Raw genomic sequence first — 141,361 nt, 5'->3', positions numbered from 1 at the left:
TGTCATTTCTAGTCAAAACAAATCTATTGTTCCTCTGTTCGGCCATTTTCTTCCGCCTTTTTACGGTCTTCTTCTAGTCCTTCATACTTTGTCCTATTTCAACCATTCATACATCAAATCGTGCAGCTTTTTTTGGACTTTATCGGATGTATTCAAATTTTTCATACGTTTTATACTTTTTCAAATATTTAACTTTTTCTGATTCTTTTTTTCCCCATAGAGAATGCATTGGAACAGTCTTCAAACTCTTCAAATCTTCTTACTTCTTTCAGCCACTAAAGCTTCACCATACTTTCTGCTAGAGACTTCATTCAAATTCTAACTTTTTAAGTGTTCCTCTATGACTCAGCTTATTGATATCTTCAACAGTTTCTGATATTTGGCAGTTTTAAAATCATTAAGTTTTTTGACAAAATCCAGCTTTATAATGGGTGTGTGTTGCGTCTAACGAGCAGAGTTAGAGTGGTGACATCGTCAGCTAGAGTGGAGAGAGGCAAAAAAACATTCTAGAGTTTTTCGGGCTAAACTGTCAGCACGGCCACAAATTAAACTCTAGACACATTATTTTCTCCAGTTTTGTAGCCACACTTGTCTTCTGGCTAAAATTCTGGTCAAAAATGCAAAGAGACTTAGATAATAATTTAAAATATGTTTTAAATGCAGCCAGGGAGCTCTCTGCTCTCATTCACCCCAATGCATTTTTTTCACAGCAGCAGGAGAAGGAGCTCAACTTTGTAACTTGCTGTTAAGTGCTTTTTAATTCGTTTTAATTCACCAAAAAATAGTCACAGGTCACAAAAAAGGTCCTCTTCTTACTTGGTGTGGCTAGTTTCTGCACTTTCCTTACTTTTTTTTTTAAGCAGAAGCCAGTGATCCTCTTATTAAAGGTTTTCTTTGCCCCTCACATACTGTCTCTGTCTGTAGCCTAGTGGTTAGCTTGCTGGGCTGAACACCTGAAGGTTGCTGGTTCAAATCTTGCCTCAACAACAATTATAGTGAATTATTTTCCCAGTCGTCCTCTGTTGACTTCTGATAACTTGCTTCATGTTGAAACTGCTGCTCTCAGCCTGAAATTCACAGAAAATTCTCAAGCTTTCTTGGTGTTGACACAGTGTGTTTCCAACAGGTGCAGCTTTGGGCTCGTTAACTTCAGAGTGAGACAGAGTGCAGCTCATCAACAGACAACAGTCTCTGTAACTGTGTGCACTGTGCCCTAGAGGCAGAGTGAAAGCCTATTGACCATGAGATTGTGGGTTTGATTCCTACCTCGGTCAAACATTTGTATGGTGATCACTGCTTGCACTATTTGCTAATTCTGCAACAGCGTTCAGCTGCTTTCAGCATTCACACGCATTTCTTTCAGGAAATGCTAATTTATCTAGTTATACATAAAATACGACTCATCACATTTAAAAAGTAGCTTGTTTTTAGACACTTTTTACTTCTTTCAAGCAGATTTTCACTTGAAATAAGTAGAAAAATCTGACAGTGGAGCAAGTTTTTCTTTCTTATTACAAGCACAAAAAACTTGCTTTCACTGGCAGATTTTTCTACTTATTTCAAGTGAAGATTTGTTTTAAACAAGTGAAAATTATCTAAAAACAAGTTAAATTGTAGGTGATGAGTCTTATTCTAAGTGAAAAGAGATTCGTTTTGACTACAGTGTAATTTAAACGTACATTGATTGTTTGTGTATTTCTGGTGTTTTGTCCAATGGGGGTCCGTGGTCTAATTTGTGTCAATTTTAAGGTCCTTGATTTAAAAAAGTTAGAGAACCAGCGGTCTGTGTGATACAAGTATGAACAGTTTACCACCTAAAAAGCAGTTTACCCACTACAACACATTAGACTACACCACTGCTCCGCCCTCTTCAGCTCCTCGGAGCAGCGTCTCCTCTCACAGTTTCTTTATTTTTACTGTAGTTATGTCCTGTTTGGGTTTCTGCAGCCTGACTCCGACCGCTCCGTCTGCTCCGTCTTCTCTTTCACAGGTGGATCCGTTCAGATCCGTTTGACTGCCTCATGCGACCGTGAGCTGATCCGAGTCCTTCAGCTCTGATTAAACCGTTTAAAGAGTGGGCTCCACCTCCAGGTTTCACTCTGCAGAGCTGCTGCTGCTGCTGGGTTTTACCAAAGATATTCAATAAACGGAAAGATACTCCATGTGAGGCTCCAATGATAGAAATGGTTTCACTTCCTGTCTCTCTAAATGGGCGTGGCCAACCGTCACCACCTCGTCTGTGATCGTGTGTGTGGATTTATACAATTTGTAGGTAGATGAAAGTGAGATATTTTCTTATGATAACATTAAAGCAGAAGTAAGCGATCCGGTCGTTTTGGCTAATGCTGCGTTCCAGGCAGGCTTTTGAAACCGTAAATTACAGCTTCAAGTCACAATTTACGATTTTGTAGCGTTCCAGGCAACCCACTCGTGTTTTTCCGACCTGTTTTACCGGTGAAAGTCACTATAACGGCCACTCGTAACTTCTGACCCGTGAACTCGTACCAGATCGAACTGGTACCACTTCACGGTCTGAAAAATACGAGTTTCCTTGAACGCACCATAACAGTCCTCGTCCCTACGTCACCACATTCACGGCGTTCCTTGGCTGCACACACAGCCCTGCATGCCGTTCTCTCTCCTCATTGGATAAAAACTGTAGGATATGAGAAAAGTTTTCTCCTGGGCTCAGAGCAGAGCAGAGTGACTGACAGACCCGTGTTTCAGACCAAACACTCTATAGAAGTGATTGCTGTCGGAAGATATAACTATTTAAGACTTATATTAACACAAATATATCGCTTACTTCTGCTTTAAATATTTACACTACTAACAGTCATATTTAGCATGACAAAAATAATTTAAATCATTTTCACGGGAGTTCGTGGCCGTTTGTTTGACGTTGCCTAGGAGATCGGTGCCAAATCTGGCGAGAGTGCTTTGTTGAGACAGAGACAGGTCTGGAACAAAGTGGATTTTCTCCTGATGTGTCCGTCTGAAAATTGCCATTTTCGTGTCAAACTGTTCAGAAGAGATGTGGCTTGTGAAAAATTAGTCCAAAATTTACTAAGGACAGACCATTTTTGCGTAAGTGTATGTATGCGCATATGTCCGTATGTACATACATCTGTGTGTGAGAATGCGTGATGGTACGCATGTCATCTTGTTTCTTGCACATGCATTGTTTTTGTTTCTGTCTCTGCTCTGTGAAGCACTTTGGACGACTGTCACAGGTCTTTTTAACTGTGCTATATAAATAAAAGTGAACTTGAACTTGATAATCAGTGTTCACGTTCACCTATGGCTAAGCCACGCCCCCAAACGCGATGAGCCAATAACAGTGCGCAAGGAGGAGATCAAACTGATCCAAGTGATTCTGCTGTTTTTGTTCAAACATGTTTTGAATCGTCTTTGTGGTTCATAAATTCACATGAAGAACAATCAGTGTTTTTCATTTAATTTAATTTCATTTATTGGATCTCCATTAGCACCAGCACATTAGCATACCGTAGCTATTCTTCCTGCACTGCAAAAACTCAAAATCTTTCCAAGAATATTTGTCCTTTTTATGGTCAAAATGTCTCATTTCTAGTCAAAACTAAACTCTTTCCATTTAAAATAAGACTCACCACCTAAAAATGAACTTGTTTTTTGATCATTTTCACTTGTTTCAAACTAATTTTCACTTGAAATAAGTAGAAAAATCTGCCAGTGAAAGCAGGTTTTTTTGTGCTTGTAATAAGGAAGAAAAACTTGCTCCACTATCAGATTTTTCTACTTATTTCAAGTGAAAATCTGCTTGAAAGAAGTAAAAAGTGTCTAAAAACAAGCTGCTTTTAATGTGACAAGTCTTATTTAAATTAGAACGAGATTTATTTTGACTGGAAATAAGACAAATATTCTTGGTAAGATATTAAGTCCAAACATTCAGTCAAAATTGACTATTATATTCTTCAAAGTCCATCAAGGAAAAAGCAGAACAAAAACAACTAATACAGTCACAACACACAGATACGATCATACAGTAGACACAGACAAACGTATAACACAAGACACAACACAACACTTGTACAATACAATTAAGAATCAGTAAATATATACATACAAGGGGAAAGTAATATAGCAAAACATACAAAAACCCAAATAGTAAAAATTGTTTTTAATCTGTAAGGTCAGGTCAAAGCCGGTGGTTCACAGGCTCCGCCCACAATTATTTCACACTATTATTCAGATTTTCATTGGCTGAAGCCCAGTGATGTCATTACTGATTTATGCTGCGTTCAACTCGGAAGTCGGAAAAAAACGAGCTCCGAGTCGTAAAAAATGAATTGAACGGCATCAAACTCTGAAATTACAGGTTGGGAACTCTGGTATCATATCAGAGCTCCGACTTTCCAACTTGACGTCACGACAACATCAAAACATGGCGTCATGCCCTCGTCTTAAACGGTTAGAATTTAGACATTTTAAGTTATTTGTTGAGGTTTTAATGCATATTTTTGTGTATTATTGCAGTAGCCGATATGAAATACGTTTATATTAAGCTGTGATTGTTGTATGGTGTGAAGTTGTGGTTCCTCGTATGTGACTGAAATAAGGTTTAACTGTTATCAAGGCTGTAACATTATATGTGCACTCATCTGCAGCGTCTCCTCTCCTCCAAAATAAACATCATTTACTGCTGCATTGATTTTTCCTATTCAGCGATGAGCCACAATAATATTATTATATTTTTTTTAATAATATTTTTTCATCCGAGTTCCTGCGGCGTGAACGCAATGATGTCGGAAGTCGGAAATTTCCGAGTTGGGAATTCCGACCTCCGAGTTGTTATGAAGGGTTAGGGTTAGGGGGTTAAGAGGAGTCTTTCTTCAGATCCATGTCAGATGTCAGTCATCTGTATCCATGGAAACAGGGAGAGGAGCATCGAATGAAAGATCAATATAATAAACTATAGGACTAATCTCCTTGTTGTTTACAACGACTTCCTGGTAGAAAACCAGCATGAGAACAATAGTGACGGACGAGAGTTTCTCTATATTTATCTACTTTTTCATGTCACTATATCACAGTTTAGACTAATCTGATGTTTGTAAAGTTTATAAAACCAATGATTGGACAAACATTACTATTTCTGTGTGCACATTTTTGTAATTAGTCATGGTTATCATAGATTAGCCGGGCTAACGGTTAGCTACCTGTTTAACTTTAATAACTCAGTGACTCAATAAACGCTCCATGAACAAATATTTTCTCCAGCGGATATCTGAGTTCCAACATGACTGAGCTAACTGGAGTAGTTTCATGTGGTGTCCCACAACGGGAGGGTTTTAACAGCTGACGTCCTGATGTTAGCTTAGCTACCGCCGTTAGCTTAGCTGCTGTCGTTAGCTTAGCTACCGCCGTTAGCTTATAGCTACCGTTAGCTTAGCTACCGTTAGCTGTCCCTGTCAGCTGAGCCACTGATGCTTTCTAGACACTGTGATTCCCCCAAACTGAATAAATACAACACGTAGCAACACGAAACACACACACAGAAATAGCCTAGTAATGTTTCTTCAATCATTTCAGATTTGTCTAAACGGTGATAGGGCGTGAAAAATATGATATATAGCTAAACTCTCGTTCGTTACTATTGATCTCATTCAAATTACAGCTGGTTTTCTACCCGGAAGTAGAATGTAAACAACAAGGAGATTCGGTCTATAAGAGGTGAAACATGACATCATCATCAGCAGGTTGTTTAGTCTGAGAAGAGTGACGTCGTGTTGATCATTAAACCATAGAGAACAAAGATGATGAAGTGATGAAGAGTTTGTTATATTGTATTGTATTGCATTGTTTTATATTATATTGTATTGTATTGCATTGTTTTATATTATATTGTATTGTATTGAACTGTATTGCATTGCTTTATATTATATTATATTATAGGAATCACAGAAATGTTAAATTATTCTCCTCAGTAGTTTTCAGGTGTTTTTTTCTGACACACATTGTAGGAGATTTATCTGAGCACTGCAGACACACACACACACACACACACACACACACACACACACACACACACACACACACACACACACACACACACACACACACACACACAGACACACACACAGACACACACACACACACACACACACACACACACAGAGTGATGATGTCAGAGCTGGGTTTGCTGCTGCAGGTTTGTTTCAGGTCCTGGTTCTCATCACGGAGACGTGGAGCAGCGAGCCGATGCCAAGCAGAGCAGCAGAGCAGAGCGGAGCGCTGCGTCGCTCTCTGCTCTTCCTCCACAGAGCAGAGGAGGAGGTGTCATTTACAGTCAGATACCACCTCCCCTCCTCCTCCTCCCCCCTCCTCCCCCCCCCCCCACACACACACACACACAGCCGTGCTCTCCTCTCTCTCCTCAGAGTTAATCTCCTCACTGTTAGCCGCTGAGCGTGGGCTTCATTTTAGGGAATGTTTACTCCTCGCTCCTGAAATGGCTGAAGTGAAACGTCTGAAACCAGAGTGAGACCGAGACTGTGTAAACACTGAGCGATTTCACCGCTCACAACAACAACAACAAAGTTATTGTCATTTAAAGCAGAAGTAAGGTGAATGTGTGTGTTAATATAAGTCTTAAATAGTTGTATCTTCCGACAGCAATCACTTCTATAGAGTGTTTGGTCTGAAACACGGGTCTGTCAGTCACTCTGCTCTGCTCTGAGCCCAGGAGAAAACTTTCCTTGTATCCTACAACCTTTATCCAATGAGGAGAGAGAACGGCATAAAGGGGCAGTCCTCTCTGTGTGTGCAGCCAAGGGATGCGCCTGAATGTGGTGACGTAGGGACGAGGGCGGGGGCTGCTAACTCCATCTGCTGACAGGAAGTTAGACAAAACCACCGGATCGATCGCTTACTTCTGCTTTAATAAAGTATCAATCTGCTTCCTGCACCGAGAGCCAGCAGCTAATTTCTCCCCTAATCTTCCTTCACCAACTCATTTTCACGTGTTTCAAATACCCCCGAGGGCGTTTCTTCTTTTCTTTTCTTTTCTTTTCTTTTCTTTCTGTGTAATAGCTGGTTGGTAGATGGAGACGGTCTCTCTCTGACTGAAGCTGTGAGCAGCAGAAACTGTAGCGAGACTTTCTCACACTGTGTGTTGTCTTTGGCTGCAGCAGCCACGGTTCATTTCCTTTTGTCTTCTGCAGCACAACCGCTGCCAATATTCATGTGAAATATTTCGAGAAAATGAGCTGCAGCAGAAATGAGTCTCCCCATCTCCTCCCTGTCTCTCTCACTACTTCTCTCTGTGTGTGTGTCTGTGTGTGTCTGTGTGTGTGTAATAGGGTTACTTGTGATTCCAGAGTTTGGCCTCTGTTGGGTTTTTGTCATGAGGATAATGTAATGATGGAATTATACTGTTCCTGTTGGGACTTGGCCGTCGATTATCACATATGGTCTCCCTCACTTCAACACACTTACACACTGTATATACACTGCACACACTCTAACATAAGCACAAAATAACTCAGGAATCCTCTCGGCCTCCAAACGGATCGTTTTCCTCTCCGCCGCCGCCGCAGAAGAGACAGAGTTCCTCAGGTGGAGTCGTAACAACTCGTCTTTCTCAGGAGGAGACGCCTCTCTCTCTCCCTCCTCCCTCCTCTCCCTCCTCTCTCTCAGTGTGAGTCATCGCCGAGCGGCTCCGTCTAATTGCTGGTCGACTCACCCAGCATGTGGTGTAGTCTAATGTGTTGTAGTGGGTAAACTGCTTTCTAGGTGGTAAACTGTTCATACTTGTATCACATAGACGCTGCTTCTCTAACTGTTTTATATCAAGGACCCAAAACTGACACAAACTAGACCACGGACCCCATTGGACAAAACACCAGAAATACACAAACAATCAACGTACGTTTAAATTAGGCGTACATTTTTGAAAGATTATAGAGGAATTTCTGTTAAAAATTGGTAAATATTCTCACAAAAAAGTTTTAAAAAATGTTTCAGGAAAATGTGATAAAAAATTTGCAATTTTTTTTTTTTTTTTTTGGGGGGGGGGGGTCTCGTAAAATAACATGAAAAAAATTTAAATTGAGAAGAAATTCTAGACAAACTGGTTAACTGTTTCAAAATATTATAGAAAAATGTGGTGAAATTTCTCAAAAAAGGGAGGGGGCAAACAATAATACAAAAACAGGTAAAATTTCTTTAGAAAAATAGTAAAAAGTATAACAGACAAATTGAGAAGAAACTGGTAAAATTTCAACAACAAAAAAGAAAAAAGAAAAGAAAAAAAATTTAAATAATGATTAAAAAAGTGAAAAAATTCTAGTAAAAAGTGTTAAAATGGTAGTGGACCCCTTGAACCCTGTCAACCTCCCACTTTGAGAACCATTAGATAGTTTTGTTGTACTGGCTATACTGAAGTATTTATGTATTTTCAGTGGTATTCTGAGTAAACCTGAGTATCACATAGACTACACCACTGCACTCTGCTTGTGTTTGGGCCTCGGACGTCGGCCTGATGGAGAAACATCCCCCAGCGTCACCATGACGACTACGGCGGTGGTGGAGGTAGAGGCGGTGTGAAAGCCCCTCGCATCCTAAAGTTCTCCTGCTGAGAGCTCCAGTTCACAGGAGCAATAAACACTCTTCAATCTGCTCGTATAAACATCCAGGAGAGCGTAAAGTCTAAGAGACCGAGCAGAGAGGAGGAGGAGGAGGAGGAGGAAGAGGAGGAAGAGCAAGAGAAAGAGGAGGAGGAGGAGGAGGAGGAGGAGGAAGGAAGAAGAGGAGGAGGAGGAGGAAGAGGAGAGAGGAGGAGGAGGAGGAGGAAGAGCAGAGAGGAGGAGGAGGAGGAGGAGGAGGAGGAAGAGGAAACACACTTATCTACCTTCTTACTGGGAATTAGAAGAGAAGAGCAACACAACGCGGTGGATCAGGACTCTGTTGTGTCTTTGTGGACATTTCCCTTCCTGAGTGGATGAAAAACATCCATAAGATCCATAAGGAAACATTGTTGTAACGTCCATGTGCTTTGACTAAACCCACTGCAGCAGATATAAAGGGATAGTTCAACATTTAGTCAAATTGGCCCATTGCCATAATCCCTATAGTCATAGCAGTAGGTTCGTTACCTTTAATTGTCGGTGCAAGCTATTTTTAGAACTAAAACAACTCTGTGTGGTAACGTTGTGTTATTATCTCATAGCGTGGTGAATGTGCAGCTCACAACTTGTCCACCAGAGCGTTGTGGAGTTGTTGGATTGTGTATTTGATGAGTTTGATGATGAGGGAAACCAAGAAATCCCATAATGAGCCTCCGTAGCGTAGCTCTGAGCAGCTCACGGCTCTGCTCCGCCATTCTAAAAACAGCTTGCACCGACAATTAAAGGTAACGAACCTACTGCTATGACTATAGGGATTATGGTGATGGGCCAATTTGTCAACATGTTGAACTATCCCTTTAAATAACGAAATATTGTGTATATCCACCTCTTTCCGAACGTCAAAAACCTAAGCCTGTTTTGCATTTCCGGCGGAATTGTATGTTTACGTTTCCATGGTTTTAAGTCGTTGTCATAGTTGCGGTAAACGCATGGATCTATTAACGCTGGCTTTTAACACGGATGTCCATTTATGTGATACCCACTGTTAAAAGCTGATGTGATGATCCATGCGTTTTACAGATCTTCATCGGGGGAAAAAAAAAGAACGATGCATTTACCGCAACTATTGAAACCATGGAAACGTAAACATAGGCTACAATTCCACCGGAAGAGCAAAACCGGCTTATGTTTTTGACGTTCGGAAAAAAAGTGGATATATTTTAACAAAAATCGTTCAAGTCGAATCAATCTTCAAACTCTAAGCAGGAAACCTCCTGAACTTTAACCTTTATTCACACACGTTGTTAAACTTGAGGTTGTAGTTTTAATAGATGTAGATAAAGTTTTCCTGTTGTCTCCTGGTCCAGTCTGAAGTCTGTGGTGTCCTCGGCTTCGTCCCCTGACCGACACGCTGAGCCTCGACTCGCCGTCCCTCACAGGTCTGACACATCTGACCATCTTAGGGATGGAAAACCTCCAGAGTGGCGGTTTCTCACCGAGCGTTCACCGCCGCCGTCGGTCAGACACACTCAGCTCAGACACACATAAACACACTCCACCATCATACACACACACACACACACACACACACACACACACACACACACACACACACACACACACACACACACACTCAGGGTTAAAGTGAAACCTGACTGTCAGCAGAGGGGAGGGAGGGTGAAGAGGAGGAGAAAGACCCTCAGTCAGAGAGGACGATACTGTTCAGTATAAATATTATTATCTCTGCTCTGAGATCCCGAGACCCGAGACCCCAAGGGGAGCATACCTATGCTGCCCTGCAACGGAAGAAAGGGGTAACTCCTCAGAGTGCAGTTCTGAGAAAAATGAGTTTAAAGTATTTTTGTTGTCCAGTCAACTGTATTGAACTTAGGATTCTGAAAATTGGTCAAATTCTTGCTTTTGCCAGTAGTAGTCTGTGTAAAAATATTCAACTCAAACTTAACATTTTACCCTTATTTCACAGTTACCTCTGTCTGTCTGTTCATTGAGGCAAAATATAAGCTGGCCGTACAACGCAAGAAAGGGTTAACTCCCATTGGTTCATAATGGTAGCAGCCTGTTGTACAGTAGGGCCTGTTGAACATTCTATACACAGGAAGAAAAAGGTAACTGTAGTTACTGTGTTCTCTCCTTGTTTCACTGCAGTTTTTGGGAGTTACTGTGAAAACCACCCGCAAATATATCCCAAATAAGATACCATTGAGTCAAGATATTTATCCACATGATGTAGCAGACCTTTAATGTCCCAAAAATGAAAAAATCTCATTTTTGACAAAAAAGGAGTTACCCCTTTCTTGCGTTGTAGGGCAGTATGTTCCCCGGGCTCTATATTCCCGCTATTGCTGGTCGATGGACTCTCTCTACTTATCTGGACTCTATCTAGCCTGTCCACAGATGTACTGTATATACTGACTAGATGCCACCTTCATATAAACGTCTGACCAGCAGTCAGACCCGGTCAGACCCTTGTAGAACAAATGTCAGTGTATTTATGCATGTGGGTGTGTGTCTGAGTATGTAAGTGTAGGGAAGTACAGGGAACATCCCAAGACCCCAAGACCCCAACATCCCAAGACCCCAACATCCCAAGACCCCAAGACCCCAACATCCCAAGACCCCAACATCCCAAGATCCCAACATCCCAAGACCCCAAGACCACCAAGACCCCAACATCCCAAGAACCCAACATCCCCAACATCCCAAGACCCCAACATCCCAAGACCCAAAGACCACCAAGACCCCAACATCCCAAGACCCCAAGAACACCAAGACCCCAAGATCCCAACATCCCAAGACCCCAAGAACACCAAGACCCCAACATCCCAAGATCCCCAAGACCACAAGATCCCCAAGAACACCAGGCCCCCAAGATCCCAACACCCCAAGACACCCCCGACCCCAAGACTTTTATTTATAAATCTGTTCTTGGACTTTTGCCTACATATTTGTGTGTACACTAGGGTTGTATATCTCCACCACTGAGGCCGATTCGATACGCATCTCGATACACTGCCACCGATACGATACATTAACGATACACTGAAGCTCTCGTCGATACGATGCGATACGATTCACTCCTGTTCACGATGCGATGCGATTCAAATGCGATTTGATAACGATATGACTTAATTACAAAGAGATTTGGTTCGATATGATGTTTGATACAGTTCTGATATGAGAGTTTCTTCCCACATCAAGTTTATTACCTCAGTAGCCTACCATTCTGCTTTACTCTCTGTATCAATTTGAGGGATGTAGCCTATATTTGGTTAATTTTTACAGGGCAAACCAATAAATCATATTTGAAAGGTACAGTCTAGACTAAATAAATGGTAGAAATGAAATCCAGCTTAATCATATGGGCTAGTCTTGTGTGGTGGCAACTCTGCAGTTTGGTCTTTTGCTATGTTATAATAATAATAACTTTATTTATATAGCACCTTTAAAAACACAAGTTTTCAAAGTGCTCACAAAACAACTTAAAAGAGACAAGTCACAGATGTTTTGTTGTGCACAGGACATTTCTGGGTGGAGTCTGTGTTTTCTAGTCTCCAGCCAGTGCTCACAAAGCTCAGGTGTAGCTGCGTGCAGCAGCAGAGTAGGAGAGCTACTAGCCCTGCTAGCTGTCCGGATGCTAACCGCTACCGCTAACTAGCGGTTAGCATCCGCGGCTACCACCGCTTCCCAGCTCACTACAACCAAAGTCCTTCTGCTACAACCAGAGCCCATAGCCAGAGCCACTACCACGGCCCTCCTCCTAGTTACAGCCGCTGACGGCCGAGTATTGACCCACCGCTTCACTCGGACTGTTTACTTTTCTTGGCGGCTCTGACTACAGCTGCTGCTACTACAGCTGCTGCTGCTGCTGTCAGAGCAGGGGCAGGAGGCTGCGCACGGCTTACGCGGTGGTGCATTCAGGTTGCCTCGGAAAATGAAATGATCGATTTAACCATGGAATTTACCGATGTAGAAGGCTAGAAGAGATGCATCGCAAATTCAACCATAAATTATGTCCGATGTAGCCTGAATCTACCGGTGCAGTCGCATCGCACACGTTTATATCGGACCACCGATATGAATCGGTGAATCTCCACATCCCTAGTGTACACATGTGTAGAAACCACAGCCGATATGGTCTGCGTTCTCTGGACATTATACAGATGCAGCTCCCGAGAGTGAGAACTGAACTGGGCAAAAAGGCTTTTAAATGTTCTTCTGCCCCGTCGACCTGGAACGATGTGCAGAAGGACTAGAAACTGACACATCTTGTAACTCTGGGTGAATTCAGGTCAATTATAATAGACAGAGAATTGAGCTCAATCGGACTGTGTGATTGCATTGTCTCATCATGTTTTCCTGAAATGTGTGATTGTATTTTATTTGAGTCTTGTGTGATGTGCAACTGAGCTGTTTGTGTGCTGCCGTCTTGGCCAGGTCACTCTTGGAAAAGAGGTTTTAAATCTCAATGAGTTTTTTACCTGGTAAATACAGGATATTGATTGATTGAAGACCCCAAGATCCCAAGACCCCAAGACCCCGACATCCCAAGATCCCAAGACCCCAAGATCCCAAGATCCCAAGATCCCAAGACCACCAAGACCCCAACACTCCAAGATCCCAAGACCCCAAGATCCCAAGACCACCAAGACCCCAACATCCCAACATCCCAAGATCCCAACATCCCAAGACCACCAAGACCCCAACACCCCAACATCCCAAGATCCCAAGACCACCAAGACCCCAACACCCCAACACCCCAACATCCCAAGACCCCAACACCCCAACACCCCGACACTCCAAGATCCCAAGACCCCAAGACCACCAAGACCCCAACATCCCAAGATCCCAAGACCCCAAGATCCCAAGATCCCAAGACCCCAACATCCAAAGATCCCAAGACCCCAACACCCCAACATCCCAAGATCCCAACACCCCAACATCCCAAGACCCCAAGACCACCAAGATCCCAAGACCCCAACATCCCAAGATCCCAAGACCCCAACTCCCCAACATCCCAAGACCACCAAGACCCCAACATCCCAAGATCCGAAGACCCCAAGACCACCAAGACCCCAACATCCCAAGATCCCAAGACCCCAAGACCACCAACACCCCAACACCCCAACACCCCAACACCCCAACATCCCAAGATCCCAAGACCACTGCCGCTCCTCTTTTTCACTGGCCAAAGTAAAAGACAAAACGAAAACGTGACTTTTGTTAGGCTCCAGACCCCTGGGCTCTGGGCCGCTGGCCCTTAGACCCCCAGACCCACAGACCTCTAGACCCCCAGGCCTCTAGACCCCTAGACCCCCTGGCCCTCAGACCCCCAGGCTCCTAGACCCCTAGACTCCAGACCCCCTGGCCCTCAGACCCCCAGACCCCTCTACCAGCATGACAAAGACTCCCTGGATCTTCCCTCCTGCTGTTTGATGGAGTCCAAGGTTGATCTCAGCCTCAGCTTCACATCCAGGGGAGACGTGTGAGCTGCTGGCCAAGGCATGAGGGAACGTCAGAGGAATGGAGGAGAGGAGGAGAGCAAGAGAAAAAGAGAAAAAGAAGAGGAGGAGAGGAGGAGAGCAAGAGAAAAAGAGGAGGAGAAGAAAAGAAAAAGAAGAGACCAACTCTGAGGGAACGTCGCTGTTTGAAATTTGCCAATAGAAAAGTTTTGATTCAAGTCTCCCACATCTGTGAGCTGCCTCGTGCAAGAATCCTGGAATCCCCCACCCCCTCATCATCACCATGTCTCACACACACACACACACACACACACACACACACACACACACACACACACACACACACACACACACACTTGCTTCCAATCCACCGACACAGAGCATGAAAACAAACATTTTGAAGGAAGTTCTTAAGCCAAGTGGCAGATAAGCATGGCTTCTAACTGAACATGAACATGCACACATGCACACACACACACACACACACACACACACACACACATGCACACACACACACACACACACACACACATGCGAACACACAAACACACACACAGTCACAGACTTGGAGCGGGAGCTAATGGTCTGAACTGACACTGACCTAGTTTCCAAAGAGGCAACGATAAAGAGAGAGCGGAAAAGTTGAAGATTTGGACAAGGTAAAGAAACTCCCGGGCATGTTGCTGCGCTGGAGGACACTGTGTGTTGTTGTGCACGTGAGTGAGTGTTTGTGTGCGTCCTGTGTGTGTGTGTGTCTGTGCATTGTGTGTGTATATGTGTGTGTGTGTGTGTCTGCTGAGAGAGGCTTGCCAATAGCCAACAGTCCACACACACCCATCGGAGCTCCAGAGAGCAGCCGTCATGCTGCGCCGAGGTGGAGGGAGGGGAGAGGAGCGAGGCGTCACTGTGGGGGTTACACACACACACACACACACATAGAGACACACAAAGACACACACACACACACACATAGAGACACACAAACATTCATCTATCCTGCCCTGACTCCGGCCAACACCAACTCACTGTATACTCGTTTAACAGAGACTCTGGCTCCACGGTTTACTCACTGGAAACAGGAAACAGAACTAGGCACAACGACCAGCTGCTCCGTGTGTGTGTCTGTGTGTGTCTGTTTGTGTGTGTGTGTGTGTGTGTGTTTGTGTGTCTGTTTGTGTGTGTGTCTGCTGCAGGAACATACGTGTATAGATTTCAGCTCAGTCGGTGACCGAGTGGAGCTGAGTTTCCTCCTCCTTCCTTCAGCTCTGAACTCTGTGTGACTCTGATAACATTGAAACGAGGAACAATTTCATGCTCTTGTACTCTGGGCAACTTTTTATGACTTTAATTGTTCCATTAAGGAACTTCAGCAGGGTCTGGGAATGCTTTGTCATACACAATGTGTGTGTATGTGTGTGTGTGTGTGTGTGTGTGCGTGTGTAAAGTGAATGCCCTCAGGCTCATCAGCACTCCAGTTTATTCTATAAAGGAATTCGGAGAGTTCAGCTTCTTCTTCTTCTCGGTTCTGGACGTGACCCAAAGCCACAGAACCTGAAGATTAGAGCGAATGTTTATCATTTCCTGTTCCAGAGGCTCATGTCATGTCACCGGTCGAGGTCGAGGTCGAGGTCGAGGACGGACGGACACACGGCTGCTGCTCACACTGACACGGTGACTCAGCGAGGAGCTGCAGCCTCAGAACAGGAGGAGGAGGAGGAAGCTGCAGAAGCAGATGGAGATCGTCCAGATGTGGCTGCAGCCAGTTATTCTCCCAATTAATTAACTAAAGATGAACTCTCCTCCTCTGTGTCTCTAACCCTCCTCTCCTCCATGTGCATCTGTTTCCAACAACGAAGCCGGTGAGAAATGAATCCATGGAGCGGTGGATAAGGTTATTTATCATCTACCATGTTACCATGTGTATATCCTCAACCATCCTCAACTTTTTCTTGAATTTTTTACCTTTTTTTGGATAATTTTTTCCAGTTTTTCTAGAAATGTTTAAACTTTTTTTTTTTTTTCTTAAATGTTTTTAAAAAAAAAATAATTAGTAACTTTTTTTGGAGAAATATTTCCTTTTATTTTAGAATTTTTCAAAAACTTTTTTGGGGGAATTTTTTTTTTTAAATGTTACTTGGTTTTATTTTTTACTTTTTGGATAAATTTTACTACCTAGCCTACTTGTTTTCCAGAAATTTCGCTAGAATTTTTCCAAAGATTCCGGCCACTGACCCTAATTTGAACTGACATTCACTTCAAATTCAGTCTCAGAACAATTATTTGTGTATTTCTGGTGTTTGTTTCAATTCATTTTGTCCAATTGGGGTCCGTGGTCTAATTCTTTGTCAATTTTGGGGTCCTTGATGTAAAAAAGTTTCAGAACCACTGCACCCCCATTTCATCCATCCATCCCTGACCGTTTTTTATTGAGCACTGTAGCACTTTATCACACCGTACTATATTTTGGTTTCGTTGTGTTCTCAATCCATTCTAGCACAACTCCATCAAGAAACACTGTCCTGGTCTTTGCATTGTTGCATCTTCATCCATCTTATCCATCCCATAAACAGTCGTACATAATGTTATTTCAGTGTACGTCTTTTTTGGTTCTAGTAGTATTTACATAATCACAATTATGTATCACATCTCTTGCAATATCTACACACTCCTGCTTGTGCAACTGTGTGTACGGGCATAGTGCAACACAATCTGGCACTTTAAACCGATGTGCACTTTAGGGCACCGTGCAATACAACTTGGTACCCATGATGCACTGCTGCACTTTAGCACTTGTCACTTTGGCCCGGCACCTTTGCACTTTTGCACTTTATCTCTCAGAAACTCTTTGGTTCCCCTACCCATGGAAGTGTTGTCAAAATGTCAATGTTTTATTTAGTTAAAGTTGTGTGTTGTTGTCTGCATTACGTTTGTTATAATACTATGTTGTTGTTGTTCTGACACTGTCACTGCAAAAACTCAAAATCTTTCCAAGAATATTTGTCTTATTTCTTGTCAAAATGTCTCATTTCTAGTCAAAACTAAACTCTTCCCACTTAAAATAAGACTCATCACCTAAAAATGAACTTGTTTTTAGATCATTTTCACTTGTTTCAAACTAATTTTCACTTGAAATAAGTAGAAAAATCTGCCAGTGAAAGCAGGTTTTTTGTGCTTGTAATAAGAAAGAAAAACTTGCTCCACTATCAGATTTTTCTACTTATTTCAAGTGAAAATCTGCTTGAAAGAAGTAAAAAGTGTCTAAAAACAAGCTGCTTTTTAATGTGATGAGTCTAATTTTAAGTAGAATGAGATTTGTTTTGACTAGAAATAAGACAAATATTCTCCGTAAGATTTTGAGTTTTTGCAGTGCACTGTTTTTATGTTTTGGGACTCTGGATAGAAACTAGCACTAGCTGCTACAATCTGGCACATTTACATGTTTTTATATGTCCATTAATGTGCATTGTCCCACCCAAATAAACCAATAAAACATTTTTTTAAAAAGAAGATTTCAGTGAATCTTTCTAATCTGTTTCTTCACCGGTTCGAGGTCAAACTCCAGTCCAGTTGCTGCTGCTGTGACACCGAGGGGCTCGGAGGTCGAGCGGTGACCTCACACAGGTCTGACAACATGCGTGAGGTCATGAACACAACATCACACACTAGGTCATTGTTGTTCTTGGTGAGTTGTTTTGGGCGAGGCCGCGGTGACTCAGAGGAAGGAACTCCACCGGGACCGAGAGAGAAGCAGGAAAACAACACCAAGCTGCTGCACAACCAGCTCAAATCACTTCACACAACACGACACAACCAAGGGTGGTGGTGTTGTCGTTATTCTGGAGACACTCTGAGTGTGTGTTTGTGTTTGTTCCCGACCGGTCAGATCAGATATGATGGAGATGGATGGAGCTGTGGTATTTAAAGGGATAGTTCACCCAAAATTGAAATTCCCTAACTCATTATCTCCTCCCCCTCATGTGGACTAAGGGCTGGGAGAAGTTTCAGAGTCCTCCGTGGCTTCTCTGAGTTACAGGGGGTCTCGGCGTAGCAGTGCATGTCCATATGACGGTTGCAAATGGATACCAACTGTCTTCGTAACAAAAAGACACACCAAAAAACATCCAAATACCTCCATGCTGCTCGTATGTAATGTCCCTCTTGTATTGAAGCCCCGACATGAAGCTCCTCTTCCTAGTTAGTTTTGGAATTTGGACGAACTGGGAAGAGGAGCTTCAAGAAGCTTCCGCTACAAAACAAGTTTAAAATATAGACTTATTTAATTTTTTTCTGAACAATTTCGCATGTTGGGGCTTCAATACAAGAGGGACATTACATACGAGCAGCATGGAGGTATCTGGATGTTTTTTGGTGTGTCTTTTTGTTACGAAGACAGTTGGTATCCATTTGCAACCGTCATATGGACATGCACTGCTACGCCGAGACCCCCTGTAACTCAGAGAAGCCACGGAGGACTCTGAAACTTCTCCCAGCCCTTAGTCCACATGAGGGGGAGGAGATAATGAGGGAAGTTTCAATTTTGGGTGAACTATCCCTTTAATATTCATGTTCCTGTTCCCGAGTCAGAGCTGCTTCTTCTTCCTCCTCATCATCACTCGTTCTTCATCTCAGGCTCCGACCTGTTACCGAGGCCGACGAAGGCAAAACTTCTACACACACACACTCGTCTCGACTCTGTGTGTGTCTGTGTGTGTGTGTGTGTGTGTGTGTGTGTGTGTGTGTGTGTGTGTGTGTGTGTGTGTGTGTGTGTGTGTGTGAGGCTGTTGACTTCAGTCGGACACTCGTCTTCCTCGGGAACAGAGGGATGATGAAGATGAAAACCAGAGCAGAGCTGCAGAGCCACATGAAGACACTTCCTGCTGCTGCACGGAGCCACAGCGCCACCTGCTGGCCACAACCACAACTACACAACTACAACACAACTACTGACTCACTGCTGATGCTCCGTGTGTGAGGTCATGAGGCTTCACTTAACCACTGCACTGATGAAACTTCTGTTTTTTGTTTTGTTTTGTGATTTTTAAACTTTATTTATCAAGTTTATCACTCACATTAAGACAAATATTTTTTGTATTACAAGTTTTGTCAAATTTTATGTTTAAATATGTAAATGAGGCAATATCTAATTAAATATGCACTAATTAGCATATATTTCCAGAACAGAAACCTGAACAACGGATAAAGCTGCTTTGTTTTATTTTGTTGACACATTAGAGTCTTTAGTTTTTCCAGAGGAGGATTGTGGATATCTCTTTTTATCACTCTGTAAATGAGAAAATACTGTCACCAGCCCTTTAAAACATCTAATGTCTCCATGTTTTTAGTAATAAAATGTTGTATAAATGAGGCTGTGAATGATATATCAACAATCCCCTCTGTAAAAACCTTCAGAATATAGAAAGGGATCAAAGTGGAAGGTTTGGTGTCTGGAAGTGCTGCTGAAGTGGAGATTTCTAGAGAGGAGTCTGAGTCTGAAAAACTCTTTCTGAGGAAACGGCCTTTAAAGACTTGGACTGTAAAACTACACAGATTGTTATTGTCCATCCTACTTTTAGGATTTGTTGCTATGATACAAAGGAAATGACATCATTGTTCAGGAGAGAGAGAGCTTTACAACGACACCTGACATGACATGGCTCAGACTAACTCCTGGTGAGTTTATTAGGAGAAATCTACTGACAAAAGAGACAAAATAAAGTAAAATAAAAACCTTAATGTGGATTTTCTACCGTTTCTTTAGACTTCTCTGAAAGAATAGCCTACATGTTATGGAAGAAAAATAGGCCAAAATCTCAAAATTTATCAGTGCATCAACAAACAGTGTTTTTGCCTGTTAGCGTCTCGTCTTGACCAGAAAAGACAAAGTCGAGTTTCTGTGAAAGAACCAAAGATGATTTATCAACGTGAAGAAAAACACAAACAAAAGAAATGAACTTAGAAAACTAGAGAGAGAGAGAGAGAGCAGCTGTTCTCCACCGCAAGTTCAGTTTAATGTTCAAATCCAAGTCCAGTGTGTGTGTGTGTGTGTGTGTGTGTGTGTGTGTGTGTGTGTGTGTGTGGTCAGTGTGTGAGCATTATGGGCTGTTTCAGGTGCAGCTCGTTGCCCCCGGAGATGATGGGCATCCGGTTGTCCATGTGGAATCTGACCAGGTGGCCGACGCTCACAAACACCTGGTCCCGGGTTCGAACCTGTTCACACAGACACACACACACACACACACACACACACACACACACACACACACACACACACACACTCAGTATACACACTGAAATACATTACACTTATTATTATTATTATGATTATTATGATTATTATTATTATTATTATTATTATTATTATTATTATTATGATTATTATTCCTCCTACCAGTCCGTGGGGGTCGAGCAGCAGCAGGTGGCGAGCGGCGTTCCCGTCCTTCCCACTGAGGACGATCCGACCGCAGGCCGAGCTGCTCTCTCTCACCAGGAAGTCGCCATGGCAGCGGAGCAGAGACTCCGCCTCCCGCCGCCCCAACCTGGTGGGACCGGGACACGCTGTTACTATGGTAACGGGTGGTGAGAACAAAAACACGCACATCCCAAAAAACGTGAGGCCAGGTGCAGGTCCACAAAAGGAGACACAAGTAGAAAAAGAAGAAGACCGCACACCAGCAATTGCTCCCGTGACAATTTATTGTCAACCACAAGAGAAGTAACGTTTCGGGCTCAGCCCTTCATCAGACATGAAAGTAGTAATTAACACACCTGCTTAAGTAGATGTACAGGTCACCTGACATGTCATGTGATGAAAAAAATATAGAAGATTGGAGCTATTATACATACTAGGACTGAACAAACAGTCTACAAGATCACCAAATAAATAACATATGTTCACTAGGAAAATCACATGGCAGAAACATCAGGCATCACCGTCATAATGCAATGTAATTTGAAGTAGAAAACAAAGATCAAGGAGGTGCCTAAAACCGTCCTGAGAGTGGTGACAAAAATATATATATCTATATAGTGCATCAGTTATCCACAGCAATAGACAATACAAAAATATATTGAAAAAAATAGATGAGAAGCGACAGACATCAAAACTGGAGCAATGGAGCTATGTAATCAGAGCACAAAAACAATAACAATAACAACCACAGGCTCGAGCAGTAATGTCAGCATAGAGGAATCATTATCAAGGTACATTGTAGCAACCAGGCATAATGAAGAGTAGTCACAAAAAGTGCATAACAACAGTAATAAAGTACAACAGAGCAACACTATAGCAACACTACAAGAAAGGTCTTAGGTCAACTAGGTTACTATGGTAACGGGTGACATGATGAGGATCACATACTACTACACACACACACACTACTACACACCTGCCGTGGAACCAGCCTTCGTCCTGGATCAGAGGATCAGACCGGAGGAGAGGAAACTGGTCACCGAGCTCCGACACCGCTGAGAGAGAAACAGGAGGAGAAGAACAAAATGAAGAAGATGAAAAAGAGAGGAAGAAGAGAAGATAAAGAAGAAGAAGGGAAGAAGAGGAGAAGAAGAAGAAAAATAAAAGAAAAAGAAGAAAGGAAGAAGACAAGAAGAAGAGATGATGAAGAAGAAAAAGAAAAATAAGAAAAAGAAGAGATGATGAAGAAGAAAAAGAAAAAAAAGAAAAAGAAGAGATGATGAAGAAAGGAGAAAAAAAGAAAAAGGAGAGATGATGAAGAAAGGAGAAAAAAAGAAAAAGGAGAGATGATGAAGAAAGGAGAAAAAAAGAAAAAGGAGAGATGATGAAGAAGAAAAAGAAAAAGAAGAGATGATGAAGAAGAAAAAGAAAAAAAAGAAAAAGAAGAGATGATGAAGAAAGGAGAAAAAAAGAAAAAGGAGAGATGATGAAGAAAGGAGAAAAAAAGGAAATAGGAGAGATGATGAGAAGAAAAAGAAAAAGAAGAGATGATGAAGAAGAAAAAGAAAAAAAAGAAAAAGAAGAGATGATGAAGAAGAAAAAGAAAAAGAAGAGATGATGAAGAAAGGAGAAAAAAAAGAAAAAGGAGAGATGATGAAGAAGAAAAAGAAAAAGAAGAGATGATGAAGAAAGGAGAAAAAAAGGAAAAAGGAGAGATGATGAAGAAGAAAAAGAAAAAAAGAAAAAGAAGAGATGATGAAGAAGAAAAAGAAAAAAAAGAAAAAAAAGAGATGATGAAGAAGAAAAAGAAAAAGAAGAGATGATGAAGAAAGGAGAAAAAAAAGAAAAAGAAGAGATGATGAAGAAAGGAGAAAAAAAGAAAAAGGAGAGATGATGAAGAAGAAAAAGAAAAAGAAGAGATGATGAAGAAGAAAAAGAAAAAGAAGAGATGATGAAGAAAGGAGAAAAAAAGAAAAAGAAGAGATGATGAAGAAAGGAGAAAAAAGAAAAAGAAGAGATGATGAAGAAGAAAAAGAAAAAGAAGAGATGATGAAGAAAGGAGAAAAAAAAGAAAAAGGAGAGATGATGAAGAAGAAAAAGAAAAAGAAGAGATGATGAAGAAAGGAGAAAAAAAGGAAAAAGGAGAGATGATGAAGAAGAAAAAGAAAAAAAGAAAAAGAAGAGATGATGAAGAAGAAAAAGAAAAAAAAGAAAAAAAAGAGATGATGAAGAAGAAAAAGAAAAAGAAGAGATGATGAAGAAAGGAGAAAAAAAAGAAAAAGAAGAGATGATGAAGAAAGGAGAAAAAAAGAAAAAGGAGAGATGATGAAGAAGAAAAAGAAAAAGAAGAGATGATGAAGAAGAAAAAGAAAAAGAAGAGATGATGAAGAAGAAAAAGAAAAAGAAGAGATGATGAAGAAAGGAGAAAAAAAAGAAAAAGGAGAGATGATGAAGAAGAAAAAGAAAAAGAAGAGATGATGAAGAAAGGAGAAAAAAAGAAAAAGAAGAGATGATGAAGAAGAAAAAGAAAAAGAAGAGATGATGAAGAAGAAAAAGAAAAAGAAGAGATGATGAAGAAAGGAGAAAAAAAAGAAAAAGAAGAGATGATGAAGAAGAAAAAGAAAAAGAAGAGATGATGAAGAAAGGAGAAAAAAAAGAAAAAGAAGAGATGATGAAGAAAGGAGAAAAAAAAGAAAAAGGAGAGATGATGAAGAAAGGAGAAAAAAAAGAAAAAGGAGAGATGATGAAGAAGAAAAAGAAAAAAAGAAGAGATGATGAAGAAGAAAAAGAAAAAAAAGAAAAAGAAGAGATGATGAAGAAGAAAAAGAAAAAGAAGAGATGATGAAGAAAGGAGAAAAAAAGAAAAAGAAGAGATGATGAAGAAGAAAAAGAAAAAGAAGAGATGATGAAGAAAGGAGAAAAAAAGGAAAAAGGAGAGATGATGAAGAAAGGAGAAAAAAAGGAAAAAGGAGAGATGATGAAGAAGAAAAAGAAAAAAAGAAGAGATGATGAAGAAGAAAAAGAAAAAAAAGAAAAAGAAGAGATGATGAAGAAGAAAAAGAAAAAGAAGAGATGATGAAGAAAGGAGAAAAAAGAAAAAGAAGAGATGATGAAGAAAGGAGAAAAAAGAAAAAGAAGAGATGATGAAGAAGAAAAAGAAAAAGAAGAGATGATGAAGAAAGGAGAAAAAAAAGAAAAAGGAGAGATGATGAAGAAGAAAAAGAAAAAGAAGAGATGATGAAGAAAGGAGAAAAAAAGAAAAAGAAGAGATGATGAAGAAGAAAAAGAAAAAGAAGAGATGATGAAGAAAGGAGAAAAAAAGGAAAAAGGAGAGATGATGAAGGAGAAAAAGAAAAAAAGAAAAAGAAGAGATGATGAAGAAGAAAAAGAAAAAGAAGAGATGATGAAGAAAGGAGAAAAAAAAGAAAAAGGAGAGATGATGAAGAAGAAAAAGAAAAAGAAGAGATGATGAAGAAAGGAGAAAAAAAGAAAAAGAAGAGATGATGAAGAAGAAAAAGAAAAAGAAGAGATGATGAAGAAGAAAAAGAAAAAGAAGAGATGATGAAGAAAGGAGAAAAAAAAGAAAAAGAAGAGATGATGAAGAAAGGAGAAAAAAAAGAAAAAGGAGAGATGATGAAGAAAGGAGAAAAAAAAGAAAAAGGAGAGATGATGAAGAAAGGAGAAAAAAAGGAAAAAGGAGAGATGATGAAGAAGAAAAAGAAAAAAAGAAGAGATGATGAAGAAGAAAAAGAAAAAGACGAGATGATGAAGAAAGGAGAAAAAAAGAAAAAGAAGAGATGATGAAGAAGAAAAAGAAAAAGAAGAGATGATGAAGAAAGGAGAAAAAAAGGAAAAAGGAGAGATGATGAAGAAGAAAAAGAAAAAAAGAAGAGATGATGAAGAAGAAAAAGAAAAAAAAGAAAAAGAAGAGATGATGAAGAAGAAAAAGAAAAAGAAGAGATGATGAAGAAAGGAGAAAAAAGAAAAAGAAGAGATGATGAAGAAAGGAGAAAAAAGAAAAAGAAGAGATGATGAAGAAGAAAAAGAAAAAGAAGAGATGATGAAGAAAGGAGAAAAAAAAGAAAAAGGAGAGATGATGAAGAAGAAAAAGAAAAAGAAGAGATGATGAAGAAAGGAGAAAAAAAGAAAAAGAAGAGATGATGAAGAAGAAAAAGAAAAAGAAGAGATGATGAAGAAAGGAGAAAAAAAGGAAAAAGGAGAGATGATGAAGGAGAAAAAGAAAAAAAGAAAAAGAAGAGATGATGAAGAAGAAAAAGAAAAAGAAGAGATGATGAAGAAAGGAGAAAAAAAAGAAAAAGAAGAGATGATGAAGAAAGGAGAAAAAAAAGAAAAAGGAGAGATGATGAAGAAAGGAGAAAAAAAGGAAAAAGGAGAGATGATGAAGAAGAAAAAGAAAAAAAGAAGAGATGATGAAGAAGAAAAAGAAAAAAAAGAAAAAGAAGAGATGATGAAGAAAAAGAAAAAAAAGAAAAAGAAGAGATGATGAAGAAAGGAGAAAAAAAGAAAAAGGAGAGATGATGAAGAAAGGAGAAAAAAAGGAAATAGGAGAGATGATGAGAAGAAAAAGAAAAAGAAGAGATGATGAAGAAGAAAAAGAAAAAAAAGAAAAAGAAGAGATGATGAAGAAGAAAAAGAAAAAGAAGAGATGATGAAGAAAGGAGAAAAAAAAGAAAAAGAAGAGATGATGAAGAAGAAAAAGAAAAAGAAGAGATGATGAAGAAAGGAGAAAAAAAGGAAAAAGGAGAGATGATGAAGAAGAAAAAGAAAAAAAAGAAAAAAAAGAGATGATGAAGAAGAAAAAGAAAAAGAAGAGATGATGAAGAAAGGAGAAAAAAAAGAAAAAGAAGAGATGATGAAGAAAGGAGAAAAAAGAAAAAGGAGAGATGATGAAGAAAAAGAAAAAGAAGAGATGATGAAGAAAGGAGAAAAAAAGAAAAAGAAGAGATGATGAAGAAAGGAGAAAAAAGAAAAAGAAGAGATGATGAAGAAGAAAAAGAAAAAGAAGAGATGATGAAGAAAGGAGAAAAAAAAGAAAAAGGAGAGATGATGAAGAAGAAAAAGAAAAAGAAGAGATGATGAAGAAAGGAGAAAAAAAGAAAAAGAAGAGATGATGAAGAAGAAAAAGAAAAAGAAGAGATGATGAAGAAGAAAAAGAAAAAGAAGAGATGATGAAGAAAGGAGAAAAAAAAGAAAAAGAAGAGATGATGAAGAAAGGAGAAAAAAAAGAAAAAGGAGAGATGATGAAGAAAGGAGAAAAAAAAGAAAAAGGAGAGATGATGAAGAAAGGAGAAAAAAAGGAAAAAGGAGAGATGATGAAGAAGAAAAAGAAAAAAAGAAGAGATGATGAAGAAGAAAAAGAAAAAGAAGAGATGATGAAGAAAGGAGAAAAAAAGAAAAAGAAGAGATTTTTTTGATTTTTACAACCACACTTTATTTACCAATCACAGGACAATTATCAGCTGTTCCTTCTACCCAACTACAGACTCATCTATTTATTTACAACCCACACCAATAAACACACATACATACATCAACACAAACAACCCCACATCAATCAATCAACCCATAAATAAATAAATAGATACTCTGTCAGTTTTTCAGCACACTGGTAAAAGCAAGTTCATTGTTTGACACAGCACACAGGACATTGTTGTGGCACCAAATGTCAGAGAAGCTTCCCAGGTCTCCCATCAATCTATAAAAAGTGAACTCCAGTCTAATCCTACAGCGGACGTTAGAGCGCCACACTGCGGACGCCTCTACACCTGATGAAGAAGAAAAAGAAAAAGAAGAGATGATGAAGAAAGGAGAAAAAAAGGAAAAAGGAGAGATGATGAAGAAAGGAGAAAAAAAGGAAAAAGGAGAGATGATGAAGAAGAAAAAGAAAAAAAGAAGAGATGATGAAGAAGAAAAAGAAAAAAAAGAAAAAGAAGAGATGATGAAGAAGAAAAAGAAAAAGAAGAGATGATGAAGAAAGGAGAAAAAAGAAAAAGAAGAGATGATGAAGAAAGGAGAAAAAAGAAAAAGAAGAGATGATGAAGAAGAAAAAGAAAAAGAAGAGATGATGAAGAAAGGAGAAAAAAAAGAAAAAGGAGAGATGATGAAGAAGAAAAAGAAAAAGAAGAGATGATGAAGAAAGGAGAAAAAAAGAAAAAGAAGAGATGATGAAGAAGAAAAAGAAAAAGAAGAGATGATGAAGAAAGGAGAAAAAAAGGAAAAAGGAGAGATGATGAAGGAGAAAAAGAAAAAAAGAAAAAGAAGAGATGATGAAGAAGAAAAAGAAAAAGAAGAGATGATGAAGAAAGGAGAAAAAAAAGAAAAAGAAGAGATGATGAAGAAAGGAGAAAAAAAAGAAAAAGGAGAGATGATGAAGAAAGGAGAAAAAAAGGAAAAAGGAGAGATGATGAAGAAAGGAGAAAAAAAGGAAAAAGGAGAGATGATGAAGAAGAAAAAGAAAAAAAGAAGAGATGATGAAGAAGAAAAAGAAAAAAAAAGAAAAAGAAGAGATGATGAAGAAAAAGAAAAAAAAGAAAAAGAAGAGATGATGAAGAAAGGAGAAAAAAAGAAAAAGGAGAGATGATGAAGAAAGGAGAAAAAAAGGAAATAGGAGAGATGATGAAGAAGAAAAAGAAAAAGAAGAGATGATGAAGAAGAAAAAGAAAAAGAAGAGATGATGAAGAAGAAAAAGAAAAAAAAGAAAAAGAAGAGATGATGAAGAAGAAAAAGAAAAAGAAGAGATGATGAAGAAAGGAGAAAAAAAAGAAAAAGAAGAGATGATGAAGAAGAAAAAGAAAAAGAAGAGATGATGAAGAAAGGAGAAAAAAAGGAAAAAGGAGAGATGATGAAGAAAAAAAAGAAAAAAAAGAGATGATGAAGAAGAAAAAGAAAAAGAAGAGATGATGAAGAAAGGAGAAAAAAAAGAAAAAGAAGAGATGATGAAGAAAGGAGAAAAAAGAAAAAGGAGAGATGATGAAGAAAAAGAAAAAGAAGAGATGATGAAGAAGAAAAAGAAAAAGAAGAGATGATGAAGAAAGGAGAAAAAAAGAAAAAGAAGAGATGATGAAGAAAGGAGAAAAAAGAAAAAGGAGAGATGATGAAGAAAAAGAAAAAGAAGAGATGATGAAGAAGAAAAAGAAAAAGAAGAGATGATGAAGAAAGGAGAAAAAAAAGAAAAAGAAGAGATGATGAAGAAAGGAGAAAAAAAGAAAAAGAAGAGATGATGAAGAAGAAAAAGAAAAAGAAGAGATGATGAAGAAAGGAGAAAAAAAGAAAAAGAAGAGATGATGAAGAAAGGAGAAAAAAAGAAAAAGAAGAGATGATGAAGAAGAAAAAGAAAAAGAAGAGATGATGAAGAAAGGAGAAAAAAAAGAAAAAGGAGAGATGATGAAGAAGAAAAAGAAAAAGAAGAGATGATGAAGAAAGGAGAAAAAAAGAAAAAGAAGAGATGATGAAGAAGAAAAAGAAAAAGAAGAGATGATGAAGAAAGGAGAAAAAAAGGAAAAAGGAGAGATGATGAAGAAGAAAAAGAAAAAAAGAAAAAGAAGAGATGATGAAGAAAGGAGAAAAAAAAGAAAAAGGAGAGATGATGAAGAAAGGAGAAAAAAAGGAAAAAGGAGAGATGATGAAGAAAGGAGAAAAAAAGGAAAAAGGAGAGATGATGAAGAAGAAAAAGAAAAAAAGAAGAGATGATGAAGAAGAAAAAGAAAAAAAAGAAAAAGAAGAGATGATGAAGAAGAAAAAGAAAAAGAAGAGATGATGAAGAAAGGAGAAAAAAAAGAAAAAGAAGAGATGATGAAGAAAGGAGAAAAAAAGAAAAAGGAGAGATGATGAAGAAAGGAGAAAAAAAGAAAAAGGAGAGATGATGAAGAAGAAAAAGAAAAAGAAGAGATGATGAAGAAGAAAAAGAAAAAAAAGAAAAAGAAGAGATGATGAAGAAGAAAAAGAAAAAGAAGAGATGATGAAGAAGAAAAAGAAAAAAAGAAAAAGAAGAGATGATGAAGAAGAAAAAGAAAAAGAAGAGATGATGAAGAAGAAAAAGAAAAAAAAGAAAAAGAAGAGATGATGAAGAAGAAAAAGAAAAAGAAGAGATGATGAAGAAAGGAGAAAAAAAAGAAAAAGAAGAGATGATGAAGAAAGGAGAAATAAAAGAAAAAGAAGAGATGATGAAGAAAGGAGAAAAAAAAGAAAAAGAAGAGATGATGAAGAAAGGAGAAAAAAAGAAAAAGAAGAGATGATGAAGAAGAAAAAGAAAAAGAAGAGATGATGAAGAAGAAAAAGAAAAAGAAGAGATGATGAAGAAAGGAGAAAAAAAAGAAAAAGAAGAGATGATGAAGAAAAAAAAAGAAAAAGAAGAGATGATGATGAAGAAGAAAAAGAAGAGATGATGAAGAAAGGAGAAAAAAAGGAAAAAGGAGAGATGATGAAGAAGAAAAAGAAAAAAAGAAAAAGAAGAGATGATGAAGAAGAAAAAGAAAAAAAAGAAAAAGAAGAGATGATGAAGAAGAAAAAGAAGAGATGATGAAGAAAGGAGAAAAAAAGAAAAAGAAGAGATGATGAAGAAAGGAGAAAAAAAGAAAAAGGAGAGATGATGAAGAAGAAAAAGAAAAAAAAGAAAAAGAAGAGATGATGAAGAAGAAAAAGGAGAGATGATGAAGAAGAAAAAGAAAAAAAGAAGAGATGATGAAGAAGAAAAAGAAAAAAAAGAAAAAGAAGAGATGATGAAGAAGAAAAGGAAAAAAAAGAAAAAGAAGAGATGATGAAGAAAGGAGAAAAAAAGAAAAAGGAGAGATGATGAAGAAAGGAGAAAAAAAGGAAATAGGAGAGATGATGAGAAGAAAAAGAAAAAGAAGAGATGATGAAGAAGAAAAAGAAAAAAAAGAAAAAGAAGAGATGTTGAAGAAGAAAAAGAAAAAGAAGAGATGATGAAGAAAGGAGAAAAAAAAGAAAAAGGAGAGATGATGAAGAAGAAAAAGAAAAAAAAGAAAAAGAAGAGATGATGAAGAAGAAAAAGAAAAAGAAGAGATGATGAAGAAAGGAGAAAAAAAAGAAAAAGAAGAGATGATGAAGAAAGGAGAAATAAAAGAAAAAGAAGAGATGATGAAGAAAGGAGAAAAAAAAGAAAAAGAAGAGATGATGAAGAAAGGAGAAAAAAAGAAAAAGAAGAGATGATGAAGAAGAAAAAGAAAAAGAAGAGATGATGAAGAAGAAAAAGAAAAAGAAGAGATGATGAAGAAAGGAGAAAAAAAAGAAAAAGAAGAGATGATGAAGAAAAAAAAGAAAAAGAAGAGATGATGATGAAGAAGAAAAAGAAGAGATGATGAAGAAAGGAGAAAAAAAGGAAAAAGGAGAGATGATGAAGAAGAAAAAGAAAAAAAGAAAAAGAAGAGATGATGAAGAAGAAAAAGAAAAAAAAGAAAAAGAAGAGATGATGAAGAAGAAAAAGAAGAGATGATGAAGAAAGGAGAAAAAAAGAAAAAGAAGAGATGATGAAGAAAGGAGAAAAAAAGAAAAAGGAGAGATGATGAAGAAGAAAAAGAAAAAAAAGAAAAAGAAGAGATGATGAAGAAGAAAAAGGAGAGATGATGAAGAAGAAAAAGAAAAAAAGAAGAGATGATGAAGAAGAAAAAGAAAAAAAAGAAAAAGAAGAGATGATGAAGAAGAAAAGGAAAAAAAAGAAAAAGAAGAGATGATGAAGAAAGGAGAAAAAAAGAAAAAGGAGAGATGATGAAGAAAGGAGAAAAAAAGGAAATAGGAGAGATGATGAGAAGAAAAAGAAAAAGAAGAGATGATGAAGAAGAAAAAGAAAAAAAAGAAAAAGAAGAGATGTTGAAGAAGAAAAAGAAAAAGAAGAGATGATGAAGAAAGGAGAAAAAAAAGAAAAAGGAGAGATGATGAAGAAGAAAAAGAAAAAGAAGAGATGATGAAGAAAGGAGAAAAAAAGGAAAAAGGAGAGATGATGAGAAGAAAAAGAAAAAGAAGAGATGATGAAGAAGAAAAAGAAAAAAAAGAAAAAAAAGAGATGATGAAGAAAGGAGAAAAAAAGAAAAAGGAGAGATGATGAAGAAAGGAGAAAAAAAGGAAAAAGGAGAGATGATGAAGAAAGGAGAAAAAAAGGAAAAAGGAGAGATGATGAAGAAGAAAAAGAAAAAAAGAAGAGATGATGAAGAAGAAAAAGAAAAAAAAGAAAAAGAAGAGATGATGAAGAAGAAAAAGAAAAAGAAGAGATGATGAAGAAAGGAGAAAAAAAAGAAAAAGAAGAGATGATGAAGAAAGGAGAAAAAAAGAAAAAGGAGACATGATGAAGAAAGGAGAAAAAAAGAAAAAGGAGAGATGATGAAGAAGAAAAAGAAAAAGAAGAGATGATGAAGAAGAAAAAGAAAAAAAAGAAAAAGAAGAGATGATGAAGAAGAAAAAGAAGAGATGATGAAGAAGAAAAAGAAAAAAAGAAAAAGAAGAGATGATGAAGAAGAAAAAGAAAAAAAAGAAAAAGAAGAGATGATGAAGAAGAAAAAGAAAAAGAAGAGATGATGAAGAAAGGAGAAAAAAAAGAAAAAGAAGAGATGATGAAGAAAGGAGAAATAAAAGAAAAAGAAGAGATGATGAAGAAAGGAGAAAAAAAAGAAAAAGAAGAGATGATGAAGAAAGGAGAAAAAAAGAAAAAGAAGAGATGATGAAGAAGAAAAAGAAAAAGAAGAGATGATGAAGAAGAAAAAGAAAAAGAAGAGATGATGAAGAAAGGAGAAAAAAAAGAAAAAGAAGAGATGATGAAGAAAAAAAAGAAAAAGAAGAGATGATGATGAAGAAGAAAAAGAAGAGATGATGAAGAAAGGAGAAAAAAAGGAAAAAGGAGAGATGATGAAGAAGAAAAAGAAAAAAAGAAAAAGAAGAGATGATGAAGAAGAAAAAGAAAAAAAAGAAAAAGAAGAGATGATGAAGAAGAAAAAGAAGAGATGATGAAGAAAGGAGAAAAAAAGAAAAAGAAGAGATGATGAAGAAAGGAGAAAAAAAGAAAAAGGAGAGATGATGAAGAAGAAAAAGAAAAAGAAGAGATGATGAAGAAGAAAAAGAAAAAGAAGAGATGATGAAGAAGAAAAAGGAGAGATGATGAAGAAGAAAAAGAAAAAAAGAAGAGATGATGAAGAAGAAAAAGAAAAAAAAGAAAAAGAAGAGATGATGAAGAAGAAAAAGAAAAAAAAGAAAAAGAAGAGATGATGAAGAAAGGAGAAAAAAAGAAAAAGGAGAGATGATGAAGAAAGGAGAAAAAAAGGAAATAGGAGAGATGATGAGAAGAAAAAGAAAAAGAAGAGATGATGAAGAAGAAAAAGAAAAAAAAGAAAAAGAAGAGATGATGAAGAAGAAAAAGAAAAAGAAGAGATGATGAAGAAAGGAGAAAAAAAAGAAAAAGGAGAGATGATGAAGAAGAAAAAGAAAAAGAAGAGATGATGAAGAAAGGAGAAAAAAAGGAAAAAGGAGAGATGATGAAGAAAGGAGAAAAAAAGGAAATAGGAGAGATGATGAGAAGAAAAAGAAAAAGAAGAGATGATGAAGAAGAAAAAGAAAAAAAGAAAAAGAAGAGATGATGAAGAAGAAAAAGAAAAAAAAGAAAAAAAAGAGATGATGAAGAAAGGAGAAAAAAAGAAAAAGGAGAGATGATGAAGAAAGGAGAAAAAAAGGAAATAGGAGAGATGATGAGAAGAAAAAGAAAAAGAAGAGATGATGAAGAAGAAAAAGAAAAAAAGAAAAAGAAGAGATGATGAAGAAGAAAAAGAAAAAAAAGAAAAAAAAGAGATGATGAAGAAGAAAAAGAAAAAGAAGAGATGATGAAGAAAGGAGAAAAAAAAGAAAAAGAAGAGATGATGAAGAAAGGAGAAAAAAAGAAAAAGGAGAGATGATGAAGAAGAAAAAGAAAAAGAAGAGATGATGAAGAAAGGAGAAAAAAAGAAAAAGAAGAGATGATGATGAAGAAAAAGAAAAAGAAGAGATGATGAAGAAGAAAAAGAAAAAGAAGAGATGATGAAGAAAGGAGAAAAAAAAGAAAAAGAAGAGATGATGAAGAAAGGAGAAAAAAAGAAAAAGAAGAGATGATGAAGAAGAAAAAGAAAAAGAAGAGATGATGAAGAAAGGAGAAAAAAAGAAAAAGAAGAGATGATGAAGAAGAAAAAGAAAAAGAAGAGATGATGAAGAAAGGAGAAAAAAAGAAAAAGAAGAGATGATGATGAAGAAAAAGAAAAAGAAGAGATGATGAAGAAGAAAAAGAAAAAGAAGAGATGATGAAGAAAGGAGAAAAAAAAGAAAAAGAAGAGATGATGAAGAAAGGAGAAAAAAAGAAAAAGAAGAGATGATGAAGAAGAAAAAGAAAAAGAAGAGATGATGAAGAAAGGAGAAAAAAAGAAAAAGGAGAGATGATGAAGAAGAAAAAGAAAAAGAAGAGATGATGAAGAAAGGAGAAAAAAAGAAAAAGAAGAGATGATGAAGAAGAAAAAGAAAAAGAAGAGATGATGAAGAAAGGAGAAAAAAAGGAAAAAGAAGAGATGATGAAGAAAGGAGAAAAAAAGGAAAAAGGAGAGATGATGAAGAAGAAAAAGAAAAAGAAGAGATGATGAAGAAAGGAGAAAAAAAGGAAAAAGGAGAGATGATGAAGAAGAAAAAGAAAAAAAGAAAAAGAAGAGATGATGAAGAAGAAAAAGAAAAAGAAGAGATGATGAAGAAGAAAAAGAAAAAAAGAAAAAGAAGAGATGATGAAGAAGAAAAAGAAAAAAAGAAAAAGAAGAGATGATGAAGAAGAAAAAGAAAAAGAAGAGATGATGAAGAAAGGAGAAAAAAAGGAAAAAGAAGAGATGATGAAGAAAGGAGAAAAAAAGGAAAAAGAAGAGATGATGAAGAAAGGAGAAAAAAAGGAAAAAGGAGAGATGATGAAGAAGAAAAAGAAAAAAAGAAGAGATGATGAAGAAGAAAAAGAAAAAAAAGAAAAAGAAGAGATGATGAAGAAGAAAAAGAAAAAGAAGAGATGATGAAGAAAGGAGAAAAAAAAGAAAAAGAAGAGATGATGAAGAAAGGAGAAAAAAAGAAAAAGGAGAGATGATGAAGAAGAAAAAGAAAAAGAAGAGATGATGAAGAAGAAAAAGAAAAAGAAGAGATGATGAAGAAAGGAGAAAAAAAAGAAAAAGAAGAGATGATGAAGAAAGGAGAAAAAAAGAAAAAGAAGAGATGATGAAGAAAGGAGAAAAAAAGAAAAAGAAGAGATGATGAAGAAAAAGAAAAAAAAGAAAAAGAAGAGATGATGAAGAAGAAAAAGAAAAAGAAGAGATGATGAAGAAGAAAAAGAAAAAGAAGAGATGATGAAGAAGAAAAAGAAAAAGAAGAGATGATGAAGAAGAAAAAGAAAAAGAAGAGATGATGAAGAAGAAAAAGAAAAAGAAGAGATGATGAAGAAGAAAAAGAAAAAAAAGAAAAAGAAGAGATGATGAAGAAGAAAAAGAAAAAGAAGAGATGATGAAGAAAGGAGAAAAAAAAGAAAAAGAAGAGATGATGAAGAAAGGAGAAATAAAAGAAAAAGAAGAGATGATGAAGAAAGGAGAAAAAAAAGAAAAAGAAGAGATGATGAAGAAGAAAAAGAAAAAGAAGAGATGATGAAGAAGAAAAAGAAAAAGAAGAGATGATGAAGAAAGGAGAAAAAAAGAAAAAGGAGAGATGATGAAGAAGAAAAAGAAAAAGAAGAGATGATGAAGAAAGGAGAAAAAAAAGAAAAAGAAGAGATGATGAAGAAGAAAAAGAAAAAGAAGAGATGATGAAGAAAGGAGAAAAAAAGAAAAAGAAGAGATGATGAAGAAGAAAAAGAAAAAGAAGAGATGATGAAGAAGAAAAAGAAAAAGAAGAGATGATGAAGAAAGGAGAAAAAAAAGAAAAAGAAGAGATGATGAAGAAAGGAGAAAAAAAGAAAAAGAAGAGATGATGAAGAAGAAAAAGAAAAAGAAGAGATGATGAAGAAGAAAAAGAAAAAAAGAAAAAGAAGAGATGATGAAGAAGAAAAAGAAAAAGAAGAGATGATGAAGAAAGGAGAAAAAAAAGAAAAAGAAGAGATGATGAAGAAAGGAGAAATAAAAGAAAAAGAAGAGATGATGAAGAAAGGAGAAAAAAAAGAAAAAGAAGAGATGATGAAGAAGAAAAAGAAAAAGAAGAGATGATGAAGAAGAAAAAGAAAAAGAAGAGATGATGAAGAAAGGAGAAAAAAAAGAAAAAGAAGAGATGATGAAGAAAGGAGAAAAAAAGAAAAAGAAGAGATGATGAAGAAGAAAAAGAAAAAGAAGAGATGATGAAGAAGAAAAAGAAAAAGAAGAGATGATGAAGAAAGGAGAAAAAAAAAGAAAAAGAAGAGATGATGAAGAAAGGAGAAAAAAAGAAAAAGAAGAGATGATGAAGAAGAAAAAGAAAAAGAAGAGATGATGAAGAAGAAAAAGAAAAAGAAGAGATGATGAAGAAAGGAGAAAAAAAAGAAAAAGAAGAGATGATGAAGAAAGGAGAAAAAAAGAAAAAGAAGAGATGATGAAGAAAGGAGAAAAAAAGAAAAAGAAGAGATGATGAAGAAAGGAGAAAAAAGAAAAAGAAGAGATGATGAAGAAAGGAGAAAAAAAGAAAAAGAAGAGATGATGAAGAAGAAAAAGAAAAAAAAGAAAAAGAAGAGATGATGAAGAAGAAAAAGAAAAAGAAGAGATGATGAAGAAAGGAGAAAAAAAAGAAAAAGAAGAGATGATGAAGAAGAAAAAGAAAAAAAAGAAAAAGAAGAGATGATGAAGAAGAAAAAGAAGAGATGATGAAGAAGAAAAAGTTAAAGATGATGAAGAAGACGAGAAGGAGAAGAAAAAGAAAAAGAAGAGATGATGATGATGAAGAGTCAGAGTGAAGCAGCAGCAGCTTCTCACCTTTAGGAGGCGACGTAGAGTCAGAGTCTGTTGCCACGGAGACAGGGACACACACCTGCAGCACAGTTTGACCAGCAGGAGGCGTCACGTTGTAGTAACCATAGAAACCACATCCATCGCCGACGGCAACAACCTGGTCCGTCTCCTCCGGGCTCCAGTCAGGACGCAGACTGGGACAGGACACGATGAGTTAATTCAATTCAGTTCACCTTTATTTAAAGCAGTACTACAGAACTTTCAGTTTTGGTTGAGTTTGGCGGCGCCTGTGGACCAAAGCGGTAGTGTTTTGCCTGAAGGAAGACTCCATTTCCCATGAACACTAGCGTGAAGCCCTGTAAATATCCTGCATTAAAATTAACAGAAGACATCAAAACTAAGTTTCTGTTTCCAGTGGATCATTTCAAAGTGAAAACACAAACATAATCCATTGCTAAAGTGCCGTTTTGCCTGTTCCCTCCTTGTTGTGACTCGCAAAAGTGAAAGTGAAGGAAGACTCCATTTCCCATGAACACTAGCGTGAGAGCAGGGTTCCTACCATGCTCCTCAAAGCTGCTTAGTGCCAGAGAAAGAGATACAGACCATAATGATACAGACCCCCTCAGGCCACGACAGAGGTGTCATTCAACTTGTTGTAAGTCGATGTATCATCACAAAAGTTATGAAAATATTTTATGAAGGTTGAAAAGTTACTTAGTGTTGGTTTAAAAACATGGTCTCAGAACACTTTACAATCTGCAAACAACACACACACAAAATAAACGTTAATGTGTTGTTAAGCCCTCGTTATACTTCTGTGAACGATGCGAACGCGAGCGCATCATGGCTGCCACGCGTCACCTCGCGTCGAGATGTGCGTTCGGTCGCGGCCTCACACACACACACACACACACACACACACACACACACACACACACACACACACCATTGTTGCTGTGTTGGTTACTGCTGCTGTTGTGATTTTGATTGCCATGGTTACAGTTACCCATCGCTATTGCCATTAGTTTTTGTGTGTTACCTATTATAATTAATAACCCTTGTGTGCCTTGATAATCGAATTATAATAATTTACTCTAGGTAATGTTATTGTAAGATAATTATTACTGTGAATAAACCCTGTTATAATTTAATCTGTCGTTGTTTGTGATTATTGTGATAATTGTGATATTTGCTGGATTCATAACAGTCAGTGCTCGAATTTAAACCTTTTCTAACCTTTTGAGACTGAATTCTGGTTTTATCAATTTGGTCATTGGTCCCTGGTGACAGGGTGGTGCCCCGAGGTTTACTACTTGTAGTAACATTTCTAAATATTAATGATTATTCCCATAATCATTAATATTAATTGCCAATAACCAAATTGATCCTACTAGTGCACAACATATGTTTATTATCGTCATAACGCGACCTGTGTGTGTGTGTGTGTGTGTGTGTGTGTGTGTGTGTGTGTGTGTGTGTGTGTGTGTGTGTGTGAGAGAGAGAGAGAGAGACTTTATAAATGATAAACGCTGGATGCACTGGTTGATAAGTTTCTTTTTTACTGAGGAGGAACTATGAAGAAGTGCAGTAACATCATTATGAAGGTGTGTGGGGGCTTTTATTTTGCTGTGACGCTGCGCTACAATTAATTACATGTAGTGAAACCCTGATGTCGTCTTGTGAGTGAACTGCAACACGGGAGCAGATGGAGTGAAAGTGGCTACGTCACTTAATTCGAATCATCAACCAAAACCCGGCCATAGCAGCGTATTTCAGTTTGTGAGAATCGGGGGATTTTAATGCGAATCACGGCGTTTCCATCATCATTTTCTGATGCGATACATCTAGATGCATCTAAACAGCTGATGGAAACGCAGCTACTGTGTGGATCAGAACCAGGATCAGAACCAGATTAGAACCAGATCAAAACCGGAGCGACCCACCTGCTGCAGACCATGGACGGCGTCAGACTCAGGAGTTCACGGAATCGAGTCTGGAAGGCTCGACCGATGGAGTCGATGACATCACAGGCTCCACCCCGAGGACACTGCAGGATATAACAGGCTGGGGGTATGTACACATAGATATACTGTCATTAGTGTGACTGCTTTCAGCAGTCACACTAATGACAGTATGTGCTGAAAGCAGTCACACTATTGTTCTTCTGTTCGGCCATTTTCTTCCGCCTTTTTACGGTCTTCTTCTAGTCCTTCATACTTTGTGCTATTTCAACAATTCATATATCAAAACGTGCAGCTTTTTTTGAACTTTATCGGCATTACTTTTCTCTTTTTAACTATTTATACTTTTTAAAATATTTAACTTTTTCTGCAAATTAAACTCTAGACAAATTATTTTCTCCAGTTTTGTAGCCACACTTATCTTCTGGCTAAAATTTTGGTCAAAAATGCAAAGAGACTTAGATAATAATTTAAAATATTTTTTAAATGCAGCCAGGGAGCTCTCTGCTCTCATTCAGCCCAATGCATTTTTTTCACAGCAGCAGGAGAAAGAGCTCAACTTTGTAACTTCTTCACAACTCTGTCTGTAGTCCAGTTGGTAAGGTAGCTGCTTGCCAACCCCAAGGTCAATAGTTCGAATCCAGGCTGAGTAATCTTGTTATGTGATGTTGAATTCTGCTCCCCTCCCCCACCCTCAATTGGTTACAGGTGTTCGTTAAGAGACGCATTAAATGCTTCTGCCACCGTTTGCAGCACATCATCACATTACAATGGCAACATGCTTATGTCTGTGCTCTCTGTGGCGAAGTGGCAGAGTAAAGGTTTATTGATCATGAGGTCATGGGTTCGATTCCTGCCTCATTCATGTCGTACTCTCTGCTAGAGACTTCATTCAAATTCTGATTTGTAGACAAACTTCTAATGGCTCATTTATGATGCTTTTTTAAGCATCATTGAAAAATCTCACATTCATCAAAGTCTCAACCTCTACTTCATCTGAAGTGTTGGAATGGCCTAGTGGAAAAGGTTCCTGCTATCCAACCACGAGGTCACAGGTTCAAATCCCACCTGAGCAGTCTTGTTAGTGTGTCAGCCACTTTGAACTTTAACCAATACCACTTGGGGAAACTAGGGGAAACTAGGGGAAACTCTAAGCTTTCATTCAAGCCCTCTTGTGAATATTTGTGACACTTACAGTGGTCGTCGGAGCTCTTCAAACTTTTAATCACACACATTTTTCCACGATTCCCGCCTAAATTATGTACTTTACTTTGGTCCTGTGACATCAAGGAATGTCAGAGACACAAAACACCAGCACTAGAATACTCACAGGACTCCAAGGATTCAGAAAATGTACAATATACCAATACAGCTTCATTTTGAGGGGTGGTTTTCCAGCCTTATATTAAAAGTGTTGTTTTGCTCTGACAGTTACTAGACCAAAGCCATTTAGGTCACAAATGTCTGTGTGGGCCTACATCCGTCTGTCCACTCAGTGCCACTTAAAATCAAAATGAGCATTTAATTACATGTTGGTATTTAACTAAATATTAGTATTTTGTTGTCTTTACATGTGCCTTTACAGTTATCTAACTATTGGGAAGCACTGGTGGCTTGTGTTATTTTTGTAAAATATTGAAGAGATTAGGACAGGGATGGGTCAATCATTCCAACTGAGCAGCAGCACACCAGACCTGACTAATTTAATCAACTGATCTCAGTATTCAGACAGCTGATTGGTCAAACTGTGTGCTCATGATCGTTTGGAACAAAAACCTGCAGCCACAGCGGCCCTTTGTGGAATGAGTTGAAGGAATGAATGAGTTGCCCATACCTGGATTAAGATATCTTCAAGTATGATCTGGTAACTACAAAATGTACCCAATTTGTTCACACTAGGATGTTCAGATTGATTTTTTGTTTAATGATAAATGATTGTATGTTGCAGGTGAAAATTGAGTTATAATGGCCACCGGTGAGCAAGTATGTAATGGCCCATTACCAAAGCAACCACGAATGGAATGTATAATCCACTACTCTGATGATAAAGATAAGCTGGTTTCACCTCAGAGTGTTGAGTCCTGGAGAACTCTTCTCAGGGCAGCTCAAATCCGTAATCATGCACCAGTTTTGGAACTAGCAGAACACATCCCAGAGGGACAAATTCCAATCTGCTACCACAGGAAGTTTTGCAGTATCTTCACTATGAAGAAAGTTCTTGATGGGATCCTTAAAAAGGAAAAGCAATGTGCTAGTAGCTCTGCTGAAGACAAAGAAACTAAGAGAGCAACTCGACATGCCCCGATGACATCTAGAATGGAGTGCATATTCTGTCAGAAAAAATAAAAATATGTAAAGAGACAAAATGTGAGAGAAATACTAGTGCAGTGTAGAGAACTACGAGCTGATGCAAAGATCAGGAGTGCAGCCACAAAGAAGATGGACAGCAGAATCCTTGCGATCGTTAGTAGAGACCTTGTAGCAGCTAAGGGGCACTACCACAGATCTTGTTATAGATTGTATACAAAAGAGGAGTGTTCAAAAGAAGAATTAGTCTGCAATGAGTCTGATAATGCTGAAGCCCAATATGAAGCTGCTGTAAATCAGTCTTACAATGAGCTGTTACAGTTCATCAGGATGGAGCTTTTTGCCAAACCTCAAGTGATGACAATGACTGATCTCACTGCAAGACTGGTTGCTTCAGTGAGCTCCAAAGGAATTCCCAGAGTCAAGGAATCAACCATCAAGCATGTAAGACGGAAGTTGGAGAGTGAGTTTGATGGAGTCCTGCACATTTTCCCTGATGCCAAAGGAAAACTCCTTATCTATCCAGATAACCTATATATTAGGGAACTTATCAAAGAAAACCAGTCTCTTGCACGAGAGCTCCACAACCTTAAAAGTATTGGTGCTCAAGATGCTATAGCCCGAGCAGCCATCACATTGAGAACAGACATCAAGCATCAAGATATTCCTCAATCCTGGCCACCTGAAGTCAAACCAGAAATAGAATTTCCTACTATGCCAGAGTCGCTCAGTGTCTTCCTTTGCTATCTACTCACAGGCTCTAATGATTTTGTTAATGCAACCCAGAGAGTTCAGCAGCTTCTACAATCATTTGGCCAAGACATTGTATATGCAGTTACATGTGGAACAATCAAGCCTTCCAAGCATGTCATTCTTCCATTTAGTGTCAAATCACTGACAGGGAATGTCGAGTTGATAAACATCCTAAATCGACTTGGTCACTGTGTGTCTTATTCACAGATGGAGGAGATAAACACTGCCCTTTGCCTTCAGAAACTCTCATCATCAGGGAGTGACACTGCCTTGCCTGCTAACATCCATCCTGGTATATTCACTACTTTGGCTTGGGACAAAATCGATTGGCTTGAAGAAACTGTCAGTGGGGGAGGGACATCTCACAGAGTTATTGGGATCGCTGTGCAAGCAAAGAGGGTTGACCAGGTTCCTGTCCAACCCAAGCCCACTGTTGCAAAAACAAATCATCAGTGCACCTGCACTAATGCTGCCTGCTTACAACGCTGGACAACGGGCGGGGCCACCACTAAGCAAAAGTGCAGATGACAGTACCTCATCCAATACTCAGCTTGCCAGAAAGAAAAATGTTGTTTGGGTCCTTGCACGCATATCACAACAGGAAAGACAGACCATCAGCAGCTGGACTGGCTTCAATATCCTGACTCGAGATGAGATTGTCGTTATCCCCAACAATGTAGGCTATCTACCTACCATCAATGCTCCAGCAACACAGATGTCTACTGTCAATGAGGTGCTCAACAAGTCACTGACAATCATGCAACACTTAAACCTAAAAATGATTGTCTGTGTTTTTGATCAAGCCATTTATTCAAAGGTAGTTTAAATCACATGGAAACACAGTGAAAAGTTCCAGCATATAATTGTCAGGCTTGGGGTATTCCACACCATCTGCACGTTGCTGGGAATCATAGGAAAGCGTTTTCAAGATGCTGGGCTCCGAGATCTCTGCATTGAATCTGGTGTAATTGCAGAAGTTTCTGTTGCTGGTGTTATGTATGGTTGCAAGTAAAACAGGGCAGTGCGATTACACAAGCTTATGTATGAAGTGCTCATGCGACTGACATGGAAGGGTTTCCTGTCCTGGTTGAAAGAAACTCACCTGAATGACATGGTTCACCTGGATGAGACACTGAGGGAAATTGACAGCCTTGGTAAAGAGGTCTCACATGCTGCTTTAAAGGATGTCCTTGAGAAAATCTCTTGTACACACATCATGGAGCTTTTTGCTTTAGTCTACTGCAAGTTTCTCAGGGATGGAAATGGCAGTCTCTCTGCATTCTGGATGTCCTATTTGGACATGGTTGAGATCTTGTTGGGGCTCATTCGAGCATCCAGAGAGGGAGACTGGATGCTACATCTGGCGAGCATTCGAGCAATGATCCCTTGGTGCTTTGCATACGACAGAATTAATTATGCATGATACCTTCCCTACTACTATGCCCAGATGTCTCAGCTGCCAACCACACACCCTGATGTGTACACAGAATTCATGGCAGGACGGTTCTCAGTTCAACTCGGCTCCACCAATCCCTTTGGCCGTATCCCTGTTGATGAAACCATTGAAGAAACTGTAAACAAAGACACTCAGACAGCTGGAGGGACAAAGGGATTCAGCTTAAAGCCAGGAGCTGTGACCAAATATTACTTAACAGCCGAGTACAGGAGCATGTACCTCAGACAGCTGAGAGAACTGATAGGCCAAAGCAGTTCCAAGCTGCCCCATCCTGATCTACAAGGCCCAAGGATCAAAAGTGATGAAAAAGATGTTAAGTCACTCATTGACCTGATGGAGAATACCTGGATCAATCCTATGGCCCCTAATGGCAACGATCTGGTTAGCCTCTCCACTGGCTCCATTGTTCCACCTGATGTGACCAGGGAGCTCCTGAGAGCTCATGAGATAGGGGAAGAGGCCTACCAAGTATTCAAACAAACACGGTTAGAAGAGAACCCACCACCATTAAAATTCCATGACAAAATGACTAAGAGGAGTTTGAAAACATTCTCCAACATCTGCATAAAAAGAACTCATGGAAAGAAAGCCCAGGAGGTGGTTCTAAAGGCTGATAAAAATCTGTCCAGCCACATGATCCTTGTGGCTGAAAGCAGGAAGGTGAATATGAGGGATGTCCTTGCTCATGTGGTATATTGATGTGTTGATGAAAAGAAGGGATCACCGCCGACACGTCTTCACTTGTGTTCAAAAAAGAAGTTTATTAAAGCAGAAGTGAGTGATATATTTGTGTTAATATAAGTCTTAAATAGTTATATCTTCCGACAGCAATCACTTACATAGAGTGTTTGGACTGAAACACGGGTCTCTCAGTCCCTCTGCTCTGCTCTGAGCCGAGGAGAAAACATTTATCGTATCCTACAGTTTTTATCCAATGAGGAGAGAGAACGGCATGCAGGGCTGTGTGTGCAGCCAAGGAACGCCGTGAATGTGGTGACGTAGCGACGAGGACTGTTATGGTGCGTTCAAGGAAACTCGTATTTTTCCGACCGTGAAGTGGTACCAGTTCGATCTGGTACGAGTTCACCGGTCGGAAGTTACGAGTGGCCGTTATAGTGACTTTCACCGGTAAAACAGGTCGGAGAAACACGAGTGGGTTGCCTGGAACGCTACAAAGTCGTAAGTTGTGACTTGAAGCTGTAATTTACGATTTCAAAAGCCTGCCTGGAACGCAGCATTAGCGAAAACAACCGGATCACTCACTTCTGCTTTAACAAGTAGAAGAACAGTGTACAAAAAATGCCGAATCCTGAAGCATCCCTGGTGCCAAAGTGAGATCTTCCTCCTATGGCTCAACACCATGATCATATATACTTTCTAACTCCAAAACTCCACCTTCTCCCAACATAAGGATATAGCTTACCATAATAGGTAAGCTATATAAGTGCTATATAAGTGTTCAACATTGCATAACATGAACAATTCCTGTAAGTGTTTAACATACACAGTTCATGTCTTGCGTCTATGGACATGAGACAGGATCTAGCCTATAGAGTTTTACGACCTTGCATTCATACTCCGGACGAGGCTAACATAAACTTAAAGTCCCTGGAAAGTGACACTGGATTCGTTTTCTGAGTTAATCACATCCCAGACATATGTCCTATTAACCATCCTGCCAATTTTGGATGCTAGAAAAATTCGTTTAGTAGGTAAAATTAGGTTTTAAAATCATGACTAAATGAGGCAGTTCTCGCAGCTCTGGATGTCTGCTGCAGGCACATAAGCCCCGCCCACTTGCTGAGCTTCATCAAGTTTCAACTGTCAATCAAATGGCCTACTGCTAACTGTCACATCGTACCCGAGCAGCTACGGGCTTGAGCCTGAGTCTGAGTCCAGCTCTTGAGCTCTTGTCTGAATGTCTCGGATACACACTGTGGGAAATATGCTGGGGGCACACGAATCTCCGCTACCCTAATAGCGTTAGCTCGGCGGCTAATAGCCCGGCGCTAACGCGTTAGCTCGACTAGCCCGGCGCTAACGCGTTAGCTCGGCGGCTAGCCCCGGTCGTCCCGTCCACCCCGAGCCTCCATGGTCCCGAGCCACTGCAGCATCGGACCCACGGCTCACCGCCACAGCAACGGGAGCCTTGAAGGCTACACCACAACAACAATGAGGGCCGCCACCGTCAGCACAGGACGAACGGGCCTAGCGCTAGCCGCCGAGCTAATGCTATCAGGGCAAGCAGAGATTCGTCTGCTGATGGCGGCGGCCCTCAGTTTTGTTGCCGGTGTAGCCGTTGCTGTGCCGGTGAGCTGTGGGACAGATGCTGCAGAGGTTCACCTGGACTGTGGCTGTTTGGGCTTTTAGAGTTTTGCCACCGGGCGCCGGCTGGTCCCACTGTGGCAGTCTCATTAGTTTGTTTGAATTAAAAGTGGAGCTTCATGTTTCACATAAGAGCAGCGCTGCCCCTGGGATCAGACTATGTTCAAATAACACCACATTTACATCAGTAAATACATGTTTTACAATGACCTGATAAGTCTGCATTACATTTTATTAAGACAGAGACCAAGCTAGTGGACTGGTAGCTCCGGCGGCGCTGGTAGCTCTAGGGGTAGTGACAGCAGACGCTCGTTGGCATTCTTGAAGTATTTATAATATTACTGTGCACATGGGAGGAGTTATGAAAGTAGGGACGCCAGTGCGTCACGGCGCCCCCTCTGTAAGCCTGCCCTTAAAAACAAAGACCACTGAAGCAGAGTGAAACTGTGAAACCCTAACCTCTAAAAGTAAGCACTGCACAGAAATGAGTCTTTTTGCATGTTTTTATCAATAAATTTCGAACACTTTTAATATATTTTGAAACAAAACTCCAATTTCACTTTCCAGGGACTTTAAGCAAGGCTCTCACAGGAAAAATGTGAACAACAGGAAAGACATTCTCCTAGGTACATTTCACAAGAGCCACTTATTATCTAATCTATTACTGTTAACTAAACACCTAATGCAACATCTTTATATATCTATAAATGTATGTGCGTCTTTCTCTCTTATAACATCTACCTTCGATTTGTTTACTTCTAAGCAAAACATATCCGTGAAGTAAAGCACCAATTCACACTTTCCTTCAATTCCCACAAAAGGGCACACATACAAAGAATAAACATAATACATGATGTTAAAGCTAAAAGTTCAGGGGTCTCATTTATAAAACTGTGCGTGGGATTGTTACTAAAAGTGTACGTACGCCCAAAAGCCAGGTTTTGCGTGCGCCAGTAAATATTCAGACTTATAAAACCCTGCGTACGCACACTTGCAGGCAAACTTCCCTTTATAAATCACAGAGTTCCTACAAGTGTGCGCAGCTGAATCCGCTTCACGTCCCGCCCTGTACACGCCCTGTTTTAACCGTAGATGGTCAATGCAAACCACCACATGAATGTGATCTGCATGTCAATGAGCCTGACGTGCTCTTGTTCTGTCGTGTTGTGAATTAGCTGCAGGTGTGAAAGTGACAACGTGACGTGTTGCTGCAGCTGTTAACGGCGTCAGCGGCTCAGAGCCACGCGGTGTTGTTTTGGTGCGCTGCCTCTCACATGCTGGACCCGGTTCGGCACATAGTTACAACAATGACAACAGTTATAATCTGAAACGAGTTATTAACCATTCGTCATGGTCTCCCTCTCCCTCCTTTCTCCAGAGGTGCCGTGGTGCAAAATTACGCACGGGGCTCACCGCTGTATTATTTACAGTAATTAGACTGATCGATACAACTTTGAATAATTAGCAGAATCGGTTACATTCTGAGGGATGATCAAACATGACACTTCTCTTGATAACAAGAAAACAGAATGTAACAATTGTGGGAACGATTACTGGATTTTTTCCCCCCAGGGTAGATTTAATTGACTCAAGATCATATGTTCACACAGTATCATAGGAGCATAGTTATTTACACCATGTATTTATCCCATGCAGCCGCGCCGGCCTCTCCTCCTCCTGCGCTCTGGGAGTGGACAATATGACGGAGAGACGGTGGTGATTAAATATAGAGAGGGAATTTTGATTTTGAATTTTAAGTTAGATTCTAAGAAGATGTTTCTGAAACACCAGTTCGATGCAAAATAAGGGCGCTGTTGAATTAAATCACCGTGGCAACATGGATCTAACGCATACGGGTTGAAATTAAATGTGTGACGGCCGATAATAAAAACATAATCGTTCTTCTCAATCATCATTTCCTGAGTCTGAGTTCAGTTCACCACCACACCGTCTGTGTCGCCAATTCCCCTTTTCCTCCAAACCAGCGTACGCATGGGTCAGAGTTTGCTTAGAGCTGCGCACATTCTCCCGTCAAGTTAGTTTTTTATAGATCACAACCTTGGCGTGAAAAGTCATGTACGCCACTTTCAGGCCCCGTTTTGTGCGTACGCAACGGTTATAAATGAGACCCCTGGTGAATAATACACTACGCTCACCCACTTGGCCCGTTGCCATGGTCACTAGCAAATCCTGATGGGTCTTTACGGAAAACAAACAAGGCCGCACTCGCCAGAGAGCTGGAGAAGAACGTGTCTCCTGCAGAACACATCCCAACCCCATCGGCCTGCATCATTGATGGGATGAGTCTGGTCCAGAAAATGAATGGTGATCACAAAACATTTGCACAGGTGGCAGAGACGGCCTTTAACCGGGTTCTCCAGGATTCAGCACAAAGTGAGAGAATTGATATTGGTTTTGATGTATACTGCCAGACTTCAATCAAAGATGCTGAACGAGTGAATCGGGGTGCAGACACAACACTCCAGTACAAAAACCTTGCAGGGGGACACCATGTCAGGCAGTGGCGGAAATTCCTTTGCAGTCCCTCCAACAAAAGCAGTCTCATTAGATTTCTGGTGGAAGAGTGGAAAGGCCCACAATATAGAGAAAGGCTGCATGGTAAGGTATTATACATGACCCATGAAGACACCTGCTACAAGTTGACCAAAGATAAGTGTGAGGAAGTAGCGGAGTTGCACTGCACACATGAAGAAGCTGACACACACTTGCTTCTGCATGCATCCCATGCAGCTAATGCAGGCTCAAAGGCAGCTATCATTACAGCTGAGGACACTGATGTCATGGTGCTTTGTCTCGGCTTTCAGAAAGACATCACCTGTCCTATTTATCAGAGATGTGGGACATAGACTCACACACATTTTATTGACATCAGCAAAATGGTCAAATCACTTGGGAACAGCATCTGTGACAGCCTTATTGGTTTGTACGCCTTCACAGGCTGTGACACTGTCAGTGCATTCGCTGGTCGAGGGAAGCTGAATGCCCTGAAGATGGTCAGAAAGGACATGTCCTTTCACGAGACTTTTAGCCAACTGGGAAAGTCATGGAATGTGAGTGAGGAGCTATTCCAGAAAATTGAGCTGTTTACCTGTCACATGTATGTTGCTAATAGCAGCACTAGTGAAGTCAATGAACTGCGCTACCAGCTCTTCCGCACTAAAAGAGGAGAAGTTGAGTCCAGCCAGTTACCACCATGTAGAGACTGTCTGTAGCTTCATACATATTCAACGAGCCAACTATCAGGCAGCAATCTGGAAATGCTGTCTGGAAGCTACTCCTGTGGTGCCAAGCCCTACTCAACATGGATGGACAGACAAAGATGGCAAGTTGGATATTCACTGGATGCGCTCCCCACCTGCACCAGATGTGGTCTTGGACCTCCTATCATGTAAGTGTGTGCGATCATGCAAGCTGCCCAGTTGTACATGTCTGTCAAATGGGCTGACCTGCACAGACATGTGCAGGTTACAGACCTGTGGGAACCAAAAATCATCGGATGATCCAGAACCAAGCTATGTACTAGCGTCTACAATGCATTTTTTCCTTGGGGGAAGTTAATTTCAACATGTGATTACTGTAATTTAGCTGTGACTCAGGAAGGGTTATCATACCGAAATATCATCTACAGACATTGATGTTTGCAAAAATTATTAGTAACCTTTGCCACCTTGAGTGGTATCGATAAGTGAAATTCATCGTGGACTACAGGCGGGGGAGGGACCCACAACCTCCTGTTACCATCAACGGAGCTGCAGTGGAGAGGGTGGAAACATTCAAGTACCTGGGGGCAGGGCCGGCCCTAGGATTTTGGTGGCCCCCTAAACAAGATTTTTGTTTGTGGCCTACACTCTAAGTGCAAACACCAAATCACCGGTTAAAACTGAATACAGACGTGTTTATGCCCTCTGAGGTTTGAGGCCATTTTCTCGACTTTTACATATTTTCTTAAATTTATCTTTTTAAGATACTTGCAGATGTAACAATACTCAAGTGTTTTATGTCTAAATATTAGAACCTCCGCTGTAAGCACACTGAGGCCAGTTTGTCCTAGAACACTGTAGAAAGAAATAATTTAGGCCAAATGCTGGAAATTTGAGGTCTGCTTTTTGAAAAAATTCAAATCAATTGGGAAAACACACCTTCAGTCATGAGAACAAACTGTTTTGGTGCTTGAAATAGGATATGAATACAGTAATAGATACGTGTAGAAAACAAGTCTAAAATTAAATTTTGTAAGATTGTTTTTTGAGCACAAATGTTGTCATTCTGCCGTTCTATTTTCACCAAATGTCTCAAATGTGAGATAAAAGAAGCTGAATATTGACTTCACATTACATATAAAGCTCATAGCTGCACGTGCAGACCTCAGGATGTTTTAATGACTTGATGAACCCCGGTACCTTTCTGATCATGTGGCCCCCCACCTAACGGCTGTGGCCCTAAACAACCGCATAGAGTGTTTATGCCAGCGGCCGGCCCTGCCTGGGGGTGAACATCCACGAAAGCCTGAAATGGGAGGCTCACACAACTGTGGTTGCAAAAGCACAACAGCGCCTATGTGGAATCAGGCGCCTCAAAAAATTCGGACTGAGTCCATCAATCACCATGGCCTTCTATCAGGGGACTACTGAGAGTCTGCTGACAAGCAGCTTCACCAGCTGGTTCAGAAGCTGCACCAACAGAGACCACAAGGCCCTCGGTAGGGTGGTGTCAGCTGCCCAGTCTGGAGGAGCTCTACACCCAGTCCCTGAGGATCATCAGGGACCCCACACACCCCCACAACAGCCTGTTTGTGCTGCTGCCGTCAGGCAAAAGATACCAACACATCAAGGCCAGCAGGAGCAGGCTGAAAAACTGTTTTTCCCCCCAAGCCACCAGACTATTAAATAAATCAACCCAACAATAAATCCAAATGGACCATGGACTCTGGCTGTGGCCTTTTAACTTCCCTTTAATCCTTTTAAACTTTTTATATTTTAGTATCGTAATTTATTTATTGTCTCTTTTTTATTTATTATGCATATTGTGGAGCGTCCACCCAACCCAAGCTTCTCACAATGTATGTACCTGTACATCTATGTGACAATAAACTTCTTGAATCTTGAATCTTGCACACACAGAGAGGACCGCCCCTTTATTTAGGAGGCAGGAGGAGCTATGATGTAATCATTAATTAATAAGAATATAGTATTATATGATAACAATAAAGAATTTGATCCATTTGATGCCAGAAAACTTGAACATGTTCTTTATGATGTAAATAAACTGGATGTGACGACAGAAAAGAAAGATTTGTCTCCTCCTAGTGGCCGATCAGGAAATCAATACGTGTGAAGCCTGTCTCACATTCATTTGTCTGAGAAAGAGTGAAAATAAAAAGGAAATTATAGCAATGGGTCGGGTCCGGGCTATTATTTGGCAAATTTAGGCAAATTCAGGCAAATTCTGAGCAACAAATAGGAGAATAGGACGATAAGACAGTTGACTTTATAATGCTCAATTTGCACCAGTCGAGGCTTGAACCCACAACTTATCGAACCAAAGACCGTTGTCTATATCACTGAGCTAATTGGCAAGTGGCAACTTAACAGTGGCTTCACAAACTGAGTAACTGTGAAAAAAAAAAATCAGTTTTTGAGGTAAAATTGTAAATGTATTTGCCAAACATCATCCACCATGTCATCATCATCATCCTTGCTGGGGCTTGATTCCACATCCTCTGACACCAAGAACGTGCTCCTAACTCGCTGAGCTAATTGGCTGGAAGTGAATTTAAGTGTGTGGTTTATCAAATAGACTCAGGGAGTCACAAATTCTAATATCTAAACAAAAATCTGATAAAAACATAAATTGCATCTAGACAGCATGGGAATGTTGGTGATTTGTTTTTAGTGATAAGTGTTTTGCTTCTCATGAGAAAATGTGATGTTTAAAAATGTCCCTCTTACATTGACAGTTGTTCCCGTGACAGCAGAATTCAAAATGTTCTAGAAAATTCAGTTTTTGAGATAAAATTCTGATATTTGCCAAACTTCATCAACCATGACTCCAAAATATTGTCAATTTTTTTCAGGAAGATTGAAAATGTATTTATCAAGAATTTGATGGTATATGTTTACAGTACTGTTTACAGTCAAACATTTTCATGCACTGTAGGCTCAATTTTTTTTGATTAATCAAAAATCTGAGAGACAAGTTTTGTGGAGGACAGTCTGGAGATGCTCTGTAGCAAGTTTGGTGTCAATTGAGCAAAAATTGTAGGAGGAGATACATTTTAAAAGTTTTACAGTTATTGAAAAAAACGAGTGATGGACTTCATAATTTGTAATGAGTTTAAGTGGACAAAAGTTTCAGCAGTATTGGGGCGACAGTTTGGTCAAAGTTTCAAAACTGTAGCATCTACTGTTGGTTTGGTAGGAATTTTTTAAAGTTTTTTAATTTAAACGTTTATTGTGTGTTATTAGTGTGAATGCTGAAAGCATTCACGCTATTGTTCTTCCTCTCCGCCACCCTCTCTTTTTATATTCTTACTACTTTCCGCCTTTTTATGGTCTTCTTCTAGTCCTTCATACTTTGTGCTATTTCAACAATTCATACATCAAATCGTGCAGCTTTTGGACATTATCGGAATTACTTTTCTCTTTTCAAATATTCATACTTTTTGCAATATTCAACTATTTCTGATTTTTTTTTTTGGCCCATAGAGAATGCATTGGAACAGTCTTGAAACTCTTCAAATCTTCTTACTTCTTTCAGCCTCTAAAGCTTCAGCATACTTTCTGCTAGAGACTTCATTCAAATTCTGATCTGTAGACAAACTTCTAATGTATTCAACCTGTGTACAACTTTTTCATATCTTGTACCGTTTTTGAGATAAATCCTTTAAAAGCACATGAGGATTTCTGACAAATTTCACACTTTTCAATGAGCGTGTATTGCGTTGGCTAGAGTGAGTGACATCATCAGAGTGCAGCAGATCCAAAAAAGCGACTGGAACTTTTCTTCTGAAACTGCCAGCAAAGCTACAAATGACACTCATTTCTTTTTTTTAAGCATCATTGAAAAATCTCACATTCATCAAAGTCTCAACCTCCACTTCACCAGAAGTGATTGAATAACCCAGTGGTTAGGGTTCCTGCTTTCCAACCACAAGGTCACGGGTTCAAATCCAAGGGAAGCATTCTTGTTATGTTATGTTGAATTCTGCTCCCCTCCCCCACCTTCAATTGGTTACAGGTGTTCGTTAAGAGACTCATTCATTGCTTGTGCCACAGTTTGCTGCACATCATCACATTACAACGAGACTTCATTCAAATTCTGATCTATAGACAAACTTCTATTGTCTCATTTCTACTCTTTTTTTTTTTTTAAGCATCATTGAAAAATCTCACATTCATCAAAGTCTCAACCTCTCTTCAGAAGTCAGTGAGCCTCTTATACAGGGATTTATTTTACCCTTCTCTCATTGAATGTAAGTATGGTGAAGTGGTTAGATCACTGGACTGAAGGTTACAGGTTCAAATCCAGCCCCGGCCACTTTGTTAGTGAATCATTCCCCCAGTCTTCCTCTGTTGATTTCTGATAACTTGCTCCTTGTTTAAACTGTGTAAACTACAGCTGCATCGGACAGTGTTTGATTTATCACGGTATAAAATTCTGCATGTTTTATCTCCCTCTGTGGTTGAGAGGTTAGTTTGCTGGGTTGCCAATCATGAGGTCCAGGGTTGTGGACATGTTTCTTGTTTATACTACTGCTCTAAGATTTAAATGCACTGGAGCAGCAGAGAAAAGCAAAGCTCTTGAATGATTTGTATCCATCATTTCTTGTCCTGCGCTGCCCACTATTGGACGTCACTGGCAGAATTAACCTCCTCTCCCCCGCCTTCAATTGGTTACAGGTGTTTGTTATCTCCTTGATTACTCGTACCAGTTTGCAGCACATCATCACATTACAATGAATGACAACAGTCTTGAAAGCAGTGTGCTCTCTGTAGCCGAGTGGCAGAGTAAAGATTTAGTGATCATTAGGTCATGGGTTTGATTCCTGCCTCAGTCATTTTACATAATTTCTTTTTTTTTTTTTTTAAAGCAGAAGTGAGTGATCCGGTCGTTTTCGCTAATGCTGCGTTCCAGGCAGGCTTTTGAAATCGTAAATTACAGCTTCAAGTCACAACTTACGACTTTGTAGCGTTCCAGGCAACCCACTCGTGTTTCTCCGACCTGTTTTACCGGTGAAAGTCACTATAACGGCCACTCGTAACTTCCGACCGGTGAACTCGTACCAGATCGAACTGGTACCACTTCACGGTCGGAAAAATACGAATTTCCTTGAACGCACCATAACAGTCCTCGTCGCTACGTCGCCACATTCACGGCGTTCCTTGGCTGCACACACAGCCCTGCATGCCGTTCTCTCTCCTCATTGGATAAAAACTGTAGGATACGATAAATGTTTTCTCTTCTGCTCAGAGCAGAGCAGAGGGACTGAGAGACCTGTGTTTCAGTCCAAACACTCTATGTAAGTGATTGCTGTCGGAAGATATAACTATTTAAGACTTATATTAACACAAATATATCACTCACTTCTGCTTTAAGTATATTTTTGGCTTTTCATGCCTTTATTAGATAGGACAGTTCAGAGTGTGACAGGAAATGGGAGGCAGAGAGGGGGGGAATGACATGCAGGATAGAGCCGTCCGACACGGGACTCGAACCGGGGCCGCCTGCAGCGAGGACTATAGCCTCTACACATGGGGCGGGTGCTCTACCAACTGAGCTAAACACCACCCCATTTTACATTTTCTTTTGATTCCAACTAGTCAGCTGTCATTGGACACTCTTTGATTCCTCACAGTATAAAACTCATTGTAACTCAGGTCCTCTGTGGCCATGTGGTTAGTGTGTTAGGTTACCACTCATGGAGTTGTGGGTTCAATTCCCTCCTTGGACATGTTTGCGTGTCTTTGTCAATTGGTTCAGCAATGGCTTTCAGCATTCACATGAATTTCCTTCAGGAAATACCAATTCTAGTTTTGATTGAGTGTTTTGTGAAGAGAAGACGAGACGTCGGGTACGTAAACAACATTTTAATGATGTTAATCATCAGTTCATACAGGTTAAGAGTGATAACAGGATTATGAGAAACAGCCTCTAACAATGTTGCTAGTGATGTACAGTCTTAAATATCCATAGAAAGACGAGAACACGCTGAAAAAAGTTCTTCATTGAACCGTAGTTTGATTTTTTTTGTTGCTTTTTTTTTTCCTTTTGTTCACATTAGTTACGACGAGACCTTTACCAGAACTTACTGTATTTACATAGTGCAAAAACACACTTGGGCCAGTCCACATACTTCAAACACTTTGATGGAGCATACTGCATACTGCATTTACACTATGATTCACTATCAAACACCGTCGTCGTTTTTCCTTCATTGGATTCCAACTGTTAAAATGTTCAAACTATCAAATGGCTTTAAGAACAAGATGATTGTAGTTGGGTTTTAATACAATGCAAAATCAAAATCAAAATCTCTTTTGTACACTTGTATTTACAGGAGTGAATCATTAGCATGTGTCGACCTCAGAGCGGAGGAGAAGGAGGAGCTGAACGGAGCGTCTCAGTCTGGAACTAAACAACCAGCTCTGCTTTTAAAGGAATAGTTCACCCCAAAAAAAAAAAAATGAAATTCACCCTCATGCTGATGAATACTCTGGAGCAGTTTTTTATTCCTCAAAGGTCATCTGGAGACCCGGGAGGCCGGTTCCTAGTCCAACCAAAACTTTAGATGACAGTAATTATTAGGGCCCAGCACAAAAACGTCCATAAAACTACACAACAACCATTTAATATTCCTCCACACTGCTCGTCCACTGCAATCCAAGTGTCCTGAAGGGAGATAGTCCAGAGTTTACTGGAAACAAACCTCATTTAGAACATTTTTACAACCTCAACAGTCCTGTAGTGAATTTACCTGGGGCGATACAGGACTGTTTAGGCCGTGAAAATGTTCTAAATGACATTGTTTCCAGTAAACTCTGGACTATCCACCTTTTTCCGAACGAACGTCAAAAACGTAGCCGGTTTTGCCGGTTTTGCTCTTCCGGTGGAATTTTATGTTTACGTTTCCATGGTTTCTGTAGTTGCGGTAAATGCATGGATTTTTTTTTTTTCCTCTAATCCAATGAAAATCTGTAAAACGCATGGATCATCACATCAGCTTTTAACAGTGGATATTAGTGTTGGGCGATTTTGACATTCTCAGATCGTCCCAATCGCCCTCCCTGGAGATCGCCGATAGACCTATCTATCGCCGGGGTCCGGGGGGGGGGGGGGGGGGGGGGGGGGTTGGCGGCGGCAGTTCCACTTGTTCGTTCGACGGGGGGGGGGGGGGGGGGGGGGGGGTTGGCGGCGTATGAGTATCGCTTTTACCGTGCCCTGCTGTCATTCTGTCATGCATGCGCGCGCTTCTCTCTCTCTCTCTCTGTGTGTGTGAGGACTAATAACGGAGAAACAGCGCTATGATCAATGAACGGAACGCTATTGCGTTGCCGAAAGCCGAAAAATATATTCATGCCGGACGTAATTCACCGGACGTCTTAGTGACCACCTCGTCGGGCTGTGACATACAGTAACAGGTCTGGCGTCGGCAGCCTAGTCACAGCCACAACACCAGCTAAACGTGTTTCCTCAAATTTGAGGCGGAGTGGCCACCCTGTTTACTACAGAGATTTTGTGTGCGGTCATATGACTACCTGGCTCCGTCTGATTGGACGTCGCCAGTGGCTGCATTTGATTGGTGAAACACTGTCATTTGACAGAGTATCTGTTGGAAGCAGCGAGAGGAGCGGCTTCATTAAAACAAAACAAACAGATTGCGCATTAGATCAATAAAAAAGTAGCGAGTATGTGTGTGTGTGTGTGTGTGTGTAAAATCGCCAAGAAAACAAAACATCGCCGCTCGTCCTTCCAATCGCCGATAGACGATTGGATCGCCAATCGGCACAACCCTAGTGGATATCACACAAATTGACATCCGTGTTAAAAGCCAGCGTTAATAATAGATCCATGCGTTTACCGCAACTATGACAACGACTGAACGACTGAAAACCATGGAAACGTAACATACGATTCCACCAAAACTGTCAAAACCGGCTTCTGGTTTTGACCACAGATGACGTTCGGAAAATTGTGGATATCCCTTCACTTGGACACTTGGATTGCAGTGGACGAGCAGTGTGGAGGAATATTAAATGGTTGTTGTGTAGTTTAATGGACGTTTTTGTGTCGGTCCCTAATAATTACTCTCATATAAAGTTTTGGTTGGACTGGAGATGCACTTTGAGGAATAAAAAACTACTCCAGAGTATTCATCATCAGCATGAGGGGGAGGCAATAATGACTAATGAATTTCTTATTTTTTTGTTTTTTGGGTGAACTATTCCTTTAATGTGTCAACGTTCACTAAATGGAGATGGAGACGGAGCTGCAGCTGCAGCGCCCCCCTCGGGCAGAGAACAGAACTGCACTTTGTTCTCAACACACTGAATCAATGACACGGCGTTAACAAAGTGTAGTAGAACCACAGAGAGCGGGTTATTTACACACACCCACACACGCACACACAGACACACACACACACACACACGCACACAGACACACACACACACACACACACAGACACACACACACACACACACTCAGACACACACACAGAGCTCCTGCTGAGTCAAGTCACTGAGGGAGGAGGAGGAAGAGGAGGAGGGAGGAAGAAGAGGAGTATGGCAAGCGGATTTAACATTTAAAAGCTAAGTTTGACTCTCCAGAATTAACATTGTAGATATCAACAACGTCTTTCTGACTGGTTGTAACTACATTTTGAATAGTTGGATTTTTTATTCCAGATCTCTGTAATTCAGTTTTACCTCTTGTCAAAAAGAACATTTCAGATCCACAACTACGTTCTTCCTATAGGACAAATTACATCACTGTAACTATTCATGTGTATGGGGTTTGTCATTACAGATATCTACAGTTCAGTTGCAGATATCCACTATGTGAATTACAGATATCTGTAACTGAATTACCACTAGTACTAATTCCAGTTACAGATATCTACAACGTCATTTTGACTAGTCAAAACTTAATTACAGATATCTGAAAAGGGACATGTAGATATCTTTAATTGAGGTGAATTAAAGATATCTTGAACTGGAATTATGACTAGTCAGAATCAAATTGTAGATATCTCAAATTGGAGTTAGTACTAGTGGTAATTCAGTTACAGATATCTGTAATTCACATAGTGGATATCTGCAACTGAATTGTAGATATCTGTAATGACAAACCCCATACACATGAATGGTTACAGTGAAGGAAGAACGTAGTTGTGGATCTGAAATGTTCTTTTTGACAAGAGGTAAAACTGAATTACAGAGATCTACAACACATGTCCAGTCTGGCTGTTAAATGTTAAATCTTGTTGCCATAGAGGAGTCGACATCCGACACTGAAACACATCATCATCATCATTATCATCATTATTATCATCATTATTATCATTATTATTTACAAAAGTAAAGCTAAAGAACACGGCAAAATAAATGAACCTACACAATGTGCCTGTAAATACACACTCACACTCAGACACACACACTCAGACACACACACACACACACAGCTGTAAACCTGGACCGGGACTCGTCCTCTGTGAGGCGTTCAGGGTCCGGGGGGAAAATCAGAGAATTCCCTCTTTAATTCAAGTGTAGCAGGTTTACGGCTGAAGGGAGGAGACGTTGTTGTTGTTGGTCTGAGACTCCGTCCGTTTCTCTGTGGCGTGTTAAAGGGATAGTTCCACATTTTGTTAAATTCTCCTATCACCATAATCCATAGCAGTAGGTTTGTTACCTTTAATTGTCGGTGCAAGCTATTTTTTAAAGGGAAATACAGAGACTGCTGGATGAAAAACTGTCCCTGAAGGCAACGTGCATCAGCGGTTTTGCATGAATTTCCCTCTAAAACAACTCTGTGTGGTAACGTCGTGTTATTATCTCATAGCGTGGTGAATGTGCAGCTCACAACTTGTCCACCAGAGCGTTGTGGAGTTGTTGGATTGTGTATTTGATGAGTTTGATGATGAGGGAAACCAAAGAAATCCCATAATGAGCCTCCGTAGCGTAGCTCTGAGCAGCTCACGGCTCTGCTCCGCTGTTCTAAAAACAGCTTGCACCGACAATTAAACACTGAAAAAAATCTTTCCAAGAATATTTGTCTTATTTCTTGTCAAAATGTCTCATTTCTAGTCAAAACTAATCTCTTTCCACTTAAAATAAGACTCATCACCTAAAAATGAACTTGTTTTTAGATCATTTTCACTTGTTTCAAACTAATTTTCACTTGAAATCAGTAGAAAAATCTGCCAGTGAAAGCAAGTTTTTTGTGCTTGTAATAAGAAAGAAAAACTTGCTCCACTATCAGATTTTTCTACTTATTTCAAGTGAAAATCTGCTGGAAAGAAGTAAAAAGTGTCTAAAAACAAACTGCTTTTTATGTGATGAGTCTTATTTTAAGTATTTGAGATTAGTTTTGACTAGAAATAAGACAAATATTCTTGGTAAGATTTTGAGTTTTTGCAGTGAAGGTAACGAACCTACTGCTAGTATGACTATAGGGATTATGGGCAATGGGGTTAATTTGCCAAAAATGTAGAACTATCCCTTTAATGTGGTGTTGTGTTGGAGTGTTGTTGGTCAGTTGGTTGATTCCTGAGATTACGACAGAGAGAGAGAGAGAAGCTGCAGTGAAGAGACGGAGGAAGAGGAAACGACGTCAGCCCTTCACCGAGTCCAGCTCCTCCTGCTGCTGCTGCTGCTGCTCCTCCTCACTCTGCCTTCTCTCCTCCTCCTCCTCCTCTTCTTCCTCTTCATCTTCCTCCTCATCCTCCTCCTCCTCCTCCTCTTCCTCCGTGCTCTCCTGGCTCTTCCCCAGCTGCAGGTTTTCCAGAGTCTTGGAGACCCAGGACTCGATGCGGCTGCTGAGCGTGGGCACCTCGAGGGAGATGGGATGGGGAGCGTCGTTGTTGCTGTACTCCTCCTGCTCCTCCTCCTCCTCCTCCTCCTCCTCCTGCTCCTCCTCCTCCAGCATGCCGGGCACCAGCGTGGAGGTGGTGGAGGTGATGGAGGAGTTGAGCGGTCCGCGGCAGCTCCCGTCCAGCGAGCCCGTCTCGGTGCTCTGCTGCGACAACAGCTCCAGGCGGTCCAGGCGGTCGTCCGCTCCTCGCCCCTCGTCGCCCGGGGGAGGAGGAGGAAGAAGAGGAGGAGGAAGAGGAGCGGTCCGGGGCGGGGGGCCGGTAGCCGTGGCAACAGCGGCGGTAGCGGTAGAGGTGGTAGCGGTAGCCCCCGTAGCCTCAGCGTCTCTCTGGACCGGCGCCATCGGGGCCACGGGAGCAGCAGCAGCTGCAGCTGCAGGGCGACTGGGCTCGGCCTCGGCTGCCTCAGCTGCATCCGAACTCTCCACCATGCTCCTCCAGTTGGTCTCTGAGGAAACAACCGTAGGTTAAAACCTTTCTTTCTTTCTTTCTTTACCCTTTCTCTGTCTTTTTACTCCTCCAGTTGGTCTCTGAGGAAACAACACCGAGGTTAAAACCTTTCTTTCTTTCTTTCTTTCTTTCTTTCTCTCTGTCTTTTTACTCCTCCAGTTGGTCTCTGAGGAAACAACACAGAGGTTAAAACCTTTCTTTCTTTCTTTACCCTTTCTCTGTCTTTTTACTCCTCCAGTTGGTCTCTGAGGAAACACGGAGGTTAAAACCTTTCTTTCTTTCTTTCTTTCTTTCTTTCTACCCCTCTCTATCTCATCTATCTACCTCTTTCTATCCATCCCCCTCTTTCTTTCTTTCTTTCTTTACCCTTTCTCTGTCTTTTTACTCCTCCAGTTGGTCTCTGAGGAAACACGGAGGTTAAAACCTTTCTTTCTTTCTTTCTTTCTTTCTTTCTTTCTACCCCTCTCTATCTCATCTATCTACCTCTTTCTATCCATCCCCCTCTTTCTTTCTTTCTTTCTACACCCTTTCTCTGTCTTTTTACTCCTCCAGTTGGTCTCTGAGGAAACACGGAGGTTAAAACCTTTCTTTCTTTCTTTCTTTCTTTCTTTCTTTCTACCCCTCTCTATCTCATCTATCTACCTCTTTCTATCCATCCCCCTCTTTCTTTCTTTCTTTCTACACCCTTTCTCTGTCTTTTTACTCCTCCAGTTGGTCTCTGAGGAAACAACACCGACCAATCACAGGCTGGCATTAAACTCTGGAGGTTAAAACCCTTCTTTCTTTCTTTCTTTCTTTCTTTCTTTCTTTCTTTCTTTCTTTCTACCCCTCTCTGTCTTTTTCTTTCTTTCTTTCTACACCCTTTCTCTGTCTTTTTACTCCTCCAGTTGGTCTCTGAGGAAACAACACGGAGGTTAAAACCTTTCTTTCTTTCTACCCCTCTCTATCTCATCTATCTACCTCTTTCTATCTATCCCCCTCTTTCTTTCTTTCTTTCTTTCTTTCTACCCCTCTCTGTCTTTTTCTTTCTTTCTTTCTTTACCCTTTCTCTGTCTTTTTACTCCTCCAGTTGGTCTCTGAGGAAACAACACGGAGGTTAAAACCTTTCTTTCTACCCCTCTCTATCTCATCTATCTACCTCTTTCTATCCATCCCCCTCTTTCTTTCTTTCTTTCTACACCCTTTCTCTGTCTTTTTACTCCTCCAGTTGGTCTCTGAGGAAACACGGAGGTTAAAACCTTTCTTTCTTTCTTTCTTTCTTTCTTTCTTTCTTTCTTTCTTTCTACCCCTCTCTATCTCATCTATCTACCTCTTTCTATCCATCCCCCTCTTTCTTTCTTTCTTTCTACACCCTTTCTCTGTCTTTTTACTCCTCCAGTTGGTCTCTGAGGAAACAACACCGACCAATCACAGGCTGGCATTAAACTCTGGAGGTTAAAACCCTTCTTTCTTTCTTTCTTTCTTTCTTTCTTTCTTTCTACCCCTCTCTGTCTTTTTCTTTCTTTCTTTCTACACCCTTTCTCTGTCTTTTTACTCCTCCAGTTGGTCTCTGAGGAAACAACACGGAGGTTAAAACCTTTCTTTCTTTCTACCCCTCTCTATCTCATCTATCTACCTCTTTCTATCTATCCCCCTCTTTCTTTCTTTCTTTCTTTCTTTCTACCCCTCTCTGTCTTTTTCTTTCTTTCTTTCTTTACCCTTTCTCTGTCTTTTTACTCCTCCAGTTGGTCTCTGAGGAAACAACACGGAGGTTAAAACCTTTCTTTCTACCCCTCTCTATCTCATCTATCTACCTCTTTCTATCTATCCCCCTCTTTCTTTCTTTCTTTCTTTCTGTCTTTCTTTCTACCCCTCTCTGTCTTTTTCTTTCTCTCTTTCTGTCTTTCTACACCCCTTTTCTGTCTTTTTACTCCTTTCTTTCCCTCTCTCTCCTCTCTATTCTTTCTTTCTACCCATCTCTGTCTTTTTCTTTCTTTCTGTCTTTCTACACCCTTTCTCTGTCTTTTTACTCCTTTCTTTCTTTCTTTCTACACCCTTTCTGTATTTTTACTCCTTTCTTTCTTTCTTTCTTTCTACCCCTCTCTGTCTTTTTCTTTCTGTCTTTCTACACCCCTTTTCTGTCTTTTTACTCCTTTCTTTCTTTCCCTCTCTCTCCTCTCTATTCTTTCTTTCTACCCATCTCTGTCTTTTTCTTTCTTTCTGTCTTTCTACACGCTTTTTCTGTCTTTTTACTCCTTTCCTTCTTTCTTTCTTCCCCTCTCTCTGTCTTTTTCTTTCTTTCTTTCTTCCCCCCTCTCTCTGTCTTTCTTTCTTTCTTTCTACCCCTCTCTATCTCAATCTATCTACCTCGTTCTATCTATTCCCCTCTTTCTTTCTTTCTGTCCATCTTTCTACCCCCTTTCTCTGTCTTTTTACTCCTTTCTTTCTTTGTCTTTCTACACCCTTTCTCTGTCTTTTTACTCCTTTCTGTCTTTCTACCCCTCTCTCCATCTTTTTACCCCTTTCTTTCTTTCTTTCTTTCTTTCTTTCTATCTTTCTTTCTACCCCTCTCTGTCTTTTTCTTTCTTTCTTTCTACACCCTTCTTCTGTCTTTTTACTCCTTTCTTTCTACCCCTCTCTATCTCCATCGATCTACCTCTTTCTATCTATCCCCCTCTTTCTTTCTGTCTTTCTACACCCTTTCTCTGTCTTTTTACTCCTTTCTTTCTTTCTACCCCTCTGTCTTTTTCTTTCTCTCTTTCTACACCCCTTTTCTGTCTTTTTACTCCTTTCTTTCTTTCTTCCCCTCTCTCTCTTTTTCTTTCTTTCTGTCTTTCTACACCCTCTCTCTGTCTTTTTACTCCCTTCTTTCTTTCTACCCCTCTCTCTGTCTTTTTACTCCTTTCTTTCTTTTTCTACCTACCCCCCTCTCTGTCTTTTTCTTTCTTTCTACCCCTCTCTATCTCCATCTATCTACCTCTATCTATCTATCTATCTATCTATCTATCTATCTATCTATCTATCTATCTATCTATCTATCTATCTATCTATCTATCTATCCCCCTCTTTCTATCTTTCTTTCTACCCCTCTCTCTGTCTTTTTACTCCTTTCTTTCTTTCCCTCTCTCTCTGTCTTTTTCTTTCTTTCTACCCCTCTCTATCTACCTCTTTCTATCTATCCCCCTCTTTCTTCCTTTCTTTCTTTCTTTCTTTCTTTCTTTCTTTCTTTCTTTCTTTCTTTCTTTCTACCCCATTTCTCTGTCTTTTTGCTTCCTTCTTCAGCTGCTTTCAGCATTCACATGCATTTTCTTCAGGAAATGCTATCTTTTTCCAGTTATACATTGTTATCTCATAGCGTGGTGAATGTGCAGCTCACAACTTGTCGACCAGAGCGTTGTGGAGTTGTTGGATTGTGTATTTGATGCCAAAATGTTGAACTATCCCTTTAAAGACGTTTAAAGTGTGAAACGTTAGTGTGAAAAGATCAAATAAAGTACTTAAGTGAAACCCTTCTTTGCTGGACTTATGATTTTCTCTCTCATAAGTTAAAGGGAATTTCCACAACACCTCTAACGCTGCCGGCGGCTCGGTGGCGGCGTGTTTCGTGTTTCTTACCGTACTCCTTCTCCTCTTTCTATCTATCTATCCCCCTCTTTCTTTCTTTCTGTCCGTTTTTCTACCCCCCTTTCTCTCTGTCTTTTTACTCCTTTCTTTCTTTCTACCCCGCGGCTCGGTGGCGGTGTGTTGCGTGTTTCTTACCGTACTCCTTCTCGTTGACCTCGGAGATGGGCTCGGAGGAGATGGAGCAGAAGGAGATGGCCGAGGCGGCCGAGTGGTTGCGGTAGTGGCCCATGTGGTGCGGCACCTTCTTGTCGTTCTTCAGCGCCTCCTCGGCCTGCTCCTGCTCCAGAGCCGACACCATGTCCTTGTAGGCCTTCCGGGCCTCCTCCGTCAGGGACACCAGCCGGTTGAAGAGACTCTGACGGGGTACCAAGACACGGTGATGAGCTCCTCCACAATAATTATAATAATGATAATAATAATAAACGTTATTTATATAGCACCTTTCAAAACAAATGTTACAAGGTGCTGTACAACAACCACCGACCTCCATGTCTGTGCTCCGGGAGCCTCATTTATCAATTATGATTACGCAAAGATGTGTGCGTAATGAGTGCGTAAGAAGAACATTCCCATGCAAAATATGGAATTTATCACACTGCAAAAACTCAAAATCTCTCAGAGAATATTTGTCTTATTTCTTGTCAAAATGTCTCATTTCTAGTCAAAACTAATCTCTTTCTACCCAAAAATTAACTTGTTTTTAGATCATTTTCACTTGTTTCAAACTAATTTTCACTTGAAATAAGTAGAAAAATCTGCCAGTGAAAGCAAGTTTTTTGTGCTTGTAATAAGAAAGAAAAACTTGCTCCACTATCAGATTTTTCTACTAATTTCAATTGAAAATCTGCTTGAAAGAAGTAAAAAGTGTCTAAAAACAAGCTGCTTTTTAATGTGATGAGTCTTATTTTAGGTATAATGAGATTTGTTTTGACTAGAAATTTAGAGCCTTTTCTCCGCTCGGTTGGTAACTGAGCTCGGGGCGTGGAGCGGCCTCTCACCTCGGCTCCAGAGAAGTTGAAGATGCCGACCACGCTGACAGGAACCAGCTTGTTGACGCAGCGTCCCAGAGCTTTCCTGCCCAGAGCGAAGACGAAGGGGATCTCCTGCTCCCGCGCCATCGCGATCACGTTGTACAGAGCTTCGTCCAAACCTCCTGCAGCACATGAACACACCACCACAACCATGTTAAACCAAGTTCAATAACATCGTATGTAACGTTTTCCACCGCTCCAGTTATTGATGTTTCACCGTCTTCGTTGTAAACAGATGCACATGGAGGAGAGGAGGTAACCAGAACAGACTGTCACACTTCTACTGTCTTTCTGTGGAAATATCTCATGTTACAACATGAAAACCTGACGCTTATATTCAAGTGCGGCCTAGATATGTATTTTCTTTTAACATTTAGCTGGTGCAGCTGAAACTCAGGTGCTCTATAGTCCAGACATGACGGTATTGTGAGTGTAATTAATTAAACAAAGCTTCGATCTGGATCATTTTTTGTAATGGAGTTAGTGGAGTTTCTAAAACGTTGCCTTCCTTCACCTTTGGCCTGGATCTTCTCACAGTTGGGGGAGATGATGACACACTTGATCTTGTGCAGCTTCATGTGCTTGGTGACTTCTCTGAGGCCCATGACCAGCCGGCGCTTGGACTTGGCCTTGGTGGGGTCCTTCTGGTAGACGCGCTCCTGGAACCGCACCAGCTCCTGCAGCAGCAGCGTCACGCTCTCATCGATCTCCTTACTCAGCACCTGGTTGCAGTACCTACACACACACACAGAGAGACACACACACACACACACACACAGAGTTACACACACACACACACACACAGAGTTACACACCATCAGAACCCTGCAGGAGGCGGCCGAGCCGACAGAGCGACACTGACGATGCAACAAGCAGAGTTAGTTGGTTTCAGATCGATGGAGGAACTCAGATGTAGAACTGAACAGGACTACTCCTTTATCATTACTATTATTTACAGTTATTAGTATTATATTACTTATATAAGATATTATTATTATATTATAGTGGCGGAGAGACAGCATTAATCTGTTTTTCTGGAGTCTGCATTAGGAAGACATTTCTTCCTGAATGAATCTGGTCGGATTAAAATCTTCCAATCAACGTGTTTACATGATGATGCAGTTTTATTCAGATTGTTTTTTATTCCTGTTTTATTCTGATTATGTGTGTAACATGTGAACATGGAGAGTAGCTAGTGAGCTAAATCCGGTCTCAGCTAAATCTCTTCTCATTTCAAGACTAATGTTATTTTGTACATTGTCCCTGATACAAATAAACTTATTGAACTAAACTAAACTAAACATGGCTGGTGGCTGTGGCTCATGTTGACTATACAGCTGTTCTCCAGCTGTTCTCCAGCTGCTGCTCTGACTCGGCGCTGCAGCTGCCGTCAGGTGGTCTGAGGTCTAGAGGAGGCGGAGCTCGGCCTCGGCCTCAGAGGCTCTGGAGGTTCAGATGTAAACCGTGTTGGTGCAGCGCGGGCCGGGACAATGGCTCCACAGCCGAGGACACGGAGACAAAACAAAGCTGCGTCTGTACGTTTCTGCTGAGACGGGACAACGGGCTCGGGGTCCTCGTCGCCGTGGCTACAATCCTTTATTGTCCAGCAGCAGCGGCTCCGACGGACAGCCGGCGCTCTGTGGGACGGATATCTGCCTCGCTGACTGATTCTAAAAGGTTTCGGTGCCCGAGGTTCCCACAGAAGGTCTATAAGGATCTTAAAGGGATAGTTCACCCAAAATTCAAATGTCCCTCATGATCTCCTCCCCCTCATGTGGACTAAGGGCTGGGAGAAGTTTCAGAGTCCTCCGTGGCTTCTCTGAGTTACAGGGGGTCTCGGCGTAGCAGTGCATGTCCATATGACGGTTGCAAATGGATACCAACTGTCTTCGTAACAAAAAGACACACCAAAAAACATCCAGATACCTCCATGCTGCTCGTATGTAATGTCCCTCTTGTATTGAAGCCCCAAAATGTGAAATTGTCCCGAAAATTTTTTTATAAGTCTATATTTTAAGCTTGTTTGTAGCGGAAGTTCCTTTTCGGGGCTTCAACACTGCAAAAACTCAAAATCTTTCCAAGAATATTTATCTCATTTCTAGTCAAAACTAAACTCTTTCCACTTAAAATAAGTGGATCATTTCACTTGTTTCAAACACATTTTCACTTGAAATAAGTAGAAAAATCTGCCAGTGAAAGCAAGTTTTTTGTGTTTGTAATAAGAAAGAAAAACTTGCTCCACTATCAGATTTTTCTACTTATTTAAAGTGCAAAATTTGTTTGCAAAAATAAAAAAGTGTCTTAAAACAAGCTGCTTTTTAATGTGATGAGTCTTATTTTTAGTAGAATTAGATTTATTTTGACTAGAAATAAGACAAATATTCTTGGTAAGATTTTGAATTTTTGCAGTGAATAGGGACATTACATACGAGCAGCATGGAGGTATTTGGATGTTTTTTGGTGTGTCTTTTTGTTACGAAGACAGTTGGTATCCATTAGCAACCATTATATGGACATGCAGTGCTGCACAGAGCCCCGCTGTCACTCAGAGAAGCCACGGAGGACTCTGAAACTTCTCCCCGCCCTTAGTCCACATGAGGGGGAGGAGATAATGAATTGTGAAATTTCAGTTTTGGGTGAAGTATCCCTTTAAAGTGTGTGGCTGTGACGGTGGTGGACTCACTCTCTGAAGCGGCGGCTGTGGATCTTGGTGATGGCGTTGGAGGCCATGGGGCTGCCGATGCCCGAGCTGGCCGGAGAGCCCTGGGACACGGGCGTGATGCTGTACGGAGAGTTCTGACTGGCCGGAGACAAGGAGGCGTCGCTAGGGACGCTGAGGCCGTTCTCTGGAGGAGAGGAGAGGAGGAGGAGGAGGAGGAGGAGGAGAGAGGAGGAGGAGAACACAGTTACACTCATGGACACAAACACTCACCGTTATTTCTAGACGTTATGACACAATTACTTGTTATTTCTTGACATTATGACGTAATTAACGGCCTGTAAATTAAAGGGTGACCGTTTATTCCTCTCTCAGCTGCAGAAGAGTCTGATTTAAAGATGTGCAGTCTGTAGCTCTAACTTATAAAATACTCTCGTCCATGCTTAGAAACTGTGAGAAATGTATCATAGAGTGACACAAACATGTTGTTTCTGTTTTTAGAGCACAGAAGAAACCCTCCAGTTCGCCGTCTGATACTGGAAACACTCAACTCAAAGTTTTCTGAGCTCTGGTAGCTGATGTCTCTATGGTTTCACACCGCCACGGTTCTGGTTCTGGTTCTGGAGGACGTCATTCCGCGTCACACAGGCGTCACACGGCTCTTTCCGAAACAGCAAACTACCGTAGTTTTAATATGTTTTCATGTGAGAAAGTAGCTGTTTAGATCCCAAATCTACGGTCAGTTGATCCAAACGACCGCTGGTTAGAAGTTTGCTCCGATGTTTTTCAGAGAAGTGAAGCTCTGCAGCGACCGGGACATCACAGAGGCAGCAGCCAGTCTGCAGAGCTGCTCGGCCGGCCAACCTCCGTCCTCATCCCGGGGGAGAAAACCATCGCTAATTAACTTACCCACAGGTTTTTAGAGGTTTACCACCGGCTGGTTACATTATTTCTAGGAGATAAATGTTGGTCTCAGTGATGAAATCTAACAGCTGTATCAGTAGCATTAGTTAGTGTGAATGTAAAGTGAAGCTTCCTGTGTGTATTGGACAGAAGAGCAGCGCTGCCTCGGGGCTCTGGAGCCTACGGACACAAACCACCACATTTACATCAAGAAATACATGTTTTACAATCAACACATCAGTCTGCAGTAAGGTTTATTTTACTAAGCTACTGTATATAACATGGTTACGGTTTCCTGCTGCTTTCCTGCTCCTGACCAATTATTTTTTCAGTCTGAACGCGCCGGCCGGTTCAAAGCTGCGTTCGGGAACCAGAACCGTGCCGGAGCGCCGCCAGTGTGAAACCGCTACATGTGATTACAGGACAATTCCAGCTTTTCCAGGACGTTTGACTTGTGAATCCTGCAACACGAGACGTTTAGTTTTCCCCGTCACCTTCTTGTGAGGCGGGCTCTCGCGTCAGATCGTCGGTGAAGTGGAGACACTCGTCTCCGTGCTCCTCCTGGCCCGAGGACTCCTGCTCCACGCTGGCCTTCCCCTTCTTCCCCTCGCGCTCCTTCAGGATGATCTGCACAAAACCACAGCATTCAGGATTCAGGATTAGATCCAGTCCCTCTCTCCCTCCCAGATTCACCTCATCTGGACGTTAAGATCTTTATAGACCTTTTCAGAGAGTATAAACAAAGACAGGTGTGGCTCATTAGAAAACGCTCTGGTACACTAAATGGAATGGAGCCTTAATTAGTATCCTTGGTAACACCTGTATTTGTTTATACTCTCTGAAAAGGTCTATACAGTAAAGTAAACTGGCCGTCTTTATATGTGCTGATTTACAAGGCTATTCTTCAGATGACTCCATCTTATTTATCATCCCTTCTAATCTATAATAACAGGGCCGACAGTCTCCGCTCTCAGGACTTTTGTCATTTTACTGTTCCTAAGGTGAGAACAGAAATGGGGAAGAAAGCTTTCAGATTCTCTGCTCGGAGTACATGGAACATTTTGCAGTCAGAGCTCAAACTCCAAAGTCTGGTATCTCTGAATGTATTCAAGTCCATGATAAACTCCATTACATCCAGGATTCAGGAGCTCTGCAAATGTTTTATTTGAGTGCAAATGTTTGACTAATCTTGTAAATTCTAACAAACAACTAATTATGAAAATTCAATTGTTATTGTATTCTATTTGTTTGTTTCTTTTTTGTCTATGATTAATGTGACTACGGTTGTGTCCGAAATCACTCACTCATTCGTAGCTACACCGGTCACTACTGCATTTATTTGGTAGCTACACCGGTCACTACTGCATTTATTTGGTAGCTACACCGGTCACTACTGCATTTATTTGGTAGCTACACCGGTCACTACTTCATTTATTTGGTAGCTACACCGGTCACTACTGCATTTATTTGGTAGCTACACCGGTCACTACTGCATTTATTTGGTAGCTACACCGGTCGCTCTGTGAATTGTGGGATAGATTCAGTCACTATATAGTGAACATTAAAGGGATAGTTCACCCTAGAATGATATTTCGCTCATTATCTACTCACCCTCATGTTGACTAAGGGCTGGAAGAATTATCAGAGTCCACCGTCCCTTCTCTGAGTTACAGGGGGTCTCGGCGTAGCAGTGCATTTCAATGCAACGGTTGCAAAGGGACACCAGAGCTCTTCGTAAAAAAACACACACAAAAAAACATCCAAATACCTCCATGATGCTCGTATGTAATGTCCGTCTTGTGCTGAAGCCCCAAATTGCGTAATTGTCCCGAAAAAAATTAAATAAGTCTATATTTTAAGCTTGTTTGTAGCGGAAGCTTCTCGAAGCTCCTCTTCCTGGTCCGTCCAAATCTCGCGTGATTCGCAGTAACCGCACTGACGCCGGCGCAAATCACGCGAGATTTGGACGGACCAGAAAGAGGAGAAGAAGAAGAAGACGAGAAGCTTCCGCTACAAACAAGCTTAAAATATAGACTTATTTATTTTTTTTCGGGACAATTACGCAATTTGGGGCTTCAGCACAAGACGGACATTACATACGAGCATCATGGAGGTATTTGGATGTTTTTTTGTGTGTGTTTTTTTACGAAGAGCTCCGGTGTCCCTTTGCAACCGTTGCATTGAAATTCACTGCTACGCCGAGACCCCCTGTAACTCAGAGAAGGGACGGTGGACTCTGATAATTCTTCCAGCCCTTAGTCAACATGAGGGTGAGTAGATAATGAGCGAAATATCATTCTAGGGTGAACTATCCCTTTAATAATCACTAAACATTCAGACACCACTACAACAACTGGTCACTAGATAGAGAGTAGGGGGATTTAGGACACAGCCTGTGTGTTGAAACTTTATGTGCTGTCATTCTTGGCCAGATCTCTCTTGCAAAAGAGATGTTGGATCTCAATGGGACAAACCTGGTTAGATAAAGGTTATAATAATAAAAAGATGCTGAACCTTCTTCAGAGCAGTCGGCCGCTTCACTTTGGGGATCTCCCTCTCCTTCCCTCTCTTGACGCGGGGAGCGGTGGAGTCGAGAGCGTTGTGTGGAGCCGAGTACATCATCTGCTGCTGCTGCTGCTGTTGTTGCTGTTGCTGCTGCTGCTGCTGCTGAGGCTTCAGGCCGCACGGAGCTTTGCTGCAGCCGGAGCTGTGGAACGGAGTCGTCGTTCCCACTGGAGATGAGAACAACAAGGTTTTACTTTCTCACCGGACTGGGTTCGATCTGGTTTCATGTTTATCTATCGTGATGTTTCTGCTACAGAAAAGAGCAGTAAGAGCTATTCACAAGGGAGGCAACAGAGAACCCTCTAATAGATTTTTTTTTATTTCCGCAGGTTTGCTGAAAATGGCCGATATAATATAATTTCAGACCTTAAAAATAATGTTTAAAGCAAAGAACAGCTCATTACCAGAACATTTACAGAACTTGTTCAAACTGGAGGAAGAGGATAAAACAGACTGAAGCTTGATTTTAAACCTACATTTGCAAGGCTAAGCTTAAAATAAATGTGTATTTCTGTTGCAGGTGTAAAACTATGGCATTCACAAAGCAAGGAACTGAAAAGTTGTACAAGTATGTCTCAGTTTAATGAAATGTTCAAAAAAGAAAAGATAAGCATCTACAAAAAAGAAGGAGAAAGAGAAAAAGAAGGGAAAAAGAAAAGATAGATAGACGAGTGGTGTTTTGTTTGTTTTCTTGTCACTATTATGTTCCATCATCTTTAATATTTTGAAACAGAGAATAATATTGGTGTTGAAGTAAGCTGCTACGGCTGATAGGGGTTCGGCCTTGTGTGTGTGTGTCTCTCCCTCCCTTCTCCTTGTTCCCCCACAGCTCCACCCAGGTCCCATCAGCGAAACGAGGCTCACCTGGTCCACTGAGTTAAGAACCCTGCAGCTGACACCAGAGAGCGGGGGCAGTGCTGGGGACCCCTGGGCTTGCCTGCCTCCTATCATGGCTTTTTGTTTTAGTTTGTCTACTTGTTTGTATCTTTATGTTTGTGTATTAAATCTCTTTTAGTTAAGTTAGCGTCTTTGTGTTTGGTTTGGGTCATTGTCTTGGGTCCATTGTTATGCCCCTCCGGGCCAACAAAGTTCTGGGGCGTAACAATTGGGGGCTCGTCCGGGATCGAACAACCATGAGGTGAAGTGAAGGTTTGTAGCTGTTGTGTGAGGTAGTAGTCTTCTTTTCAAGATGGTTTGTGATTTAACTGCCTGTCTGTGTTTGCTTGAGAGTTCCCTGTAAGGTAGTCGTCGGGCACAGAGAGACTCTTGCCACTTTCTTATTTTTGGTGGTGAAACCTGGGTGTGGGTATGTTTTCTGTGTGGCAGGGGGTCATTGGTTGGCGTCCATTGTTATGCCCCTCCGGGCCAACAAATTTCTGGGGCGTAACAATTGGGGGCTCATCCGGGATCAATGTAATTCTAACAACAGAGAGGGGTAGGTACTATAAGTTTTCTTCATCCTGCTCCTTTTCATTCATGGTGACAATGTGTAGGCTACATTATGTAAATGTGTGCAAACATGTGTAGAATGTAAACCATGAATGGAATAAATCAAAAAATGAAATGAAATGAATGTGAGTGAATGTTTTTTGTCAGTGCCTGAAGCGACTGAAGCAAATTCTAATCCTCATGTCGATTAAGTATTCTACTTTTTACGATTTTTTTTACGATTTTTAAAGAAAGATCAATGAGGTTAAATCCTGATGTGGAGGAGAAGTACAGTGTGTGTGTGTGTGTGTGTGTGTGTGTGTGTGTGTGTGTGTGTGTGTGTGTGTGTGTGTGTGTGTGTGTGTGTGTGTGTGTGTGTGTGTGTGTAGAGTGTGTAGTGTGTGTACCGGTGAAGGACAGCGGCTTGGTGTTGGTCAGCTGTCGGGCCTTCACCGCCTGCTGGTGTTTCTCCAGAGCAGCCAACATGTCTCCCAGGTCCAACTCCACCGACGTCTTACTCTTCTTCCCCGCTGCCTTGGTGAACGCCTCCTGAGAGGGGAGGAAATACATAAATACATAAACACTTCAGTATAGCCAGTACAACAAAACTATCTAACTAAAGTAAATGTCAATGGTTCTCAAAGTGGGAGGGTTGACAGGGTTCAAGGGTCCACTACTTTTTATTCACATTTTACCACTTTTTACTAGAATGTTTTTTTCTTCTCAATAGTTCTATTCTACTTTTTACTTTTTTTTTTTTTAAAGAAATTGTACCCATTTTGTATTATTGTTTGCCCCTTTTTTGTAGAAATTCTTCCAAATTTTTCTATAATTTTTTGAAAAATCTTACCACTTTTTCTATAATTCTTGAGTAATTTTACCAGTTTCTTCTCAATTAATTTTTTTTTTTTTTACTATTATTGTTTGACTTTTACCACTTTTCCTAGAATTTCTTTGAGAAACTTTACCAGTTTCTTCGAAAAAAAATGTAAAGCTTTTATTATTTATTTTTTTTAAACTTTACCAGATTTGTCTAAAAAAAAAAACCAAAAAAACACTTTTTTCTAAATTTTTAAAAAACTTTTTGGTACATTTTTTTGTGAGAATTTTTACCACTATTTTCTAGAAATGTTTCAACTTTTTTGGAAAAATTGAACCACTTTTTTCCCCAGAAATTTCTCTCTAATCTTTCAAAAATGTACGCCTAATTTAAACGTACATTGATTGTTTGTGTATTTCTGGTGTTTTGTCCAATGGGGGTCCGTGGTCTAATTTGTGTAAATTTTTGACTGCAACCAGACCGGTGCAGCAGCTGCAGCTCTGTAGCGGTGATGCTGCAGCAGCTCGTTACCTGCAGCTTCCTCTGCTCCATCGTCCTAACAACAGCAGCTCATTATAAATAAATAAATGATGATGATGATGATGATGTTACCTGCAGCTTCCTCTGCTCCATGCTGATCTCGGAGTATTCCTGAGCCGTGGCCAGCGCCGCCGCCAGCGCCTTCTTCCTCTGGCTCTTGGCCCTCTTAGGGACCGACGTGGTGATGGGGATCGGCGTCTGCACGATGTTGATGGGGGAGTTCTCTGGCAGGTTGTCCAGCTGCAGCATCACACACACACACACACACACACACACACACACACACACACACACACACACACACACACACACACACACACACACACACACACACACACACACACACACACACACACACACACACACACACACACACACACACACACACACACACACACACACACACACACACACACACACACACACAAGTGTTCAGGAGGTCTGTTCAGATGAAGTCCAAACTCAGAGGGACCGAGACCTCGTCCAGACTGAATACATCTCCTCAGGTGGTGACACATCATCTACTATCTACTTTCTAATACTGTAAATCAGGGGTTTTCAAAGTGTGAGAGAGTGAGCCCCCCTTAATGAAAAATAAACAGCTGTGCCCCCCCCCCCCCCCCCAAAAAAAAAAGAAGAAGAGAATTAAACATAGCCTATTTATTATCAGTTACTATGACCAAAACAATATTTGATTCATTAAACATAAATTGGTCTTTCCTGTAGGATTTGTTTGATTTACAAGCTTGTTTCTCAGCATATTAATTATCATGACAACATAAAGCACTGACGAATAAACCTAAACATTGATATAGAACTCTGTAACACACTCATCACACAAGCAGCTTCATGCTCTCCCTGTGTGATCATCTGGGAAGCAGACAGTCTTCTACTGCAATTAAAGTACTTAGGGGCTATTTGGAGATCATACAACCACACTTTTTAAAAAATGATACTATCCCTTTAAGAAGAATCCGGCTTCCCAGTATCTTTTGTCTGTTAGCAGAGTTTCAGGCCGAGCAGCAGATTCATAGTGTGAACTCTCAGCTCACACACACACACACAGTCTCTTCAGAGAGAAACACAGAGTCTCTCACCAGGTTTTTGGTCAGTTTGTGTTGAGTGTGAGTCTGAGCTGCAGCAGCTTCTGGTTTGGAGCCGCGCTGAGCAGAACCTCCAGAGCCTCCAGAGCCCAGGTCTGGAAACTCGTCTTCATCCTGATGAGGAGAAACACACACACACACACACACACACACACACACACACACACACACACACACACACACACACACACACACACACACACACACACACACACAGAGAGAATGTTTCAGCATCACAGTAATATCTGTAAGAGGAGGGATGAGGGTTAAAGATGGCCGCCGCTGTCACTCACCTCGAAGTAGAGCGGCTCTGGAGCGAGCTCCGCCCCGCTGGCCGCGGCCGGCTGCAGCCTGGCCTCTGATTGGCTGCAGGGCAAACGGCCGGGGTAGTTACTGTGGAAGTCCTGCAGACAGAGGAGGAGTCAGAGACAGAGAGAAACGCACTGCTGGTCTAACAACAACACCTACTGTAAGGTGCACTGCAAAAACTCTAAGTCTTTCCAAGAATATTTTTCTTATTTCTAGTCAAAACTAAACTCATTATATGTAAAATCACATAAAAAGCAGCTTGTTTTTAGACACTTTTTACTTCTTTCACTTGAAATAAGTAGAAAAGTTTTTCTTTCTTATTACAAACACAAAAAACTTGCTTTCACTGGCAGATTTTTCTACTTATTTCAAGTGAAAATGAGTTTGAAACAAGTGAAAATGATCTAAAAACAAGTTATTTTTTAGGTGACGAGTCTTATTTTAGTTTTAGTTATTTGAGTGTGTGAGTGGAAATGTAGATTACCCTGTGGTGTGAGAATGTGAGGATCGGAGTGTGAGTGTTTGGAATATATTTTGGGTTCATTTCATACTAAATGTATTATGTGGCTATGTATATGTCTATGTATATTTGTATGTCTCCTTCCTGTGTGTGTATTCCTGTCATTTTTGTGTCTGGGCCCCTTTTAAAAGCTCTTGAGCTTCTCAGGGTTTTTCCCATTTCACATATGAAATTACAAATATTTTAATGATTTTAATACCTTTTCTATATATGTGAATAAAGATGATGATGATGATGATGATGAAGTGGAAAGAGATTATTTTGACAAGAAATGAGACAAATATTGTTGGAAAGGTTTTGAGTTTTTGCAGTGTGCTGTCTAAGTGCTGCTGAAGTGGAGATTTCTAGCTCAGAGTCTGAGGAAAAACTCTTTTATATTATCTGTCTTATTTCTTGTCAAAATGTCTCATTTCTAGTCAAGCAAGTTTTTTGTGCTTGTAATAAGAAAGAAAAACTTGCTCCACTATCAGTTTTTTCTACTTATTTCAAGTGAAAATCTGCTTGAAAGAAGTAAAAAGTGTCTAAAAACAAGCTGCTTTTTATGTGATGAGTCTTATTTTAAGTAGAATGAGATTTATTCTGACTAGAAATGACATTTTGACTAGAAATAAGACAAATATTCTTGGTAAGATTTAGAGTTTTTGCAGAGTAGTTTCCTCTGTACCTGTGAGAAGTTCCTCTGCTCCGGCGTCTTCCTCTGCTCTGCTCTGTGAAACTGTCCGTTTCTGTCTCCCCAGGCCTTGGGCGGCGGCTGGGAGCTCACGTTCACCCACGTACCTGTTAGAAAAACAACATGTAAGTATCATCATATAGAATTAATATAATATAATATAATATATAAGAAGACATTGCTGTGTGAAGACGTAGCCTACCAGTCATGACAGCGGCCTCAACCCCCTACGTGACAGAGGAGAGAAAGGCAGAGATGTAAAACATGTTAAATATTTCACTTACAGAGGGAGAAGGAAATGTAATCGTATAATAAATGTAATTTCCAGCTGACTTCCAGTCATGTATGTTATGGTATGTCCTACTTATTCTTACTGGAACAGCCGTGACGTGCTGCTCTCAAGCTTCACTATAGCTCTGGTGACACGCTAATTGTTAGCTGTGAATGTGATGGGGGCAGTGAAGGCAAGGCATCTTTGTTATTTATACAGCACATTTCCTACCAAGGCAACTCACTGTGCTTTACATAAAGACAAAAACTTTTTTTAATTAAAAGAAATAAAAGAAAGTAAAGTTTCTTTTATTTTTAGAAAGTAAAATAAAAGAAAATATATAAAGTTTAAAGTTGTTAAGAAGAAAAAGTCTTAAGAACTGGGCTGATGTGATCACCTGTTGTCCTCCTGGGTCAAGGAAGGAAGGAAGGAAGGAAGGAAGGACAAAGGGAAAGATGGGAGGAAAGAAGGAAGGGGAAAGGGAAGGTAAGATAGAAGGAGGGAGGGAACAGATTGGGCCAACTGAGTCAAAAAGGAAGGAAGAAAGGAAGACAGGGAGGGAAAAAGGACTGTGGACGGAAGGAAGGGAAAAAGAAAGGAAAGAAAGATGGAGGGAGGGAGGGAACAGATTTGTTCAAGGAAGAAAGAAGGGAAAGAAGGAAGGAAGGGAGGGAAAAAGGAAGGAAAGAAAAATGGAGGGAAGGAACAGATTTGTTCAAGGAAGGAAGAAGAAGGAAGGAAGAAAGGAGGAAAGAAGGAAAGATGGAGGAAGGCAACAGATTGGGTCAATTGGATCAAAAGAGGAAGGAAGAAGTAAGGACGAAGGAAAAAAGGAAGGATGAAGGGAGGGAAGGAAGGAAGGCAGGAAGGACAAAGGGAAAGATGGGAGGAAAGAAGTAAGGGGAAAAGGAAGGAAAGATAGATGGAGGGAGAGAGGGAGGGAGGGAACAGATTCGTTCAAGGAAGAAAGAAGAAGGAAGGAAGAAGGGAGGAAAAAAGGAAAGATAGAGGAAGGCAACAGATTGGTTAGGACTATCATGGTCTATATACTGAGAAAACGGTGAAATCTGCCATTATAGCATTTCCAAAAAATAGAATAAAGGTTTCACAGATCAGAAACTGTGTTATAATGAATGTTTAGTCTCTTTGGGATAATCTAGGCCAGATTTGAGAAGTTTAGGTACTGGTCAAATGTCATCTATATACTGAGAAAACAGTGAAATGTGCCTTTATTGCATTTTCACAAATAGAATAAAGGTTTCACAGATCAGAAAATGTGTCTGAACTGGAGCTGCAGCGTTGTGAATGAGTCCAGTCAGAGACCGTTACAGCAGTCAAGTCTACTGGAGATGAAGCATGAACCAGCTTCTCCTGATGAGTTTGGGACATGAAACCTTTAACTCTGGATGTTGTGAAGTTGATAAAAGGCTGATGAAGGTCAGATCTGAGTCTGCCAGCACGCTGAGGTTTAGGTTTGGTAACGCACCGTGGTTGCCGTGGCGTTCTGCTGCTGCTGCTGCTGCTGCTGCATGGTGGTCGTTGCCCCGGCCCCCTGCTGGTTGTGTTTGGGACTGCAGTAGCCGCTGTCGCTGTCGATGTCGGCCTCGCTGGCGCCCGGCTCGGTGTAGCAGCTCTCTGCCGGGTTGGAGGCTCGTCTCCTCTTGGTGCGGTTCTTCCACAGCAGAGGACTGGACCGCTCACCGAGGGCAACGCCGCCGCCGGCAACGGCACCGCGGACAGACACGTCACCGGGGAAATCTGAAGAAACCAGAGAGAAGAAACCAGAGCACAACGTGTTAGAGACTACAGAACTACTGGGTTTTCACTTCCTAACATTGTTGAAATGAAGGAATTAATTAATTGTTTTTATTTTCCCATCCCATATGGGATTACAAGACACATTTAATGACAAATACCAAGCAAAGACTAGACAGTCCTTCCTGTTGGTGTTAGCTGCCACACAGGTGAGACACATAAATAAACACTTTAAGATTATACTTTCAGTACTCAACTATATATCGCTCTTCGTCTCGTTGCCCAGGACTTTTCAAGAAATAAAGAAAATGCAAATACAGCTCTGGAAAGAATGAAGAGACCACTCCCAAAATGACCAGTTTCTCTGGTTTTACTATTTATACGTGTGTGTTTGAGAAAAATTAAATCAACTACCGACAACATTTCTCCCAAAACTGAAATAAAAATATTGTCATTTAGAGCTTTTATTGGCTAATGACTAAACTAGTCAAAATAACAACAATATCAAGTCTTTTCAGACCTTGAATAATAATAATAATGCAAAGAAAACACGTTCATATTTATTCCTAAACAACACAGCAAGAATATTTTAACTCAGGAAGAGTTTATAAAGCAGTTTTAGTGGGATAAAGTCGATGTTTAATCCCAGCAGTGGTTTTTATTTATAATCTTCCTATAAAACCAGATGTGGTTCAGGTGATGACCTCATCAGTGTCTCATTAAAGTAACATTGCGGAGTTTTTCGGGCTTAAAATAATGTTTCCAGACTCATTGCAATGGTAGAAAAATGGTTAATAGGATGAATGGTGCTGCCGCTGCAACCTGAGCCGGGTCGCGTCGGCTGAAACTGCACTATGTAACTTCCCCCCTCCTCCCCCCTCCCCTCTGCGTCCAGGGAGAGACGTGGTGGGTAAAAGCGAAACTTACGGTTCCCCTCTGCCGCCTTATTTTATTTCTTGTCAAAATGTCTCATTTCTAGTCAAAACTAATCTCTTTACACTTAAAATAAGACTCATCACCTAAAAATTAACTTGTTTTTAGATCATTTTCACTTGTTTCAAACTAATTTTCACTTGAAATAAGTAGAAAAATCTGCCAGTGAAAGCAAGTTTTTTGTGCTTGTAATAAGAAAGAAAAACTTGCTCCACTATCAGATTTTTCTACTTATTTCAAGTGAAAATTAGTTTGAAACAAATGAAAATGATCTAAAAACAAGTAGATTTTTATGTGATGAGTCTTATTTTAAGTAGAATGAAACGTTTTGACTAGAAATAAGACAAATATTCTTGGTAAGATTTAGAGTTTTTGCAGTGCAGTAAGTAGCAGCTTTGGTTTACCCCAGATATCTATTGCCCGTCTATCTTTACTTTACTGTGGATGTAACTGCTTGGTGAGAACAGAGTGAAACCTTTGCAGCTGATCCGTATTGAGCAAGAAGGGAAAACCCGGCGGCCTGCATAGCAGCAGCTGGAATGTCTTCAACACAGCCTTTACCCACGTCACACAGCGCCCAATAAAAGAGTTAATCTTTCCACTGACAGCTTCACAGCGGCATTTTAACTATCTGACATCATTATGGATCTGATGCTTATTTAGTGAAGACCAAGGTTTTTTGTTTCCATCAATCATTTAAAGCCACAAATATGTAAAACACACACACACTGACGCAACATAAAACCACAGCTCAAAGAAAGTACACTGCAAAAATCTTACCAAGAATATTTGTCTTATTTCTAGTCAAAATGAAATTTCTAGTCAAAACTAATCTAATTCTACTTAAAATAAGACTCGTCACATTAAAAGCAGCTTGTTTTTAGACACTTTTTACTTCTTTCAAACAGATTTTCACTTGAAATAAGTAGAAAAATCTGATAGTGGAGCAAGTTTTTCTTTCTTATTACAAACACAAAAAACTTGCTTTCACTGGCAGATTTTTCTACTTATTTCAAGTGAAAATTAGTTTGAAACAAGTGAAAATGATCTAAAAACAAGTTCATTTTTAGGTGATGAGTCTTATTTTAAGAGAAAAGAGATTAGTTTTGACTAGAAATTAGACATTTTGACAAGAAATAAGACAAAAATTCTTGGTAAGATTTTGAGTTTTTGCAGTGTACTTTGTTTTTCAGCTGTGGTTTTTATGTTGCGTCAGCGTGTGTGTAATCAGTGAGTCTCTACTGAATCATCCACAGTCGCTTTAAGTGGAAAGAGTTTTAGTTTTGACTAGAAATGAGACATTTTGAGAAGAAATAAGACAAATATTCTTGGAAAGATGTAGAGTTTTTACAGTGTAGCCTACTGCCACCGGCTGCAGCTTCCTCTCTGATGAGCTGCTGGTGTCATGTCAACCTTCCCAACTGGAATCTCCACATTCCTCCTCCTCTTTGAGAAGTGAAGCTCGGGCATCAGCAGCTCTTACCGGCAGCATTGTGTCCCACTTCCTCCCCGACACCACATTCCTCCCTCAACACAGGACGGATTGTTTCCTCCGCCTCGGGATGAGACAGCAGCTGCCGCACTGTGTTTATGCTGCGTCACTCAGGTGTATCTGTATGTGTGTGTGTGTGTGTTTTTATGCTGCGTCACTCAGGTGTATCTGTATGTGTGTGTGTGTTTATTAGTGCTGGGACGATGCTTTTCTCCCGATTTTGTGGATGGCGATTCGATTTAAATTGCGATTCTACGATATTGCCGATTCTCTGGATTTTTAGTCTTTAGCATTTTTAACATTTATCTGCACACAAATACTGTAGGAGCCTATAAATTAACATACTCCATTATACAGTGAACTTAAAGGGACAACCAGGAGTTTCTCCGTCAGCAGAACGAAAAAAAAAATTCCGCGACAATAAAAAAGTCTGATATTAATGTGGATGAATCTACGTTACCACTTGTTAATGGTCCATTTTAGATAAATCTATGGTTTTGTCTCTATAGTTATTTTGTTATTATTAGTGGTGGTGGAAATGCTGGGCGAGCCGACCAGCGTTTCTTTACTTTCGGTTTTGTGGCGAGTCATGAGAATAACGCCGCCGAATCTCCGTTTATGGTGGGAACTACGACGGTATGTGATCGTCTTCCAACCTCTGACTTTAATTCTTGATGAATGAAAACATGAGTCTGTCTTGCACCGGTCAAAGAATTTCACGGTGCGGAGGCTCATGGCAAGGCAAGGCAAGGCAATTTTATTTGTATAGCCCGTTTTTACAAACAGTTTGTCTCAAAGGGCTTTACATGGCATCGTAGCAACATCCTCTGTCCTTAGACCCTCATAAATGTAGTGTGGAAACACTTCGCTTATCCAAAACTCCTCGTTGTCCCTTTAAAAATCGTCAAAAAGGATATTGCAATATTTATGTGAATTGATTTTTTCTCCCACCCCTAGTAGTCCAGGCAAAATAGCGTTTTACGACAGACTAATTGTCACAGAAGGTTTTTCACCATCCATCATTTCTATGAGGTGTCCAGAACAACATACTAAAAGTCCTAAGAAATCCTAGTTGGGGAAATATGTTTAATTCTCATTATTATTCACTGTATAAAGTCTATGGTGCCGACAACAATACACCCCAATGGGGCTATTTTTTTCCTTTACTGCTATCACAATGAAACTTTACACAATGAAAGTATCCATGAAATGTAACATTTTTTGTATTACAAGTTTCTTTGAAAATTAATTTGAATATGCAAATGAGCAAAACACTAATTGAATATGCCCAAAATACACCTGAATAGGCTTCTTTTCTTCCTTTGCTCCTACTTTACTCCTACATTTTCCAAGAAACTTGTAATACAAAAAATGTTACTTTTAATGTCTACTTTCATTGTGTAAAGTTTAATTGTGATAGGAGTAAAGGAAAAAAATAGCCCCATTGGGGTGTATTGTTGTCAGCACCATAGACTTTATACAGTAAATAATGATGCGAATTAAACATATTTCCCCAACTAGGATTTCTTAGGACTTTTAGTATGTTGTTCTGGACACCTCATAGAAATGATGTATGGTGAAAAACATTCTGTGACAATTAGTTCTATTTTGGGGTCCAAAATGAGCTAGATTGCCTGGACTATAGTGTTTATGCTGCGTGACTCAGGTGTGTATCTGTATGTGTGTGTGTGTGTGTGTGTGTGTGTGTGTGTGTGTGTGTGTGTGTGTGTGTGTGTGTGTGTGTGTGTGTGTGTGTGTGTGTGTTTATGCTGCGTGACTCAGGTGTGTATCTGTATGTGTGTGTATGTGTGTGTGTGTGTGTGTGTGTGTGTGTGTGTGTGTGTGTGTGTGTGTGTGTGTGTGTGTGTGTGTGTTTATGCTGCGTGACTCAGGTGTGTATCTGTAGAGGCTGTGGTTGGTTGTTTCCTCACCGGTCTGCTGAGCTGCGTCCACCAGCATCACGGTCTTGGTGCGGCCGTCGGGTCCCAGCGTGCAAACCTCCTTCTGCACCGCCACGCTCCTGGTGGGGGGTCGTCGACCCCTCTGAGGCTGACACACCCCCAGCCCCCCCACACCGACCCCCACCCCCACGCCTAGCTGCTGCTGCTGCTGCTGCTGCTGCTGCTGCTGCTGCTGCTGCTGCTGCTGGAGGAGAGACAGAGAGACAGAGAGAGGATGAGGATGAGGAGGGACAAACAACGTCTAATAGACTCACACCACCAGTCAAAAGTCTGGTCTCACCTTCTCATCCAGTGGTTTTTCTTTATTTTCATAACTTTCTACATCGTAGATTCAAACTGAGACGTCAGAACTATGAAGGAACTCACATGGAGTTATGTAGTAAACACCAAAGTGTTGAACAAAGCAGAATATGTTTAATATATTAGATTTGTTTCAAAGGAGGTTAAATCGAAAGCAACTGGACTTAGTTATTTATTTTCCTAGACAAATAACTAAGTCCAGTTGCTTTCGATTTAACCTCCTTTGAAATACTATGACCTGGGCAAATGAGAATATGCACCGGCCTATATTAGATTTGATCCAGTCGTCAGCTTCATGAGGTCGTCACCTGGAACGGTTTGTGTTTTCCAACAGTGTTGAAGGAGTTCTTCCCAGAGGAGCTGAGACCTTGTTGCTGTTTGACCTTCACTCTGCTCCAACTGACACTTTGGTCTTTATTAACACTTTATATGAGTTCCTTCGTACTTCTGATGTCTCAGTTTTAAATCTACGATGTAGAAAGTGAAGTAAGAAGAAATTAAGGGGTTGCACTGTTCTGATATAAAGATCAGATATCGGCCCAGATGTTGACCAAATATCTCGATCGGGTGTCGGATAACAAACACAGAGCAACAATGTTTTACACATTTCTTAACAATACTGATTGAGTTTGTGCAATAATTCTTATAGTGCTCTTACTATGGTGAATTTATGAGGTGTATGTATGTGCTATGCTGTGGGATATGTGCAATATGTGTTATGTTATGGGATGTGTGCAGTGCTGTTATGTCTTGTGTTTGCTGGGTTGTGTATGGCTGAGGTGTATTGTTTTTTTTGTCATTGCGGCCATCAAGGCATTTATGGCACCTATGTACAAGACAAATTTCCCTGAATGGGACAATAAAGTTTATCGTATCATATCGTAAAGTTAGAAAAGTAATGTTAAAGTCCAGCCTGATGCCTTCACTGTCTTCCAAAGGTTGACACAGTTTATTCATTCAACACTGGTATCGGTATCGTATCGGCGTTGGGACTGAAAAAGCCGGATCGGTGCATCTCTACTAAATATAAAGAAAGACCATTGGATGAGTGAGTTTGCCTGTCAGTGTGTAGCAGTATGAGCAGAGCTGCTGCTTAGTGTGTAGCAGTATGAGCAGAGCAGCTGATTTACCTTTGGGAGCAGACTGGGCCGGATCAAGCCCCTCCCCCTCTGGCCGGCCATCCCATAACCAGCACCCAGAGGCAGCGGGCGCTCGCCGACCTCGGCCGACACGGGGCCGACCACGCCGGCCTGCACGGGGCCGGCGTAGGCGGCGGGGAAGGGCTGGTAGAAGCCCATGACGGGGGGGCAGGGCGCCGGCATGATCTGGTAGTAGGCGTAGTCGTTGGAGACGGGCGGCTGCGGAGAGGACAGGATGGGGTAGGCCAGGTAGGGGCCGCCGGGGCCGGGGCTCGGCTGCTGCCAGCGCAGCTCCCCGCCGTTATACATGGGATGTTGCCTGGGGAGCAGCAAGCAGACGTCACAAGTTGTGTCAAGGTGTTAATATTCACAACAAGTTTAAAGGATAATTATCGTTTTTTTTTACAATCTTGGACCTTATTTCTAGGCAAGACAAGGCATCTTTATTTATATAGCGCATTTCATACCAAGGCAACTCAATGTGCTTTACATAAAGACAAAACATTAAAAAAAAGAAGCATAAGACAGAATAAAAACAAACAAAACACTAACTTCTATCCTAAACTCCGATCATTTCCTCCCCCAGATAACTTTGGTGTCATTACAAGTGGTTGTGATGAAATGAGCTCCAGCCGAGAGGCGCGTATATCCGTATAATGGAGTCTACAGGGCAGCAGAATGCAGCCTCTAAATAACACATTATCTGCAGAGAAACTCCTTCATTTCACCAATATTTAGTTGTGATAGGCTAGTGCTATTCCCCTCTGAGTCCGGGGTTAGCTGTTATCAACATCCGGGGTCTGTAGGTTGACCTACTGACCTCTCACCTGGATGATGTCATCTCTGAGCGCCGTGACGCGCGGCTTGTTGCTAATGCTAATGCTATGGGTTCTAACCCCGGACTCAGAGGGGAATAGCACTAGCCTATCAGAACTAAATATTGGTGAAATGAAGGAGTTTCTCTGCAGATAATGTGTTATTTAGAGGCTGCATTCTGCTGCCCTGTAGACTCCATTATACGGATATACGCGCCTCTCGGCTGCAGCTCATTTCATCACAACGTCCAAATTGTAAAAAAAACGGTAATTATCCTTTAACACTTTAATTCCCTGGAAAGATTAGTTTAGGTCTATTTATATAATAACAATTGATTCATATTCTTTTCAAATTAAGATTTTCTATAGAATTACCACTACAAATAAACAACTTCACATTTTTAACACTAACCACTCTCCATTATGTAAATTTTGCAATGAAGAAGTGGAGGACCAGCTACATTTATTTTTTTATTGTACACATGTAGTCAGATTGTGGTTAGATATTGAAAAGTGGTTAAGACCCAAAAAGATTCATTTTGAATTTACACCACTAAATATTTTGTTGGGAGTACTGGAGGCTAAATGCCCGCAGATCGTAAACACCATCATTCTTTTGGGGAAAATATTTATAGCCTATTTAAGACCCCCAAAAAAACATCTTTGAACTTGATTTATTTTAGAAATACAGTGCGTCGCCAATTTCTTTTGGAAAAAATTATCGCAACAAATCAAGATGGAAATTGGAAATGCATAACAAAAAATGGGAAAAACTTACGTTTGAGTAAATGTATATTAAAGCAGATATCAGTGGAATGTTTTTGTTAATATAAGTCCTAAATAGTCCTATTTTCCGTCAGCAATCACTTACATTAGTGCAGCAGATTAGTGAGACAATCGTTCACTTTGGTATAAAAGCATGAAATTTGGCACAGATACTCTCTAAGGGTCACTTTTTGGGAAAAAGATGTTGGCCACGCAAAAATTCAAAATGGCGGCCATTTTTTCAAGATGTTCTGTATTTAGTCTAGTAGGAAGAGGGGGGTATCATGTATCCCCTGGAAATATATTCTAAACAGTGTTTCTAGATTGGAAAAAATGTGTAGAAAATGATGAGCTATGTTAAAAAGTTGTCAGAATGTCCCATGTATCATTTTTATGCAAATTAGTGCCGCCATTATCGAAAAAACCTAATTTCACTATATCTCAGCCAATATTGCAGATATCTGAACAAATAAGGTGTCTACACCCTTGTTTTGAGGGTCAGAGATCATAATAAAACTATTCATAAAGTGATCACATGTTGGTGCCATGCTAGTAAGCAAACCTAACCCTTTTACCAATTACAAGACGCCAATATTGGAGATACCAAATAAGGTGTCTAGACAGAGGTTGTTGTGTGTTTAACCAAGGTTTATTTGGATCAAACATCACAATAGAACTCTTGTTGATGTGACCACTCTTCTCTTTCCCATGCCAGATAAACAGTCAAGTAAATGGTTCTCCACTATGCATCACTCATCATCGTTTTCACTGAAATCTTCAAAGTTAAACTCATCATCTCCTTCCTCTTTCTCCTCCTCTTCCTGTTCATGCTCCCCAGTGTCATGGGGATCAACCAGTGAAGTTGGTAGGACTGGTACAGTCTTCTCCACTAAACCCAAGAAGAGTGGTGCGGTGGTCTTCTCCCAGGGATTCTGCAATACTACTACTGCCTGGCTTCTGGTGCATCTGTCCCCACTGATGTTGAGATGGACGTGTTACAGTACGAGCAGAAGCTGTGGGCAAGGCTGCTAGAGCTGACTTCATCAGACCCCTACAGTGTGAAGATCCAGGAAGCTTCTTTAACCCAACACCAACAACTTCTCAACATCTCTGAGCTTGCAGAATCCCTGGGAGAAGACCACCGCACCACTCTTCTTGAGTTCTATGTGTTCAGTGGAGAAGACTGTACCAGTGCCATCAAAGGGAGAAGGAAGGTGGGGCCTTTGAAGAGGAATCCCAGGTTTCACGTATTCAGTCAACTCAGTGACTGCTAGAGTGTCAAGCCTGAGATGCTGAGGCAGTTGGAGCAATTCACCTGCCTGATGTCTGGACAGAGTTGTGAGTCTTCAGTGGATGTTGTCCGTGCCAAGTTGCTACGCAACATGGTGGGGGAGGACAAGAAACTCACTTGCAAGTCTAAGGTTGACCTGGCTCGCCTTCCTCCATGCCACTCTGCTCTGAAGCCACATGTCCGACGTGTGAACTACCGTGCCTTGTACAAGCCAGCTGATGAACCTATTCTGGAAAAACCAAAACCCTATGATGATGGTCCTGTGGTCCTATCCTACCAACTTCACTGGTTGATCCCCATGACACTGGAGAGCATGAACAGGAAGAGGAGGAGAAAGAGGAAGGAGAGGATGAGTTTAACTCTGATGATTTCAGTGAAAACGATGATGAGTGATGCATAGTGGAGAACCATTTACTTGACTGTTTATCTGGCATGGGAAAGAGAAGAGTGGTCACATCAACAAGAGTTCTATTATGATGTTTGATCCAAATAAACCTTGGTTAAACACACAACAACCTCTGTCTAGACACCTTATTTGGTATCTCCAATATTGGCGTCTTGTAATTGGTAAAAGGGTTAGGTTTGCTTACTAGCATGCCACCAACATGTTATCACTTTATGAATTGTTTTATTATGATCTCTGACCCTCAAAACATGGGTCTAGACACCTTATTTGTTCAGATATCTGCAATATTGGCTGAGATATAGTGAAATTAGGTTTTTTCGATAATGGCGGCACTAATTTGCATAAAAATGATACATGGGACATTCTGACAACTTTTTAACATAGCTCATCATTTTCTACATTTTTTTCCAATCTAGAAACACTGTTTAGAATATATTTCCAGGGGATACATGATACCCCCCTCTTCCTACTAGACTAAATACAGAACATCTTGAAAAAATGGCCGCCATTTTGAATTTTTGCGTGGCCAACATCTTTTTCCCAAAAAGTGACCCTTAGAGAGTATCTGTACCAAATTTCATGCTTTTATACCAAAGTGAACGATTCTCTTGAAATATGCAATTAATCTGCTGCACTACATGAAGTATTTCAGCCTAAACACGAGTCTCTCCGTCACTCTGCTCTGCTGTAACCCGAGGAGAAAATTTTCCTTGTGGGATACAAGTGTTATCCAATGAGGAGAGAGAACGGCATGAAGGGCTGCGTGTGCAGCCAAGGGATGCGCGTGAATGTGGTGACGTAGCACGAGGACCAATTGATGCCTGACAAGGGCGGGGGCTGCTAACTCATGGTGCGTTCAAAGAAACTCGTACTTTGTGTTTTTCCTTCCTGTGAAGTCATACCAGTTCGATCTGGTACGAGTTCACGGGTCGGAAGTTACGAGTGGCCGTTATAGGGAACTTTCACAGACAACAGGACGGTAAAAACACGAGCTACGGGTTACCTGGAACGCTACCAAGTCGTAGTTGTGACTTGAAGCTGTAACTTACGGTTTCAAAAGCCTGCCTTGAACGCAGCATTAGCCGAAACGGCCGTGAAGCTGATATCTGCTTTAAGTAGTTACTGTTAATTTAATTTGAGTAGTTTTACATCCCTTTTCTTATTTTTCTGTCCTGCTTTGGTCCTGTTTTATTATGTCGTGAGGTTTGTTCTGTCTTTTGTTTTCAGTTTGTCTGTTTTGGTTAGGGTATTGTAATGTGTAATAAAAAATAATAAAAAATATATTCACAGCTACAAGATGTGTGAGGACTTCCACACCGCGGACGTGACGGATAAAAGACACGAAATGACAAAAAAACCTCACATTCTCAGTTCATCGCTGTGTTTAGTTGAACTTTGTGTCAATTCAAACATTTTCCCACTGTGTTTTCTTCAGACATGGAATAAGAAAGTATTACAATAGGCTTTATTTGACTTTCCCATTGAAGATTAAGTGGGGGGGGCTGTGTCACATGCACATGGTGATAAGGATCGAGATGACATTTTCACAGCCAGCGTGCTATAGCGTCTGTTTCCTTGCATTCAAATCGTGGGGAAGGAAACAAAGCAGCGGATGTGAGCAGGATGCAGCAGACGACCGAGGACAAAGACCGAGCCACTGGAAACAACTGGAAACAACTGGAAACACTGGAAACACGGACCACAGCTCCACGTTTAAACTCTGGAGCTCTGGTCGTTTCCATTCACGCCGAAGCAACAACACAGCAATCTAACATACGCTGCTGCTGTAAGGATCTAATCATGATCTCAACACCAAGGACACAGTGTTCCCCTCTTCTTATTATATTATATTATTATTATTACTATAGTAAACACTCTCATTCTCACAATACAAAGCTCTCCTTCTGGTGCAGCTCAAAGTTTTCCCACAATGCCGCAGGGGACGGCAACATTTCATTTTTAGTATTCGCTTGCAGTGTAATATAAATATAGTTAAACAAAAATGATGTCAACTCCATGAGAAGCAATGGAATGAGGAGATTTAGAGTAAAACCCAAACTCAGAAGCTGTGTTCAATTTAAAGAGGATCATTCAGAACACATAACTTCACTGAACATTAGGGGTGTCACGATTTCGATTTTTTATCAAAAAACGATCGAAATTACGTCATGGTCTCAAGCATCGAAGTCAAAGAGAGGATCGACGATCCTTAACTTTCTGTTAACGCAGAATATTTTTGCTGCATGAGACTATGGACGCATATTAATGAGGAGACTTGTTAGCCATCTTTGAATGTCTGTATATTATCTAGTGTTTTGTCAACCCATGTGAGGCTGGGAGCAGTAGTGTGCATGACACTTAAACAAACAAACCGATCAACCAACCAACCGATCAACCAACCAACCAACCAACCAACCAACCAACCAACCAACCAACCAACCAACCAACCATCCAACCAATCAACCAATCAACCATCCATCCATCCATCCATCCAACAAACAAACCAACCAACCATCAAACCATCCAACCAACCAATCAATCAATCAATCAATCAATCAATCAATCAATCAATCAATCAATCAATCAATCAATCAATCAATCAATCAATCAATCAATCAATCAACCAACCAACCAACCATCCAATCAACCAACCATCCAATCAACCAACCAACCATCCAATCAACCAATCAATCAATCAATCAATCAACCAATCAACCATCCAACCAACCAACCAACCATCCAATCAACCAACCAACCAACCATCCAATCAACCATCCAACCAACCAACCAACCATCCAATCAACCAACCATCCAATCAATCAACCATCCAATCAACCAACCAACCATCCAATCAACCATCAAATCAATCAACCATCCAACCAACCAACCAACCATCCAATCAATCAACCATCAAATCAACCAACCATCCAATCAATCAACCAACCATCCAATCAACCATCAAATCAACCAACCATCCAACCTACCAACCAACCATCCAATCAACCAACCAACCAACCTCTGCTGCACTTCGTAGTTTGGCCTTGGTGTCTCGCACTCTCTCCCACCGGAGCTCCTTCCTCTGCACCAGCCGCCGCCTGCATCGCCCCTCCCACCCCTTCCCCTGCTGTTAGACCGGCCTCCCCTCCCTTCTCATGGACCAGTCTACCACCCAGTCCTCCCATCGAGCTGACCAACCAACCATCCAACCAACCAACCAACCAACCAACCAACCATCCATCCAATCAACCAACCAACCATTCAATCAACCATCCAATCAACCATCAAATCATCCAGTCAACCAACCAACCAACCAACCAACCATCCATCCATCCAACCAATCAACCAACCAACCAACCAACCAACCAACCATCCATCCAACCAACCAACCATCCAACCAAAGTCGACAACGTTGGAGAAGTTGATAAAAAAAACCAGACAGTGAAAGGAGCGTCACCTGTTGGGCTGGTTCTCCTGGACGAAGGGGTAGCAGGTGATGAGGTAGCTGGGGATGGGAGTGGTCTCCACCCCCCCAGCACCACCTCCTCCTGCTCCTCCTGCTCCTCCTCCTGCTCCTGCTCCTCCTGCTGCCTCTCCAGAGAGACTCATGCTGACCAGCGATCCTTCCAGACCTTTCTTCTGTGGGATGAACGGCTCAACCTCGGCTGAAAGCTTCACATCCTGCAGAGACACAGACCAGCACAGTCAGTCCTATCGCTCATACTACTCTTCTATACCTGAGGACACATGATTACAACCAGTGGTGTAGTCTAATGTGTTGTAGTGGGTAAACTGCTTTTTAGGTGGTAAACTGTTCATACTTGTATCAAATAGGCCGGTGCTTCTCTAACTTTTTATATCAAGGACCCAACATTGACACAAATTAGACCACGGACCCCCATTGGACAAAACACCAGAAATACACAAACAATCAATGTACGTTTAAATTAGGCATAGCTACATTTTTGAAAGACTATAGAGACATTTCTGGAAAAAAAAAGGGTACAATTTCGCCCCAAAAAGTTGAAACATTTCTCGAAAAAAGTGGTAAAAATTCTCACAAAAAAATAAATCAAAAAGTGGTAAATTTTGCAATATAATAATAAAAAAAAGGTTTTAAACATTTTAGAAGAAACTGGTAAAATGACTCAAGAATTCTACAAAAAGTGGCTAAATTTCCCCCAAAAAAGGGGGGGCAAACAAGATGACCATGAATGACTTATGAAACAGCAATATTGTCCCCCAGTTTTGTTCAACCCTGTAACAACAACATACCAATTAATTCCCTGGTTTTAAAAATAATGGTTCAGTCCAACGTCCTCAGCATTGAGGAAGTGACATCACTGACATCACTGAAGTCTTTAGAAGAACAAACTGTAAAGAGAAGAACAGGCTGAGGCTCAGATATGTTACAGATATTATTATTATTACAGATACAGAAACACTTTCATTCACCGACACATTGACACTGTTGGAGTAAAGAAGCCTGAGTTTCATCTGGAGCTGCTGCAGGCTGAGGAAGGTTAAGGTGGTATTGTAATGTAATACAGCAGCAGGCCGCCTTAAATCAGCTTATTATCGTCACAGTAGCCATGTTTCCATCCAAAGTGATTCGAATTACTGGGAAATGCGCATTAAAAGAAATTCGAATCGCGTGTGTTTCCATCTACGGACTTTGCACCCCCCCCCCCCCTGACGGATTGACGGTCTGATTTGAACACATTAGCGCGATTTAGCGCATATGTTTATTACCTTCATAACGCGACCTGTCCGTGTGTGTGTGTGTGTGTGTGTGTGTGTGTGTGTGTGTGTGTGTGTGTGTGTGTGTGTGTGTGTGTGTGTGTGTGTGAGAGAGAGAGAGAGAGTCGCGGCTGCCACAGACTTTATTAATGATCAACGCTGGATGTGCTGGTTGAAAGGCGTTTCGTTTTTACTGAGGAGGAACTATGAAGAAGTGCAGTAACATCATTATGAAGGTGTGTGGGGGCTTTTATTTTGCCGTGGGGGTGCCACAATTAATTAATTAATTGTTGTGTGACAGCGGAAACCCTGATGTTGTCTTGTGAGTGAACTGCAAACACGGGAGCAGATGGGGTGAAAGTGCGCTACGTCACACTTGATTCGCATACAGTTGTTTCCATCCCATTCGAATCAACCAACACCCGGCCACAGCAGCGTATTTCAGTTTGTGCGAATCAGGGGATTTTAATGCGAATCACAGCGTTTCCATCATCATTTTCCGATGCGATACATCTAGATGCATCTAAACAGCTGATGGAAACGCACCTAGTGTCGTCTACTGATGTGAAAACCGTCAACTTCTCCAGCTCCAAACAGGAAGCAGAGAGGAGCGAAGATAGATAGATAGAGAATGAGAATAAGTACTTTATTGTCATTCAAATACATTCAAAGACTTTCATTATTAGACTCAAGGTCCATTTTTATCCAAAGATCCATCTGCTGTTTCCTTTCAAAATAAAACAGGAAGTCATAAACACAACGTCCAGTCTGGTCTAGTCAGCCTGGATATGAAACTTCTATAAACTGAAATATAAACTGAAACTTATATAAACTGTTTCTGGTCGGATAAAGGAGGCGATGAGGAGTTTATCGGCTCTTAACTCTCACAGAAAGGTGAGAGAAAACATCTGGACTGAGACGGACTCACATCTGTCTCATGGTCTTTAAACTGCTCCAATCAATTATCACCAAGCATTAAATGCTCTGTATTTATATACATCTGAACGATACCCAAAGCGCTTTACAGTGCATCACATTCACCCATTCACACACACGTTCACACACTGATGGCTGTAGCTGCCATGCAAGGCGCGAACCACGACCCATCAGGAGCAAGGTGGGGAAGGTGTCTTGCCCAAGGACACTACGGCAGCAACCGGGACAGAGCGGGATTCGAACCGCCAACCCTCTGATCATTGGACGACCCGCTCTACCACCTGAGCCACTGCCGCCCCCTAAATTAAAGTAAAAAGAAGAAACCAGAGGAAAACAGCTGAGTCATGTTTACTACAGGTGAAGGACTGATAGGGATCTCAGTTAGAGACCAGACTCACCACTGATGTAGGTCAAAGATAAAAACAACACAAAGACACAGATCAGAGATATTATGGACTGGAACTAGGAACAAACTTAAATAAACAACATATTAAAGGGATAGTTCCAACATTTTGTCAAACTGGCCCATTGCCATAATCCCTATAGTCATAGCAGCAGTAGGTTTGTTACCTTTAATTGTCGGTGCAAGCTGTTTTTAGAACGGCGGAGCAGAGCCGTGAGCTGCTCAGAGCTACGCTACGGAGGCTCATTATGGGATTTCTTGGTTTCCCTCATCAAACTCATCAAATACACAATCCAACAACTCCACAACGCTCTGGTGGACAAGTTGTGAGCTGCACATTCACCACGCTATGAGATAATAACACAACGTTACCACACAGAGTTGTTTTAGAGGGAAATTCAGAGATTGATGATGAAAAACTGTCCCTGAAGGCAACGTGCATCAGTGGTTTTGCATGAATTTCCCTCTAAAACAACTCTGTGTGGTAACGTTGTGTTATTATCTCATAGCGTGGTGAATGTGCAGCTCACAACTTGTCCACCAGAGCGTTGTGGAGTTGTTGGATTGTGTATTTGATGAGTTTGATGATGAGGGAAACCAAGAAATCCCATAATGAGCCTCCGTAGCGTAGCTCTGAGCAGCTCACGGCTCTGCTCCGCCGTTCTAAAAACAGCTTGCACCGACAATTAAAGGTAACGAACCTACTGCTATGACTATAGGGGTTATGGAAATGGGCCAGTTTGACAAAATGTTGTTGAACTATCCCTTTAAAGGAGGTTTAACAGGTCAAAGAGTCGATGTTAAAATGAACAGAAGTCAATGCTGCTTCTTCCTTCCTTCTCATCAGACACCACGTTGACACTGAGGTGAACTGAGGTGTGTGTGTGTGTGTGTGTGTGTGTGTGTGTGTGTGTGTGTGTGTGTGTGTGTGTGTGTGTGTGTGTGTGTGTGTGTGTGTGTGTGTGTGTGTGTGTAGATGGTAGATGCTGAGGAGAGGTGACGGGGTTCAGCAGCACAAAGAGCAGCTCTCTCTCCTCTGGTCCATGAATAGAGAGTCAGTCAATGTCACACAGACGCTATTGTGTCTCTGCTGCCGTCTGTGGGCCGTCCTCGCCGTCCTCGCCCGCTCCTTCGCTAATCTGTAATCTGTAATCTGTAGGACCCATCCATCCATCCATCCATCCATCCATCCATCCATCCATCCATCCATCCATCCATCCATCCATCCATCCATCCATCCACCCACACTGCAAAAAAATCTAATATCTTACCAAGAATATTTGTCTCATTTCTAGTCAGAATAAATTGCATTCTCTACTTAAAATAAGACTCATCACATTAAAAGCAGCTTGTTTTTAGACACTTTTTACTTCTTTCAAGCAGATTTTCACTTGAAATAAGTAGAAAAATCTGATAGTGGAGCAAGTTTTTCTTCCTTATTACAAACACAAAAAACGTTTTTAATATTTGTCTTATTTCTTGTCAAAATGTCTCATTTCTAGTCAAAACTAATCTCTTTCCACTTAAAATAAGACTCATCACCTAAAAATTAACTTGTTTTTAGATCATTTTCACTTGTTTCAAACTAATTTTCACTTGAAATAAGAAGAGTTCATTTGCAAAAGCAGATAAGTGCCATTTTGAAAAAAAAAAAATGAGCTGAGGCTTTGTAATTATTCTTTGCATAGTGTTGTTTTCAATAAAACTTTATTTTTTTTTAGATATGTCTGTTTTGTTACATCTCAAAGTCACTCAACTTTGGTTTGACTGATACCACCTTATGTAAATAAAAAATGAAGTTATCTGCTTTTGCAAATTAACTCTTCTTATTTCAAGTGAAAATTAGTTTGAAACAAGTGAAAATGATCTAAAAACAAGTTGATTTTTAGGTGATGAGTCTTATTTTAAGTGGAAAGAGATTAGTTTTGACTAGAAATGAGACATTTTGACAAGAAATAAGACAAATATTCTTGGAAAGATGTAGAGTTTTTGCAGTGCATCCGTCCGTCCACAGAGCTGCTGGTGTTGTAGTAACTTTATAATTCAAATAGTTCCACTAAAGTATAGAGCTGCAACAATTAATCGATTAATCGAACAATAATCGATTATTAAATGAATCCTCAACTATTCTGATAATCTAATAATCAGTTTGAGTCGTTTTTTAAATAAAAAAAGCTCCAGATTCTCTGATTGCAGCTTCTTCAATGTGAATATTTCTGGTTTCTTTGTTCCTTTATGACAATAAACTGAGTCTCTCTTTGGTTTGTGGACAAAACGAGACATTTTTAGACATTTTTTAACATTTTATTGACCAAACAACTAATCGATTAATGGTTTAAATAATCCACAGATCCGTTAGTTGCAGCTCTAGTTCGTGGGAGGAAACTTCAGCAGGTCGTGTGCTGTGTTCTTCAGGGTTTTTTCATTTATTAGTTTATTTATAATGGGACTCTGCATATTCATCATGAACATACAAAATAATTAATAATATGTTGTAAAGGGTTAAAATCCCAGATTATATTCCCATCTGCAGTTCAGTTCAATCCAAACTTTGTTTACATTAAATATGGTTTAAATTTTACATCCAATCATCTTTTATCTTTGTAGCTGAGGAGGAATAATGTAAATATCCAGACACATGGTTATTATGAGGACTGGCAAGGCAGTTTTATTTGTATAGCCCGTTTTTACCACCAGTTTGTCTCAAAGGGCTTCACATCCCATAATAACAACATCCTCTGTCCTTAGACCCTCACATCCACTGAGGAAAAACTCCATAGAAACAGGGACCGGTCTACAGGATCACACCACTGTGTCCAACCAGGACCACACTGCAAAAACTCAAAATCTTACCAAGAATATTTGTCTCATTTCTAGTCAAAACTAATCTCTTTCCACTTAAAATAAGACTCATCACCTAAAAAATTACTTGTTTTTAGATCATTTTCACTTATTTCAAACAAATTTTCACTTGAAATAAGTAGAAAAATCTGCCAGTGAAAGCAAGTTTTTTGTGTTTGTAATAAGAAAGAAAAACTTGCTCCACTATCAGATTTTTCTACTTATTTCAAGTGAAAATCTGCTTGAAAGAAGTAAAAAGTGTCTAAAAACAAGCTGCTTTTTATGTGATGAGTCTTATTTTAAGTAGAATGAGATTAGTTTTGACTAGAAATAAGATAAATATTCATGGTAAGATATTTTCCAGTGCAGGACCGTCAGAGGATCAGTGTGTGTGTGTGTGTGTGTGTGTGTCTGTGTGTGTGTGTCTGTGTGTGTGTCAGTGAGAACAGCTGTGGCTGTGACAGAGGCAGTGAGGTCACAGCCAGATGTTGAGTCCGTCGCCGCGACGACAGGAGCCACTGATCTCACTGGCCTCTGTGTCAGGCTTCATCTGCTCCGAGTGTGTGAGTGTGTGTGTGTGTGTGTGTGTGTGTGTGTGTGTGTGTCTGTGTGTGTGTGTGTGTGTGTGTGTGTGTGTGTGTGTCTGTGAGTGTGTGTGTCCTGCACAATACCAGCAACACGTCCGATTTAATGTGTCGGTTATTTAAACGATTAATCAATTAGTTTGGTCAATAAAATGTATAAAATCATCAGTCAGTGTTTCTCAAACCACCAGACGACATCGTCCTCAAATGTCTTGTTTTGTCCACAAACCAAAGAGAGACTCAGTTTATTGTCATAAAGGAACAAAGAAACCAGAAATATTCACATTGAAGAAGCTGCAATCAGAGAATCTGGAGCTTTTTTTATTTAAATAAACAACTCAAACTGATTATTAGATTATCAGAATAGTTGATGATTCATTTAATAATCAGCAGTGACCCTGAACACAACACGAACTTCCTTCACTCGGAGCTCAACTTTAACATTTTAGGAGCCACAGCTGAAGTGTTAGAGGCACTGCACAACGCTCATCATAAACCAACTCACAAAACTATTTATTATTCACGTTTCCTTTTCATCCACGACCCACACACACATCGATCGACCTGACTGACTCCTGTCACGACAGACTTCAGATTCTCTGAGTCGTCTCTTCCAGGTTTCACCAGAGTTTTGTTTTTAAAAGAAGGTAAATGTCCTGGTTGCACATCATCGTGTCAGTAGATGAACAATTTATTAGCAGTGGGAATCTTTTACTATCTCACGATTCGATCCGATTCTGAGTTTTGAGGCTACGATTCGATTCAGAATGGATTTTCGGTTCAAAAGTATTTGATTCCTAATGATTTGTGCTTCAGTCTGTCGGTGTAAAGGATCCTCATGATCTACTCCAGTCTGCTACAAGACAGAACGACTGAAGTGTCTTTTTCACATTTATTGAGTTTTAAACATTTATCCATGCTGAGATAGAATTGTTGAAACTGTTGCATAAAAGCAATATCACATGTTGCTTAAGTAACAAAATAAAAAGTGCCTCAATTAAACATGCTGCCTTTTAAATTCTAAGGAAACGGAGGCCGACAGCAGCAGATTCTCTTTTTTTTTTATCGATTTTGGGACATTTTATATCGATTCTGAATCGTATTAAATGAGAATTGAGATTCTTATGTGAATCCATTTTTTGGCACACCTCTACAATTTACTATTTCATTTATACTCTATTTATCTTAGGAGTCAGATTCTTCTGGTGGTGGTGACCAACAGCTGCTTCCTGCTCTCAGACCCTCAGACCGGGACCGAGCCGATCTGACTGGTTATTGATTAGTTTTACTGAGTGAACTGAGGACACAGTCACACTGAGCCACCGTGTGTTGTTAAACCCTGTTGGTCACAGTCACAACAACAACAACACACTCAACTTTCTGCATACCTCACACACACACACACAGACACACACACACACACAGAGGAATGTCACACATGCAGAAGAACCGGACCGCCGTCCTCCACCGGACCGGACCGTCGACATTCCTGCTGCTGTCACCGCTGAGTGACACCTGCAGAGCTGCAGACTCACAGACTCACACCTTCTACCAGGAGCACGGCCGAGTTTTAGTTCCAATACTGCATCCTTATTTAAAGGGATAGTTCTACATTTTTCGCAAACTGGCCCATTGCCCATAATCCCTATAGTCATACTAGCAGTAGGTTCGTTACCTTCACTGCAAAAACTCTAAATCTTACCAAGAATATTTGTCTCATTTCTAGTCAAAACAAATCTCATTCTACTTAAAATTAGACTCATCACATTAAAAGCAGCTTGTTTTTAGACACTTTTTACTTCTTTCAAGCAGATTTTCACTTGAAATAAGTAGAAAAATCTGATAGTGGAGCAAGTTACAAGCACGAAAAAATTCCTTTCACTGGCAGATTTTTCTACTTATTTCAAGTGAAAATTAGTTTGAAACAAGTGAAAATGATCTAAAAACAAGTTCATTTTTAGGTGATGAGTCTTATTTTAAGTGGAAAGAGATTAGTTTTGACTAGAAATGAGACATTTTGACAAGAAATAAGACAAATATTCTTGGAAAGATTTTGAGTTTTTACAGTGTTTGATTGTCGGTGCAAGCTATATTTAGAACGGCGGAGCAGAGCCGTGAGCTGCTCAGAGCTACGCTATGGAGGCTCATTATGGGATTTCTTGGTTTCCCTCATCATCAAACTCATCAAATACACAATCCAACAACTCCACAACGCTCTGGTGGACAAGTTGTGAGCTGCACATTCACCACGCTATGAGATAATAACACAACGTTACCACACAGACAGAGTTTGGCAAATTTACTGTTCTGGCTACTTGTTGCACATGTTGCAGGTAGATGAAGATATATTTCGTTGCACTTTCTCAGGTTTTAGGGGCAAAATAACTCTGTGTGAGGCAAGAGCAGCTCCTTCCCACAGACCTGAATCTGTCAAACACCGTCAATAACCATCTGATATCAAACCACCACTTCCTCATTATAACATTTATAAATATATACACATAAATTCAGTATTTATTATATTTATCTCATTGCACTACTACCTCATTGTTTATTTGCACGACGACCAGCTGACTATCTTTAATCCACCGGCCGCTTTAACCAGTTCTATTTCTACTTGTTGTGTTCTCTGTTGTGTTTTTATTTAGTTGTGGCTGTTCTCATTCTCTATTATGTTTAAATATGAAGAGTTCTTTTGCAAAAGCAGATATAGCCTATAAACGCCATTTTGAAAAAAAAAATAGCTGATGCTTTTGAATTATTCTTTTCAACATAGTGTTGTTTTCAATAAAGCTTTTTTTTTTTTAGCTACATCTGTTTTGTTTCGTTTCATCTCTTTGGTCAAAGCCACTTAACTCTGGTTTGACTGGTATCACCTGGTGGAAATAATCATTAAAACATTTTTTTTAAGTTATCTGCTTTTGCAAATGAACTCTTCATATCTAATTAGCTACACACATAGGCTACATAACGTTACATGATGCTAATACATACAGTAGCCTATACATTTATTTATTTAGTGTGTGTGTGTACAAGTGATGATAAACTAGAGTTAAATCCCTTTATGTCTGCAGATACTTGGTGAATAAACCTAGTTCTGGTTCTGGTCCCGTCAGTTGATTGACAGCTCGGACTGAGCTAGCTGCTGCAGCTAACAGGCTAACAGGCTAACGCGGCTAGCTAGCTAGCTAACACTCCAACTGACAGTCTGACGCGTTTCTGTTTATTAACGTTATAAAATGTTGTCATGTCGATTAACCACAGGCTTTTCATAACGTGAACTGACACCGACACACACTGACAATGACACACACACACACACACACACACACACAGACACACACACGCAGCAGTGTTTCCGTTAGCCGCAGCAGACAGCTAGAGCTAGCCCGCTAAGCTAAGCTAACATGCTAACACCATATTAAACCTGTTATCTCGGGATAAAAACATGTGATTTACATGACGGAGCTTGAACTCATCAGCTCAGTCCGACTGTTGTATCTGTTTTATCCCCACGGCAACACAACACGATGACTGACACGGACCAGAACCAGGACCAGGACCAGGACCAGAACTAGAGACCCGAACCAGGACCAGGACTAGAATCCCGTTGTAAACACAAGTCCAATGACAATAAAGTATCTTGACATCTGGACCTGGACCAGACCCAGAAGACCCAGTAGACCCAGCACCAGACCGGTCCTACCTTGCTGTCGCAGCCGTCCATGTCAGGCCGCTCCCCGCAGACTGAGCCTCCTCAGGCCGCTGAAGCCGTCAGGACCGCGGCCTCCGCTGCAGCCGCTTCATGCCCGGGGAGGAAACCATCAAACACTCGCTGCTAACGGAGAGAGTTACTGACTGACGCCCAGTTCCTCCTCTGAACTCCGGCTACTGAGACCGATACTGGGGCTGGTAGAGGAGGCAGCCTCCCTCCCGTTACTGTTGCTGCTCCTCTGGTTCCTCCTCCTCCTGCTCCTGCTGCTCCTCCTGCTGCGTCAGCTGACCTGACGACCTGACGGCACCACAGCCCGAGATGAGCCGAGCTGACTGAGCCGCCGACAGGCAGCGAGAGGACTGGGGAGGGGGGAGGGAGGGAGGGGCTGGAGCGCTGGAGGAGAGAGTAACGACACCACGGGTTTTGTGCCTCTAGTGGCAGGATGTGGGTATTGCAAAAGCGCCCAGAAAATCCATTCACTCCAAAGTGGTACATTTTTAATTTTTTGGAAAATCTGGTAAAAGAAAAAAAAAAAAAAGCGTACATTTTTTTTAGAAGGAATTGGTAAAATTTCTCAAAGAAATTATAGAAAAAGTGGTAAAAAAAAAAAAAAAAAAAAAGGATATAGTAAAAAGTATGGTTTTTTTTATTGAGAAGAAACTGGTAAAAATTACTCAAGAATTCTAGAAAAAGTAGTGAAATTTTCCCCAAAAATTGTAGAAAAATGTGGTAAAACTTCTCAATACTACAAAAAGGGGTACAAATGTCTTTAAAATAATAGTAAAAAAAAGTAGAACAGAAAAATTGAGAAGAAACTGGTAAAATTTCTCAAAAAAATCTAGAAAAGTGGTCAAATTTCAACAAAAAAAAAACAGAAAAGAAAAAAAATTAAAACAATAATTAAAAAGTGAGAGGGTTTCACCTCTCACTTTGAGAACCATTGACATTTACTTTAGTTAGATACTGAAGTATTTATGCATTTTCAGTGGGTATACTGAGTATAGCTGAGTATCACATAGACTACACCACTGTGATGAAGAGAACAGAGGAGGAATGTGTCCAACTGAACAACAGAAGGTTTTAAAGCTGTGGTAGGCAGCAGGATGTGGGTTAAAGGTCCAGCCTGTGATATTTGTCAAGGTTTATTGGCAAAATCTAAATTTACTACCCATGAATATACAGTATTTGTGTATAATCGCTATAAAATTAAATTTGTTTGGTTTTCGTATCCTTATAATTATTCTTTTAAATACTTATAAAACAGAAAGGTGAATTAAAGTCGGGAAAATCAGGCCAGTGGTTTTGGAGAAAATGACTGAGGCCATTTTCGAAGATTTTTTTGACCAAAAATCAAATTTCTTCAAATTTCTCCAAATTCGGATATGTCATGTGGGGGGCCAAGGGGAGTCCAACGCAGAAGTTTGGTTGAAATCGGGCCAAAGGCCATCTTCGAAGATTTTTAGCCCCCGCGGATGTCGGAAAAGGTTTTTTTGACCAAAAATTGAGTTTCTTCACATTTCTTCAAATTTCTCCAAATTCGGATATGTCATCTGGGGGGCCGAGGGGAGTCCAACGTAGAAGTTTGGTTGAAATCGGGCCAAAAGCCGTCAAATTACGGTTGCCCCAAATTACCTTTTTTAAGGTTGTCACCCTATTAATTTAAGTTTAAAAACACTAAAATATCTTTGTTTGAAGCTTTCACATACATGCATGTTCCAAATGTTTGGAAAATGGCCAAATATCTCTTTAAGTATTTAAAAAATGGGCCACTCAAAGGTCTTATCCATCTTTGACCAACATCACAAGCAACTCAGTCGTATTTTTCATGCTGCATTCACGTGAAATTGGGCAGACGGCAGACGGACGACAGCCGCTCCGGTGTCTCCGCTGAGTTTCCGTGGTTACCGTTACCGTCACGCTGCCACTGAAGGTAAAAACATGGCGACACCACATGGCAGCAGCACCGAGCTTACCCGCTCCATGGAGATATGAATGATATGAACGGCTCATTCAGAGCTGAAAGGAACACTTCACTTTGTTGATGGGGGGATTACTGGTTAATGAAAAACAGACTGAAGAACCAAATAATCCATTTTCATGAATAAGATAACAGGAGAAGTTACACAATGTCCCTTTAAAGGTGAAGTCAACGTGTCGATATTGACTCAAAGAGTGTTACTTTATTATAGGAACCCAAATGAACTGAACACATAGCACATTGGAAAACAGACAGGGAGCGTTGTAAAAGGTTTGACAGCAGAAATGATATGTAGGCACTTGAAGGATTAAAACCTGGGTGGACAACCCAGTCAACTAGCTGCTGGAAATTCATAAGCTTCCATTTGAGTCCGAGATCTCAAGCCTTTCCATCTCCAAAGCTCCACTTGCTGTGGCCAACGGTCTTCTCTATCTATCTGTTCCAGAAATAGAATGGTTTCTGATCAGGCCAGTTAACATGTGGTTTTTCACAATAGGTGTTGCATTGTTTGGAGACAGCCTGAAACTTTCCAGTAGCTAGTAGAAAGGCTATCTGGGACTCAAATGGAAGCTTATGAATTAAGGAAGTTTTCTATATACATGTTAGGCATAGATATTCTCCATAAAGTGCTGAAAAATAATCATTTTCATGAGAACAGTACTTTTTTTTTGTCTTTTTTGGGATGTTGAGGGTGATATCTTAAAGTTGAGTTGCAACAAACCCCAGAATCTTTTTTTCCTGCCTCCCCCTGTGTCAAGATACTCTCTGCCAAATGTTATAGTTGTATGACTATTTATGCCATTGTAGTACCTAAATATTTGCATTTACATAATTTCTCCAGCAAAACTACCCAGAAAGGGGTTTTGTCCCCTGTAGCTTTCCAGCAGCTAGTTGACAGGTTGTCCACCCAGGTTTTAATCCTTCAAGTTCCTAGATATAATTTCTGGTGTCAAACCTTTTACAACACTCCCTGTCTGTTCTTTTGCTTTGCCCCCTGGGTATCCACCACTTTATTTTCCCATGATCCATTGCGTCACACCACAACGGAAGTGGTTTTAGTAGCATTCTAGCGAGCGGCTAACTGGTAGCGTTAGCCACCGGTGTAGGGACCAAATGTGGGGGCTCTGGGCTGCCAAAACCGTTTTGACTAAATCTGATGTTTGTAAAGTCTATAAAACTAATTATTGAACAAACATTACTATTTCTGTGTGCACGTTTTTGTAATTAGTCATGGTTATCGTAGTTGTTAGCTTTACTGCTGCTAACAGCAGCAGCTAAGCTAACAGCAGGACGTCAGCTGTTAAAACCCTCCTGTTGTGGGACACGACATGAAACTACTCCAGTTAGCTCAGTCATGTTGGAACTAGGATATCCGCTGGAGAAAATATGTTTTTTCATGGGCCGTTTATTGAGTTATTGTTTATTGACACTGCTAACGGCTAACAGCTAACGGTTAGCCCAGCTAATCTAAAATGTTTGTTCAACAATTAGTTTTATAGACTTCATAAACATCAGAGTCACAACGGTGATATAGTGACGTGAAAATGTGACATAAAGCTAAAACCTCGTCCGTATTCTCATTAAAATGAGGTGATGATTATAAATAAAGTCGTCACGGCCGATGTCTATCAACCAGTCTATGCTATCAACAATACAGTCACGGTGGAATGGATCGTCATGGCGACACCCAGCCTCATTCTACGGAAAGTGGTGGATAGCACCACCAGCTAACGCTAACGCTACGACCGGTCTGCAGCACCACAACACTAGATGGTTCGGACATAAAAACGTTTATTGGACAGTTGAAGTGCAGCCAGTCAAAAGGCAGCTCGACCTTTAGTGCTGAGAGAAATCTTCTTTATTACCAACAGGCAACAGTATACATTAAAATACTGTGTACACGCTTTCATACACATCTGGACTTCTTTTTTCTTCTTTTTTTTTATTGTGTGTGTGTGTGTGTGTGTGTGTGTGTTTGTTTTCTACATATCTGAAGCATCTGTGTGTGTTGCACATGGAAGGATCGGCCAATCGGGAACACAAAAACAAAAACGAGTGTCAGTGGTTTCGCGGCGCGGTCGAGTCGAGTCGTCTTCACCGTGTTTCTGCTCAGAGGACCAACGTGAAGAAGAAGCACAGTAACATATTTCTGTATGGATGTATATTCCTTCCAACATGCCATCCATCGTCTCTCCGGGCTCGTGTGATGTCACCATGACGACGACGATGATGATGTCGTCATCATGTGAGCTTGCTGACGATGGCTTGGTTCAGAGAGTTCAGCTGATTAGTCCATTTGTCTAAGGCGGTGTAGCGAGCGCCGCCTCTCTTCTGGTAGTCCAGCTCCAGCAGCTGGTTCACCTGGTCGATGCGGCCGTGGATCGTGCTGCAGCGGGCGTAGAGGACAGAGGACACGGATGTTAGATTTACAGACAGTGCTGTACCTTCTGTTAAAGGGATAGTTCAACATTTAGTCAAATTGGCCCATTGCCATAATCCCTATAGTCGTAGCAGTAGGTTTGTCGTTACTAGGGATGTCACGATTATAGATTTTCTTTGTACTATTATTGTCAGAGAAATAATCACGGTGTTACGATTATCATGATTATTATTATTATGCATTAATTAATTTACATCATATGAATGTGTAAAATCAAATACAGTCAAAATATAATTACATTACTAATTATTTACGCTAAATATTTTAAGTCTCTATTATTAATATATAACCATTGACCAATTATTAATCCTGCAGGGGAAGTGTTTTAAATATTCAAGTCATTAATTGTCACCAACACCAAATGTTTAAGTTTGTCATTGTTTTTTTTTAGCACAAATGACTTGCTAACATTTAAATTCCTACCAATCGTATGTTATGTTAGGTAAATGGACTCAGTATTTCTTAAATTTTCCTTTACTTTGGTGCAACATCTGCCTTTGTGTTTCCAACATCATCTTTTTTGGAAAGTGACGGTATTTAGGAATCTTTACGATTAATTAATTGTGGCGTTTAATACCACGATTAATTGTGAAAACAAGTAATTGTGACATCCCTAGTCGTTACCTTTAATTGTCGGTGCAAGTTAGTTAGTTTCATTTATTGTCCACGGTGTGGAAATTTGTTTTTGGTCTCATAAAAACAACAAGCAGGACAACAACACTTAACACACAGACATCTTCAGGGCAAACAGCAGGACAGCAGTGGCAGTTACATTACAACACATCAACATGGTGTTCAGTGCCCCAATTGCTTTAGGAATAAAGGAATTTTTAAAAATATTGTTACTATTTTTAGAACGGCGGAGCAGAGCCGTGAGCTGCTCAGAGCTACGCTACAGAGGCTCATTATGGGATTTCTTGGTTTCCCTCATCAAACTCATCAAATACTAGGGCTTTGACATCGAACTTCGTTATTCGAATATAATTCAAATATTTAAAGAAAAGTGATATTCGAACGAATATTAGGGCAGCTCTAAATATTCTAATCTGTAATAAGCATTATTTTTGGTAAATGTGTTTGCCTGAAAACGTAGTTTTCAATCCAGATTGGAGGCTTTTTTCAGCCTGTTGAAGTTGTGAAACGCAGCTCATTAGCATTGATCACCTGGGGCTCCTGTACTTACAGTATGACGTTATCATGAAGTTCGAATGTGATTTTTGGGACAAATGTCAAAGCCCTATCAAATACACAATCCAACAACTCCACAACGCTCTGGTGGACAAGTTGTGAGCTGCACATTCACCACGCTATGAGATAATAACACAACGTTACCACACAGAGTTGTTTTAGAGGGAAATACAGAGACTGATGATGAAAAACTGTCCCTGAAGGCAACGCGCATCAGAGGTTTTACATGAATTTCCCTCTACAACAACTCTGTGTGGTAACGTTGTGTTATTATCTCATAGCGTGGTGAATGTGCAGCTCACAACTTGTCCACCAGAGCGTTGTGGAGTTGTTGGATTGTGTATTTGATGAGTTTGATGAGGGAAACCAAGAAATCCCATAATGAGCCTCCGTAGCGTAGCTCTGAGCAGCTCACGGCTCTGCTCCGCCGTTCTAAAAACAGCTTGCACCGACAATTAAAGGTAACAAACCTACTGCTATGACTATAGGGATTATGGCAATGGGCCAATTTGATAAAATGTTGATGAACTATCCCTGTAAACACCCAAAGGAATCTCAAAGGACAATAAAACATGCTGGTTGTGTTTTCAGATCATTGTGTGTGTGTGTGTAGCAAAACAAACTAATTGTATGTTTAGATATTTGAGTCTTGACAGTTCAGAGTGATGTGGTGTTTTCCCTCTCGGTCTGTGACGTCAGTGAACCGGTCCGGCTGCAACATGAAGCTGTAGCAGCAGATTAACTACGACACAGTGACGAGCAGAGCAGCAGATATGAGGAACTACTCACTTATCCAGGATGCACTGCACCAGCAAACTCTCCACATCGCACACGTCGATGTTCAGCTCCTGAAACACAAACGACACATTAACACATTAACATCCAGGAGGATCCATGTTGATGCTGAAACTGGATTTCATTTATTCATTCGTATTAAAAGGGATAGTTCACTCATTATCTCCTCCTCCCCCTCATGTGGACTAAGGGCTGGGAGAAGTTTCAGGGCGTATTCACACTAGGCTCGTTTGGTCCGCTTGAAACAGACTTTTCCTCTGGTGCGGACCTTTTGGGGAGGTGTGATGAATACAAACTACTAGACTCTGGTGCTGCGGATCAAACCAGTGGACCGAGACCACCTCTGCAGCTGGGACTCGGTTCACTTGTTTGGTCGAATCGCACCAGATTCCCAAACGAACCCTGGTGTGATTCACGTACGGTGTGAATGCAAACTTTTTTGCAGTGAATACAAGACGGACATTACATACGAGCAGCATGGAGGTATTTGGATGTTTTTTGGTGTGTCTTTTTGTTATGAAGACAGTTGGTATCCATTAGCAACCGTCATATGGACATGCACTGCTACGCCGAGACCCCCTGTAACTCAGAGAAGCCACGGAGGACTCTGAAACTTCTCCCAGCCCTTAGTCCACATGAGTGGGAGGAGGAGATAATGATGAACGAAATTTCAATTTTGGGTGAGCTATCCCTTTAAACAATGTGTTACTCAGATGCTTGTTGTATTTAATGTGGAACAATCCAATAACTGACCTTAGAGATGAAGGGGATGTGTATTCTGGTGTAGGGTTTGATGAGTTTGATGAGGACTTGAGTTCTGATGTTCCTCAGCAGCTCTGCAACACAACAACGTTACAGCATCAGGACCAGTTCTAACCGGTTTCTGCAGCTTTCTGAGCAGCAGCGTGCAGCAGCAGCGTGAACTAACTCACCCTCTATGTGCTCTCTGATGAACGGGTCGTCCATTATGTTGCTGTGATTTGTTTTCAAGATTTTCTCAAACTCGGTGATGTCATTGTTCTGGTAGGCGCTGCAGGGACAAACACACAGAGATGTTAGAGATGTTAGAGCGGCGACATTGTGCCGTCAGGACTCTCATCCTGTAACTCTAACACACACCCACAGACTCTCATCCTGACGGCTGTCAAACACATTCACAGTCTCATATGAACACTCTTCTTATCTCAGTCTGGGCTGCCTGCTCTTAGTTTCTTGTTGATGCAGTAAAAATCTTAAATATAAGCACATTTACAGTACAGGCCAAAAGTTTGGACACACCTTCTCATTCAGTGTGTTTCCTTTATTCTCACTGAAGGCACCAAAACTATGAATGAACACATGTGGAATTAACAACAAAGTGTGAAATAACTGAAAACACTGTTTCTTTTCTTCTTTGTCTTCTCTTTCTTCTTTTCTTCTTCCTCTCCTTCTTCCTCCTCCTCCTCTATCTCTGCCCCCACCAATTCTAGTTTCTTCAAAGTAGCCCCCCTTTGCTCTGATTACTGCTTTGCAAACTCTTGGCATTCTCTTGATGAGCTTCAAGAGGTGAACCTTCAACCTGACCTGAACATGGTTTTCACTTCACAGGTGTCAGTGTGAAGCCTTGTCAGGTTCATTAGTGGAATTTCAGTGAGAATCTACAATGTAAATAGTCATGAAAATAAAGGAAATGCATTGAGTGTGTCCAAACTTTTGGCCTGTACTGTATATTAGAGAGCCGAAGCGGAAGCAGGAAGTAACGTCGCCATGGGACCTCAACTCAGAAAAAAGGTTTGATTCCCGGCTCCCCCAGTCCGCATGTCGAAGTGTCCTTGGGCAAGACACTGAACCCACACTTGCCCTCCGATGTGTTATCGGATGTATGAATGTGTGTGAATGATTAGTCTGTGAACAGCTGTGTGAATGTGTGTGAAAGGGTGAATGTGACCGTTACATTGTAAAGCGCTTTGAGTGGTCTGAGTGACTAGAAAAGGGTTCTATAAGTGCAAGTCCATTTACCATTTACCATTATTATTAGGCTATTATTATTATTATTATTATGTTGTGAGGTCTGTGGCGGTCCCAAATGTTAATTAATGGGGTCACTTCAATCTTGATTATTCAGTCTGAACTTTTTTTGTTTAACAAAATGATCAAAGGATGTAGGTTTCATTAACGGCAAAAATTCATTTTTACTTTTTACTTTTACTTTGAAAGTTCATTTCAGAGCCTGTACTTTTTTACTTTTACTTGAGTAAAGGAGTTGAATCAGTACTTCTACTTCTGCCACCTCTGAACATCAAAACAACTCAACATGTGGATGTTTTCTTACCTCACTAAGTTTGTCATGGCCAGGATCTCTGGGTCGTTTTTATACGGTTTGGCCTGTGGAGGAGAAGATGAACAACAGTTAAAGTTTTACATTTAAACAGCAGCAGTTGTTTAAACGTGTGGTGTCTCTATGTTGGTCTCAGACTAAACGTGTGGTGTCTCTGACCTCCTGGGAGTCGAAGGGGTTGATCCCAGACTTCATCAGCATGTTGGCCAACACCAGGTACTTCAGACACGTCGTCCTCCTCGGGCTGCCGGACTCGTCGTAGTTCTTAAAGGCCTCAAAGAAATCTGTGTGTGCTTTCTCAAACTCTCCCTCTCTCAGGTGCATCTTCCCTCCGCACTCTGCAGGAGGAAACCACAGGTCAGTCAGCATGACATCATCAACCAGCAGCATGACGTCATCAGTCAAAAAAGTTTAGGAGCGGGAAACCACAGGTCAGTCAGCACAGGTCAGTCAGCACAGGGTTTATACAGGAATATATACAGGTTTATACAGGAATCTTGAAGTTAATTTCAAAACCTTTTTAAGACTTTTTCAAGACCTTCTCAACATTTTTTAATACCTCACCTCCACTTCAAGCTGTAACCATTTACATCAGTGACACTTTTAAATGAACAGTTTTAGTTTTTGTGATAAAGACGATAGACCACTATGATACAACAGAATTCAAAAAAGGCTGAGATAATAAATCAAAGGCAAAGTTTATCAAAAAAAGCATTGCTCAACTCTCAAAAAAACAAAAACAACAATCTTCTTTTCTTTTTCATGAACCGGTTCATCTTTGTTTTTTAATAAAACAAATAAATTCACACACTTTTACAATGTTTTTTACAACGCAAACTCTTGGACAGCTGATTCAGAAAAAATACCTTCAAAATGTAAGACTTTATAAAGTCATGAAAATACTTTTTAATACTTTTTAAGGGTCTTAATTTTCCCAAAATTGATTTATCACCTTTTAATACTTTTCAAGACCCCCCAGCATGACATCATCAACCAGCAGCATGACATCATCAGATGACCAGATAGTGGTGGCCTGGGAAAACCCTTCACATGGTGGGATTTTGACATTTTCATTTTTTGATATTTCCATAAACTAGAAGTTTTCAGCCATTCATAACTGTTTGAATAACTGAGATAGGCTATCCCTCTCAGATCAAAAGTTATGGGCATTTTAATCTATTATGACAAAAGAACGTTGCTGTTTTAACCCTCTAAAGACGAGTGTTTTACAAAACATTAAACAGCTTCTGAACCGTTTATGATAGAGACGAGCTGTAAACTGTATCTGAATCGTGTGATTTCCTGCTTTCCGAGGGTCTTTGAACGGTGCCTCTGTGACAAGAAGGGACTGTATAGGGTGCGTGTAATCACGTGGTACGGGAACAGATGCTAACCTAGCGTAGCATCGATGCTAATTCGAACGTAGCATCGATGCTAAACTGTACGTAGCATCGATGCTAAACAGAACGTAGCATCGGCGCTAAACAGAACGTAGCATCGATGCTAAACCGAACGTAGCATCGGCACTTGCACATGTTTTACAAAACATCAACAACATATTATAACTTCTGAACAGTTTGTGATAAAGATCAGCTGTAAAAAGCATCTGGATCATGGGATTCTCTGCTTTCCGAGGGTCCTTGAATGTTTCCTCTACAATAACAACGGACCTCCTCTCCTCTAGCTGCTGCTGCTGCAGCTCAGCTGGAAATGAAACGCTTTACTTGCCACAAAAACATAAAAATAAGTACTTTCCGTTTTGTTTTCTTAAAATATTTATTCACCACGATGTCGTAGAGAGTTCAAAGTACCAGAATCACACTAAATATCTAAATCGTGGAAATACTGTAGTACTTTTTCACCTAGTTTGGCTATTTGCCACAATAGAACGTCCGTGACTTCCGAAGGGTTTTCCCAGGCCGCCACACATACGTGGTACAGGCATTGAGTATTCTGTCATGTATCTTCCTATATGTAGTAGCCAGATAGTTATAGTGATTTATTTAATGAATCCTGTTCCTTAATACTATGTATTGCTGATGCTCTATGACGGCAGCACTAAGAACTGATTCTATTATGAGCACTAACTACCTTGTGCCACCGCAAACGTGTGTTATGGCCTCACAAATGTATATTTATTAATGTGAATTGAAGGTGTCTTTGGTATTTTGGTGCTATCGTTTTTTTTAAGGTTGCCTTTTATCATCAGGCAGAGGGACTGGCCATGAAAACTAGCTTTTTTTTTATCTAACTCTGGTGCATTTACATTTGTTTTTTACAATGTTTTATTAATGTACATTGTCCCTTGTCAATGAATGAAACTGAAAGTGAAGCCAGCGTGTGTTTCTATTGGCCACCTACCTCTGATGACGCCCATATTAGTCCAGTAATTTAAGGCCAAAAAAGGGGTCAACGTTAAACAAATTGCAACAGAAGCAAACTCAACTGATTTTGTATCCTCAGCATGTCCTGAGTGAGTCCTGAGTTTTTTAACTGTAATATGTTAACAAGATTGAACAAGACATTTTCACCTGCTCTACTCAATGTTTAGATCAGGTGCTGTATGTATGCAAATTAGCCATATGTAATTGGATTATGCACTGTTGGCTCATGTCATACCTGCTCTACTAAGGATGTGGCTGTCTTGAAAAATTGCAGTCATCTTGAAATTTAAAGTGGTCAATTTGTCGGTTGACCGATGGAGTCAACTCATTCCAATTTTCATGCCGGTACCACCACAGCAACTTCATATATACATGTGCCGTCAAAACGGTGGAATTTATGCAAATTTATGCAGATTTATGCAAATTTGCTCATGTTAACAAAGAATTTCAAAAAACGTGTAATACATTTTTTGTTTGTCTTAATGTAAGTAATCAACTCAGTAATTTTCATGGAGATATCTAAAGGTTAAAAATTTTACCCTATTCATGTGAAAACATTTTTTTATATGCGTATTATGGGATATGTTTGGGTGTTTTTCTAAACTTTCCCCTAATGGGATTCTTCTGGGCTTTTTTTCCTTCACTCAGGACATGTTGAGGAAACAAAACCAGTTGAGTTTGATTCTGTTGCAATTTGTTTAACCTTTTCTCATAAAATGACTGGACTTATGATGAGAGGGTGAGGGATGTCACCTACCTCTGATGACGCCCATGATGAGAGGGTGAGGGATGTCACCTACCTCTGATGACGCCCATGATGAGAGGGTGAGGGATGGCAGACTTGATGTGCAGCGACTGCTCGTACAGCGCCTTCAGCTTCTTGTTGTTCTTCTGAGCCGTGTACATCTGGATCTCCAGAGCGTAGATCTCCAGCAGCTGGGTGCCCTTCTTCAGGTCGTCCTCGCCGTCGTCCGTCTGGCCCACATGAAAGACCAGAGAAAACCAACCAGTTCATATTAAAAGGGATAGTTCACACAAAATTCTAATGTATTGAAGCCCCGACGTGAGAAAATGTTCAGAAAAAATGTTTTAAAGAGCAACTAAACCCCTCAGTTTTGGATGACGTGCTCTAAGCTTGAAATTCAAAAAATGCCTTGATTATGGGCGGGACTCAGGAGCACTCTCCGATCCCCCCTCCCCCTCCCCTGCGCCCCATTCACACCCGCGAAATCACACAAAGGAGAAAAAAAAGTAATAAACACACATCAATTCAACACTTCTGCTAGCGCTAACGAGCTACTAACGAGCTACTAACAGCACTAGTAGCGGACACTACTAGGAGCCCTGACACAGTGCATCTACAGCTGATCCGCCGGCTCGTTAGCTCGTTAACGGCTCGTTAGCGTCGGCAGCACTAACGATTCCCGTTCAGGCAGCTGTTAGCAGCCGTTAGCCGCAGCAGAGCAGCTAGACTGCCTAGCAACCGTTAGCGGCAGGCAGCAGCCGGTGCTGATTGGTCGGGGAGCTGGTGGCCGGTGACGAAAGCTGCCTCCAAAACGTCATCTGCCTCCATCTCAGCCAATAGGAAAATGTGATTGTAATAGCCGTGTTTCAACCCATAGAGGGCAGTCACTCTACATTTTTACTACAAAATACACCAAGTTGAAATATTTTGACTAAAATGTCAAAAGTTGGACCAGAATCAACTGACAACACTACCTTATACCCAAATATATTTGTTTTCAGCAGAAAAAAGTGGTTTAGGGGTTTAGTTCCTCTTTAAGCTTGTTTTGTAGTTCCCAGCACTGCTCTTCCTGGTCCGTCAAAATCTCGCGTGATTTGCACTGACACCCAGTTCACGGCTCCGCAAGCCGCGAGATTCCGGCAGAGCAACACTGGGAGCTTCCGCTACAAAACAAGCATGAAATATAGACTTATTTAATTTTTTTCTGAACAATTTCTCATGTTGGGGCTTCAATACAAGAGGGACATTACATACGAGCAGCATGGAGGTATTTGGATGTTTTTTGGTGTGTCTTTTTGTTACGAAGACAGTTGGTATCCATTTGCAACCGTCATATGGACATGCTCTGCTACGCCGAGACCCCCTGTAACTCAGAGAAGCCACGGAGGACTCAAGTCCTCAGGAACAAAAGTAAAACTGTTCATTAGGGATAACCTAAGTACATTTCATATCTTCAAGCTGTGATATGAGAGGTTGCCAGTGTTTATAGAAAGAGTGCATTTGTTGTAATTTGGTTTTGTTCTGTTTACAACACTTGTTAATGAGGCACAGGTCTGCATATTTAAAGGGACAGTGTGTAACTTATTTGGCTTTTTTTTCACATTCTACATCGCGGAGGCAAAGTCTTTTCCACTTGGGGCTTTTCCTTCACCTTTCAGACGGGACAGAGCTCCGTGGGAAACCACAGGTCCACAAGCATGCACGATAAAAAAAAAAGCCACATCACCGTCGCACCAAATGCACGCGGCTACGGCGCCGCTTTGGGTTGTGAGAACTCTTCATATCTGAATAGAGATGCACATTTTTAATTTTTTTTCTGACCGATAACCGACGCTCGTTAATAAGCCGGTGCATATTCTCATTTGTCCAGGTCATAGTATTTCAAAGGAGGTTAAATCGAAAGCAACTGGACTTAGTTATTTGTCTAGGAAGACGTTTCACCTCTCATCCAAGAGGCTTCATCAACGCGACGCTCGTTAACCGATTATTAACCGTTAACCGATAAGATTAAGACACTTGCGGCGCACGGCAAAAAAAAAAAAATATCGCTCCAATTTTTTTTGCCGTTAAATACACACGTGTGCCGCGACAGCTGATCAGTGTGCTCTGTCTCAGCTGATCGCGCTCATGTGGTGGTTAGATCGTCCAATGTAGAACTGTTTTTATAAAGTGCAGCCAAACACCAGGCTGAAGGAGCAGCAGAGCTCCTCTGTGGAGCTGCAGGTGAACAGGCTGGAGAGCAGCCACATCCTCGTCCTCTTTTTTTTTTTTTTTTTCCTTCAGCGCCGTAGTTACAGGTGATTCACGTCTATGTCCATGTAGCTACATTTATTGTCTGATCTTCCTTCACGGCGGCTGCTGCTCATACTGTCAGTCCTCCTGTGTAACTTTTTGCTTCGAAATATGACTGAAGGCAGTGAACTCTGCACGTGTCGACACGCCCCCATGAGTTGATGACATAAGGAGCTAATAAAATAAATAAATAACCGATAGTATTAATCGGTCAAAGTTCTTGTTATCGGTTAACGGTTAAACGGTTAATCATGTGCATCCCTATATCTGAATGATTCACACAAGTCACCTAATTGGCCATGAACAAAACAAAGCTAAAGTTATTGTTAGCAGTTAGTTTGTGTGTTAATCCTCGGCAGAGTGAGTGAGCGCTGCGATCTGGAATCTGAACACTGGATGTCACAGTTTTCCCCGCATTTCACACACTGGGGCTTTAATTTAATTGTTTAATTGAGTACTCTGTCGTATGAAGTATCCAATCATGTCGATACAGCTGTTTTTGTGCAATGGTATGGAATTGTTTGTTAAGTGGATGTATGTGTTTTTATTGCGTGGCAAAGCAGTTTCCTGTTGTTGTTAATGAACCAAATTAAAGTCCAGAAAGAAATGTCTTTTACCTGACAGGACTGGTGCAGCTGCCTGAGGATCTTCTGCAGCTTCCCGTACTCTTCCCTCTCCAGATACAACTTCCCCAGCTGCAGAGGACAAACAGGACAAACAGGAAGAGAAGAGAAGTCGCTGAGTTACGAGGAAGAACGTCGCCGAGCTACTTACGACCTAGAGGCGCGAGGAGGAGGAGGAGTCATCTCGTACCTTGGTGTTGGTTTTAAACCACAGTCGGTCGTTCTTGGCGTCTTTCAGAGCTTCCAGCGTGGTTTCATAGAACTCCTGCAGCAGGTCCATCTGGAAACACACGGTGGCCTACGTTTACATGACACTTGAAGAAACTGAATTTAAAATAATTGATTTCCTTAATCCGACTACAACTGGACAACTGAAGTGCAGGTAAACACCTCAGTCCGACTGAAATCAGAGTTGGAGAACTCCGATTAAGACACCCAGATGATGCGATTGGAATTCGATTTTCTCCGTCATGTTTACACCTTAGTCGGAGTAGAACTGGACAATGCATGTGTGTAGGGAAGTCACGATTATAGATTTTTTTGGTATGATTATTGTCAGAGAAATAATCACGGTGTTACGATTATCACGATTATTATGCATTCATTAATTTCACAACACTATGAATGTGTAAAATCAAATATAGTTAAAATATACATTACTAATTATAAAGTATTTTAAATATCTATTAAAATATGACCAATTATTAATCCTCCAGGGGAAGTGTTTGAAATATTCAAGTCATTAATTGTCATCGATACCAAATTTTTAAGTTAATTTTAATCTTTTTTTTTATTACAAATGACACTCTAACATTTAAATTCCTACTAATTCAGTGTTACTTTAGTTAAATGGACCAGTGTCTGTGCATTTACCTTTACTTTGGCGCCACATCTTCTGACACGGTTCATACATAATCTTTTTTTGGAAAGTGACGGTATTTAGGAATCTTTGCGATCAATTAATTGTGGCGTTTAATACCGTGATTAATTGTGAAAACAAGTAATTGTGACATCCCTACATGTGCGCATGCTTCACAACAGTAGAGACGGCACCAAGTGGAGCAGAGAAGCCGCCCGAACCAGGCAAAGTAAAGAAGAAAACCCAACGTCAGCGCCGAGTCAATGCATTTAACACAAAAGCCTGCCTGGAACGCAGCATTAGCGAAAACGACCGGACCACTTACTTCTGCTTTAAGCTACTACGTTGTTTATATTCAGTTTTTTACGAGGTGACAGAGAAGTCAACAGGACAGAGGCGTATTAACCTGCTGAAACAACGGGTGACGCCATGAGGGGGCGATGGACCCGTCAGTTATTAGATTTTCTCAGTTGCATGTAAACTGGGACAAGGACAGAAGTCCGACTTGACGCCAAAATCTAATTTTGAGCCGAGCTGGATGAAGCTGCATGTAAACTACTGACTGAGACACGTTAGAGCAGCAGAGTCTCAGCGTGAGACCGGCGTCGTCCTCACCTGCTTGGAGGTGGAGATGTAGTCCAGGATGGAGTTGATGGACTTCTCCGAGTAGTTCCTGGTCACGGCGCTCCGGATGTACGTCAGCAGCTGCTTGTACCGGTTCATCATCTCTGGGAAGTTGGTCTACGGGCCAATCAGAACAAGGCAGGTTAGTTATTAGTACTACAGCACATTTCTACAAACCACTTGAATCAATGTTCAATGAACACAAACTGCACCTGCACTTAATAATTTAAACTGTCCATTGCATTTGTTATGTTTTCACTGTCCTGTCCTGTACTTATTTATTTATGTGAAAAGAAATGAACACACACACATCACCACAGAACGTTCCAATTATGTTTAAACATAAAATGGCAAATAAATGAATCTTGAATCTTGAATCAAAGCTCTTTACACAGCATCATCACAGCATCCTCTGTCCTTACACCCTCACATCCACTCAGGAAAAACTACCCAATGAGCAGTGTTGTTTTCATCAACGATAACGAAAACATGACCAGACGTGTGTGATGCATAATCCTTAGACCAGAAAGTATTTGCCTTTGGGTGGAAACATTATATATATGTGTAAAACCATTCCTTTATTATTGGTGGAAATAGCCGATCTACAAGCTCACAATGTGTTGCTGAACTTATAGATCTGCTATTTTCACAACTTGTGTGTGACACTCTTGTATGATGAAGTAGGCCAGGGCATCAATTCATAAAAAAATCTGTTGAAATATGTTGGAAAAAAGTTAAAAAGTTGAAATATAGAGATAAAAGGATTCTGCCCAACAGCAATCTACAATAGCCTACTACAATTATTTATTTTCTTTTACCAAAACTGACTAAAACCTTTTTGAGTTTTCGTCGACTAAAACTATCACATATAGAAATGACTAAAATTGACTAAAACTAATAAACATTTTAGTCCAAAAGACTAAAACTAAGACTAAATCTAAAATGCCTGCCAAAAACAACACTGCAAGTGTGTGTGTGTGTGTGTGTGTGTGTGTGTGTGTCCTACCAGCTTGAAGTTGATCTTGATCATCTGTTTCAGAGCTTTGAAGCCCCACTCTCCTTTCTCTCCCTCCAGCTCCAACACCTGAGGACAGAAACAGTCAGGACTCATCTCTAACGGAGGGAAAACTGTCACAATGTCACGATGTCGCACAGCAGCTCTGCTCAGGATTAGTTGTCTGTTCCCTCCTTGCACCATTGAATTTAAATGTGTGCTAAATAAATAAACTCTAAACAATAAGTAGGCTGTGTGTCGTTTATAGTTGGTTTGTATAGTCACTTATGAAAATGAAAAGACCCACGGAAGAGCAGCTGCTGCTTTGCAAAAGCCAATGGGGATCTTAATCAACTAAACTACAATTTCCGTACAAGCGTATTGGTTTTGTGCATCGAGTTTGCAGCAGCATCATCATCATAGTTGATCTCTGATTATGTGGCTCAGATATCTGACTGTGTTCAGCACTTGATCAGCAAGGAAAGTTGTTCTCCTTATCCTCCTTCTTGTGTCTTTTTGTTGTGCAACGTGAGTGTGTGATGTTTATATATGTGTGTGTGTGTGTAACAGATGTGTCAGTGTGCTGAGGGACTGAGGGACTGAGGGACTGCTGCTCCACCTTCTGGAAGCTGCTGAGAGCCGCTTTGGGGTCGTCCTCCTTCAGGGCTTTGGAGTTGTAGTACTGGTTCTCCAGGTCCACGTTGGGCTCAGAGTTACTGTCCTCAGAGTACTCCTGCAGGACCAGAGGACACAACACGTTACATTACGTTTTATATATAATACTATGTTGTTGTTGTTGTAGTTGTTCTGACACTACTGTTTTTATGTTTTGGGACTGCGGATGGAAACTAGCACTAGCTGCTACAATCCGGCACATTTACATGTTTTTATTTGTCCATTAATGTGCATTGTCCCACACAAATAAACCAATAAATAAACTAAATAAACACGTTACAGTCCAGATATCACAGGCTCTCTCCTGTCTCTCGCACAGACCAACACACAGACCAACACACAGCTGCACACACCGAGGCTTCATGTTGCTCTGCAGCGCTGAGCCAGGAGCTAGCGCTAAGCTAAGCTAAGCTAACACCTCGCTGCTTAGTTTGTTTTTCTGGTTTAAATGACATTTATCATTAAATATTAATCATTATTACTACATTCACTGACTGAACCGAGCGGTGCAGCCGGAAACAGCCGACAGGTGGACAGGTGAAGTCGGTGCTGGTTGATGTAAACAGCTGCTTTAGCTCAGGAAGCTAGCGGCTAACAGCTAACAGCTAACTTAGCTCCATCAGCCGTTAGCGCCGCTTCACAACAACACTCCGCTCAGTTCAGATGGAAACAGGTCATTAAATACCAGGTCGTAATCCTCCTCATCGTCGCACATGAAGTCGTCTTCCATGTCCGACATGTTGGCGGTGCTCCCGGTCCGGGTCCTGGTCCTGGTTCTGGTCCTGGTCCTGGTCCTGGGTCGGAGAGAGACAGCGGCCTGTGCAGCGTCTTGCAGCGGGGGAGAGGAGCAGTCAGGGCGGCCAGGCGCAGCGGAGAGGGTCGGTCTCTAGGTGGAGCTGTTGCTCCGTCACACTGCACTGAAAAACATCCTACTATTACAGTAAATAATCATTTATTATTATTATATCATTGTATGTAGTAGCTTTTAGTCTCTTTTACTGTGTTGTGTGTCTGTTGTTGTGTTGTTCGTCCTTCCTATGGACCTTCCTATTATAGCCTATAGGCCTATACTATGGTAACTCAAGTTATCAAAATACTTTTTTTTTTTTTAGATTGAACGTTTTAACCTAAACGCACAGGGTTCAGATCCATTTAAAACTGATTTGTTATTTTAGATATAATTATTTTGATCATCCCCCTGGTCTGCCTCCCTACATGGACTGTGTAATATTGTTTTATTTACCAGTTATTTTAACCTATGTTTTTACTTCGCACTTAGGCCTAACACTTGACCTATTTTCAGTATCTCTATAGTGCATATTTTTTATATTTATCTAGTTATTCTACTGTTTTAAAGTCAGTTTTATTTGTCTGAGCTAGTGTATAATTGAATGACAATGAAATGACTACCGGTATCTATCTATCTATCTATCTATCTATCTATCTATCTATCTATCCATCCATCCATCCATCCATCCATCCATCCATCCATCCATCCATCCATCCATCCATCCATCCATCCATCCATCCATCCATCCATCCATCCATCCATCCATCCATCCATCCATCCATCCATCCATCCATCCATCCATCTAAAATTAGCAGGATGAAGAGAATTTATACTTATACCTATGCTCCTTTCTTACAGTAAAACAAAAACAAAATCAGATAGGCCTAGATCAGATGAAAATGTCATAATAATGAACCAGTTTACAGCCAATAATATACAAGTCAAAAATCCATAACCATTCTTTTGTATTACCATACATGTTTTTTTATATCATTTCCCTATGTTTTGCTCATATCCTCTTAAACTGGAAAATATTTGTAGCCTACAGCTTTTTACTTCAACTGTTTTAAGGAATTATCAGTTTATACAACAGATTAAACTGCTCATTGAGATATATAATGAACATCAACATGTCAACACTGATCAGTGATACATACAGTGTAACACAATATAATATAATATAATATAATATAAGACATCAAACTTCTCTCTGTTAATACTTCTGATCTGAGTTTTGGCATCAAAATAAACAGAAATACTGAAAATAAAAGTCTTCATCATGCAGATTTAGTTTGTATTATTCTCTTATAATATGGATGTGAACGGTGCAGTTTAAGTTTAAAGTAGCACCACCTATTGTACTCTAAGCTGCGTCTGTGTAAAAATCCTTGTGTTGAGTTATAAATGTGTTAGTTTCTGAGACTGTAAATATCATGAGCTCCAGTTGTGAGTCAGATTTCTGTCGGTTCGTGTTGATAAATGGATTTATTAGTGATGGAGGTCGAGAAAGATTTTATTACTGAAGAAGAAGACGACGGCGTCACTTCATCTCTTCCCTGTTCCAGAAACTTTACACAATCAGCGTTACACAACCTGCTGCTGGTGTGTCATCAACACTGTGTCATGAGTTTATTTCCCACAAACTGATCAGTGTGTGGGTGAAGAACTGGACTTCATCATCCGACGTGGACAGATGGTCCCAAATATTTACAGTATACAGACGTGGATCACTAACACCAATAGTACACACACACACACACACACACACACACACACACACACAGGATAATATTACTGTAGTGAGAACAAACGCTCCTCAGTCATTTCATCCTCCATGTTCACACTGACAGACACACTAACATGAGGCCGAGCTGCTGCTGTCGACTTCTCTTTCTTTCCTTTATTAGGACCCAACACAACACAACATACACACAAACATTCACACTTACACATAAGAAGCACACATTTATACATATAGACACCAGCGACGAAAACAAACATTGTTGGCTAACTCTGGCCCACTTACAGTTTTTCTTTTAACTCTGTTGATTAGTGGTGCCCTGTCCCTATGAAATAAACTAATAAATGAAAAATGAAATGAAACACAACAAGAACAAACAATGACAACTTAATTGTAGCCCACTCGTGTTTCTCCGACCTGTTTTACCTGTGAAAGTCACTATAACGGCCACTCGTAACTTCTGACCCGTGAACTCGTACCAGATCGAACTGGTACGACTTCACAGGTCGGAAAAACACGAGTTACGAGTTGCCTTGAACGCACCAAAACGTCTTGTCAGCAGATGGAGTTAGCAGCCCCCGCCCTCGTCATGGATCTATTGGTCCTCGTCCCTACGTCACCACATTCAGGCGCATCCCTTGGCTGCACACACAGAGAGGACTGCCCCTTTATGCCGTTCTCTCTCCTCATTGGATAAAGGTTGTAGGATACAAGAAAAGTTTTCTCCTGGGCTCAGAGCAGAGCAGAGTGACTGACAGACCCGTGTTTCAGACCAAACACTCTATAGAAGTGATTGCTGTCGGAAGATACAACTATTTAAGACTTATATTAACACAAACATTCACCTTACTTCTGCTTTAAAAGCCATTGAAATAATATACAAGAACACAAGCATCATAACACATAAAAACAGGGACACAGATTCAAATTCAAATTCAAATTGTATTTATTTATATGGCACCTTTCATGCTAAAAGCAGCAACACAAAGTGCCTCACAGAGGCTAAAAACAACAAAGAAAAGAAAGAGAACAAAACAAAACAAAAAAAAACAGAAAGAAACAACCCCAACCCCCCCAGTAAACGCATGGATCTATTAACGCTGGCTTTTAACACGGATGTCAGTCTGTGTGATATCCACTGTTAAAAGCTGCTGTGATGATGACTCCCATAGAAATACAGACCAATTTTAAGTCATAAAGTGGTAATAATCTTTGCCATGTACAGTAACCATGTTGACTTAACAAAATAAAATGTATTATACTGATCGGTTCATTGTAAAACATTGATTTATTTAGTAAATGTGGTGATTTCAGTCCGTAGCCCAGAAGCAGTCCTGCTCACTTTTCATTCAAACAAACTAATGCCACTGCCACAGTTGTTAAATTTCATCAATGAGACCAACATTAATCTGCTAAAAATAATTTAATCTCTAAAAGCGTGCGGATACGTTACTTTGCTCGTTTTCTCCCCCGGGATGAGGACGGAGCTCATTTCTGTTAGCTCGTCTATGGTGTTTTACATTATACGTTAGCATTAAGCTAGCGGACTTTATGCTTAGTTGTGACACTGGCTGTGTGTGTTTTGAACGTTGTTTCAAACATCTTTGATGCTTAAATATATTGCTGCTATATTGCTGCCTACTCTTCTTTTTATTTTATGTGCCATGCATTGTTACTGTCGGGCTACTGGCTACTACCACACTAGCCACTGGCTCGCCGCGGGGTCGGTTGTGTTGTTGTGCTTCAGATATCCGTCACGCTGCGCGATAACGCCGTATTTCACCTGAATGCAGCATGAAAAATACGATTGAGTTTGTTTTTGTTTTTTTTGTATTTTTATTTAGCACATAAAAGATGTATAAAACAGCATATTAAAAAGTGGAATGACAACAACAAAAGACATACAAAGTATACAGTAGATAAAGCAAATGTGCCGGAGAAACCAAAAAAAACCCTAAGGGCTTGTCAAGTGGTCCTCCAAAAGATAAACATTCAACATAAATTAAATTCACAGAATGAAGAAACATAAAACAATTTTTTTTTTTAAAGAGAAAATCAATATTGTGTGAAAATTCAAGATAAACATTTGACATACATTTGTTAAGATAAGCATTCAACATAAATTCATAAAGATAAACATTCAACATAAATTTAGTTTACAGTCATGTGAAAAACAAAACAATTAGAAAAAGAGAGAGAGAAAAACAAAAGTGATGTAAAAAGTATGTGGAATTATGCATTGCTCAATTAGTTGCTTGAGATATACAACCACAACGCTAGATGGGAGGAATTCCTACACAATGCACCTTTAAACAGAGACGCAGTGTGGTTTTAATAACGGTGAACACCTCTAGGCATCGCCTCTCTCTCTTTCCTCCCACATCGTCTTTGAACTGAACACACACGCTGAGCTTCATAAGCTGCTTCATCTTCGGCTGCCAAGAAGAGTTTTCTGCTGCAGCAACAACCTGAACAGAGTTAATATCATCTAGTATCTGGCCGTTCAACAGCACCAGAGCACAGCGTGTGATTACTCTGCAGCATGGCAGCTGGCAGCAACCGGCTGAAGGTGCTAACACACACACACACAGACACACACTGACACACACTGACACGCACTGACACGCACAGCACTGATGTATGTATATATGTATAAAAGTTCTCTGAATATAAATATCTTGGACTTTGGATAGACGACAAAATCACCTTCAAACATCATGTATCTAATCTGGTCATTAAACTAAGACAAAAAATAGGCTTTTTTTTTTTTAGAGAAACAACTCCTCCTTTCCTCTTCACTGCAGGAAGAAACTTATCGAGGCAACTTTTATGTCAGTTTTAGACTATGGAGACGTCTTATACAGACATGCATCAGTTACAACTTTACATCCACTGGACAGCGTTTATCACTCAGCCCTGAGGTTTATTAGGCTACTGGTGACAGCTACAGCTCATCACTGTGACCTTTATTCCAAAGTTGGACGGCCCTCATTATCTAACAGGCCTGATAGACACTGGGTTTTATTTATTTTTAAAGCTCTCACTGGTCTCTTATCATCTTATATTAACTCGCTAGTATCTTTTAATGCAGGTTCCCATTGCACACGCTCAACAGACCGGCTCACACTGCAGCTTCCCTCTGTTAAAGGGATATTCCGGTGTAAATTTAAGCCATTGTCCAACGCACCGTAACACCGAGTTAGACCCCCCCTCGAGAGATGAAGTCTGCTAACCGCTAGCTTCTCTAGTTGTAGCAACTTTAGCAATGACCGCACCATAACAAACAGTGCAGTCTATTTATCCACGCGCAACCGATCAAAAAGCCACTTACAGCCACAAATAATGCTCAGAACAGCACCAAACATCATCAACAGTACAAACCGGGTCCCAGCCCATAATACGAGGCATCAAACATCTGGGGAGCGTGCCTATGTTCCCTCAGCCCTATGTTCCCACAGCCCTATGTTCCCACAGCCCTATGTTCCCTCAGTCCTATGTTCCCTCTGGACTCTCTCTATCTGGCCTGTCTAGCCTCTACCGGGTCTTTTTACTAAACTTAACCAACTCCTTTCTTCATTGCCTAAACCCAACCAATGGTGGGACCAAAGGGCTGTGGGAACATAGGAATGACCCCAACTAGAGAAGCTAGCGGTTAGAAGACTTCATCTCTCGAGGGGGGGTCTAACTTGGTGTTACGGTGCGTTGGACAATGGCTTAAACTTACGCCAGAACATCCCTTTAACACCGAACTTGGAAAGACCAGTTTCTCTTACTGTTGCACCTTCAACCTGGAACTCTATGCAAAACCATCTGAAACTTATAGGGCAATTTAAATCAATAATTACATCATATTTTACCTCCAACTGCTCCTGCTTTTAACTACACTTATGTATGTTTGTTATGTCTGAATACGTATGTCTCAATTGTTTTGTCTTCTGTCTTTCTATGTTCTGTGTTTCATCTCGGCTGTATTGTAAAGGAGGTTGCTCCTCAATGTATCTCAGAGTTTAAATAAAGGTTATGAAATGTTAATATATATTTACACACCTGCCTAATGGCGTGCACATGATGTTAACTGCTCTTGAACAACCTTCAGAGCTGCAGCTCCCTCTGCGTGACTAACCGCTTTGTTTTTCTCCTTCTCTCTCTTTCTCTTTTCTTTTTTTTTTTTTTTGTGGCTGTTTTCATTTTTACAAGGTATGTAAAAGCGTGTCTCAATTTTATGCAACAACTTCCATCAAGTGGGGGCTGTTATTACAGATCCAAGTCCACACGCAGCCGCTGCACCTCACACGCCAGCTGCTGTGGTGTGTGTGGTATGTATGTGTGTGTGTGTGTGTGTGTGTGTATGTATATGTGTGGTGTGTGTGTGTGCAGGTATCTGCTCAGTCTGTGTGTGGTTCTCATGTATCGGGGTCAAACTCCTGCTGGAGGTGTGTGGACTCAATCTGCATCATGATCAAATACAGTCTCTTAAAGTCCCAGTCTGTAACTTATTCGTCTTTTTATGATCAAAAATCAAACCTGTCTTTCATAAATCCGTATTTGACTGAAGGTGAATCACAGCTGCTACAAATGAAAGCTTTCTGGTTCCTTAGAATGAGTTGTTACAAGTCGTTACAAATACATAAGTGGGCGACGCACCGAACCGAGGCGGCCATGTTGCATCGTGACCGTAGGTAACCACGGAAACCGAACCGAGGCGGCCATGTTGCATCGCCATTTTTTACGTTGAGTTGTTTTAGAGGGAAATTCATGCAAAACCAGCTGATGCATCACGTTGCCTTCAGGGACAGTTTTTCATCAACAGTCTCTGTATTTCCCTCTAAAACAACACAACATACACACAAACATTCACTTACACATAAGAAACACACATTTATACATATAGACACAACAAGAAAAAACGACAACTTAAAGGGATAGTTGCAACATTTTGTCAAACTGGCCCATTGCCATAATCCCTATAGTCATAGCAGTAGGTTCGTTACCTTTAATTGTCGGTGCAAGCTGTTTTTAGAACGGCGGAGCAGAGCCGTGAGCTGCTCAGAGCTACGCTACGGAGGCTCATTATGGGATTTCTTGGTTTCCCTCATCAAACTCATCAAATACACAATCCAACAACTCCACAACGCTCTGGTGGACAAGTTGTGAGCTGCACATTCACCACGCTATGAGATAATAACACAACGTTACCACACAGAGTTGTTTTAGAGGGAAATACAGAGACTGATGATGAAAAACTGTCCCTGAAGGCAACGTGCATCAGCTGGTTTTGCATGAATTTCCCTCTAAAACAACTCTGTGTGGTAACGTTGTGTTATTATCTCATAGCGTGGTGAATGTGCAGCTCACAACTCGTCCACCAGAGCGTTGTGGAGTTGTTGGATTGTGTATTTGATGAGTTTGATGAGGGAAACCAAGAAATCCCATAATGAGCCTCCGTAGCGTAGCTCTGAGCAGCTCACGGCTCTGCTCCGCCGTTCTTCATTTTACCATTATATTGTGATCCAGAACTCTTTGAAAAAAGGCAGGAATCATGTCGGTAAAGATGTTTTTAGAGCCAAACAGAACCGGTTGTCTGATAAAACCTTAGAGAGATGCTCATGTGTCAATGTGCTGCCTCAGGGTTAGAGCCTCTGAAGTTCCTCTCATGGTTTTAAACATTATTTGTTCCAGACTCATCGATCTAGAATATATCGACCTCTTTGTATTCTTTATTACATTTTTTGTTGACTGGTTTATGATTTATGATTTACAAGTGGGCATTGCATTGGGGTAGAATGAACTAATAAAACTGAGTTGAGAAGCATATTTCTGCAGCATGTGAATTTTTTGTGGGCTATTATATTTTGTTTCATATACACCATGTTGATTTATTTAACGCTGCGTTATAAGTGACTAGAATGAGTAGAAGTCGTTGTTAAAGCTACTTTTCTTAGCTGTAGTTTTATGAATACGTTTCTCCAGGAGTAGAAATGTAGTTTGTTCAAACTACTGCCAGACTCAGTAGCTTCCCCAACACTGACTCACCTGGCTTCATGTTCGGTGTCTCGTCTTTCACCTCGTTCTGTTTGTCTGTGACGACGACAAAAGGCGACGACAGACTCATAACGTGACGCAGCGACAACTGCAAACACAAAAACTGTAGTTGTTCTCACAGTAGCTGCAGTAGAAAGACCGAAGCTGTTTCTCACCAGAATGAAAACCTGTTTTCTCTGTGGTTTCCCATCAGCACCGATCGACACTGATGGTTTTCATTTCATTCTCGTTTTCACATTGGACCATGTGCTGTGTTGTGTTAATGAACACTGTAAATGAGAGCGACATTAACACCAGTTTCTCCCTGTGAGCTGCTGAAGATCAAATAGTTTATTACAGAAATCTCCAGGTTTTATCTCCAGATTGATTTGTGTCTGTTTTTGTATCATAATTATGTAACGTTTAGTTTCTTGAACTAAACCAGTGGTCCCCAAACTACGGCCCGCGGGCCGCATCCGGCCCGCGCTCAAATTCCAACCGGCCCGCGGCCTCTGTCATCAAAAAAAATCAATAATATGCGGCCCGCCAGCACGTACAATTTTTTTCCAGCCTCGATATATTGCCATGTGCATGCCTGTTTGTTTTCCTCGTCTCTGGCCTCCAAACAGGCTGAATGACAAGAGGCTTCACTCTGTGACTCGGTCTCAGCACCTGGGCGCGTTTGTTCCATAGCGGAATGAAATTAAGGGAGTGAAGCCTCTCGTCAGTCATCCACGATCTTTGTCTCCGTGGGGGGAGGCGGGGCCGCTACCACACACACACACAGTGCAGCGTGTGAGTCTGAGGAGCAACGCTAGGTAACGTCAGTTGCCAACTTGGTGACTTTCTCCCTAAATCTGGCGACTTTCCAAACCCTCTCATCGACTTTCTTTTTGACAAAAGCCACTGGCGACAAATCTAGCGACTTTTCCGGTGCTGTTTTACAAACGCTTCTGGTTTGGAGACTCGGACGTGCACGTCATCACTGCTGTTTCCAACAAGCAGCGGTGCTGCCGTGAGCCCCTCGCCCCCGTCCCTACAGCACTCAGCGGCGGTGTCACGGAGCTGTCCCCGCTATGAGACCCGCTCCATGCCGCTGACACCCCCACCACACCCGTCTTAGAGCGACATACACAGCCTCAGTCACTACTCACCTCATCTACTGTGATGACACGGTCAATATCTATTCAAGTGCAGTTTTGTTGAGACTTGATAAGCCATTTTATTTATTGTTTTGGTTGTGTGTGGTTTTATATTTGAGTGCATCTTTTCTTAACAGAGACAGGGTCTATTCTTGTTTTTGATTTGATTTTTATTCAAGCGCAATTTTTGATTTTTTAATATTTATAATAGGCTATAATATAAAATATAGCCTAATAATGTTTCAAATTAACCTAGATATGTTTAAGCTTCCTTTTTTCCCCAGACATTTAGGCTATGTCATTTTATCTGGTCTTCAAATATGAAAAGCAGAGTGATTTTGATTAAAAAAAAAAAAACTTGTTTAGATTTATGTATCTATGTGAAGAAATGAAAATAATTCCATTTGCAATTAAAAAAAAGTATTAAATAGTTAATTTGCATTTAATGTTAATGGTTCAAAGGATGTCAGGCTGAAAGGTCGGCCGACCCGGCCCCCACACATTTTTACTTAACCAAATCTGGCCCTCTTTGCAAAAAGTTTGGGGACCCCTGAACTAAACTAACTTCTGATGCACTCACGTCTGAATACGATACGATACGACAAATTAGTCTTGGACACTGTAGCTGCTCCATAAATGCCTTGATGGCCACGATGACAAAAACAAAACAAAAAAAACCCAATACACCTCAGCCATATCAATCCAGCACACAAGACAGGACAGCATTGCACATATTCCATAACATAACACATATTGCACACATCCCACAAACTGCTGACTTCGATTGGTTAAAAAGGAAAAATACCACTCATCTGCTTCAGTTTAGAGATAAGCAGATGGGGTTGAAGTGTTTTGGGCATTCCAAGTGCTTGACAGTGAAGTGAGTGATGCTATTGGTGGCATCATCAATAGCATCACTTGTTGAAAACTTTATTGACTGTCTAAGCTCAGAAATATTTCTGACAAGCTTCTTTTCAGAGAAGAATATCTAAAGGCACGTTACAGAGAGTTAATCATTTAAATAAATGTTTTATAAAATGCTGTAGTGGGTGAATGAGTTGCATCTGTGGCGGAGAAACGTTAGTGTGAGTGTGAACTGTTGTTAAAGCAGCAGCAGCCGACTCAGATGAAGCTCCACTTGATCCTTAAACTCTTTCGCGACCATACTAATTCCTCAGCACATCCGCTCAGGACCACATGTTTTTGGCTATTTGTTTACCTTTTATCTCACGTCGAACCGAACTCTGTACGTCACCTAGAAACAAACGGTCTTCACGTGGTTGAAGAGTGACTTTCCAACGTGCTCCATGAAAAAACGGCGAGTTTTTCCGCCGTTTCGTTCGTGAGGACGAAGTAGAAGAAGAGAGCTGGGTTTCTCCAAAAACGGAGCTCCCGCTCTAGTTTCAGAGAAAAACGCACTTTTGTGTCAAGTGGCAATCTGCTCATTTTACCGGTACTCTGCAGTGTGGCATGTCTCCCAAATCATTTCTACGGCTAAATAAATATATTTGTAGGCAAATCTGGGGGGTGTGGCAGCGTGGAGAGCAGCGGTGCAGCGGTGTGGGTCTCTGGCTGCAGCGGAGCAGCTCCGTGACACTGCTGTGTGACTGGCCGCCGCTGAGTGCTCTGGGGCGGGGGCGGCCGGTCACAGCCCCCGCTGCTCAGTGCCCGCTCTGCTGCACCGTGAAAACAGCCGTGATAACGGGCTTTCAGATCCGAGTCTCCAAACCATAAACGTTTGTAACAGCACCGGTAAAAGTCGCCACATTTGTCGTCGGTCGCTTTTGTCAAAAGAGGGTTTGGAAAGTCGCCAGATTCAGCGAGAAAGTGGCAACACTGTAGCCGACAGCCGCACAGCGCTGCACGCTGTCCCCACAGCAGCATTCAAGGAGAACGATTACTCAAACAAAACCAAGATCACACAGTTTATAAAAAACATTATGTTTTGATTTTAGTTTAAAACAGTTTTACATATCAGAGGAACCATATTCACACACAGGGACCTCAGAGTGTCTATTATCTTAATCTGTAAAAAAACGGTTTTGACGAGTTTACTCGTCAATGGTCGTGAACGTTCGGCAGGCTGTGACGAGTTAACTCGTCAATGGTCGCGAAAGAGTTAAGATTCACTGTGTTCGTTCACACTGTGAACTGAGGATGAAGCCACAGATTCTACAAACTCAGCCACAAACTGAAACTTTTTATCACATGGAAATTCACCAGCTCTAAACTTGTTTACCGATGACATGAGTGTATGTGTGTCAGTTGCTGGTGAACAGACACACACACACACACAGCTGCCAGATGAACACACTGTATCTCACAGAAATCATCCGGTTTGTCGTAAACTGAGACATTTACAAGACGCTGGATGAAACCACATCAAACCGGTGGATGGAGCAGCACAGACGCTGGAGTTTAAAGACTTTAAAGAGTTTAAAGAGCAGATCTCTGTCTTTACTCGCTGCTCCAGATGAGTTTGGTCTGTTGGACCAGAGATACGACTCAACACAACAGTAGGTCTGGGTTAGAGCTGGAAGTGTTGAAGGAATCAAGCTCCAGCTTTAAAGGGATAGTTCTCCCAAAATTGAAATTTACAGGGGGTCTCGGCGCAGCAGTGCATGTCCATATAACGGTTGCAAATGGATACCAACTGTCTTTGTAACAAAAAGACACACCAAAAAACATCCAAATACCTCCACGCACTGCAAAAACTCAAAATCTGTCCAAGAATATTTGTCTTATTTCCTGTCAAAATGTCTCAACTTGTTTTTAGATCATTTTCACTTGTTTAAAAAAATGTTTCACTTGAAATAAGTAGAAAAATCTGCCAGTGAAAGCAAGTTTTTTGTGTTTGTAATAAGAAAGAAAAACTTGCTCCACTATCAGATTTTTCTACTTATTTCAAGTGAAAATCTGCTTGAAAGAAGTAAAAAGTGTCTAAAAACAAGCTGCTTTTAATGTGATGAGTCTTATTTTAAGTAGAATGAGACTTGTTTTGACTAGAAATAAGACAAATATTCTTGGTAAGATTTTGAGTTTTTGCAGTGTGCTGCTCGTATGTAATGTCCGTCTTGTGTTGAAGCCCCGACATGAGAAATTGTCCCGAAAAAAATTCAATAAGTCTATATTTCAGCGGAAGCTTCCTGAAGCTCCTCTTCCCGGTTCATCCAAATTTGACGAACCAGGAAGAGGAGCTTCGAGAAGCTTCTGCTACAAACAAGCTTGAAATATAGACTTATTTAATTTTTTCCGGAACAATTTCGCATTTCGGGGCTTCAATACAAGAGGGACATTACATACGAGCAGCATGGAGGTATTTGGATGTTTTTTGGTGTGTCTTTTTGTTATGAAGACAGTTGGTATCCATTTGCAACCGTTATATGGAAATGCACTGCTACGCCGAGACCCCCTGTAACTCAGAGAAGCCACGGAGGACTCTGAAACTTCTCCCAGCCCTTAGTCCACATGAGGGGGAGGAGATAATGAATTTTGGGTGAACTATCCCTTTAATATTCATGTTTGGGAAACAGAATATGGGAACCATGAGTGCTGCAGGTGGAGCATGTGGCTCAGGTTTAGACTTCCATGTAATCGCAGCCTCTCGTGCTTGTAAAGGGAAACAGACCAACACTTTCCCCTGCAGTAAACTCAGAGCTTAATGCAGAACACACAACACAACTCAGTAGATCTATATCATTCACAGTGTTGTCTACATGTAAACTGTCTATGTTGTGTTGAGGTCTGCTCACCACATTATTTACACAGGAGCAACAGGCTCTGGTGCGGCGTGGGGAACTGCTCCAGTCGCCATGGAAACGGGCAGCACATGTGGCCTGATGTGTCTGAGTCTGTGTGACTGGACTTTGTCTTTGGCTTGAGAGGTGGAGAACCTCAACAGTGGAAGAGTTAATTTGCAAAAGCAGATAACTCTGTTTAAAAATAAAATTTCAAAACAATTTTTAATTATTATTTCCACCAGGTGAAATCAGTCAAACCAAAGTTGAGTGGCTTTGACCAAGGAGATGAGACGTATCAAAACAGACGTAGCTCAAAAAAAAAAAGCTTTATTGAAAACAACTCTATGCAAAGAATAATTCAAAAGTATCAGCTCATCTTTTTCAAAATGGCACTTATCTGCTTTTGCAAATTAACTCGTCATTTATTTATTTACTTTTTTACCTCGATTGTATGGAACAGCTCCCAGTTTGCCCTCTGGGGTCCTACTGCCATTTCAATGTTGTGTAGAGTTTGTGTGGATGTGATCTATAGTATATGTTCTGTGTTTTTTCTGTGAATTTCCCTTTGGGGACAATAAAGTTGAAAGTTGAAAGTTGAAAAGAACCTCAGCTGAAGAACCTCAGCATCTCTGCTTTTCTCAGAAAATCAGCTCTTACATTTGAATGGGAGTGAATGAGAGGAAGAGAGGGAACTGGCTGCACTCAGAGGCTCCGAGTTTAAATTCTGTTAGTCTCTCTGGTTTTTTGAGCACATTATGAGAGACAGGACAAGTTTGTCTACAAAAGTGGAGAAAATTATGTGTCTAGAGTGAAATTTGTGGCCGTGACGACAGGTTAGAGAGCAAAGTGTCAGAGGATTTTCAGACTCTCTGTCACTCTAGCTGATGATGTCACCACTCTAACCCTGAACATTCCGTGCCATTGACTCCCATGTTAAATCTGAATTTTGTCAAAAATGATCATGAACAGTTGAAGGGTACTGATCAATAACGGTAGAAGATATGAAAAAGTTGAATGCAACGTGAATACTTGAGAGTTTTGTGAACGTTTTAGAAGTTGAATGAAGTCTGTAGGTGAAAGTATGTTGAAGCAGTTGAAGTTCAAAGAAGGAGAAGATTTGAAGAGTTTGAAGACGTTTTCAATGTATTCCTGTGGGGAAAAATAATGTTTCAATAAAGTTTGAATATTTTGAAAAGTAACTCAGCAGAGGAACCTCACAGAGAACCAGAGTGTAGTAACAGCCTGTTAAGGGTTTGGAGGTTTTTACAAATGTACAAATGATCGTGGGCTCGATTCCCACAGAGGAGGGAACTCCCCACTTCGCCAATCTGGACATGTTTACCTACACAACGGGTGAGCGTGTGTGTGTGTGTGTGTGTGTGTGTGTGTGTGTGTGTGTGTGTGTGTGTGTGTGTGGTCAGAGGAGACCCTCGGCTCTCGTGACTCTGGCTGGGGGGGGGGGGGGGGGGGGGAGATACTATCAGGCCCTGATTTCTGTGGTTATGATGACATCCAGATAATAGCAGACACACACACACACACACACACAGCAGAACACACACACACACAGCAGAACACACACACACACACACACAGCAGAACACACACACACACACACACACACACAGCAGAGGCTGAAATGAGAGCTTAGCATGCGAGCGAGCAGCGCGGAGCAGATGGGTTTCCTAATGACTGTTGTGTAGTTGTGTAGTTGTGTACAGTGCAGATGTTGTGTAGTTGTGTAGTTGTGTACAGTGCAGATGTTGTGTAGTTGTGTACAGTGCGGAGAGGGAGTGTGCGGCGGCGTTCCCATCACAGCCCAGCGCAGCCCGGAGCACCGGTCTGGATCTCATTTACTTTACGTCTCAACTGGCACCGGAACGACAGGAGAGAGATGCAGGTGGTCGGACTGGAAACACGCTGCATGGAGACGCTGGCTTTGCTTTTTTCTTTTCTTTTCTTTTTCTGCAGGAGGTGGAATCATCACTTGTCCAATGTGAAGTAACAGTTTGATGTTGAATTGAATTGAATTAGAATTTTTTATTTTTGCACAAAGTTAAAGGGACAACGAGGAGTTTCTATTTGGTTATATAAAAGTCTCATATTAATGCGGATGAATCTACGTTACCACTTGTTAATGGTCCATTTTCGATAAATATATAGTTTTGTGTCATGTTCTGTGTGTGAACTTTGCCTGTATTTGTGTTCTTTTTCTCCGCCCATTGACATGTAAGGGATAATGCCCGACGAGGTGTCCATTATCAGAAATTAATGGACGACGCGGAGGCGTTCGCGTCGGACGGTTGCTTCGGCGAAGTCCATTAATCTCTGATAATCGGACACCTCGAAGGGCATTATCCCGCTTATACTATTATTTGTATATATATTTTACAGTTTAATGTGAAAAAACACAAAATAACATGAAAAAATTAATTTAAAAAAAATAGAATAATAATGACTGACAACAATAATAATAATAAAAAAAAAAAAACAGAAAATATAAGTGTGTGTGTGCGAGCTCTGGCCTGAGAATCAGACATTACCACGGCAACTCGAGGTGGTTACCACGGCGATAGGGGCCCCCCAGGCTGAGGCAGACAGAAACGTGGAGAAAAAGAGCCATTTTCTGCCTCTGCACCGGTCTCACATTTAGGCTTAGCATGACAAAACGGTAACTCCTATCAGAACAAAACACAGATCAACGTTGCTCTAAGGACTTACTGAAATTTTTGGTACGATTTGGTGTTTCTACAGTAAATATTTTGGCGACACTGGCAGTTTTAAAACATCAGGCCGTTCTGCTTCTCTCAGAAAATATTTGTATTGGAGTCAATGAGGAGCAGAGACAGACGTGGCCGCACTTAGAGGCTCCGAGTTTAAATTCTGTAAGTCTCTCTGATATTTTGAGCAGATGATGAGTGACAGGACAAGTTTGTCTTACAAATTCTGAAAAAATTATGTGTGTAGAGTGTAAATTGTGGCCGGGCCGAGTTTGGAAAGAGAAAAAATCTGGAGTTTTTCTGGCATCTCTCCCACTCTAACCGATGATGTCACGCACTCTGTCACGAACATTCCGTCCAATACACACCCATTATAATCTCATAATTTCTCCAAAAATGATCATGGTCATTGAACAGGGATTGATCAAAAACTATATGACCTATCAAAACGTGGAGTAATACACCAATACACAAGACTTGTGTCTACTGTTTAAAGTTTAAATGGAGTCTCTAGGTGAAAGTATGCCTGAGCAGTAGACGTTTGTTAAACTCCAATGATTGGTCTTTTTCGCTCTTTTTTTTACGCCCGTCCCATTGACTTCAATGCAAATTTTTGCGCAGTTATTCGCGACTTACGTCGCGAATAATTCGTACACTGTTGAGAAAAGTAATAGCACACCGATCCCGATCAGGACGCACGTTTTGATATGTAATATGTCCTGCAACTCTTCGAGTTGCAGGACTAGTAGCGAACCGAAAGTTGGCCGGAAGTGGAAAAATAATAAGAAAAAATCCACACAATAACAGTAGTGCCCGGGCTTCGCCCGGGCACTGGTCCCTGCAGCTATTTCATAGCTGTTGGGACCAGTGCCCGGTGCGATTGCCCGTGGCCCTAAAAAATAAAAAAACAGAAAATATAAGTGTGTGTGTGCGAGCTCTGGCCTGAGAATCAGACATTACCACGGCAACTCGAGGTGGTTACCACGGCGATAGGGGCCCCCCAGGCTGAGGCAGACAGAAACGTGGAGAAAAAGAGCGATTTTCTGCCTCTGCACTGGCAGGCTTACTGTGACAAAACGGTAACTCCTATCAGAACAAAACACAGATCAACGTTGCTCTAAGGACTTACTGAAAAATGTGGTACGATTTGGTGTTTCTACAGTAAATATTTTGGAGACGCTGGCAGTTTTAAAACATCAGTCCGTTCTGCTTCTCTCAGAAAATATTTGTATTGGAGTCAATGAGGAGCAGAGACAGACGTGGCCGCACTCAGAGGCTTATTCTGTAGATTCTGTAAGTCACTCTGATATTTTGAGCACATGATATGAGAGATAACAAGTTTGTCTACAAATTCTGAAAAAATCATGTGTGTAGAGTGTAAATTGTGGCCGGGCCGAGTGTGGAAAGAGAAAAAATCTGGAGTTTTTCTGGCATCATGGTCATTGAACAGGGATTGATCAAAAACTATATGACCTATCAAAACGTGGAGTAATACGACAATACACAAGACTTGTGTCTACTGTTTAAAGTTTAAATGGAGTCTCTAGGTGAAAGTATGCCTGAGCAGTAGACGTTTGTTAAACTCCAATGATTGGTCTTGTTCGCTCTTTTTTTTTCGCCCGTCCCATTGACTTCACTGCTAAATTTTGCGCAGTTTGCGCAAACTGTTGAGAAAAGTACACCGATCCCGATCAAACCGCACGTTTTGATATATAATTTGTCCTGCAACTCGACTTGACTCGAATTGAAAGTCGGCCGGAAGATGAAAAACGAAAACTAGGAAAAAATCCACACAATAACAGTATAGAGTTGTCACGATACCAAAATGAGTAACCACGGTACTATACCAGACAAAGTATCACGGTTCCGGGTAATATCACGATACTGCAACCTTTTTTTATTATTATTTGTATTTGTACAAGTTATAAATACTTATTAATTACTTATAATGTTGTTTGGTGCATGATAAACATAATACTGGTGAAGTAGGAATTAGACTGAAACAAATATTTTTAAATAATCATTCAGTCTCTTGCACATTCATTTATGTTTAACAATAAATAATCAACTAAGGATAAAATCAAATCCACTGTCTTTTTAAAAAATCTATTTGACAATAATGCTTCTTCATAATAAACCATAGAGGACAAGATACAATGAACAGGAACTGATTCCCTGTGAAAACTATATTTTTATGCATTTTCTAGGTGCTTTATACTTGGACATCCTTTAACTCTTTATTCCTCAGCCTGTACACGGAGCATATAGCCTGATATTAGCCAATGAGAAAATAAACAGAGCTAAATTAATTGTGCCACTGACGACGACGCCGCGGCAGACTCGCCGCTTGGGCCCGGTGCTTCTGCCGTGGTGAGTGTGTTGTCTCGTGCTGTGCGCACGTCTGGGCGAGACAGAACTTTAGCTCGTTGTTTGCTTTGAAGCGAATTTCTATCGAAGCGGAGCTGTCTCAGCTGTCTTCATGGAGTCCGTTCTTGCCGGAATGAACACACGAACAGCCAATCAGAGAACAGACGGGCGGACCCAGCGCGCGGAAACAGCCTATCATATCCCCGGACATCACCAGTAACAGGCAAACAGCCAATCATTCAGCAGCTGTGTAGTTCGGTTGCAGTGGGTGCATGTGGGTTTTGTTTACAAGGGAGTGCGTGCAGTGAGAAGCCGAGAGGAGAGGCGGCCGCTACGTAGCGGAAACTGGCACCGGTAGTAGTAATCCACGGTAGTACCGTCGTGTAGAATTTCTAGTATAGTAGGAACCGTTACGTTTTGGCACCGCGGGGTACCGTGGCTACCGTGGGTATCGTGCAACTCTATAACAGTAGTGCCCGGGCTATTCCATAGCTGTAGGGACCAGTGCCCGGTGCGATGGCCCGTGGCCCTAATAATCAAAATACCAACATAGACAATACATTACAAAACAGCAGTTAAATGATCTTTTAAACATTTTTTAAAACATTTCACAAAAGAACACTTCCTATGTTCCTATGTTCCCATGTTTGTGCTTTGTATTTCCTTCCTGTTTGTTGTTGGGTGCAGCAGAGGGAAACGGTGGTGTGAGAGGAGGAGGAGGAGGAGGAGGAGGAGGAGGAGGAGGAGGAGGAGGAGGAGGAAGAGGAGGCTGTAGATGATGACATCAGCGTGTTAGCGTGAGAGTGGAGCTCGACTGTGGAGGATCTGTCATGATTGCTGTCAAAGGGATGATTACTTTAAGATGATCTCATTTAATGATCTAATATTTTAAAGGTATCGCCCCGGCTCTCCTGTCATTAAAGGGATAATGTGCCTCTTATAAAATCAACCTGGGCTCTGTCTTCTCCTGCTGGAGGAGAGCGTTTGGACTCGGTCCTCTCCAGCCTATCAGAGGATTTCCAGAGAGCGAATCAAACTGAACTTTCTGAGCCAGTCAGAGAATCTCCTTTATTAGAACTAACACGAGGAGACAGCACTCAACTCAACGCTGTGATTTACTCTCTGGCTGCACACGATTCACCACATTTATGTCATTTTCTACATTTCAACTCCACTTTAACAGATTTCAGAGGAAACAAAGTGGAACATGTGCTGTGTTTGTGCCACTGGGTCAAATAAATCACTTCTTATTTCTCTATAAACTGTGTCTGTCCCTGCTGTTCTTGTTGTTATGTGTTGGTTTGTTTTTGTGTTTGTCTGAGATACTTTATGTTTATGTATATTTATCTACTCGTAATGACATGTGGTATATGAGAAAGAACAGAAACTGTCCTCCTCTATCTTTGTTACACATGTTTATATCTTTCCATTTATGTGTCTTCAGCGTCTGGCTTTATATTTGCAGCGTTGGGGAAGCTGTAAATATGAATGTAGTTTAACTACCAGCAGCAGGTTACAGCTCTGTAGTTCAACTACATGTAGTTTAAGTCTCCCCAACACTGTATATTTGTATTTATCTTTATTTTATTTCAAGTTTTTGTGAAATGAAAAACCCAATAAAGATATTGAACAGAAAATCAAACTCTTTACTTTAAAGCAGAAGTGAGTGATCCGGTGGTTTTGGCTAATGCTGCGTTCCAGGCAGGCTTTTGAAACCGTAAATTACAGCTTCAAGTCACAACTTACAACTTTGTAGCGTTCCAGGCAACCCACTCGTGTTTCTCCGACCTGTTTTACCGGTGAAAGTCACTATAACGGCCACTCGTAACTTCCGACCGGTGAACTCGTACCAGATCGAACTGGTACCACTTCACGGTCGGAAAAATACAAGTTTCCTTGAACGCACCATAACAGTCTTCGTCGCTACATCACCACATTCACGGCGTCCCTTGGCTGCACACACAGCCCTGCATGCCGTTCTCTCTCCTCATTGGATAAAAACTGTAGGATACGATAAATGTTTTCTCTTCGGCTCAGAGCAGAGCAGAGTGACTGAGAGACCCGTGTTTCAGACCAAACACTCTATGTAAGTGATTGCTGTCGGAAGATATAACTATTTAAGACTTATATTAACACAAATATATCACTTACTTCTGCTTTAAATTGTTGTCTGATATTGTCATTTCAACCAAACAATAAAAGTCTGGAACTAAAATAGATCATTATAATGTAAATGTAACTTTTTCTTCTTCTTTTTTTACATAGTTGGGATGTTTTTTGTCATTTTATTGTTGAAGCTCATTGAGATTAAAAGAAAAACATGAAGTTCTGCATGAGGCTGCGTTTATACACTGCAAAAACTCAAAATCTTTCCAAGAATATTTGTCTTATTTCTTGTCAAAATGTCTCATTTCTAGTCAAAACTAATCTCTTTCCACTTAAAATAAGAAAAAAAAAAAAGAACTTGTTTTTAGATCATTTTCACTTGTTTCAAACTCATTTTCACTTGAAATAAGTAGAAAAATCTGCCAGTGAAAGCAAGTTTTTTGTGTTTGTAATAAGAAAGAAAAACTTGCTCCACTATCAGATTTTTCTACTTATTTCAAGTGAAAATCTGCTTGAAAGAAGTAAAAAGTGTCTAAAAACAAGCTGCTTTTTATGTGATGAGTCTGATTTTTAGTATAATTAGATTTGTTTTGACTAGAAATAAGACAAATATTCTTGGTAAGAGTTTGAGTTTTTGCAGTGTAATACTGTACACACTTGAGTGCAGTAATGGATCAATATGTAACACACAACCAAACCTAAAACATTATGCAGTCAGGTGCCAGTCACACACCTGTATGTACACACACACCTCACACACAGACACACACACACACCTGTCTCTACTTTGATGGCAGCCATGCGAGCGGCTCAGCTCGGTCTCAGAGCAGCGTGACCGATGCTGCTTCATGTGCGTGACGCCTCCTCCTGCATGCTCGCTGTGTGTTTGCTGTGTGTGCGTGAGGAGCGTCGGGCGTGTCTACACCTCATCTGCTGTTGCATGCGGAGAGCGCTGCACGTCAGACAGCCAATGCACTCAGAAGGTCAGTTATGTATAGAGCTGTAGCTCACTGGAACAGCCCCCCCCCCCCACACACACACACACTGGATCACAACCACGGGACTGTCCAGAAACTGAGAGAAGCTGTGTTTCCTCATAATATAATGTTGCAATAGACTACTATTAAATTAAAGCAGAAGTAAGCGATCCGGTGGTTTTGGCTAATACTGCGTTCCAGGCAGGCTTTTGAAACCGTAAATTACAGCTTGAAGTCACGACTTACGACTTTGTAGCGTTCCAGGCAACCCACTCGTGTTTCTCCGACCTGTTTTACCTGTGAAAGTCACTATAACGGCCACTCGTAACTTCTGACCCGTGAACTCGTACCAGATCGAACTGGTACGACTTCACAGGTCGGAAAAACACGAGTTACGAGTTTCCTTGAACGCACCATAACAGTCCTCGTCCCTACGTCACCACATTCACGCGCATCCCTTGGCTGCACACACAGAGAGGACTGCCCCTTTATGCCGTTCTCTCTCCTCATTGGATAAAAACTGTAGGATACAAGGAAAGTTTTCTCCTGGGCTCAGAGCAGAGCAGAGTGACTGACAGACCCGTGTTTCAGACCAAACACTCTATAGAAGTGATTGCTGTCGGAAGATACAACTATTTAAGACTTAGATTAACACAAAAATATCACTTACTTCTGCTTTAAACAATCATGTTAAAGGGACAACGAGGAGTTTTGTAAAAGTGAAGTGTTTCCACACTACATTTATGAGCCTCCGCACCGTGAAATTCTTTGACCGGCGCAAGACAGACTCATGTTTTCATTCATCAAGAATTAAAGTCAGAGGTTGGAAGACGATCACATACCGTCGTAGTTCCCACCATAAACGGAGATTCGGCGGCGTTATTCTCATGACTCGCCACGAAACCGAAAGTAAAGAAACGCTGGTCGGCTCGCCCAGCATTTCCACCACCACTAATAATAACAAAATAACCATAGAGACAAAACCATAGATTTATCTAAAATGGACCATTAACAAGTGGTAACGGAGATTCATCCACATTAATATCAGACTTTTTTATAACCAAATAGAAACTCCTCGTTGTCCCTTTAAGTTGAATTCAAGCATGTTATTACACCTGCGTTGAACATTTATGCTTTAGGTTATCTCATGTATACTCTTCTATAATCATGTAACTATTTTATAATCATGTAAAAAACTATATTATTCCTCTAGATCATGTTAACTCATTTACATTGTGCTACTTAAAGCAATACTTACCTTTCTGGAACTTTTGCACATTTCTTTGTCTAAGTTAAAATGCTATTAATAATCAGATGATACATTAAAATGTAAGAGAAACCCAACAGGGTTAAAAACTCATCATTTTTTCATTCTCATATAATTCTGAGAAAAGTCTGACCAATAATATTATTCGGTCCGATTAATAAGATTTGACGAGCGACCGAACCTACTTAATATGTAATCACTTTGTGCACCCCTCTCCTCCTCTCCCCCCTCCCGACCAGGAAGAACGCTTATTGACAGAGCAGTAGCAGGACACAGAGAGCAGAGGAGACTAGAGTCACAACACACTAGAAAGAAGGTTTTTGGAAATAAATAGTTTTTTAAAAGACCAATAACTGCAGCCGCAGCTGGTCGTGGAGTTTCATGTTGTAACGTTGATAGTGATCAGCCCCGAGTGATACGTAAACACAGGAAGTCACATGTGTCTATAAAGCATCCAGTGCTAACGGCTAGGCTACTGTTAGCTCTGTGCTAACGGCTAGGCTACTGTTAGCTCTGTGCTAACGGCTAGGCTACTGTTAGCTCTGTGAGTTCTCAGCGGTCCGGACCCGGTTGAACTCCGGACCGGCGCGGCTCGACTCGGCTCGGTCTGGATTTATTTTGGCCCTGAACCAGCGCATCAGGTGGCGCTGGTCCGGCCGCCAGCCCGGCTCGTTGAGAACTGTAATCTGTAACAATCACTTCCCCTGCGTCTCCAGTAGCAGTAGGCTAACAACAGTTTATTATAAAACTCATCAGTCATCATCACTGAGTCCGTTTATACGGTTTAAAACTCCGGTGTTGTGTTTGTTTGTGTTGTTCCCGTTTCACTCGCGTTCCTGTTCTGTTTACCGTTGCCATGCCAACGCATGCAGCAGGGAGGGAGGGGGCTCGTGGAGATGCGGCAGGAGGGAGAGGTGGGTGGGACTTGTGAGGGAGGTGGAGCTGTTGATTTTCAAATGTTTGTGCTGTGCTGAGTGAAATGCCAGATCGGTAAGTATTGCTTTAATATGCATTTCTATAATCTTGTTTATTCAGGATGAATGATTGTATGTAATTCTTTGTATAAACACTGTATTGTTGAAACAAGTGTTTGATTCAATGTGGAGCCCAGGAAGAATAGTCTCCATCTTTATGTAGACTGATGGGGATCCAAAGAATACAATACAACAATAAACAATGAAGGTAACTGAGGTAACTTCGGTAACTGCGGTAACTTCGGTAACTGCGGTAACTGCGGTAACTTCGGTAACTTCGGTAACTGCGGTAACTTCGGTAACTTCGGTAACTGCGGTAACTTCGGTAACTGCGGTAA

The 141,361-nt window shown here is 40.7% G+C and overlaps 3 protein-coding genes across 8 annotated transcripts; all 3 read right to left on the bottom strand.

The window, feature by feature from the left end:
- Nucleotides 1-20,164: 20,164 nt before the first annotated feature.
- Nucleotides 20,165-46,502, bottom strand: LOC311008060 (SHC-transforming protein 1-like; the record flags this gene model as incomplete). The annotated part of the gene is made up of 6 exons (XM_084001493.1): nt 20,165-20,293; nt 20,475-20,622; nt 21,472-21,550; nt 35,435-35,604; nt 37,354-37,474; nt 46,373-46,502. 6 exons carry the CDS (start codon nt 46,500-46,502, stop codon nt 20,165-20,167), a joined length of 777 nt encoding a protein of 258 aa, XP_083857619.1.
- Nucleotides 46,503-57,747: 11,245 nt separating this feature from the next.
- secisbp2l (SECIS binding protein 2-like) lies at nt 57,748-99,589 on the bottom strand. Of its 5 annotated transcripts, XM_083996663.1 has the most exons (19): nt 99,256-99,589; nt 90,321-90,419; nt 89,503-89,726; nt 82,763-83,090; nt 81,303-81,492; nt 76,678-76,949; nt 75,123-75,147; nt 74,915-75,027; nt 73,715-73,825; nt 73,416-73,535; nt 72,391-72,558; nt 71,366-71,507; nt 69,480-69,697; nt 67,460-67,592; nt 66,087-66,249; nt 63,918-64,138; nt 63,371-63,525; nt 62,508-62,727; nt 57,748-58,767 (listed from the first exon to the last, which is right to left on the bottom strand). In XM_083996663.1, the coding sequence occupies exons 3-19, from the start codon at nt 89,652-89,654 to the stop codon at nt 58,061-58,063; spliced, it is 3,438 nt and encodes a 1,145-aa protein (XP_083852789.1). In that variant the 5' UTR covers nt 89,655-89,726; nt 90,321-90,419; nt 99,256-99,589; the 3' UTR covers nt 57,748-58,060. The 5 variants fall into 5 exon arrangements, with proteins under 5 accessions (XP_083852789.1, XP_083852785.1, XP_083852786.1 ...); XM_083996659.1 differs by lacking the exon at nt 90,321-90,419; XM_083996660.1 differs by lacking the exon at nt 90,321-90,419 and having other exon boundaries at nt 81,303-81,489.
- A 3,603-nt stretch (nt 99,590-103,192) lies between these two features.
- cops2 (COP9 signalosome subunit 2) lies at nt 103,193-118,039 on the bottom strand. Of its 2 annotated transcripts, none has more exons than XM_083997106.1 (13): nt 117,864-118,039; nt 117,123-117,236; nt 116,516-116,593; nt 115,501-115,626; nt 114,217-114,324; nt 114,021-114,098; nt 111,167-111,341; nt 108,142-108,320; nt 107,977-108,029; nt 106,598-106,695; nt 106,419-106,501; nt 105,660-105,718; nt 103,193-103,628 (listed from the first exon to the last, which is right to left on the bottom strand). In XM_083997106.1, exons 1-13 carry the CDS (start codon nt 117,915-117,917, stop codon nt 103,484-103,486), a joined length of 1,350 nt encoding a protein of 449 aa, XP_083853232.1. In that variant the 5' UTR covers nt 117,918-118,039; the 3' UTR covers nt 103,193-103,483. The 2 variants fall into 2 exon arrangements, with proteins under 2 accessions (XP_083853232.1, XP_083853233.1); XM_083997107.1 differs by having other exon boundaries at nt 114,217-114,306.
- Between the last annotated feature and the right edge of the window lie 23,322 nt (nt 118,040-141,361).

The sequence above is a fragment of the Trachurus trachurus genome, assembly GCF_905171665.1.
Source record: "Trachurus trachurus genome assembly, chromosome: 3".
NCBI classification, from domain to species: Eukaryota; Metazoa; Chordata; class Actinopteri; order Carangiformes; family Carangidae; genus Trachurus; species Trachurus trachurus.
This window is presented reverse-complemented; position numbering and strand designations above follow the sequence as displayed.

What these genes read in the sequence shown, in the direction of transcription:
- secisbp2l (XM_083996659.1), bottom strand. Translation starts at nt 99,276, where the DNA reads ATGGACGGCTGCGACAGCAAG. An exon ending in TGGACGGCTGCGACAGCAAG is followed by an intron (nt 89,727 to 99,255) that starts GTAGGACCGGTC and finishes GTGTCTCTGCAG; the next exon opens with GATGTGAAGCTTTCAGCCGA. An exon ending in TGAGGCCGCTGTCATGACTG is followed by an intron (nt 75,028 to 75,122) that starts GTAGGCTACGTC and finishes TTTTTCTAACAG; the next exon opens with GTACGTGGGTGAACGTGAGC.
- cops2 (XM_083997106.1), bottom strand. Translation starts at nt 117,917, where the DNA reads ATGTCGGACATGGAAGACGACTTCATGTGCGACGATGAGGAGGATTAC. An exon ending in ACATCTCCACCTCCAAGCAG is followed by an intron (nt 114,325 to 115,500) that starts GTGAGGACGACG and finishes ATGTAAACGTAG; the next exon opens with GCCACCGTGTGTTTCCAGAT. An exon ending in CATCATGGGCGTCATCAGAG is followed by an intron (nt 108,321 to 111,166) that starts GTAGGTGACATC and finishes TTCCTCCTGCAG; the next exon opens with AGTGCGGAGGGAAGATGCAC.